The 112,834-nt window shown below is 41.9% G+C and overlaps 2 protein-coding genes and 1 pseudogene across 6 annotated transcripts; 2 read left to right on the forward strand and 1 right to left on the reverse strand.

Annotated features, from left to right (window-relative positions):
• Nucleotides 1–880: 880 nt before the first annotated feature.
• Nucleotides 881–31,239, forward strand: LOC138074546 (enoyl-CoA hydratase domain-containing protein 2, mitochondrial). 5 transcript variants are annotated; one of them, XM_068966715.1, is made up of 10 exons: nt 881–1,130; nt 17,135–17,202; nt 17,273–17,360; nt 20,264–20,350; nt 21,309–21,401; nt 23,037–23,093; nt 23,302–23,489; nt 28,289–28,339; nt 29,756–29,803; nt 30,635–31,239. In XM_068966715.1, exons 1-10 carry the CDS (start codon nt 998–1,000, stop codon nt 30,710–30,712), a joined length of 891 nt encoding a protein of 296 aa, XP_068822816.1. In that variant the 5' UTR covers nt 881–997; the 3' UTR covers nt 30,713–31,239. The 5 variants fall into 5 exon arrangements, with proteins under 5 accessions (XP_068822816.1, XP_068822818.1, XP_068822817.1 ...); XM_068966719.1 differs by lacking the exon at nt 881–1,130 and adding an exon at nt 9,151–9,230; XM_068966717.1 differs by lacking the exon at nt 21,309–21,401.
• A 2,122-nt stretch (nt 31,240–33,361) lies between these two features.
• Nucleotides 33,362–98,385, reverse strand: ZYG11A (zyg-11 family member A, cell cycle regulator). The gene is made up of 14 exons (XM_068965380.1): nt 98,296–98,385; nt 80,646–80,811; nt 66,245–66,996; nt 52,894–53,034; nt 49,634–49,810; nt 46,914–46,978; nt 46,284–46,383; nt 46,136–46,189; nt 41,282–41,443; nt 41,162–41,206; nt 38,816–39,010; nt 37,012–37,073; nt 36,510–36,607; nt 33,362–33,525 (listed from the first exon to the last, which is right to left on the reverse strand). Exons 1-14 carry the CDS (start codon nt 98,383–98,385, stop codon nt 33,362–33,364), a joined length of 2,271 nt encoding a protein of 756 aa, XP_068821481.1.
• Nucleotides 69,130–70,105, forward strand: LOC138073916 (inorganic pyrophosphatase pseudogene; annotated as a pseudogene).
• Nucleotides 98,386–112,834: the final 14,449 nt, after the last annotated feature.

The following is a 112,834-nucleotide window of genomic DNA, read 5'->3' on the forward strand; positions in this document are numbered from 1 at the left end:
CTCTGTGGGAGAAGGCGAGGGTGGGATGATTTGAGAGAATAGCATTGAAACATGTATATTATCATATGGAAATAGCTCGCCAGTCCAGGTCCGATGCTTGAGACAGGGTGCTCAGGGCTGGTGCACCCTGAGAGATAAGGTGGGAGGGAGGAGGGAGGGGCATTCAGGATGAGGAACACATGTTCACCCATGGCTGATTCATGTGAGTGTATGGCAAAAACCACCACAATATTGTAAAGTAATTAGCCTCCAATTAAAAAAAAAAAAAAAGATTCTATCACCAGACTCTAGCCAGGGTCCTCTGAGCCCTCTTCTCTACTGGGCTTCAGCCTCCCTTAAAGTAGTGAGAACAGATTTTACAAGGAGGATGAAGGAATAAGGAAGTGGGTGAGCCAGGACTGTGGACAGTCAGGGAAGTGAAAACTTAAAAAATACGAAGAGCGGGGTTAGTTCACATGGGACTATTCTAGTTTTGCTGTCCCTTCTGCAAGCTTAGGCTCCCTCAGAGACTGGGAGATAGGAGCCTTACCTTCAGGTATTGGCTGGAACAAGACCCTGCGGCAGTCTTGAGTTTTCTCACGCAGGCACTTCAAAAGGGGCTAGAGTCATCCTAGGGATGTGTCCTTGAGCTGTTAGAAACTATGTTAAGAGTTCATGCTGGACATTTCTCTTTTGCAACGGCGTATTACTGAGTAAAATCTGTTCTCACTACTTTAGCTTCCAGCTTTCTTTATCTTTGGCACTTGTCACTTTCATTACCCGCGCTTTACAGATGAAAATTTTGGCACTCAGGAGATTGGCAGCCTTGTGCTAAAGCACACAGCAGAGCCGGGCTTTCTCTTTACCCACGTCTTCCGGTTTCCTACAGGCTCAGGGAGCTGCGCAGGGCTCTCGGCCCATAGGAGGAGCAGTTTGTAAAGGCCTGGAGCAGAGCAGCGAGCTTTCAGCGGGAGGCGGTGGTGGAGGGCCGAGTGGCCCGTTCCCAAAGTGGGCCCCCATGCTGCGCGTCCTGACCAGCACCCTGCGCTTTCCGCGCCCCTGGAGGCCGCTTGAGACCCGCGGCTGCTCCTCCAACGCCGGGCCTGCTGGCCGGGAGATCCAGGTGTGCGCTCTGGCGGGTCCAGACCAGGGTAAGTGCCCAGAGCCCAGAAGGCGGCTGGGGTGAGCTCCGGCTGGCTGAGAGGCAGGCCTGACATGCCTGGTGCTGTTGAACGGTACGGACCCATGGCCAGCACTCCCACTATAGGGAGGCAGATTGAAACTGATCTGAGAGAGAGAAACCAGTGAGTGGTCCTGAGAGAACTTAGGTTCCCCACCCAGAAACTGAACCTGGGTAGCCTGGATGAAAACCAGGAATCCTAGCTGCTAGACCACCAGCAGGGAGAGGCTAGAAGGAAAGAAGACATTTGAAAACAAGAATGTTTCAAGGAGGCAAAGACTGTAAAAACAGGTACAAAGCTTACTATTACAGACACAGCACAACATATGGGAGAGCAACAGAGAAGCAGTTATATTTAAGTCAGAAAAGCTAGGCAGAAATATATACCCAGAGAGAAAGGCTATCAGTGGCCTCTCTAACGAGGAGGAGGCCAGTAAAGAGGTGAGTTAAACCACTTATAAAGGACAGCCTTTGGGTGTTTCTATATGGCAAATTATCTTGTTTCTTCACACCTGACTGGTCCTAGGACCTCCCCAACATGCCTGGGCAACTTTTTGCTAAGATGGATCCCACTGCAGAAATTTATGAGGGTGTGTCCACGCTTACTAAGGGGCGGCAACCCCACCCTTTTTGATCCCTAAAAAGCCTTCCTGCACATGTGTAGACAAGGACATTTTTCTTGACCTCAGGGGTGATCATCTTACCTCTTTATTCCAGCAGAGCTCATTTACTGACACTAGCTTTGTCCTTGGCGGGTCTGGGTGAGAAGCTTCAGTTTTACTCCACTGATAAACATCAGCTGTCTGGCCCAAGGGCCCGTCTGTCTCCTACCCCAAAACCAGTAAGGGGGAGGCAGGTTGCTCAGTGTGTTTGAGGATTGGACCCCAAAGTTCCTGCATCCGAGTAGAGCCTCCCCTGGCCTAAATCCTTTGGTAGGTGACCACCTTACCTGCCGCCCCCACTGTAACCGTGAAGGGATTCTGCGTCAATATTGGTCTCCTCAGCCCCAGATTTAGTGGCCTGGGGCTGTGAGGAAAGAGAAGGGACTCGTTCAAGGGTAGAACTCACTACCAGCAAGCCCACCCCCGACTACAGCTTTAAAATGCCTGATTTTCCTCCCAGGCTGAGTGTCCTGGCAAGGTTCCAGTGGGCTGGGACAGCTGAGCCAATTCCAATTTGGCTTAGGGTGTCCCGCCTCCTGGAGAGGAGGAGCTGAAGAGTAGGGAGGGGTGGGAGGAAAGAGGGGAAGGGAGAGAGGAGAGGCCCGGAGGAGTGCTTGGCGCCCTCCTGTGCAATCCCCTTGCAGCTGCTGTGTGGAGCCCTGCTGACTCCAGGGAAAGTTCACGGCAGTCACTGTCAAGAACACCTTGATTGAGCCATGTGTTGGGTTTTCTTGGTCGTGTTATATTTTGTTTTGTTTCTGTTTGGGGGTAGTGTTATTTGTGAAGGAGGGTGAAGGGCAGTGATTGGACTTTGCAATCTGCTGTTGTGTCACCAGCTGGGCAAGTTCCTCTTGTCTTTACTTTCTCCCCCGGACCAACCCCTCTAACCTTCCCCATGTTTAAAGTAGCACCGTGTCCAAGTTTTAGTTTACACAGATTGTATTGTTCTAGGCATCTCATATTTCTTCTTTTTTCTTGCTTGATACTAAGTTGAAGAGCTGTTGAAGAACTGTTCCTTGCTTTGTGATATTGCATACCGTTCCCTACATACATCCCTCACTTTTGATGGACATGAAGAGGCTTCTGGCGTCCAACTACCTCACTTGGTGAGAACTCTCTGGCCATGTGGGATGGCTAGGGTTAGAGAATACCCCAGTTGCTCTCATGCTTTGTTCACTGCCAAACGCACAACAGTGTTTGCCTTGAAATAGCTATAACTATTCTCCCAACTTTACAGATCAATAAACTGAGGAACAGAGAGTTTAAGCAACATGAACCAGGTCTGATTTTAAAACCTGTGTTCTCAACTATTAATGGACATCACTATTCTTCTAGTAATTAGAGACTAAGAACACAGACTTGTACATTAGTTGAAAAATTATCATGGCTCACTTGTAGATAGGAGAATTTTTTATCCAGAAATAACAAGTATCACAGTAATCCAAGCCTGTGACCCAACCACTAATACCAAAGAAGCTGAACAGCTCTATGAAGACCTACATGACCTTCTAGAACTAACACCAAAAAAAGATGTCCTTTTCCTCATAGGGGACTAAAGTAGGAAGTCAAAAGATACCTGGAGTAACAGGCAGGTTTGACCTTGGAGTATAAAATGAAGCAGCACAAAGGCTAACAGAGTTTTGCCAAGAGAATGCACTGATCATAGCAAACACCCTATTCCAACAACATAAGAGCTGACTCTTCACATGGATATCACCAGATGGCCAATATAGAAATTAGACTGATTATATTGTTTGCAACCAAAGATGAAGAAGCTCTATACAGTCAGTGAAAAAACAAAAAAAAAGACAGGAGCTGACCTTGAATCAGATGATGAACTCCTTATTGCAAAATTAAAAATTAAATTGAAGAAAGTAGGGAATACCACTAGGCCATTCAGGTATAACCTAAATCAAATCCCTTATGATTATACAGTGGAAGTAAGAAATAGATTCAAGGGATTAGATATGATAGGCAGAGTGCCTGAAGAACTATGGATGGAGGTTTGTAACACAGTACAGGAGGTGGTGATCAAAACCATCCCCAAGAAAAATACAAAAAGGTAAAATGGTTGTCTGAGGAGGCCTTACAAGTAGCTGAGAAAAGAAGAGAAGCAAAAGGCAAAGGAGAAAAGGAAAGATACACCCACCTGGATGCAGAGTTCCAGAGAATAGTAAGGAGAGATAAGAAAGCCTTCTTAAGTTAACAATCCAAAGAAATAGAGGAAAATAATAGAATAGGAAAAACTAGAGATCTCTTCAAGAAAATTGGAGATACCAAGGGAACATTTCATGCAAAGATGGGCACAATAAAGGACAGAAATGGTAAAGGACCTAACAGAAGCAGAAGATATTAAGGAGAGGCGGCAAGAATACACAGAACTGTACGTCTTAATGATCACGATGCTGTGATCACTCACCTAGAGCCAGATATCCTGGAACGTGAAGTCAAGTGGGCTTTTTAGGAAGCATTACTACAAACAAAGCTAGTGGAGGTGATGGAATTCTAGCCGAGCTATTTCAAATCCTAAAGGATGATGTTGTTAAAGCGCTGCATTGAGATGCCAGCAAATGTGGCAAACTCAGCAGTGGCCACAGGACTGGAAAGGGACAGCTTTCATTCCAATCCCAAAGAAGGGTAATACCAACGAATGTTCAAACTACAACACAATTGCACTCATTTCACATGCAAGCAAAGTAATGCTCAAAATTCTCCAAGCCAGGCTTCAACAGTATGTAAACCGAGAACTTCCAGATATTCAAGCTGGATTTAGAAAAGGGAGAGGAACCAGAGATCAAATTGCCAATATCCAATGGATCATCGAAAAAGCAAGAAAGTTACAGAAAAACATCTACTTCTGCTTTATTGACTACTCCAAAGCCTTTGACTGTGTAGATCACAACAAACTGTGGAAAATTCTTAAAGAGGTGGGAATACCAGACCATCTGACCTGCCTCCTGAAAAATCTATATGCAGGTAAAGAAGCAACAGTTAGAACTGGACATGGAGCTGGACTAGTTCCAAATTGGGAAAAGAGTATATCAAGGCTGTATATCGTCACCTTGTTTATTTAACTTATATGCAGAGTACAGATGTGAAATGCTGGGCTGGATGAAGCATAAGCTGGGATCAAGATTGCCGGGAGAAGTATCAACAACCTCGGATATGCAGATAATACCACTCTTATGGCAGAAAGTGAAGAGGAACTAAAGAGCCTCTTGATGAAAGTGAGAGAGGAGGGTGAAAAACCTGGCTTAAAACTCAGCACTCAAAAAACTGAGATCATGGCATCTGGTCCCATCACTTCATGGGAAATAGATGGGGAAACAGTGGAAACAGTGTCAGACTTTATTTTCTTGGGCTCCAAAATCAGCTCAGATGGTAACTGCAACCATGAAATTAAAAGATGCTTGCTCCTTAGAAGAAAAGCTATGACCAACCTAGAAGCATATTAAAAAGCAGAGACATCGCTTTGCTGAGAAAGGTCCGCATAATCAAAGCTATGGTTTTTCCAGTAGTCACGTATGGATATGAGAATTGGATATGTGACAATATACAGCAATGTGTTAGTCACTCCGTCATGTCTGACTCTTTGTGACTCCAAGGTCTGTAGCCCACTAGGCTCCTCTGTCCATGGAGTTCTCCAGGCAAGATAACTGGAGTGGGTTGCCATTTCCTTCGCCATTGGATCTTCCCAGCCCAAGGATGGATCCCAAGTTCTCCTTCATTGCAGGCAGATTCTTTACTGTCTGAACCACCAGCTCTGCTGTGCTGTATGCTTAGTCACTCAGCTGTGTCTGACTCTTTTCAACCCCATGGACTGTAGCCCACCAGGCTCTTCTGTCCATGGGGATTCTCCAGGCAAGAATATTGGAGTAGGTTGCCACGCCCTCCTCCAAGGGATCTTCCCAACCCATGGATCAAACCCAGGTCTCCCTCATTGCAGGCAAATTCTTTACCATCTGAACCACCAGGAAAGCCTCTGAACTACCAGGGAAGCCCTTGAAGAAGTCTGAGTGCCAAAGAATTGATGCTTTTGAACTGTGGTGCTGGAGAAGGCTCTTGAGAGTACCTTGGATTGCAAGGAGATCAAACCAGTCAATCCTAAAGAAAATCAACCTGGAATATTCATTGGAAGGACTGATGCTGAACCTGAAGCTCCAATACTTCGGCCACCTGATGCAAAGAGCTGACTCACTGGAAAAGATCCTGATGCTGGGAAAGATGGAGGAGAAGGGGAGACAGAGGATAAGATGGTTGGATAGCATGATCAACTCAATGGACATGAGTTTGAGCAAACTCTAGATGATGAAGGACAGGTGTGCTGCAGTCAGTGGAGTCACAGAGTCAGAAATGACTGAGCCACTGAACAAAAGTATAAGCATCAGGAGATTAAGCTTCTGCCGCTGGCAGAGGGCATACAGAATGTTCTAGAGGGAAGGAGATAAGGAAACCAAGAGGCAGTGGAGGAGGCATGAGGAGGAGACCCACACACAGGAGAACCATCCCACCATCCTCCCAGAAGTCACCAGTCGTGCCTTCCACTTGTTGTGACAGCATCAGAGCATTGTCACATTGTGCCTGTTGTCTTCGAAAATGAGATTAGCCCGTTAACCACTCCTCACCCTTATGGCTTTACTCCAGCTCCTGAGCTGAATATTCAAGGTTCTCCACCACACCCTGACCATGTTACCTATCTCTTCAACCATGGGTTTGTTCATTTTAAGCCATCCCACTTCAGTGTTTCCTTCTAACTATGCCCCTGACTTGGGTCCTCTCCTCCCTCTCTACCTTTGTAAACCACTTAGGAATTACACCCTCTTCAACCCACTCCAGTATTCTAGAGAATCCTGTGGACAGAGGAGCCTGGTGGGCTGCTGTCCATAGGGTCGCATAGAGTCAGACACGACTGAAGCGACTTAGCAGCAGCAGCAGCAGCCCCCACCCTTGTCCTTTTACATTCCTTCTTTCTGGACTTGTCTTCTTCATCACTTGTTAACTCTGAGAGTGAGGATTGCTAGCTGGGTCCACCTAGTAACTCTGGAACATTTCTTTTCTTTTCTGAGCCTCAGTTTCCCCCTCTATATACTAAGGGATTATTAAGGCTTCCCACACAGCTCAGCAGTAAAAGAATCTGCCAGTGCAGGAGACACAGGAGACTTGGGTTTGATCCCTGGGCCAGGAAGATCCCCTGGAGAAGGGAATGGCAATGCCACTCCAGTGTTCTTGCCTTGAGAATCCCATGGACAGAGGAGCCTTGCAGGCTACAGTCCATAGGGATTACAAAGAGTCAGACACTACTGAGCAACTGAACACACATACCCACACGACCTTCCAGTGGTTTCTATCGACTCCCACCCACATCACTGTGTGATCCAGACCAAGATCGATGTGACTCTAGGTCTTCTGCTAAGCAGATCAAACCATCACAGGAGTCTGATAAGAGTAGAGAGGGTGCAATGCAAACCCATCATTATTACTGGGGTCCAGCAAGGACAATGTTCCCAGAATAGGGTATCAACTAAGAAGTCAGGGGCCACGGCTGAGTCCTCTGTTTCTCCGGGGCCTGCCATGTGGGAGTAAGAGCTGAACATTGTCAGGTGAATGAATGAAAGCCAAAGACACCCTGTCTGGCCCCTTAAGTCTCCAGCTTAGAGCTCACACATCATATTGGGTCCTAGACTTTCACCAGCTTCTGTGCATTTTCCTTGCTCAAAGTGCCCACAAACTCTGGTTATACACTTATGAACATTATCTCTTTTAATCTTCATTACAACCTTTTTAGTATTTCTATTTATAGATCAGGAAAGTGAAGGTCAGAAGGATAAAGTAACTTGTCCAAGGCCATGGAGCTGGTATGTGACTGAGCTGTGACTTCAGCCAAGCGCCATATTTGCGTTCTGCAAGAGAGAGCTAGAGATGAAATATGGGAGAGAGTTAGCCAGAGAAAAAGGAAAGGCCGAACAGGAAAGTGAAGAGAGAGGAAAGTTCCTGCCAACCCCAGGATATCATGATTATATTTATTTTCTACTGCCACATAACATATTACCACAGACTGTTGCTAAAATAGCATACATTTATTATCTCATAGTTTCCATAGGTCAGAAGTCCAGGCACAATTTTGCTGGGTTCTCTGCTTTAGGGTTTTATCAGGCTGCAGTCCCAGAGTTGGCAGGGGCTATGGTCCCTCATCATAGGCTCAACTGGGGATGGATCTGCTTCCAGGTTCCTCAGGCTACTGACAGAATTCATATCCTGTTGTAGTGCTGAAGTCCTGTTTTCTTCCTGTTGGCCAGGGTCCACTCTGAGCTCCCAGAGGCTGCCCACAGGACCCTGCCCCAGGACCATATCCATGGGCCCACTAGCATGTGCTAGTAACACAGGCTTTTCAAGTTTCATCTCGTTGTGGCTGCGCTGGTTCTTCCTGCACGCAGGATTCCTCTAGCTGCACGAGCAGGGGCTGCGCTCTAATTGCCATGTGCAGGCTTCTCACTGCGTTGGCTTCTTGTCGCGGAGCTTGGGCTCCAGCGTACGCAGGCTTCAACAGCTGTGGCTCGCAGGTTTAAGGATCTGGGCACTAGCTGTGGTGAATTAGCTTAATTGCCAGGCGGTATATGGAATCTTCCTGGGTCAGGAAATGAACCCACGTCCTCTGCACTGGCAGGCAGATTCTTTACCAGTGGACCACCAGGGAAGTCCAATACAGGGTCTTTATACATTATAAACTAATCACAGAAGTGACATCTCATTATTCTTGTCATATAATTGGACCTAATCTTAGAAGTGATCTTTTATGACCTTTCCTGTGTTCTCTTGGTTAGAAGCAATTCACGGGTTCTGCCCACATTCAAGGGAAGGGGATTATTCAGGATATGAACACCGGGGCCCCTCTAAAGTCTATCTGCCACAGTGGCCTTGGACCTAGACTGTTCTCCTCAACCCTTCTGATGTGGTTTCTCTGTATCCACCAGTTTCCCTTCCCCAGGTTGCAACTTTTTCTTTTCTGGAGAGGAGGACCTTTGGGACATCTGAGTTCCTCAGTGGGACCTCCAGGCCTGCGGGGCTCAAAGAGTTCTATGAAGGTTTCCAGGGAGGCTGACGAAGCCACCTAGACTGCATATTACAGTTCTCTGTCCTAGACCACAGTTCTTTAACTGTGGCTGTAAAGCCTTGCCCTTGAGAGCACCAGAACTTTCACTGGCCCTTCCGACTATCTCAGATCAACTTACACTGAGAACATCATCTTAATAAATTCTGCTTGTTCCACAAAACTAGGTACACTGAGAGAAAAGAAGAAGAGGCCTTTGAAGACCAAAGGATTGATGAACACACTCCTCTAATCCATCCTGACATTTTACAGGAGGGGAAACAGCCAAGAAGGCATAACAGTATTTGAGCCTCTGCCCAGGGTCAGTCTCTGTTCCCCACACTTGGCCCTGATTCGACACATGAGGTCAGAGTGATGTACAAAGGCCAGACTGTAGGGAATCTTTTGGGTGGTAATAAGGATTTAGACTGAATTCTGATGAAAAGGGAAGCAAGAAGAATATGGTCAGATTTGAGTTAGAAAGATGACTTTGACCCAAATACAGGAATGAATGTGGAAGGGGAAGGGGAGGCAAAACTGAGGACAGTGGGCCAGTTGGGGCATTCATGTAATAGAAGGAAGAGCCCACCAGCTTAGTGGCTGCAGGAGGGCAGGGTGTGAGCTGAAAAGTATGAGATCCAAGAGGTTGAACTGTCTGCCTCGGACACTGAGTAAACTTCAAGTTTACTCAGAAGAGTGAACTTCAAGGAAGAGCCCACCAGCTTAGTGGCTGCAGGAGGGCAGGCTGTGAGCCAAAAGTTCTGAGATCCAAGAGGTTGAACTGTCTGCCTCGGACACTGAGTAAACTTCAAGTTTACTCTCAGAAGAATGGAGGCAACAGAAGAGACCTCTGACTTGATATGTCATTCACTCACCAAAGGAGCAGAAGAAAGACTGATCATTTTTTGACTTGTTGGTCTAGATGTCAAGTGAGCAGCAGGATATATTCAGGCTTGGAGCTCAGAGGAAAGCAGGCTGGGTGTGCGGGGCAGTCCTGAGTGTACAGGAGGCGAGCACGTGCGTGGGAAGTGGGGAGAAGGAGAAGGGGCAGACAAGCAAGCGCAGCCCTCCTGACTCTCCTGTCATGCCTCACGGGGCTCTCCCTTTCTTCTGAACTCCTCCAGTTCTAGAAGACACTAAAAGGTGCCCCCCTTCCCCCGCCAAGAAATATGCTACACTACATTGGCAAAGGGATATTTTTGAGCTAAAGCCGCTTGAAATAAACAGCAGATGCAAGAAAGGCATGCTTCTCCCCTTTTCTTACTGAAAACAGAAGATAAAAACTCCCATTTGAAAAATGCCCTTCCTGAAACTGGAGATTTAAAAAAACATTCTTCAACAGGGAGTTGAAGCCAAGAGAATCCTGTACAAACAGACAAGTGTGTTGAAACAGCCAAGTGTGAACAGACAACTGTGTAGAAACAGGCCTTATCTTGCTTATCTTCCTGTAGCCTCCCACACAGTTAACTTTGCCACAGTTGCTGCTCTTCCTTCAGCCTGCTATAAAAGCGTGTTGTGGGTTGTGTCAACCCAGTTGTGTCCATCTCTTTGCGACCCTGTGGACTGCAGCACACCAGGCCTCCCTGTCCGTCACCATCTCCCAGAGTTTGCCCAAGTTCATACTCATTACATGGATGATGCCATCCAGCCATCTCATCCTTGACGCCCTCTTCTCCTTCTGGCCTCGATCTTTTCCAGCATCAGGGACTTTTCCAAAGAGCGAGCTGTTCACATCAGGTGACCAAAATACTGGACTTCAGCTTCAGCATCAGAAGAAAGAGTATTCAGTGTTGATTTCCCTTAAGATTGACTGGTTTGATCTCCTTGCTGTCCAAGGGACTGTCAGGAGTCTTCTCCAGCACCACAGTTCAAAGGTGTTTGGCACAGTCTTTGGCACTCTGCCTTCTTTACGGTCCACTGTAAAGACTCTTAAAGGTGTGTTTTTTACACTCTCACAACCGTCCATGACCACTGGGAAGACCATAGCCTCGACTATACAGACCTCCGTCAGCAGAGTAATGTCTCTTCTTTTCAACACGCTACCTAGGTTTGTCATAGCACATTGACCTACCATTCTTGGGGTCTTCATTTCCTTTTGAGGGCTCGTGTGTTACATAAAATTTGAACAAATTCATATGCTTTTCTCCTGTTAATCTGTTTCATCTTGGTTTAATTCTCAGGTGCAGCCAAAACACATTAAAGGCCCAGTTCCACAAACCCTATAGTACCCGCTCTGCTACACTCAGGGTTTTCCCACCAACACACACACACGCTTTTTTCTGGCTAACTCCTATTCATTCCTCAGCTCTCAGCTGAAAGGTCGCTTCTTCCCCCAGGAAGTCACTGCTCATCCTCTACACTAGGGCTCCCCTCTGCCGACTCTAAACCCCCAGCCTCCTGTCTTTTTTTCCCCATGTACTGGTCACAAATAGTAATTCCTTGTTGAATGTCGATCTCCTCTGTTAGACTGTAGGATCTAAGAGGACAGGGACTGAGTCTGCTCTAATCTCTGACATCAGTGTTTAGTACAGAGGCCAGTGTGTGTTAAATACAAAACTGTACAAATGACTGAATAAAGAGAACTTGGACTGACCTTTCCGGAACTTCAACTACTTTGCAAACTATTATATACAGAATGGATAAACAAGGTCCTACTGAATAACACAGGGAACTATATTCAATATCTTGTGATAAATCATAATGGAAAAGAATAGGAAAAGGGATATATATGTATATAACTGAATCACTTTGCTGTACAATAGAAATTAACACATTCAATAAAATATAATTTTTCAAATGGAGTAGTCTCTTACATGTAGTATTTTTCCCACTATACCTCACTCTGAAAATGAAATTTTTTAACCTATTTCCACCTTGTTCAAATGCTTCCATCTATGAGCTGCCATTTATAATCCTATAGTACTTTATGTATTTGTTTTACTTATGACCTCATATTATCATTTACTTATATTAGGCTGTAAGCACTAATGTAACAAACCTTTGAAGACAGGGATTGTTACATATCCTTATAACTCCCACAATTTATTACATCAAACTTGTTTGCTAGATATTCAGGGTTTGTTGTTTTTTTTTTAATAACCAACACTTGGTTTTTATTTTTCATCTTCTTAGTTTTAGTCATTGTATTTGGTGTACAGTCATATCTAGGCTTTTTTAAAACTCTCATTTATTTGAGACTAATGAAATTAAACATCTTTTCATGTGCTTAGTGGTCATTTGTATATCTTCTTTTGTGTGGTTATCTTTTGTTATGAAGTGGGTTTTTTAATCAAAATATACAGTTGACCTATTAGTTTCAGATGTTCAGTTCAGTTCAGTCGCTCAGTCATGTCCTACTCTTTGTGACCCCATGCACTGCAGCATGTCAGGCTTCACTGTCCATCACCAACTCCTGCAGCTTGCTCAAGCTCACGTCCATCCTGTCAGTGAAGCCATCCAACCAACTCATCCTCCCTTTTCTTCTTCTCCCGCCTTCAATCTTTCCCAGCATCAGGGTCTTTTCCAATGAGTTAGCTCTTCCCATCAGGCTCAGCTTCAGCATCAGCCCTTCCAATGAATATTCAGGACTGATTTCCTTTAGGATTGACTGGTGGGATCTTGCAGTCTAAGGGACTCTAAAGAGTCTTCTCGAACACCACAGTTCAAAAGCATCAATTCTTCAGCACGCAGCTTTCTTTACGGTTCAACTCTCACACCCATACATGACTACTGGAAAAACCTTAGCTTTGACTAGATGGATCTTTGCCAGCAAAGTAATGTCTCTGCTTTTTAATAATGCTGTCTAGGCTGGTCATAGCTTTTCTTCCAAGGAGCAAGCATCTTTTAATTTCATGGCTGCAGGCACCATCTGCAGTGATTTTGGAGCCCAAGAAAATAACATCTGTCACTGTTTCCACTGTTTCCCCATCTATATGCCAAGAAGTGATGGGGCCAGATGCCATGATCTTTGTTTTATGAATGTTGAGTTTTAAGCCACCTTTTACACTCTCCTCTTTCACTTTCATCAAGAGGCTGTTTAGTTCTTCTTTGCTTTCTGCCATAAGGATGCTGTCATCTGTGTATTCGAGGTTATTGATATTTCTCCTGGCAATCTTGATTCCAGCTTGTGCTTCATCCAGCCCAGCATTTCACATGATGTACTCTGCATATAAGTTAAATAAGCAGGGAGACAATATACAGCCTTGACATACTCCTTTCCCGATTTAGAACCACTCTGTTGTTCCATGTCCAGTTTTAACTGTTGTTTATTGACCTGCATGTACATTTCTCAGGAGGCAGGTAAGGTGGTCTGGAATTCCTACCACTTTTAAGAATTTTCCACAGTTTGTTGTGAAAACAAACACAGTTTATTGGCATCGTCAATAAAGCAGAAGTGGATGTTTTTCTGGAACTCTATTGCCTTTTTGGTAATCCAGTGGATGTTGGCAATTTGCTCTCTGGTTCCTCTGCCTTTTCTATATCCAGCTTGAACATCTGGTAGTTCATGTTCAGGTACTGTTGAAGCCTGGCTTGGAGAATTTTGAGCATTACTTTACTAGCGTGTGAGATGAGTACAATTGTGCAGTAGTTTGAACATTCTTTGGCATTGCCTTTCTTTGGAATTGGAATGAAAACTGACCTTTTCCAGTCCTGTGGCCACTGCTGAGTTTGCCAAATTTGCTGGCATAGTGAATGCAGCACTTTCACAGCATCATCTTTCAGGATTTGAAATAGCTCAACTGGAATGCCATCACCTCCACTAGCTTTGTAGTGATGCTTCCTAAGGCCCACTTGACTTCACATTCCAAGATGTCTGGCTCTAGGTGGGTGATTACACCATTGTGTTTATGTAGGGTCTTCTGTGTATTCTTGCCGCCGCTTCTTAATATCTTCTGCTTCTGTTAGGTCCAGACCATTTCTGCCCTTTATTGTGCCCATTTTGCATGAAATCTTCCCCTGGTATCTCTAATTTTCTTGCAGAGATCTCTAGTCTTTCCCATTCTATTGTTTTCCTCTCTTTCTTTGCATTGATCACTGAGGAAGGCTTTCTTATCTCTCCTTGCTATTCTTTGTAACGCTGTATTCAAATGGGTCTATCTTTCCTTTTCTCCTTTGCCTTTAGCTTCTCTTCTTTTTTCAGCTATTTGTAAGCCCTCATCAGACAACCATTTTGCCTTTTTGCATTTCTTTTTCTTAGGGATGGTCTTTATCACTGCCTCCTATAGGGTGTCACATACCTCCATCCATAGTTCTTCAGGCACTCTGTCTATCAAATCTAATCCTTTGAATCTAATTGTCACTTCCACTGTATAATGGTAAGGGATTTGATTTACGTCATACCTGAATGGTCTAGTGGTTTTCCCTACTTCCTTCAATTTAAGTCTGAATTTTGCAGTAAGTTCATAATCTGAGCCACAGTCAGCTCCTGGTCTTGTTTTTGCTGGCTGTATAGAGCTTCTCCATCTGGCTGAAAAGAATATTAATCAATCTGATTTCAGAATTGACCATCTGCTGATGTCCATTTGTAGAGTCTTCTCTTGTGTTGTTGGAAGAGGGTGCTTGTTATGACCAGTGTGTTCTCTTGGCAAAATTCTGTTAGCCTTTGCTTTGTCCCATTTGTTTCACATGTACATAACAGTTCAGTATTTGTATACATTATGAAATAATCCCCACAGTAAATGTAGTTAAGATCCATCACCACACACTTACACATTTTTGTGTGAGTGAGGGGAACTTCTAAGATGTACAGTTTTAGCAACTTACAAATATTGCTAACTCTAGTCACCATGATGTACATTATATACCCAAGACTTATTTATTACAGATATATGTTGAATAAATGAATTGAGATATTTTAAATTGGGTAGAAGAAAACCTAGAAAAGAAGTGCAGGGCATCATCTGAGAGGTAGGAAGGCTAGGAAAATGTGGAGCCACAGGCAGGTACATGTTGTTATACGTTTGTCAAAACCCATAGCATATGCAACACCGAGAGTGAACCCTAAGGTAAACATAAAGGCTGGGTGGTAATGACATAGGCATGGAAGTTAATCTCTGGTAACAAATGTCCCACTCTGGTGGGAGGCTCTGCATGTGCACTGGGCAAAGGATTTATGGGAACTTCCACACTTTCTCAGGCATGTCCGACTCTTTTCAATCCCATGGACTGTAGCCTGCCAGGCTCCTCTGTCCATGGAAATCTCCAGGCAAGAATACTGGAGTGGGTTGCCACTTCCTTCTTCAGGGGATCTTCCAAACCCAGGGATTGAACCCGGGTCTTCTGCATTGCAAGCATATTCTTTACCCTCTGAGCCATCAGGGAAGCACTTTCTACTCCATTTTGCTCTGAACCTAAAATTGTTCTGAAAAAACCTGTGTACTGAAAAAACCAAAAAGGCCACAGCAGAAAATGTTCAAGGAGGAGCAGGTGTTTGGCCAGGAGAGTTCATTGTTGCTGAGCCTGGGAGCAGGATGGAAATATGTCCCTCGGTTGGTGATGTGATCACACTGGTTACACTGGTCTCACTTAGGTGAGAACGGTTTCTGCCGAGTGACGGGGTGGGAGCTGGACTGGAGAAGACTTAAGAGAATGGAAGGCAAGAAAATTACTAAATGAATACGGGAAAGCCTTTCAAGAAGTTTCACTGGTTCTCATGAAAGAATATCACATGAGTAGGGCAAAGGATATTCTCTTGCCAAAGAGGACAGAATGTGAATGTGCTCAAGCCTCGGGATTAGTTGTTAAATTCTTATCACAGAGGTATCTGCTCACTTGCCCCATGAGTGTGCAATCAGTAAATTCCATGCTGCAGGAAAACTTACAGGTCAATGCCCCAGGTTCTTATTTCTTTTTGGTTGTGTCAGTCTTAGTGGCAGTATTTGGAATCTTAGTTGCAGCATGTGGGATCTAGTTCTCTGACCAGGGATTGAACCAAGGCTTCCTGCATTAAGGGAGTCTTAGCCAATGGACCACCAGGGAAGTCCTGCCCCAGTTTCTTTAATAAATGTCTCTGAGCAAAAGATAGGGCTAGAGGCAGAACCTAAGGACTTTAACAAGCTTTTAAGAGTTTTCTTTTTTTAATTAATTAGCAAGTCTACTTTATTTTGGGGGGCTCCAAAATCACTGCAGATGGTGACTGCAGCCATGAAATTAAAAGATGCTTACTCCTTGGAAGAAAAGTTATGACCAACCTAGATAGCATATTCAAAAGCAGAGATATTACTTTGTCGACTAAGGTCTGTCTAGTCAAGGCCATGGTTTTTCCTGTGGTCATGTATGGATGTGAGAGTTGGACTGTGAAGAAGGCTGAGTGCCGAACAATTGAGGCTTTTGAACTGTGGTGATGGAGAAGAATCTTGAGAGTCCTTGGACTGCAATGAGATCCAACCAGTCCATTCTGAAGGAGATCAGCCCAGGGATTTCTTTGGAAGGAATGATGTTAAAGCTGAAACTCCAGTACTTTGGCCACCTCATGTGAAGAGTTGACTCATTGAAAAAGACTGATGCTGGGAGGGATTGGGGGCAGGAGAAGGGGACGACAGAGGATGAGATGGCTGGATGGCATCACTGACTCGATGGACGTGAGTCTGAGTGGACTCCGGGAGTTGGTGATGGACAGGGAGGCCTGGTGTGCTGCGATCCATGGGGTCGCAGAGTTGGACACAACTGAGCGACTGAACTTGACTGAACTGAAACTATATGGTCTAGAGATGACCATCTGTGTGATAAAATTGTAAAGAAATGCAAGGAAGTGATCACCATAAAAAGTCAGGAGACTTGTTTCTTTTACGGGGAGGTGGGAGCAGTGAATGAGTCAGGGCACACCAGATTTCTGGGTGGTGGTGTTATAACTCATTCAGCTCGAGAGGAAGAAGTCTGGCTGTAGAGAAAAGAATCACATGGAAAGAGATACATGAAATTGAAGAAGGGGTGTGTAGGTGTGTGTGTGTGTCTCACAATGGCAGAAGCAGGCAGGAACCACTGGGGCAGTCATTCTCGTCCCTCTCCCCATGGTGCTCCGAGGTCCTCAAGCCCTTGCCCTTCTGTGAGGCAGAAAGGGCAAGGGTTATTCTCCCGATTTTATGGTTGGAAAAACTGAGGCCTGAGTGTGTGTGACCTGCCCCAGGTCACACTGCTCATCAAGGGTAGAGGCTGCCCAGATCCCAGGCCCCAGCCCAGGAGTGAGCAGGGCAGCTGGCTCACCTGACGCTGCCCTGTCCCCTGCAGGAATTGCTGAGATTCTGATGAACAGACCGAGTGCCCGCAATGCCCTGGGGAACGTCTTCGTCAGTCAGGTGAGTAAGGGCGGGCACCAGGGTGGGCTGGGGCTGAGCTGGGAGGTATCTGATCGGGTCTCCTCTGCAGCTGCTGGAAGCTCTGGCCCAGCTTCGGGAGGACCGGCAAGTGCGTGTCGTGATCTTCAGGAGTGGAGTGAAGGGTGTGTTCTGTGCAGGTGGGTTTCCTTCCTTGCCTCCAACCCAGGGCTCCCACCAGCCTGCATTTAGGGAATATTTAGGTTGTTTTAGCATAGGACTCGGCCTTCCCAGGTGGCACTACTGGTGAAGAACCCACTTGTGGACACAGGAGACACTGGTTTGATCCCTGGGATGGGAAGATTCCTTGTAGGAGGAAATGGCAACCCACTCCGGTATTCTTGCCTGGAGAATCCCCATAGACAGAGGAGCCTGGGGAGCTACAGTCTATAAGGTTGCCAAGAGTCGGACATGACTGAAGCGACTTAACACACACCACAGGACTCATTCCCATTTTAAAGATGTGAACTCAGAGGTGAAATTCCTTGCTTAGAGCAACACAGCTAGTGAGAATTCAGTTAGAACTTGACCTCTCTGACTCCCAAATCCCTGTTCTTTCCGTTCTGACCCTTCATTGAGGAAATGAGAAAACGGAGTCCAACGACACTCACCAGGTCTGTGGCCAAGATCGGACTGGCTTACTGCCCCTTTGCCCACCCACAAGCTTTCAGTCCCTGTCAATGAGGCTCTTCCACGTCTCTGCACCATTTGGTCCTCACAACAGGGCAAGCACCATGGACTTCCTTCCTGAGACGAGAAATGCCGCATCCCAGGCCCACAAGAAGCAAGCGAATGAGAGTTGAGCTAAGAACTGACTCTGGGGTGGCTGTGGAGGGGGCACTGAGGAGACGGGAAGAGGCTGCGGAGGGCGAGGCTGGGAAGCGAGTGATTCTCAGGCAGTTTCAAGGGCATGTGGCTCAGTCCCCAGGCCTCAACGGTCAGGATCCAGGTGAGCAGCCTGGGGAGGGAGGTGGCAAGGGAAGTATGCGGACCAGTCTGCCTGACCCCGCTGCCCTGATCGAGGCCCTCGTCCTACTCCGGCCCCTTCCTTTGGCTCCCCCATGGTCTGACGTCTTCCATCACAGTCACTTCGTGACTGTTAGCCCCGCTCCTCACCCCGCTAGTGAACGACAGGAAAGTAGGAGGCGTGCAGGAGGTCTGAATCTGCCCCTAATTTGCTCTGGAATTCTGGGCTAGTCCCTGTCTCTCTCTGGGCCTCAGTTTCCTGATCTGTCACTGAGGGGCTAGGACTAATCAGACTCCCGAGGGCTCTCCCAACTGACTTTCCCATAATCTAGGACTTGCAGACAGTATATTCACCGCTTACTACTGCCTCAGGCTCCGGCTATCTGGCCTTCAGTGACCCTCCACTGGCACTACTCTCATGAAGGACCCTGCCCACGCCCATGCCACTGTCCCCTGCACTCACTCCTCACCTTCCTTGACCTTCAGCCTCTTCCAGCAAGCCCTTCTTTTAAAAAATAATTATACCTGATGTATGCCAATTATTTCTCAATAAAACAGGAAAAAATAAATTTTTATATTACTATTTAATGTTTTGTGAGTTGTCACATTTTATACATTATACAAAATTTACATTTAATCACATAATTTACATTTTAATCACTTTTAAGTGTAAAATTCACTGACATTAAGTGCATTCACAAGATTATTCAACAATCACCACTATCCATTTCCAGAAAACTTTCATCATCTCAATAAACTGCATACTCATTAAGCAATTCCTCCGCATTTCCCTAACACCCAGTAACCTCCATTCTACTTTCTATCTTTACGAATTTGTCTACTCTATTTCTTACAAGTAGAATCATACGTTTGTCCTTTCATGGCTAGCTTATTTCACTTGGCATCATGTACTTCATGTTCATCCATGTTGTAGCATATTGCAGAATTTCTATCCTTTTTAAAAGTGAATAATATTCCTTTTCACATATATATTCCACATTTTTTTAATCCATCTGTTGACGGACTTGGGTGGTTCCCACATTTTGGCTATTGTGATTAATACTGCTATGAACATTGGTGTGCACGTATCTGTTTTGAGTCCTTGCGTTCAATTCTTTGGGGTATATACTTAGGAGTAAAGTGGCTGGAACACATAGTAATCCTACTTTGAACTTTTGGAGGAAGCACCAAAATATTTTTCATGGCAGCTGTATCATTTGACATTCCTACCAGCAGTACATCAGAGTTCTCCACTCCAATGTCAACACTTTTTTGTTTGTTGTTTATAATCACCGTCTAAATGGGTAAAAAGCAGTATCCTATTGTGGTTTTTATTTGCATTTCCCCAATGATGTTGAAAACACTTTTCAGTGCTTACTGCCTTATCTTCTTTTTTTAAATATTTATTTGGCTGCACTGGGTCTTCGTTGAGGGACACAGGATCTTCAATCTTCATTGTGACATGCCACCTTTTAGTTCAGGCATGAGAGCTCTAGTTCCCCAACTAGGGATCAAACTTGGGCCACCTGCATTAGAAGCCCAATCTTAGCTACTGGACCTGGTGGGAAATCCCACTGGCTTATTTTCCTTGGAGAAATGTCTACTTAGGTCCTTTGTTTGTTTTTGGCCACTCTACACAACTTGCATGATCTTAGTTCCCCAAACAGGGATCAAACCGTGCCCCCTGCAGTGGAAGCATGGAGTCTTAAACCACTGGATCCCCAGGGAAGTCCTGTGTTTTTGGTTGTAGGAAACCTTTACATAGCCTAGATATCAGTTCCTTACCAGATGTGTGATTTGCCAGTATTGCCTTCCATTCATGGGTTGTCTTTGCTCTCTTGATAGTGGCTTTTGATGCATTAGTTTTTAATTGTGATGAAATCCAATTTATCTTTTTGGTTTTGCATCGATTCTCTTTTGAACTCCTCCTCCCTCCCTGGCTTCCCTGACCGAGTTTTCCTGGTGTTTCTCTTTCCTCTCTGGCTGCTTCTCTTCAGGTTTCCATTGCTGGATCCTTTGACAGCCTGGGATTCAGTGCCAGGTCATTTCCCAAGGGCTGTCACCCTTGCATCTGCAGGTGCAGACCTGAAGGAGCGGGAGCAGATGAGTGAGGCAGAAGTGGGGCTCTTTGTCCAGCGGCTCCGAGGCCTGATGACTGAGATTGGTGAGGGTTCAGGAGTGGGGAGGAGGAGGGCATTCAAGGTCCTGCTGATCCTAGCCTCACCCAATCTACCATACTCTAAAGACAGAATGGTTTCTGTTGTGAGGTGGGGCTCTTTGTCCAGCGGCTCTGAGGCCTGATGACTGAGATTAGTGAGGGTTCTGGAGTGGGGAGAAGAGGGTATTCAGGGGTCCTGCTGATCCCAGCCTCACCCAATCTACCATACTCTAAAGACAGAATGGTTTCTGTTGTGAGCTCTGTGGAGAGATGATTCTCCCAGGGAGAGGGGGCAGGGACAAGGAATTCTACGAGGAGGAGGGTGTCACGAGGATCCAAAGGGCACTGGCTCCCCAGCATTAGTGCCCTGCTAGTTCTGACCCCCAGCCCCTGTGCCCTCAGGGTACAAGCCTGGCCATTCCAGAGTCAACTTTCAGCAAGCATACTTGCAGGCTTTGACAAATGCTTGTTCCTTTTTCTGGAATATCCCTCCTAGGCCATCTGAACTGTTTATGCATTCTTTAAGACCACCAGTGCCTCCTCCTCAAGGAAGCCATCCCTGGCCCATCATCCAAGCTTCCTTTCTCAGTTCACTGATCACCCTGGGTCGTCATCACCTCTTTGCCCGTCTCCCTTCCCCATGTCAGATTCAATTCTGTTCCCAACACACAGAATGAGAAGGGAGAGCAAGAAGGCGGGTCCTGGGGAGGCCCACAGGAGGGTGGGCCTGACCAGGCATCACCCTGCCCATCCATCTCCCCATTCCCATTCCCCAGCTGATCCCACAACTTTCCCCAGTGGGAAAACTAACTGCTAAGATAACCTGGCTGAGGTACCAGGTAAGCTCCCCAAGCTTGGGACCAAGGACACCGTCTATCACAACCAGCTAGACCGTCTCCTACCCTGAGACACTGTCCTGGTCCTACCAGGGCCTCGCAGGCTGAGCCCTCCTTTGTCTCCACAGCAGTGTTCCCTGCACCCACCATTGCAGCTATGGATGGGTTTGCCTTGGGTGGAGGCCTGGAACTTGCCCTGGCCTGTGACCTCCGAGTGGCAGGTACTGGGTACGGGGAGAGGTGTGGAAGGGTGGGAGGGAAGAGTGAATGAAACAAGCTAATTCTGGGGGTTCTGCAGTCAGCCACTGCTCTCAGCTTTCCAACAAACCCCACAACTAAAGGCAAAGTGGGAGCCAAGGAATTCAGGCAGTAGCGGTTCCCCACCCACTGCCCAGCCCCTGACTGCTACAGGACTTGTCCCTTCCCTGAGTTGGCTGCCCTCAGCTCAGGACTGTTTGTACCAACCCCGGGCCAACTGCTGACACAACTAGAAAGAACATAGAGAGCGAAGGTTGGGGACAAAGGTATCTATTCAGTCTTCCAGTTCTGTCCAAGCCGGCTGTATCGATCATGCTGTGAACAAAGGTGAGCCATGAGGGCAGCCTGTTACATGCCCAGTTAATCACAGCATGACTGGGCAGGAGCAGTGCCCTACAGTAGCTCTATCAGAATCCACAGAGGTTTGCATCAGCAGCTCAGAGAAATTGAACTTCAAAATGTGGAGGGCAGGGAGGATGAAGATAATTAATTGCTTTTAACCTTGCTGACTTGGTGGTTAGGTGTGCCCTCTTTAGAGCCAATCAGAGAAGATATGAGACTTCCCTGTAGCTCAAATGGTAAAGAATCTGCTTGCAATGCAGGAGACCTGAGTTTGATCCCTGGGTCAGGAAGATCCTCCGGAGAAGGAAATGGCAATCCACTCCAGTATTCTTGCTTGGAGAATCCCATAGACAGAGAAGCCTGGAGAGCTAAAGTTCATGCGGTGGTAGAGTCGAATACAACTGAGCGACTAATGCTTACTTTAGAGAAGATCTGAGTGTTATCATGGTGCTACTACTTCTCCTGCCACTAAGAACTTTCTTTTTTAACATGTAGCCCCAGGCATAGAGGGACTTTATATCCACGTGATACATAGCAGAGAGAAGCCATCAAAATACCAGGTCAGGTCATAGCACCAACTCTGGTTCTACCTGCCTGAGTTTAGGGGAGCTAACTTGCAGGGTTTGATGGATAGAAGGGTGAATGTAAACCCCTCCCCTCCCATACTGCATGGTTCGGAGGGACTGTGTTGAGGGAATTCAGGAGAAGCCTGTGGGGTGGGACACTCAAGGAGGGCTTCTCACAGGAAATGCAACTCAGAAAAAAGGATGTGGATCAGAATACAGGAAAATTTCAGGCTGACAGAAAGCTGGGAGGAAAAACTGGTGGAAGCAGGAGTCACTGACACTCTCGGCCAGACCTGAGTTAACATGAGACTGAGAATCCATTAACTTACAAATAGGTAGTGGGTATCATCCAGGAACGCTTCCTTGTTCTAAGGTTCATGACCTCCCTTGATCCTTGGCAACTTTATAACACAGGTAAAAGAGATGTTATCACTTTTATTTCCCCCATCCACGAGGCTCAGAAAGGCTAAGAGAGTTGCTCAGTGAGTTGTGGAGGTAGGGTGAGTGCTGGGCCTTCTGACTTCCAGATTAGGGCTCTTTAAAGGTAGTGACTGGAGGAGCCTGGCTATGGACGCACCATGAGAGAAGAAATTGGCTGGAAGGGTGAGCAGAGCCCACAGAGTGTCTCTTATCCTCTGGGATTGGAGCTGGAAGACAGGGTGGGGGCTTCACTCTGTTCTGTCTAAGCAGCTTCTTCGGCTGTCATGGGACTGATTGAGACCACCCGAGGGCTCCTCCCAGGAGCAGGTAATCTCAACACACACCATCCATCCTCTACCTGTTCACTCTATCCAGCACAATTCCCTACTTCCCTCTTTTGCCCTACATCCTGGGCTCTCCCCCGCCAGCCTAACCCACTCTTGTCCTCTGAGAGGTCTTGGCTGACTCCCAGCCAGGGCCTCCCCTGGGCCCCCACATTCCATGAGGATTCACCATCCCTACTCCATCCTGGCAGGAGGGACTCAGAGGCTGCCTCGATGCCTGGGAGTGGCCCTGGCGAAGGAGCTCATCTTCACAGGCCGACGACTGAGTGGGGCGCAGGCCCAGGCTCTGGGGCTGGTGAACCACGCTGTGGCCCAGAACGAGGAGGGCAATGCTGCCTACCACCGGGCACGAGTACTGGCCCAGGAGATCCTGCCCCAGGTACGACTGCCACTCAGCACGGGTGGGCCTGCCACTGGGGATCACAGGTGGGGAAGCCAGGGGGCAAGGGTGTCTCATGCAACCACACAAGATCCATTTTCCCAGATTTATAAAATTAACCGTCTTTGGCGGTTTTGCTTCCATTCAGCCGTCTAGTAAGTAATACTAAATCAGATTTTAACTTAAGGTCAAAATTGAGTTCCGAGGGGCTGGGATCAATTAAGCTTGAAAATCCTCAGAACAGCCTGTAAAACTGAACCTCCTGAGATGATGCAAATGATCTCTGTCTGTGCCATCCACTAAGGCAGTCACTAGCCACGTGTTTTGTTGTTATGTTCAACTCTGTGAGACTCCTCAGACTGTAGCCCACCAGACTCCTCTGTCCATGGTATTTTACAGGCAAGAATACTTCAGCGGGCTACCATTTCCTTCTTCAGGGGATCTTCCCAACCCAGGGACTGAACCCGAGGCTCCTGCTTGCCAAGCAGTTTTTTACCCTTGAGCTACCTGGGAAGTCCCACTAGCCACATTACTTAAATTAAAATTTGAATTTCTCAACTACACTTCCCATATTTTAATGCTAATAGACACATTTGGCTGTTGGCTATTGTACTGGACAGTAAAGCATGACTGTGTTCCAAAATTGAAAATGCCAGATTCTTTAAAGCAGGTAAAGAACTACCAGCCCATCTTTCGACCACACATGTGGTGGAAAAGCACCTGAAATGCATGACGTAGGACATGTGTTAAGGCCCGTACTCTTTTTTAATCCTCAAATAGCCTATTAGCATAGTCTCCCCAGAAGTGTAGATGCCCAGGGAGTGGGTTAGGCCCTGCCTACATGTAATCTCCAAGTACCCGAGAGGCTCCACTGGCTTCTCATTTCTCTAAGAGAGCCAGAGGGAGGTCCCAAGTTTCCACAAAGACAGGCAAGCAGCTGAAATGCAGCCAGGTTCTGTTAAGTTGTAATACTCACTGAGCCCATATGGTGCACCCTCATCCTTTAGACACAATCAGACACAAACAATCCTGGGTACTTTAATGGTGTCCCAGTGTTAGAACAATCCAGTTGAGGTGATTATGCCTGTCGTGTCTGTGCTATAACAGACCCAACAAGGTTAACTGACTGCTCATCAAAGTCAAAGAAAGTGATTGCAATAACACCACAAAGACAACACTATTTTGGCATCCATTCTGCATAATACAGAATACATATGATAGCTAGTATTTTAAGGAGTGGAGACCATGTAGAAAATTTTTAAAGAACAAACTAAATCTTTAATGGATTTCAAATACAAAAAATTAAAGACATGTTGCAAAAGTGATATAATATTGTTAACCATACTCTATCATTTTAATATTATTAACACAATATTTGAATTATTCATGAAAAGTAAAAAAAGAGTTATCTTATTTAGGGGGGAAAAAAATCTCCCTCAAATATCCTGCCTCTTTTTATAACTTTGAGTTCTTTACTTACTTACTTGCTTAGTTACTTGAGGGCAAGGACTATAAAAAACTGATGGTTTAAGTTTGGTTTAAAAGCATTTGTTTTGTCTTCATTTCTTGTTTATAGTTTCATCACCCATAAATGGAGAGTCTGATGCTGTTCACTTTAATGCTGTCATGTTTCTCTTATTACTTGGTTAGAAAGTCTGAACTGATAACAAAACTCTGAGTGACTCAGGGTAGTAGCTGATTACACTTACACAGATTGAGGGGTCTATTTGTGGACTCTAAGGTTTGTCTTTTTGCATAAAATAAAAAACTGGGTCTTTGAGCTTAGTCTCAAGATGATTCAGGCTTCTGATTTTTCAATATATTGAAATAATGGTATTTTACTAATTACTAGTATTTCAGTATTTAAAAGTAGCTTTCCATACCAAAACAACAGCCTACCAAAAACTAGTATTAGAATCATTAATGCAAATCCTGGGACATTCTGATGCAACCTGTTTAACTTCCAGGTGAGTTACTGAGTGCCAAATATGAAGATTCCCTATGGGCTGAGTGCGAGAGATGCTGTTGTAGACAGCTGCCCTCTAGTGGACAAATTACCAAAACTGGGCCAGTCAAATTGCTCCAGAGATTACAGCCCCAAAGAGCCTATCAATAACACAAGGTCCACAAATTAACACTCAGATTTTCCCTTTAAACAGTAAATATACTTTACCCTTTGAATATGGATTTGAATACCTTTTCCATTTGAACATCAAAGTAATGGAATATCCTGTGGCAACTGTGACTCACTGTTCGCATTTCCAAATAACATAAAATGATGCATCATATTTCTAACTGACCTTCACAGAGTGTTCCATGGAAGAACACACGTTGGAACTGTGAAGGTTCACTTCAGTTCAGTTCAGTTCAGTCGCTCAGTCATGTCCGACTCTTTGCGACCCCATGAATCGCAGCACGCCAGGCCTCCCTGTCCATCACCAACTCCCGGAGTTCACTCAGACTCATGTCCATAGAATCGGTGATGCCATCCAGCCATCTCATCCTCTTATACATGGATTTTTTTCCTACTAAATACATACTACAGCACTACGCGATCCAAGGTTGGCTGGATTTGTGGACGTAGAACTCTTTACAGGGCGGGTTGGCTGTTACGTTCTGTGCAGATTTTTTACTGCATGGACAGTTGGTTCGCCCAAGCTCTGGGTTGTTCAAGGGACAACTACATATATGTACACACACACACTCAGAAACATAAATATGTGTGTTTTCAACACAGAGACAACATGGCTATATAGTTTTTAATTTTCTCCAATGAGAAATCAGTAGCTATATTCATGACAAGTCAAATAGGATAGAAGAATAAGAAGGACATAAAGTAAAAATCAAAAGTAGGGTGATCCTGGTATCCAGGCTCTGTCCAGGTTCAAAGTGAAAAGTCCCACATCCTAAAACACTTCAGTCACTGGCAAAAAGACAAATGTTTTGGGTCACCAAAACATTCCTCAGTTCCCCAGTCAGTTTCCCCAGAGATGACCACTGTTAACAGGTTGCATACTCTTTCAGAAATATTCATTGTTCATGTAAAATATGCACATATAGTCAAATATCTAATTCTAAATTCCTTTAGGACAATTTAGGGGACAAGCAACACACCTTTAAAGGCTAGTCCAGTTCTAACTGACATTTAAAAACATAAGCTAAAAAAAAAATAAAAATAAAAATAAAAACATAAGCTATGCACAGAAAAGAATTCAATCAGTATGGAAAAGTATAAAACAAAAAGTGAAGTTCTTCATTCTCATGACCTTTCTCCCCAAAGACATATCATACCAACACCTTCTACACAAAGTGAATAATATACACAGCACTATGCAGCTTCCTTTTCTCACCTAATATGTTGGAGAGTTGCTCATTTCAGCACATACTTATCAACCTCATTCATTTAAACTGCACACTTTTTCATTCAAGGTATGGATGTGCCATCATTTAACCAGTACTCTCGTGAGGAACATTCACATTACTGACATCTTTATGCTCCTGAAAAATAGCTGGAGTGATTAACTTTGTACATCTTAGTGTCCTCTTGGAAGTGCATCTATAGGGCAGATGCCTACATGGAGTTACAACATGAAAGAGCATGGGCATCTATCTAATTTGCCAGCTCTTGTTAAATTGTCCTCCTGAAGCACTGTACCAGTTTATTCTCCATTCAATTATGTGTGCAAATACTAACAATAATGGGCATTACCAATCTTTTACAGTTTCCAAATGTGAGGTGAAAAGGAGCACCTAACTGTTCTGATTTATGTTTCTTTAAAAGTAAAACCAAGCACACCTTGTGTCTTTTTTGTGAACTAGCTTTCCATACTGTGTGAATGCTAAAAAGTATATATATATACTTTTTTTATATATATAAAAGCTTTTTGTAAAGGAAATGCTTCTGTCATAATATCACAAATATATTCCCCCAGATCTTGATTTTTGCTTGAATCTGTGGTATTTTTCCCAGTCTGAAGTTCTTTCACCCTTATGTAGCTAGTTTTTTCATTTATAGTTTCCATGCTAACAGACTTTTTAAACTGTTCTTTCCTGATAAAAGTCTTACACAACCTTCAAATAATGTAATATGAACAAAACAGGAGGCAAACGCACTCCTTGCCTGGAAGTGCGGTGGGGAATGGAGGGCCAGACCTGCAGTGGCACAAAATAACTAGAAGCAAGATCAGTGAGGCAAAGATGGTCACTTTGGTGCTCTTGCTTCCAAGTGGCCCCTACAAAATGCCCCTCAGGATTTCGATCCAGGCCTGTCAGATTCCAAAGTCCAAGTTCCTACTACCCTCCTGGGGAAAACGTGCTTGCGGTGGAGGCTTGCGTTTGTTGAGATGAGAGGGGTGGAGGAAGGGAGCAGCAGTGGGAAAGCTGACGGAATCAGATCCAAGCTTCGCCACTGACTGGGCGAACGTGGCCAACTGCTTCAGCACCTGAGCCTCGATTGAACCCACCCTGAAGGGATGGGGAGCAGCCTGTGACCATCAGACAAGTCTGTGGGTGGGAAAGCATGTGTACGATGGAGTATGTTGTACACGCTGGAGGGATGCATTAAATGACAAGAATTCCAGATGGTCAGGACTAGGAGGGTTAGGGATCAATCAGTTAGGCTTCCTTCATTATTGAAAAGGAACATCAGCTAATTAGTAGGTATAACACTAACAAAAGTAAATACTGTCACTAGAATAGCTTGATTTCTACCCAGACCTCCTCCCCCATCGTGGAGCTTGTGTGCCTAACCGTGAGCACTGACTGATCCCCTTCTCAACCAAGCGTTTTCTTTTCCCTAGGCCCCCACTGCTGTGCGGCTGAGCAAAGTAGCCATTGACCGAGGAATAGAGGTGAGAGGGTTCTGGGTCGGAACTTAGCATCTGCTAAGGTCAGTGGGGTGGCTGGGAGGCAGTGCTTTCAGGGCACACAGATGGACAGCACAGCTGGAAAGAACTCCAGAACTGGACTCTTCTAATAGACTTGGAGCCTGAACCTCTCTCTTTGTGCCTTAGTTTTACCCATCTACAAAATGAAGTTTGGCCAGGTGATACTCCAAATTACATTTCATCCTCATTTCTCTCCCTTGGAGAGGGAAGGTAACTGAAGTCCAGAAAGGGTAAATGACTTACCCAGGGTCACAGAGCAAATGAGTTACAAGAACCCAGGTCTGCATGGCTATCAGTCCATGTTCTCAGGATTATGCTGGTGGTCAGTAATGCGGCCTCACAGACAGGGCTCAGGCATGCTGACTTGGCTGCAGCTAACTCATCCTACACATCAGCTTATTCATTCATTCCACACTAAACCTGGATCTGAACTGGGACACTGGAATGAATCAAATACAGTCACTGCCCGTAAGGTGGGGAGAGGGACTGACACCAATCACTAATAAAAAGTCAAGAGTACCACGCAGACAGCCTGGAGAGGGTAGAGCTGCACCATCCATAGGGCTACTGTGTACAGGGCTGGACAGTGCTGCACTGGAGAATGTTTTCTAGAACTGGGGTTTAGGCTGAATAAGAATTCCAGAAAAACTGCAAAGTGTGAGAGAAAACACAGAGGTGTATAAATAAGCAACTCAACTGAACAGGAGGAAGGGATGAGTGTGTCAGCACAGCAGTGAGGTCAGGGGCATGGGCCCTGGTGCTGGACCATCTGGGTTCCAAGACCTGTTTTTCCACACACTGTTGTGTCTTTACACAAGTCACTCTACCTTTCTATGCCTCAGATTTCTCAGCTGTGTAGTAGGGAAAATAACTGCTGCTATGAACAGTACTTCTCTTACAATAGTGCCGTTAAGTGAGTAATAGCAAGCAGTGGACAGTAGAGACTGGAAGCTGCCAGGGGCCAAGTCACGCAGGCCTTAGTTCTGAGGGCAATGGAAAGCCAGCAGAGTTCATTAACGGGGGTGACAGGAGGCATGGTGAGGCAGCCAGGTCGGGAAGGAGGGAACAGTGGCTGTGCAAGCACAGCTCACACACTCCCTCCTCATCTCTAAGGCTGTTTGTAACCCTCCCTGTTGTTCTCACAGCCGCCATTCATCCTAGCACTGCTTCACCTCTGTAATGAATGGTGTTCCCTCTCCAGTAGGGGATTCCTTATCACACCATCTCTCTCCATATGGGTTGGCATACAGTAAGCCTGGGTAATTGTTTGCTGGAAGAATCCAGGAAACAGCAGGAAGTGGTGTAGGGAGCAGGGCGAGCTGGCGCCCAGGGCACATGGAGGTGGGCAAGGCTGATCCAGGCACCACTTCTTTCTTGCAGGTGGACATTGCATCAGGGATGGCCATTGAAGGGATATGCTATGCCCAGGTACGTGTCTGCTGCCAGTCCTGCATGCTTGTAAGCAGAGGCCAGGCCAGAGTGGGGTCCTTGGGTACTATTAGTACATGACCAATTGAATAGGTTCCTCCCAACCCACACAGTCGGTCGTTGGGGCACTCCTCTCCTCAGTCAGCCTGCACTGATCCCAGGGGAGCCACAGAACACTCTCTGGGACTGTTTCCTCAGCCATCTAATGGTGCTGTACCCTGCCCTACTTTGCTGCCCAGAGAATCACAGAGGAACCAGACAGGAGAATAGCAGCTTCTGAGTTCTCTGTATCAGTGGCTACTGGTGCAGGCCAGGCTGTACCAGCCAAGAGCCCAGGCTGGAGGATGCCAAGGCCTTGATTATTGCCTATAGGTTGTGTATGCTGGATGGTGGGACAATAAACTGTGGCTGACCCACTTAGCCCCTTACTCCTTAGTGAGTCAAAAACATTAATCTCCAGGCTAACAAATAACAAAAAATCCTCCTAAATGGGGGTTTGGGAACTTGTAGAACTTGATGTAAACCAAATGCACACCAGGATTCAAAGCCAGAGCTCTTACCACAAAGCCTAGTCTTTTCTACCGAGTAGCCTCATTTCAGACTGCTGAATGAGACTGTGAGCTCTCAAGATGTACACTGTGCACAAAATCAGGCTGGTGTGAGGAGACCAAGGAGCCACCAAGGCCCACAGGTTTGCATGACCCAACACCAGAGTCCAAAGACAGTGAAAGACTTGGATTCTGGCCTCGCCATGGGCTGAACAACCTTGAGTAAGTCTTTACTGGTTTATGGACCTGTCCCTGCAAACTGATACTCTGTATGTTGTTTCAGAACATCCCAACCCGGGATCGGCTGGAAGGCATGGCTGCTTTCAGGGAGAAGCGCCTCCCTAGATTTGTTGGCGAGTGACCTCCATTTAACCTGAAGCAAGGGAGATGCACACCTTACAGGCAGGATCCGGGAGGAAGAAGTGCAGCCTCTGCCCTCACCATTTCACCTCTCTGGGTTCCAGCTGCCTCACAAGCACAATGACGGACAGGAAATGACAGGCACGGTGCCTGGTACCAGGGTGCTGACGATGCCAGCTACTGCTCCCTTCGTTACGCCTCACCCAGGCGAGCTCATTTCTGGAGTCGGGTTTGCTTTGGAGCATACCTGTCTCTCCCTAATAGGGCGATAAACTAAGGATAAAACAGACCCCTCTGGGCCTTTACAGCACTGGCACTCAGGCCTGACCTCTGCGTCTCGGTTATTAGGTGCTCACCAGAGATGGCAAGAGGCTGTAAGAACCACCCCACAACGGCCCTGTTTCTCCCTCAGTACAACAGAGATAATAAGGAAACCGTGGTTGTGGTTGAATAGACTCAGCTCTCTGCCAGTTACTCACTGTTTGCCTCAGCCTCCTCAACTGTAATGAACCTGTTTTGAGGGTTAAAAAAATAATAAAATACCTGATATTCCATAAACATGAGTTATGATTAATGTACAGTGTTCTTTTAAGAACCAGATGAAATCACTACTGTGAAAACCTTTTGTAAACGGTAGGGTGGCAGGCAAATCTTGGCTGGTGCATTTAGTAACTTTCAGGAGCCCTGAGAAGGGAACGATTAACTCAGGTGGACAACATGGGAGATTAGGAAATGGACAGGTAACACTGCAGTTGAAGGCTGAAGGATCGAACAGGCAATGGAGGCCAAGAAGAGGGAAACTGAGGGGAACAGCACAAGCGAAAAAGTGAGCAAGATGATGGCACTCTGAAATAAAGGCGGGCTGATATACACATGCGCACACTAGCCTCAGCAGCCCTCCTCCTATACCAGGGCCGGGCAAGAGACAGTCACGCGGTCATTCTTTACCTGATCTGAGCTTCCTAAGCCTGTGCCTGGGCAGGCTCAGGAGTTACTGAACCATGGGCATGGGCATGGACACAGACCAGTAACGCTGTTGACTTGCTCTTAAAAACAAATGTGCCTCAAAGCTGTACTCATTTCCTGGAAGGACAAGTAAGACAAGAACCCAAGTCTTAGGAGTCAGCACCAACCACATGAGCAGTATTTGTCTACTTAGGAAAGTAACCATCTTGCTATATACTTCCTTCTCCTTATCTGTTAAGTGGGGAGAATAAAACTATCCCAGAGGACTGCTGAAAATCAGAGAAAACATACAGAGGTGCCCAGTGCTGAACTGGACCTCACCAGGCACTATTTCCCACTCATCCTCCTCACATCAGCCCAAACTAGTATCTGGTAACAGCATGTTCTGACATATGGAACCCAGGTCAGTAAACTAAGACATACTTTTAGAATCATACAGAAGAGTGAATGAGAAAATCTGTGGAGTTTCAGGGCTATTGAAGGAAGTAGGTCACAAATTCCCCTTATCCAGTGGGACACCAGTGAGCAATAGTTTGAAAAAACAATTTAGAATAAGAGTAAACCTCATTTGATTTCAAAAGATGATATGGGGCATTCCAGTTAAGAATCTGGCCAGCTTACAGTATAAAAATCTAGTCCTAAAATAAGCTACCGATTAAAAAAAATTTTGTTTCTTTGAAAAATTTAGATGAATGGCATAACATGTTTCATTGATTGCCAATAATAAGGTGAGGAAGGACTTTATTCCATAGAGCATGTTTGCAGAGGACACAAACAAAAGCCTCTCATAGCTTATACTGGGGTTGATGTTGGTTCTCAGAAAAGCTCGTTATTTTTCTCATCCAACTTAGGTAGGAGCACCTCTTTAAATCTTTGGGACAGTCCTTCCTCTGTTTTGGTCACAGTCTCACTCAAATTAAAAATCTGAGGGATTGAGATTTATACTCACTATATAATCTTTCATCTGAACACTTCTCAGTCCTATGACCAGGCCCCACCAGCACCAATTACCCACAATGTTATTATGCTCATTCAGTCTAATGTATAAAGTTGGAGGAAAAAAGGTCAAAGGTAGACTATCCAAAAATCATAAAAATGTATTTCTCTTTCCTCCACCCAACAAGTGGAAGGTAATTTGGTATGTATCAAAAAAAATTTTTCCCTTCCCTCCAAAAGAGGTTCTGCCTTCCAAACAGTACATTTAAACAAATGTATTTCCTAGAACTCTTTCATGTATTTCTTTTCCAAAGGCCTAATATAGCCAGGAATAACAATTCAGGAGATTCTTTCAACCATGTAATTTAACATAAATACAGAGATCCCCCATAGGTATTTCTTTTTTTCTTTCCTCTGACAAATACTCAGTTAAGAAATTGGTCAGGGCTAGAGAAAATTAACTATTCTAACAAAAGCTTACAGGTCTTCCCACAAAGTCCAGGGCTTAATTTTTCAAAACTACTGAAAAGGTATTCCAAGAATGATTCCAACTTGATTTGAGATTATGGCTATCACACAAATCCAAACTTCTTATAACTTACAGAAAATCATCCCCCAAAAGGCCAACAAGGCAATCAGCTCACGAACTCCAACAACTTGTTTCAATCCAACATTTGATTGCTGATACAGCAGAAGGCCTGATACTGAAGACACAGAACCTCTGAGGCCCTGAGGTTAAGAAAGGCCTTCAACAGAGAGAGGGTCTCTGATAATTCATAAAATGCATTTTGAAGTCGTCTACAATGGAGGCTGCAATCTGCTGTGCTTGGGGGTCTGCCTCACTGTGCTCCCGGATGTCACACAAAAGCTGCAATCCTTCTTCTTCAACTAACATCTTGCAGTATTTGCTGGCTGAAAGAAAATCAAGCAAAGAAACCTGATATTCAAGTTGGTGTTTTAAATATTCCCAATTACCACATTCATCATTTTAAAGATGCCAATAATGCTTGGCTTATGCAATTTGATAATGGATGATTATTTTATTAAGTCTATTTCCAGACAACTCTAGCTAAAAGGATAAGAACTTCTTTTATTACAAAAATAATAAAAATTTCATGTTCAGGCAGTATGCTGAGCTAGACAACCTAAAAATACCAGAGCCTGGATAAAATATAATTGAAAAAATTTTAATTCATGGTTGAGTGTACAAAGTAAAGGAACTGTCAAGGAGTCAGACACAAAGAGCAAAAAAAAAAAGCACTTAAAGCTCATGTAACCTCACCTGTAACTTTTCTGGAGTAGAAAGGGACTGTCAGTTTCAGTAATCTAGGAATTTCGACTTTAACTTTAGGAAGTCAGAAGCAGAAATAACGCACACATTTGGCCCCTCAACAGGCCAAACAAGACACGGGATAAGACAATGAAACATCTCTATCTTGGCCTGGGTTCTGGGGAGAAGTCCTTCCTGAGTCCCAACCCCTGAGTTACAGGGGTTGAATTTATACTAGCCTAAATGTTCTTGGAATCCTTGAGCTGAGAAATTAATATAAGGATTAGACCAATCCCAGGAAAACCTCCAGAACACTTAACAGAAGCAAATACAAAACTGTACTAAAGGGACATGTCCACAACTCAGTGTGAAAAGGATTCTCTTAATCAGTGAAATAGTCAATTAAACACAGAAACCACGATCCAAAACACATCTAAAGGACTTCCCTGGTGACTAGTGGTTAAGACTTTGCCTTCCAATGCAGGGGACATGGGTTTGATCCCCGGTTGGGGAGCTAAGATCTCATATGCCTCATGGCCAAAAAAACAAAACATTAAAAAAAAAAAACACACACACACACAGAAGCAAATAACAAATTCAATAAAGAGTTTAAAATGGTCCATCCACATCAATAGAAATCTTAAAAAGAAAAAAACACACAACTAAGACAACCAAGAATGCAGTAAAAAGAAACAAAGACATGGATACTTTTTTTTTAATGGTTACAAGATATGTAGGACTGATTGAGAAAAGGTATAAGATATTTCTGATAAATGTTATAAGAAAGGAATAGAGAGAACAGCTGGAGGGTAATTTTAAAAGAAAATTTCTGAAAATGTTCATCAATTTTGTAAGGTATAACCATGATCTGAAGTCCAGAGGCCATGGAACAAAATAATGACTAGCAAAAACAATGAATAAAATCAAGACAATAAACTGGAAAAAAATATTCGCAACAGTTCCTTCAAATTAAAAAGAAAAAGATTAAAAAAACAGTAAACAAAAAGTAAGCAAAAGAAACCAACAGACAATCCAAATGTAAGAAAAGACAGTTACTTAAAATGTCAAGTTAGAATCACTGTCACCTTAGATTGGCAAAGATCAAAAATTCAACTGAAAGTTTTTTGCAACAATAAAAGGAAACTGCAAGCTCTCATATGTTGCTGATGGGAATGCAAACTGGTAATCAACTCTCTAGAAAGCAGTTTAGCAATACCCACCAAAATTATAAACATTCAAAACATTTTGACTCAGCTCTGCAGATTATATTCGCTAAGTGTACTATGCTTGTACTAATACTATGCTATGTGCAAATGCTAATACTATAAGCCAAGCAATGCTTTATTGAAATGCTTTGCCAATGTTAACTCATTTAATTATCATAACAGTCCTATAAAACAGCTACTAGGACCCCCATTTACAGATGAGGAAACTGGGGCACAGAAAAGTTAAGTAGCTTGCCCAAGCTCCCACAGTTAGTAAATGGAGAAACAGGGAGTAAAGTTCAAATAGTCTGGTTCTGGGGCCTGTTCTCTTAATCACCAGACATATGCATCTTTCCTAAATATATACAGTGTGTGTGTGTGTTTCCCCTGGTGGTCCACTGGTTAGGACTCCAAGATCCCACTGTAGGGGCCCAGGCTCAATACCTCCTGGGGAAATTAAGATCTCACATCCTGTGGGTGTAGCCAAAAATAAAAAGAAGTGTTAGGGCAAGCTCCTAAAAACCATTTTTCTCTATCAGTCCTTTCCTAATTATTCTGCCACTTTAGCTTTAGAATAATCTTCAGATTCCTCATCACTTACTGTATTCATTCACTTGAACTGTATTATATATGTGCAATAGAAAAGAAATGAGGAGTATAATATGTCCATAATTATTTCAGTCTATAAATTATTTCCTAGAGTTCTTTGCACATAGGCCCTAATACTTGTTAAAGCTATTTTAAGATTTTTCAGCATAAAATTATAGTCTATAATCCTTTTTATAATACAAATTCTTTAATTCTTTTATACAGAATTAAAGTCTATAATTCTTTTATAATACAAGCAAAAATTTTAGTAATAATCCTTAGCAAAGAAAAACAGCCAAGAATTCCCAAGAGGAATTTAAAGCAGCAAATGTGGAAAAACATTTAATTTGCCTGAGAAACAACTCCTGACATCTGGCCCCCCAGTCTCCCACAAACCACTACAAAAAGGCAAATCTATGTATTACTTATAGGAAAGATAGTATCATGATAAAATATTCAGTGAAAAAGAGAAAGGTATATGATACCATGCACAGAATGAGCCCATTTTGTCTAAAAACATATGCACATATAGTATATGATAACTATAGCATATATACAGAAAATTACCTGGAAGGATAGTTATCGTTAGCTAATGAACAGTGCTTGCTGCGTGGAATAGGAGCGGGAGCACACTTTCACTTTCTATATTGCTTACCATCCATCCCCAAATAAATTATAATTCAGTAGCATTTTTTATACTAATACAAGCTCTTCAGGTTCTTCTTAAAAAGTGTTAAAATCAGGACATAAGAGAACAATTTTTCAAAATTCCACCTTGAACTTAATCCTTACACAAAAAAATAGCTAAAAAACAATTATCTTTAAATACATACGGTTTTTACTGCAGACATGATACATGGCCCATAATGCCCAGAGCTGAACCTCTGGTTGAGAAAAGTTGCCAAGGAGCGGGAAAAAGGCCTTGAAGGATCTAAATAAGTATAAAGATGTTTCTTCAGAACTCAAGCTAACATCAGGGATATAATAATAATTTTCAACATCCCTGCAGCCACCCCCAGAGTCAATTCTTCATCAAGACAGATGTATTGCTGAGCATATAATTGGAACTAGCATTTAAGAAATTATATTCTGTGTTAGACACTATACATTCAATAACTGATTCCACCCTCAATATTGCACACTGCCAGCTTCATTTTACAGATGACAAAAACTAAGTCTCAGAGATTTTCTTAAAGTGATTTTACAAGTATCACAAAGAAATCAGATTTGAATACAAGGCTATTTGATTCTAATACTTTATTATACCATAGCCTCTACAGAGTGAGTAGACTGAGGACAAGCTTTAAGAGAAGCACTACACCATCATGAAATTACCTGTAAGTGACCAAAGCTGTCATCTTACAACTTGAACTTGGCCATTTCTGGATGGTTGCATACTACACAAAAAGAGAAATCAAGATTTTAGTATTGCTTCATGTCATTTGTAATTATATACATATGAAACAATATAAATTTTCAAAATCGAGGACTACTCAAATTTAGGTATATCTAACCAACCAGCTATTAATTAGACAACCGTTAAATACGCAGAATATGAAGAAAGTCATGTGGAACACAATACACCAGAAAGGGACTTCTGTTTAAAGATGGAAGACTGAGCATGAACGGAACAGTACAACTGGTTTAAAAGAAGATAAACACACATGAAACAAAGCAGAAGAAGATGGTAAGTGATTTAACAGATTAGCACTGGGGAAGGTTAAAGAAAACAAACCATTTTGAACAGAACCCCTAACAGACTTAAAAACTGGGCATACAAAGTATTTCAGGAAGTGAGATTACAGGTAGGGTTAAAAAGAGGAGGACTGGTTGAAAGTACCAAAGAATCGAGACTACCAGATCTCCTCTACCACCCCTTACAAAAATTTTTGGACTGGGCAACCCTATGAACAATTGAGGTTGGAAGTACCATGCTAAAAACAGGGGGCTAAAGTGAAAATTTTAAATACTAAATGCTGAGGTGCCCCTGCCCTCACCTCTATCCTTCTATGGGTGTTTAGACTGCTGGAAGCCAAGCTTATGATTTTCAATCAGGAAAATAGGAATTAAGCAAGGGAGGGAGGCAGGGAGAAAAAGGAAGTAAAGTAAAGGTAAAAGAAGGGACGGAGGAATGAAAAGGACAGAAAGAAATCTCCTAGAACTGAAGGAAAACAAGAGTCCAGAGCAGTAAGTAGCCAATGGAACAGATGAAAGTAAACTCATATCAAGGCACATCACTGAGATTTCCAAACAGTAAAGATAAAGATCTTAAAGCTTCCAAAGAAAAATGGCACAGGACTTCTCAACAGTGATACCAAGAAATATCAGACAATGGAGCAATGACCTAGAAACGTGAAAGGAAAATATTTCAGTACTTGAGTTCTATATCCAGCCATTTGATCAACTAAAGGTGAATGTAAAATAAAGGTCTTTCAAATATAAAAGGTTTCAAATTCTTTTCATACATCTCTTAGGAAGCTACTGGAGGATATGACCCAACAGAATGAGGGAGTATACCAAAGAACAGGAAGGTATGCAATCCAGGAAACAGGGAATCCAACATGAGAGAGCAAAGAGAATCTTCAGGACAACAGTAAAGGGACTTCCTGGGATCTAACAGATATACAAACTATATCTAACAGCTATATCTAACAGATAGAACAAAAACAGAGGCTTGGGAAAGAAGCTGACGTGGACAGAATATGTTTGAAGGTACTGAAAGACATATACTTGGAGTATAAGAACGGATGTGCACTGGGAATTTTCATTTTCCAAAGTGGGAAATAAACTGACAACGTCTAAAACTACAAAGTCAAGGCATAACAACATATGTTAGAGATAAGAAGGTAAACACCAAAAGAAACAGCTTTAAAAAGAGCTGAAAGTGAGAAACAGAAGTGGAATAACCTATGTAAACTGTGTGCATGCTTAATTTTATAAAAGCAAAGTATCAGAAAGAATGCAAAAAATGTTAATAGAGGTTAGCTTTGGGTGGTAAGGTGTGGATGGGTGTGGATGATTCTATCTTTCCCATTTTCTACAATTAACACATATTTCAAAAACTCTTATGATCTAGAAAAATAAGTTTTCTGCAAGAAGAGATGACTCTGGATTTTGTAAAGAGGAACAGTCCTTATACCAGATCCTGGAGAAGTGCTGTCCTCTGGAGGTCACAGGATATCCAGGGCTGTTTGTCAGAGGTCAGGTGGGCTATGATGCCTGCAGCTAAATAGCTGACTTCCAATTCCTTGCTATGGAGCAAGCTGCTGATATGCTTTACCACATCTTCAGTAATCAGCTTGGAAAAGAGTTCTCTGACTTCAGCTACGTTATTCTATGGGGCAGATGGAGTAGAGACTATCAGGAACTGGTTCCTCTCCCTCTCTTACTGCTCAGCTCAGATACATATAAGAACACTCAGTCCCCCCTCCTCCCTCTGATTTAGCCTCACATCTACTACAAACCCATCCCCTTGATGACAAAGATTATTAGTAAGAACCAATCATTGAGGAAGCACTTACTAAGTGCCAGGCACTGTGCTTAGATAGACTGAAATGTCTTTTTTAATCTGCCTCATCTCATTTAATCTTTGATAGTCCTACAAAGAAGTCTGACACTCAGAAAGACTAACTTGTCAGCTTCACATCGATAACAACTGGTTGGAGTAGATTACAAATCCAGGTCTGACTCAAAAACTTAACATTCCCGGGGCCTGCTATATGTTACGTTAGTGTTAACAGTAACAATGAAAGGCAGGTAGTAGTTTCACTATTTTATGTACTATATTAGTTTTTGATGCTCTGTAACAAGTTTAACACGATCTCAGTGGCTTAAAACAACACACATTTTTCCTCTCACAGTTTGAACGGGCCTTGCTCAGCTGGGTTTCACAAGCCTGCAAGTCAAAGTGCTGGCTGGGCTGCATGCTCACATCTGCAGGCTCCAATGGGTAAGGTGGGGTGGGGAGACTACTTTCAAGCTCACTCAGACTATTGGTAGGATTCATTTCCTTGCGGCTGCAGGAATAAGAGTTTCTTGCTGGAGACAACATATCTCTTTCATTTGACTTTTTCTGAGTTGTATCTATAATAAATTAAAAATAGCAGGGGACTTTACCTGGTAGGACAGTGGTTAGGGGGGCTTCCCAGGTGGGCACCAGTGGTAAAGAACCTGCATGCCATTGCAGAAGAAAGAGACGTGGGTTCGATCCCTGGGTTGGTAAGATCCCCTGCAGGGGGGCAGAGCAACCCACTCCAGTATTCTTCCCTGGAGAATTCCATGGACAGGAGTCTGGCAGGCTAGTCCATAGGGTCAAAAAGAGTCAGACATGACTGAAGCGACTTAGCACGAACACACAGTGGTTAGGACTCTGCACTTTCACTGCAAGGAGCAGTGATTCAATCCCTCGCTGGGAAATAAAGATTCCCCCATGCCATGCGGGACACAGCCAAGAAAAATCTTTCCTTTGGGACTTCCCTGGTGGCCCAGTGGCTAAGACTCCACACTCGCAATGCATGGGGCCCAGTTTTGATCCCTGGTCAGAGAATTAGACCCTACATGCTGCAACCAAGAGTCTGAATACTACAACTACATTTCACAATGCCACAACTAAAGATCTTGCATGCCACAATGAAGATCCCACATGCCATAAATAAGACCGAGCACAGTCAAATAAATATACATTTTAAAAATATCAAATAAAGTGCCTTCCCAAGTTCTGTGAGCCATTCTAGCAAATTACCAACCTGAGGAAGGGGTTGTGGAATCCCTCAACTTAAAGTCAGTCAGAAGTAGGAGTAGCTCTGAACTTAACAGCTGGCAACTAAAGTGAAGGCAGACTTGTGGAACCGAGCTTTTTAGGATCTGACGCTAATGCCTGATAGTCAGTGACAGAATTTAACTGAATCGAACTGTAGGACATCCAGCTGGTGTCACACAACTGGAGAAGTGGTTGCTGGCAAACACCCCAGATTGTATACCCTGCTTTTGACCAGTGAGACATTAGAAAATCTGACATAAGCGGAAGTTGAAGAAGCACTTGTGCAGTGGACTTGCTTTCTACCACTGCCCTGGAAAAGCCAAGTGAGGAAGCTCATAGAGACACAAGGCCCAGCTAACAGCCTGCACCAACTGCCAGAGATGAGAGTCAGGTCATCCTGGAGCGCCTAGGTCGAGCTCAGCCACCGATGACTGCAGTGACATGCGTAACCACGTAAGACCAGCAGAACTGCACAGCTGAGCTGAGTTCAAACTGCTGACCCACAGATTCACAAGTAAATAAAATGGATGCTGTTTTAAGCTGTAGTTTGTTTACAGCAATAGCTGACTCATACATAATGGTATTTACTTTATAGAGATGGTGTGAAGATCAAACAAGTTAATGTAAACTGCTTACAAAAGTGACTAGCACATAGTAGGTAACACATAAGTGTTAGTTTTCTTATTGTTTAATCAATTATAATCAATTCAAAACAATTCAGCTTACCAAAAGACCAAGTACTTTGCTTTGTATTGCTGTCTCTGAAAAAGTCTGTGAAAAGAATATACAGGTTATTTTATCATGAAGAAAATAACTTTACAGACAAACTCAATTGTGTCTTCCCACCTCCAAGACTTGGATGAAGATTGCCAATCCTTGATTTTCAATAAAGTGCCTACAAGCAGCTGGAGACTGTTCTGTAAGATTCCAAAGTGCTTTCAAAGTAAACAAGAGGGTGATGTCATCTAGATTCTCAGCAGTCTTCTGTTTTACTATTGCTAGAAGTTCCTAAAAGAGAAAAAGAGAGTTAGATAACGCTGGTGGCTGACTCATATGTTTCCAATATAAGGAAAGCAATGGTTAAGAAAAGCTTTAGAATCAAACCGAGGTTCTAAACCCAGTTTGACCACTTAATAGCTTTGGTGCCTACCTTCTCTCTGTAAAATGAGTTACACTTATTTCCTAGGGTTTTTGTGAGGTTCAAAAGAAAAAAATATTAAAGTTTAATAATCACTTAATCTAGTTTGTCATGCTTATTAATAAACTTCATAATCAAGTACATATTAGCTATTCCATTATTCATGTATTAAGAGTATCTAGTCAACACCTTTTGGAAGGCAGGCACATATTCAGGTAAAAGAGACAGATTTTTAAAAAAAGATAATTGGTTTTTCTCAACTAAATAAAAGAATTTTAAGATTTGGTAAATACTCTGAAGGAAACACATAAAAGCCTAAGAATTTTCTTTAGAAAAGGTGTGAGAAACCTCCAAATGTAACAGCAGCCTTCCCAAAGTGTGATAGGCCCTTCCCTCCTCCATTCCTGGCACCAGCCATCTAGGGAGGGGCTGCTGCACCACACTGCACCTCTCTGCCCGCAGCGACACAGACCCCACTGGTCCATGCCTGCCGCCTACCCACTGCACAGGTGGGCAAGCTAGAGCTCCTCTCTGGGGACAATCGCACCTGGGCCACCTCATTAGTCATGAGCTGACCAGTGGAGTCAGTATGGGCTGAACCCACGGCACCCCTGCCTCAGACAGCAGTCCCAGGGAGGGGCGTGTCAGCTGCCTCCACGTAGCCACTGTGGTCTCCACTGCTTGTGCGCCTTGGGCTTCGCCCCACCCAGAGCTAAAGCATGCTGGAGTGACCTGGCAGTTCTTCAGACCTGCCCGCTTTCTGAGGTCGCACTGTTCTGCGTAGAGTGTGGTGGCAGCAAGGCAGGTGCAAGTTATAGCAGCCCGGCTCAGCCGTCAGTGGGCACAACGTGGGCCCCTCTCCTGAAGAGAGCAACTGTCAACATGCGACCATCACTGACCCTGCTCAGCCACCGGTCAGTGCCAAGCAAGCCCCTCTCCCCTCCTGTAAAAGGAGTCCAAACCTTATCTCAGTTACTGTTGGGTAGGATGGGTTTGGTTCTTTTAAAAATAATTTTCTTAATATTTATCTATTTGGCAACATCAAGTCTTAGCTGCTGCATGCAGGACCTCTGTCGCACCATGAGGGCTCCTTGAGGCACAAGGACCTTCTAAGTAGTGTCAGGCCTCGGTGACTGCTGTATGCTGGCTTAGCTGCTCCGCAGCATGTGGGATCTTAGTTCCCCGAGCAGGGATTGAACCCACTTCCTCTGCACTGCAAGGTGGATTCTTAACCACTGGACACCAGGGGAGTCCCTGAGGCAAGATGGTTTCTGAGACACTAGTCTGCCATCTTCTTGGTCTGCTAGTTATCTGATTAAAATCTATTTCCTGTTCCATCAACTCATCTCCTGATTGGTCTGCTATGTGGCAAACAGAATAGGCTTGTGCTTACACTCAGTAACACAGAGAAAGGTAGTATCTAAACTGAGACCGGAATAAAAAGAGGATAAGGCAGCTAAGCAAGGAATGAGGACACAGGGAACGGGGGGAAGGGAGCAGGGGGATATTCTAGAAGAAAAACCATCTGTTCTATGCCACTGAGCAGGTTAGTATGGCTAGAGGATAACACTAGTATCATAATCGTATGTCCTAACAGCTTGAAAAAACTACTTTAACAGATCCCAACATACCACTTCATATTAGAATATTTCTACATCAAAGTTGAGCTAGTACTCACGCTTTCTTTCAAACATGCTAGACTACCATGTAAAAGGGAAGAGACAGCCATTTCCACAAAGGGCCTAGTATCAGACCCTTTGTTCTTGAGGTCAGGTCATGGTGAGGTAAGGTGTTTCTGTAAATCTCCACCAACAAACATTATTCTCTGTCCTGACAAGAAAGGGCTAGGTCCCTCGGCAAAAATTTCACCCTTGGAGGTCCAGATCCTGGCTGAAGAAGCAGACCTCAGTTGGCAACTCCCTCAGGGCCCTGTCCCCAGACCCTGTCCCACCGTCATCACTGAGGAGCCAGGCGCCCAGCTGGCCTTCAGGCTCCTCAGGCCACTGGTATGGTCGGGGCCAGGTCCCGCCAACTGCACCCTATGCTGACTGCCACCGCCACTAGGGCAAGAGGCAGACACAGGGGAGAGGTTCACCACTGCCTCAAGGCCTGGGCCCAGGCAAGTGGGTGGCCTTGGCGAGGGTTCTGGGGCCCTGCAGGACACAGCCCCCAGCCTGTTCCCTGAGCCTCCCAGCTCACCCAAGGGCCAAAGGCCAGGTAAGCTGGAGGTCCCCAGGGAGAAGACCCCGATCCACCTTTCACCTCACTCTCCCCCATCCCTGCCTCTGTGATCTAATAGCAGTTGCAATCCGTATAGAATGCAGTTTGTGGGACCTAGTCCCACTCCACTGACTGCTAAATGGGCCTGTTAACAGTCACTCATTGACAGTTGGTTGCCTGTGGGAGGGGCCTGGTGCCAACCAATGGTTGAGCAGGACCACTAATGGTCACTCATTGACAGCTGGTTGCCTGTGGGAAGGACCTGTGCCAACCCATGGTTGAGCAGGACCACTAATGGTCACTCACTGACAGTTGGCCACTTGTGGGAGGGCCCACTGCAGCACCAATCAATGGCTGGTAACAGGGTGTACAGTAATAGTACACAGTGATGGCCACGTGCTAAGATCTGTGCTTGGCAGTGCTCTATTATAATTCCACCTCAAATATTTTATACAGCCAGAGAGAATACATCTAGAGAATTCACAAAAATAAAGCTGCAAGAACCAAAAGTGTAATACAGCATGGCTGTGCACAGCCCTTAGCATGCAGCCAGTGCTGTAGCCATTAGCCCCCACTTTCCCCCTTACCAGACTATGGTTACCAAAGGGCTATTAAGGTTGCTCAGCCATGGGTTGGTGGTGAAGTGGGGCCCTCTCTAAACTCAGCAACTGGCAATAAGTGACCATTATTGATCCTGCTCAGTTACTGGTTGGCAGGGCACTAGGCCCCTCCTACAAGCAAGCAACTGCCAATGAGCAACCATTCAACCAATGGTAGGCAGAGTGGTGGTCGTCCTGTGCAGAGTGGTGGTCGTCCTGTGCAGAGTGAGGTAAGAGGTGGATCTCTGCCTCCTCCCTGGAGCCTCCAGCTCACCCAGCCATGGATCAGTGGGGGGCCGAGAACAGGCTGAGGCCTGTGTCCTACAGAGACACAGAACCCTTGCCAAGGCCACACACTGGCAGAGCCAGGCCCTGAGGTGGTGATGGCCCTCTCCCCCACCCCTGCCTCTGTGATCTAAAAGCAGTGGCAGTCTGTATAGGACGCAATTTGTGGGACCTAGCCCCTACCACTTGGACAGCCCGAGGAGCCTGAGGAACGGCTGGGTCCAGGGCACCTGGCTCCCTAAGAGATGACAACTGGGCAGGGTCTGGAGACCTGGCCCTGAGGGAGATGCCAACTGAGATGCACCTTTTCAGTCAGGCCTGGACACTGGCAAGAGAACCCAGACGGGGTGCTGGATAATGATTTGTGGCAGGGTAACTGACCCCCTGCAGGGACCCCCGCCTCATAGCTAGGACTTGGATCTTAGAGGGTGAAATTTCTGCCTAGGGACCTTGCCCTTTCTTGTAAAACAGAGTAACATTTGTTGGTGGAGATTTACAGAAACTTCGATACCTCACCATGACCTGACCTCAAGAACAAAGGATCTGACACCAAGAAGTTTACGACAACTAACCGTGAAGAATTGATGCTTTTGAACTGTGGTGTTGGAGAACACTCTTGAGAGTTCCTTGGACTGCAAGGAGATCAAACCAGTCAATCCTAAAGGAAATCAGTCCTGAGTATGCATTGGAAGGACTAATGCTGAAGCTGAAACTCCAATACTTTGGCCACCTGATGCGAATAACTGACTCATTGGAAAAGATGCTGATGCTGGGAAAAATGGAAGGCAGGAAGAGAAGAGGGTGACAGAGGATGAGATGGTTGGATGGCATTACTGACTCGATGGACATGAGTCTGAATAAGCTCCAGGTGTTGGTGATGGACAGGGAGCCTGGCGTGCTGCAGTCCATGGGGTCACAAACAGTTGGACACAACTGAGCGACTGAACTGAACTGACAGCAGCAGAATCAGGAGGTAACATCTAAAATTGATAAATCAAGAAACTGTAGTACTTCCTTGGTTGTACAGTGCTTAAGAATCCACCTTCCAATGCAGGGGACATGGATTCAATCTCTGGTGGTGGTGGAGAGGTGTGAATACACTACGATCTCACATGCCATGGAACATTACTGCAACTAGAGCACCCAAGTGCTCTAGAGCCCAAATGCCACAACTCCTGAGGCTGAGCTCCACAACAAGAAAAGCCCCCACATGCTGCAACTAGAGAATGCTCACAGTACAATGAAGACAGCACAGCCAAAACAAAAAAAAGCTGCAGGTATAAGTGTTTTATTTAGAAATATGGAGGTAGATACCAGAAGAAACAGCTATTTAAGAGCAGAGAATAGCTTCTTCTGGGTAGCAGGTCCTACAGATTGTTCATTTAATAAGTCTTTTAACCTGTTTTTAATTTTTTAAACTGTTACTTGTATTGAAAAGTTCTAGAAGTGACAGCCTACCTTAACTGCCATGAAAACCTCCTCTTTGAGTTGTGCAGTTTGCTCAGGTGAGAGCTAGAAACAAAAGAGCAGAAAGTGAAATGTTTCCAACTCTATCACTGCTCCACTAAGACCAGGGAAAGAGGTCTTGCATTTAGCAACCACATACCTGCAGGGCTAGAATGGAGGTTATGCTCACTGCCATGGCTTGCATCTTGGGGCTTTCATGCTTACAGAGCCATCTCATAACAAACTTGGCAGCATCGAACCTAAAAAAACAGTATTTTTCTCACAATAAACTTTGTAAACTATACATGAGAAGTTAAGAAATCATTCAGCCTCCCCAGCAAATCCTGTTTAAAAATACTTGTGGACTTATAAAGACTCAGCTATGAAAACCAAGAGTATTTGGCAAAAAGAAGAGAAGAAAAGAGTATGCAAAAGAGAAGAGCAAGGCTTCCCTGGTGGCTCAGGGGTAAAGAATCCACTGCCAGTGTAGAAGACACAGGTTTGATCCCTGATCCAGGAAGATCTGACATGCGGAAGGATAATGGAAGAGCTAGAACCTGATTCGATATTTAACCCTCTAGCACCCACGTCATCACTCACTGCCCTGAAATGGACTCACACTTTGAGAGACAACATTTATAACTACAGAACTTCTGAACAGAACATTCTCCCCAAACGCTTTATCCTAGCCTCAATCAGACCCCTGCTAGGCCAATAACCAACAGACAACAAAGCTCAGAGTAATACTGGTCAATATCCCAAAAATCAGATCATCCAATTCTATACTTGCCTGTTGAATGGAACATCCACAAGAATCCTGGAATTGGTTAAGGAGAGAAGACAATTCTTCTGTAACTTTAAGGGAATAAAGAAAAATAATTTTGAGCAAATGTACACCTGTTCTGAACAAACGTTCTAAGCATTTGGAAGGTTCTAAGCTTTTCTTATTGAATGCCTGCTATACACCTGGTCCTTTCCAAGTTCTTCACTCAATCTTACTATTTTTTTTATAATTTTTTAAATTTATTTTTTTATTGAAGTACAGTTGGTTTACAATGTTATATTAGTTTCTGGTATCTATCTTATTATTAAACTCTAACATTCACCTTTGCCCAAAGAAGAATCTTTCTCTTTTCTAGCAAAGAGGGAGTCTCCCTTCCCCCTGAACCCTAGACGGATCTATGTGGAAAGCTGCCTGCCTGTGCGTCAATCTAAATCAATTCCTGGACGCCTGGCCCATCTAATGAATGACTGTGTCTCAACCAGATCTTGTAACTAACTCTGTGACAGAGCTTCTACTTTCTACCTATGACTAGCAGGAACTGAACTAGGAGAGAGAAAAGGACTTCTAGGAAAGCTATAGTAATAAAAATCATAACATCTCTTTGAAAGACCATGAGTAGGCCAGCGGCATATACTGCCATGACAGCAGTGTATGAGTGTGTAGTGTGTGAGTGTGTAGTGTGTGAGGCAGGGGAGCAAAGCTGGGATGCCAACAGGAACTAGGCAGCAACACAGACAAGTGAAGAAGGCAGAGTGCAAAACAGCAGGCCGGCGGGAGGAACTACGGCACACTGGACAATTCAGGCCCTGCTAATCAGCTCCAACTAATGATGGCCATGTAGGAATTCAGACTGAACTGAGAAGGATCATCCAATTTCTCAAGAGAAAGTGGAAGTACGGATTTCTTTTAAGTGGGAAAGATCATGTTACCGTAATTCTAATAGACTGAGTCCCATTTTAACTTTAAGTATACATTTCAATCAGATCTGACACATTTACATATATTATGTATAACTTTACCCACCACCACAATCAACATAAAAAATACTTCCACTACCCCGAAAAGTTCCACTGTGACACTTCCCACTCCATTCCTAACTTGCAAATTTCAACCTCAGAAAATCATACTGTCATTAAAGATTAGCCTTTTCTAAGATTTCGCATAAAGTCATTTGGCATCTATTTTATCATGTCTAGCATATTTTGCTCAGCATAAAATGTTTTTTGAGATTCATCCATGTGGCATGTATCAGTACTTCACTTCTTTTTATCACCAAGTAGTATTTCCTTATATGAATATATCATTATTGGTTTATCTATTCACCCGTTGCTGGACATTAAGTTTTCAGTTTGGGGGGATAATCAATAAAGACATTATGGGCATTTGTGTATGCCATTATATGGCTACATAATTTCATTTCTCCAAGTGAAATAACTGTGTAGTATGAAAGGCATATCTCTAACTTTCAAAGAAACTACCAGACTGTTGGATTGGTTTTATAATTTTTCATTCTTAACATCAACATATGAGAATTTCAGTTTCTCTACACTTTTGTCAACACCTGATACTGTCACTTTTTTTTTAATTAATTTTTTTTATTTAATTTTAAATTCTTTAATTCTTACATGTGTTCCCAAACATGAACCCCCCTCCCACCTCCCTCCCCATAACATCTCTGTGGGTCATCCCCATGCACCAGCCCCAAGCATGCTGTATCCTGAGGATACTGTCACTTTTTAAATTTCAACCAATCTAGGGGGTGTGTAGTGTTATCTATGTGTGCTGTGAGGCCGTGATGTGTATCAGTAGAGTTCGACTCTTTGCAGCCTGCTGGGCGCCTCTGTCCATGGAATTTTCCAGGCAAGAACATTGGAGTGGGGTGCCATTTTCTACTCCAGAGGATCTTCCGGACCCAGGGATTAAACCCGTGTCTCTTGCATCTCCTGCACCGGTAGGCAGGGTCCTTCCCACTAGTGCCCCCTGGGAAGCCCATCTAAGTGTGCAGGGTATCCACATGTGCTTTTAACTTGCATTTCCCTGACAGGTAAAGGTACTGAGCATCTTTTCAAGTGCTCAGTTGTCACCTGCACTATCTTCTTTCACGGAGTGTCTGTTCAAACCTTCTGCCTTCTTACAGAATTGGTTTGTTTATCTTGTGTTACCTATTTAATAGTCCTTTACATTCTGGATAAAAGTCCTCTGTCATATATATATAGTGGACATTTTTCTCAGTCCTGGATTATCTTTTCATTTTTTAATGTCTCTGTGCATGTTTGAGCAGAAGCTTCTAATTTGATGAATTCTAATATATTATTTTTCTTTTATGAAGTGTGCTTTTTGTATCCTAAGAAAACGTTGCCTACTCTGATGTTTCCTTCTAGTTTTATGGCTTTTATATTTAGACCTATGACTTAGCTTTTATATTTAGATCTATGACTCAATTCAATTTATTTTGCACACATGTTGCTAAGCCTATAAGATTTAACGAACTGTTAACAGTAGATGTTTCTGGGTAGCTGTTTTCTGATAAATGCAAAAATTTTAAACCATATTACTTACCTATATTTCTTATTTTTTCTACAGTAATCATGCATTTATTTTTCTCCCTCCCTCCCCGCTCTCCCTCCTTCTCTCTCTCAGGATGAAAAATCAGAACTAAATAAAACATATTTTTCATGTATCTGTCCTCAAGTAAGAAGCACAGTCAAATATTACAATCGAATTACCTGCTGGTAATGTGGGAAAGTTTTCAAAGCCTGGAAAAGGAGACAGGTAACCTCGGACAACAGACGAACAGGCATGCCCCTGGCCAGGCCCTGGCGTGTGAGGTTGAGGGCACAAGCACTGGCTGTGAACTGCACTGGCAAATCCAGCGGATGATTCCTCATTCCTACAGCCACAAGCTGCAAAAGAATGTAAGTGGCATATGACAACATGAGCACTCTTTACACAGTCTGATTTCTGTGTTATCAAAAATACTTGCTTATCAGGATAAAAAGTAACAGGTTTTTTCCCATCCTAACCATTTATTTTTTAGGACACCAGCAATACCTTCTAACCCAAACGAAGTCATTAATTTGCTGTGTAACTTTAGGTAACTCACTTCCTTCCTCTGGACCGCTGTTTCCTCACCTGTGATTTCACAATCATTTATCGAGCCTCAGTCCCTCCAAGGCATTATGATAAGCACTATAGGGGATATAAACAGAAATCACTTATATCCTACTCCTTAGCATAAAGCCTTATGAGAGAAATAAGGTATGTAAACAAATAACATTGTAAGAGATGTCAAAAGATGAAACTGGCAAAAAAGCACCATGCAAGAGGTATAAATAAAGTGCTGCCTAAGGTGGTCATACAGCAAGCTATCATTTCTGGTATGGAAGTCAAAAGTTCCATTCAGAGAACACATTTAGGCAGGGTCTCAGATAGGATCTGGATAGGAAATGGAGGTGGGGGTGGAATGGAAAGGGAATTACTAGCAAAGGGAAATGTGATGGAGAAAAACACAAAGTGGACAAAAAGATGGGATGAATCCACCAAAAGAGGGGAAGAAATTTGAATTTGAAAAGTGATAAAACCTAACATTAGGGAGTTGCCGGGTGGACTAGTGGTTAGGATTCTGTGTTTTCACTGCCATGGCCCAGGTTCAATTCCTGGTTGGAGAACTGAGATCCCACAAGCCGCGAGGCATGGCCACAAAACAAACAAAAAACCTAACATTAGAAAGGTAACTATTAATAGAAGACATATTGTGTAGACCTAGAAATAAATTTAAAATGAAGGTGTTATACCAAGTACATACCATACCTGCTCCAACATTCAGGGACAACATGATCTGTTTTGTCTATCAAACAGGGATAATGATCCCTCCCCTCCTCAGAGACCAGTCTGCTGATATACAAATGAGCCCTGAGTTCATGAACCACTGAAAGACCAGAGCCCCTTACTTTGACACCTCTGCTCCTATGGAAACTGTTTTTTTCTATATTGTAAACTGCTCTTAGGATTTCATGTAATTGCCATCATCTGCAATATAAATACATAGAAAGTAAAACAAATGTGATTTTTAATAAAAAAAAAAATAACAAAATCTCACATAGATATGAAAAGGACTTTTAGAATATCTGATTCAATTTCCTCCTTACAGATGGGAAACAAAGATCCAGAGTTTTTCCCTTTATACAGTATCATTTTTAAGTTATGAGTAAATCTAATTCTCCATGGTATACAAATAGCCTGAAAATAGCCATAAAATAGCCTATTTTTATGGAACTGCAGAAATTACAAATAATAAAAACAATAATTTTAAGGCTTCAATTTACACTTAATTTTAAATAATAGCAGTTTTCTTTCTCAAACCACTTAATTCTTCCAATTACATTTAAAAGAAATTCATCCTTCTGTAAAGGAAAGCAAAGTCTAACCCTATCAATACTGGTAACTTTACTTTATTCACAATCCTTTAAATGCTAGAATTAATTACCTTCAATTACTGCTGTTTTGTTCTATTCTTATAGGGATACTGTGGTTGCTATTTTTTTAAAACAACTATCACCTTAGATTTTAAAGAGTAAAGGAATAAATAAGAATGTTTATACAAAGTGAATTCATGTTTTCAGATTAAGTCCTGTTTTAGGCAATGGTTCTATCATCCCGTGCTCAGATCAAATTCAAAAATCTGAACAATTGAGATTGATTAAGATGCTCAAAACATGAGACGATCTGGCAATTTAAGCCTACCACTGCTTTTCTTTTCCTTTGTGTGGGCACTGTGACTCACAATAGGATAAGGCATATTAAGTAACTGTATTCAATGTGTTTAATCAGTTGAGTACAGTTCAGTCGCTCAGTCATGTCCAACTTTGCGACCCCATGGACTGCAGCATGCCAGGCCTCCCTGTCCATCACCAACTCCCGGAGTTTACTCAAACTCATGTCCATTGAGTCTGTGATGTCATCTAACCATCTCATCCTCTGTTGTCCCCTTCTCCTCCTGCCCCCAATCCTTCCCAGAATCAGGGTCTTTTCCAATGAGTCAGCTCTTTGCATCAGGTGGCCAAAGTTTTGGAGTTTCAGCTTCAACATCAGTCCTTCCAATGAACACTCAGGACTGATCTCCTTTAGGATGGACTGGTTGGATCTCCTTGCAGTACAAGGGATTTTCAAGAGTCTTCTCCAGCACCACAGTTCAAAAGCATCAATTCTTCGGCGCTCAGCTTTCTTTATAGTCCAACTCTCACATCCATACATGAACACTGGAAAAACCATAGCCTTGACTAGACGGACCTTTGTTGGCAAAGTAATGTCTCTGCTTTTTAATAAGCTGTCAAGGTTGGTCATGGCTTTCCTTCCAAGGAGTAAGCGTCTTTTAATTTTATGGCTGCAGTCACCATCTGCAGTGACTTTTTTGGAGCCCAAAAAAATAAAGTCTTTCACTGTCTCCCAATCTATTTGCTATGAAGGGATGAGATCAGATACCATGATCTTCATTTTCTGAATGTTGAGCTTTAAGCCAAACTTTTCACTCTCCTCTTTCACTTTCAAGAGGTTCTTTAGTTCTTCTTCACTTTCTGCCATAAGGGTGGTGTCATCTGCATATCTGAGGTTATTGATCTTTCTCCCAGCAATCTTGATTCCAGCTTGTGCTTCTTCCAGCCCAGCGTTTCTCATGATGTACTCTGCATATAAGTTAAATAAGCAGGGTGACAATATACAGCCTTGACGTACTCCTTTTCCTATTTGGAACCAGTCTGTTGTTTCATGTCCAGTTCTAACTGTTGCTTCCTGACCTGCATACAGATTTCTCAAGAAGCAGGTCAGCAAGTAGTTTGAGCATTCTTTGGCATTGCCTTTCTTTGGGATTGGAATGAAAACTGACCTTTTCCAGTCCTGTGACCACTGCTGAGTTTTCCAAATTTTAAACAACTTTAATTGAATCAAGTAATAAGTAGTTATAAAAATTACATTTCTGAGTTGTAGTTACCTTTAAAATAGCAGGCATGGTTATTTGCGTTGAAAACGTCTCTGTGAAGAGCCTGTAGAGGGCTTCCTTCACAAAACATGATCTATTCCTGTAGCAGCTCAGCGCTTCGGAAATCTGACTTATATTGGCTCCTCCAGCAACCTAGAAAACAAGGATGTTAGCAACAGGTTTCACCTTTCACCTACAAGGAAGGCTTTTTTAGTGTGTCAAGTGTTTGAAACAATAAATATTCACTTAAATGTTTCAAGAGCTTTACAATGTTGATCTCACTCAGTAATTCCAGTCGGTAAATGTTCTCCTCAACCTCATTTTTACATGGTGGCTCCGGAGAGGTGATGAACATTGCTAAATATAACAAACTAATTAAGCAGTGGAGACAGACTCAAATACTGTCTCCCCACAGCTATGTTACAGTTGAGACCTTGACTGAATAATGCATAGCATGTAAATTCTTAAACAACCAATAACCGTGAACGCATGTTCTCTAAGTATTCATATAAAACAGACAAAAAAAGATAGAAAAAAACAGATGAAATAACTAAGATGAAAAGGGAGTTGAACTTTTATAGAACTAGTTAGTTCATTAATATTAAGATAATTCTTCCTTGCTACCACTCAAGTACAACCCTGAAAACACATTGGAAGGACTGATGCTGAAGCTCCAGTATTTTGGTCATCTGATGAAAACAGCCAACTTACTGAAAAAGTTCCTGATGCTGGGAAAGATTGAGGGCAGAAGGAGAAGAGGGTGTCAGAAGATAAGATGGCTGGATGACATCACTGATGCAATGAACATGAACTTGGGCAAACTTCAGGAGATGGAATGGTGAGGGACAGGAAGACCTAGTGTGCCACAGTTGATAGCGTTGCAAAGAATCGGACACAACTAGGCAACTGAACAACCACCACCACTAAAGTAATAATTTCAAAAAGTCTATATATAGACTTTGGGTCTGCAGAATAATGGTAACCTTACCCAAACCATAAATGAAAAAGATGTTTATTTATTTAAACATTCATTTAAAAATATATAACTAGATTTTACCCAGTTTTCAGCATTCCTGGGTAGTAAAGAAAAAGAAACATAAGAGGGTAAAATTCAGGATTTCACAAAAATGAAAAGAAAAACAACCCCTTTTCCACTCCACCATGATCAGCAGTAACAACATTCATTGAAGAAACATCATATCACTGAAGTGACAGAAGAATGCTTTTGAATTAGGACACCAGTCAATCAAATGCAAAGAAATAAAAAGATTCAAACCAATTCCATATAAAGCTACTGTAAGAATTTTTTTAAAAAGCAAATCTAGGGACTTCCTTGGTGGTCCAATGGCTAAGACTCCACACTCCCAATGAAGTGGGGCCGGGATCAATCCCTGGTCAGGGAATTAGAGCCACAGCTAAAGATCCCATGTGCCTCAGAGACTGCACGTGCCACAACTAAGACCTGGCACAGCTTTACACATTAAAGCAAAACTACACACCTCAGCTAAGAAAAATTCTCGTAAATCAAAAACAAATCTATAACACAACACTTTAAACTGAATTAAATGTTCTTAATAAGGATTACTGGATGTGAAAAAAATACATTCAACAAAAAGATGAAACAGGGATGATTAAACTCAGGAAAAGAAAAGATCAAGTCATATCAAACATAAAAACATATCAAAAACAAAAGTACAAAGTATCCAAGGAATAATAGAATTGATTAAAATTTAGTAAGGAGAAGAAATGCAAGAAACAATAAAGAAATCTTAAAAGAAAGACGTTAAAAGGATCTAAGATTGAGTGCTGATATAGAACAGAAGATACAACACACATATTCTTGAAGTTCCTGGGGAAGAATGAACTAATTTGTAAAATTACTATCAACAAAAACTTTCCAGAAATAAAAAAAAGACCTAAATCAACACACTGAAAGAACTCCCACCAACCACCTGGGAAAACTGACCCAAATCAAGACATAGCACAGTATAAAGATTAAATTTAATTATAAAGAAAAATAACCTTCGGGGCTTTCTTATAAAAAGATCAAACATTATTAATATGAATAGAAATCTACTATAATTATTAATGACATTACTCAAGATGTTCCTATTCTTTTTTTTGCACTTGATAAAATACTCAAAGAAATGCTAATATGTGTCACTATGATTGTATTTTTCTTTTCCTTCATATCTGTTCTGGTTTTTGCTTTATGTATCTTTGTTTCTTTGTTGTTAGGTGTCTAATGGTTTATGATGTCCATCTTTGTGAATTGTACCTTTTATCATAAATTTAATAAATAAAATTTTAAAAAAGGGCAAAGGAGTTTATATCCATGCTTGCAACTTCTAGAGGATATTTCAACAATAAACTGTGGCTCATTTCCATCAATTTCAGCTCTTTCCACAATAGCTGTCCATGCCCTATCCCACTCCCCAGCATATGCTCCTAGAGCTGCCTGCACTTAGCCTGTGAGAGTCCAGGTGGGGAAAAGGACCCTCCAAATATCAGGGATCTGTGCTCTGACTGCTTCTGATAACAGGTACAAAAAGGTGGGTAGCCAATGCCATTGCACCCTCATCAGCCAACTGTTCAAAGCCCCTCTCCCACCAGCTAAAATGACTTCTAGGAAATTTCAAGGGCTGCCCCTTCATTGTTTTCATTTTCCCCTTTTAGAAGATAGACATTAATGACTATGACATTCAAAACAACTACATATACAGAAAAAATCCCAAAGTTACTACACATACCCAGGGAAAGGCTCATGAAAGACCTAGAGATCTTAAAATTTATACTTCAGGCTGATCCTCAACACAGACTCCAAACACAAAAACAATAACATAGACATCAAACCCTGGGAAGGGAAAAGAATCTATTTCCAGAGTTGCCATATTATTAGTTTCAAATGCCCAGTTTTCAACAACAAAGCGTATAAGGAAATAGGAAAGCATGGCCCATTCAAATGGAAAAAATTAAAATCAAAAGACACTGTCCCTGTAACAGAACTGATATAGCAGGTCAACTCAAACAAGACTTCAAAACATCCACCTTAAAGATGTTCAAAGAATGAAAGGAAAATTAGATAAATCAAGAAAAAAAAAAAAAAAAGAGAAAACTCAAGAGAGATTTAAAGAAAAAAAAAAAACCTTAAAAAGAATCAAAAAATATTCTGGAGTTGAAAGATATAATAACTGAAATAAAATTTCACTTGAGTTTTTCAAGGCAGATTTGAGCAGGAAGATGAAAAAAATCAACAAACTTAAAGATAGGACAAAGGAAATTGTGTCAGAGGAACAGAAAGGAAAAAAAAAAAACTGAAAACCAAGGAGCAGAGTCTAAGGACCCTGTGGAATACCATTACGCAGGCCAACATACACACTGTAGGAATCTTAGAAGAGACTTAAAGTAGCAAAGAACACTGGGGGGAAAATGGCTGCAAATGTCCCAAATTTGATGAAAGATATGAATATAAACATCCAAGAAATTCAAGAACTCCATGCAAGATGAACTCAAGAAGACTCACAGTGAGACATGTTATAATCAAAATTTCAAGGCCAAAGATTCTAAGAAGCAGCGAGAGAAGCAAATCATCACATACAAAGGATCCTCAGTAAGACCTGCAGACTTCTCATCAAAAACTTAGAAGCCAGAAGACAATGGGTTGATATATTCAAAGTGTTAAAAGAAAAAAACTGTCAACCAAGAATCTTATGCCCTGCAAATCTGTCCTTCAAAAGTGCGGTGAAAGCCAGAATGACTATCACCAAAAATTCCACAAACAACAAATGCTGGAGAGGGTGTGGAGAGAAGGAAACCCTGCTACACTGTTGGTGGGAACGCAAACTGGTATAGCCACTGTGGAGAACAGTAGGGGAGTTCCTTTAAAAACTAAAACCAGAGCTACCATATGACCTTGAAATCCCACTCTTGGGCATATATCCAGAGAAAAACAAGATCCAAAATAATATATGTAACCCGATGTTCACTGCAGCACTGTTTGCAATAGCCAAGACATGGAAGCAACCTAAATGTCTATGGACAGAGGAGCAGATAAACATGTGGTGCATAAACACAATGGAATATTATTCTGTCGTTAAGAATGAAATAATGCCATTTGCAGCAACACAGATAGCCTTAGAGAATGTCATACTGAGTGAAGTTAAGTCAGAGAAGGAGAAATATCAAATGACATCCCTTAAACGTAGAATCTGAAAAGAAATGATACAAGTGAACTACGTAGAATCTGAAAAGAAATGATACAAGTGAACTTACTTACAAAATAAAAAGAGACATAGCCTTAAAGAATGAAATTATAGTTGCTAGGGTGAAAGGATAGGCAGATGGGATACCTAAGGAGTTTGGGATGGGCATGTACACACTGCAATATTTAAAATGGATAAACAGCAAGGACTTCACTATACATCATATGAAACTCTGCTCAATGTTATGTGGCAGCCTGGATGGGAAGGGAGGAGTGTGGGGGAGAATGGGTATATGTGTATTTACGGCTGAGTTCCTTTGCTATTCACCTGAAACTATCACAACACTGTTTATTAATCAGCTATATCCCAATAAAAAAGTGTAAGTTTTCCATGTAAAGAAAAGCCAAGGAAGTTCATTACCACTAAACCTGCCCCATGAAAAACGCTAAAGGAAGTCCTGCAAGGTGAAATGAAGGACCACCACCCAGTAACAAGAAGCCATATGAAGAAATAAAGATCTCAACAAAGGTAAATACGTGAGCAATTACAAAAGCTAGTGGTATTTTTAATGGTCAGTAACTACACTTTTTTTCAACATGATTTAATAAATAGTTCCTTCAAAAGATTATTCATCTAAAAACTAGTGTTATTATAAATTTGGTTTATAATTCCAAATTTTGTTTTCTACTTAACTTGTGATGAACACACTAAAAAGAATTATTTTGTGCTTTGGGGCAGACAATGTATAATTTGGGAACATCAATTAAAAGGGGCACAGACAGCTAAAGGAATAGCTTTTGTTTGTTATTGAAATTAAGCTAGTATAAATTCACATTAGAGTGTCATAATATTAGGATGTTAAATGTAACATCCATGATAACCACAAAGAAAACAGCTACAGAATACACAAGAATAATACCAACCAAAAAAAAAAAAAAACCGAAAAAGTCAATTGAACAAAGAAAACAGTAATGAAGGAAATGAGGGATAAAAAAAAAAAAAGCTGTAAAACATATAGAAACTAATGAGCAAAGTGACAGAAGTCCTTCCTAATCAGTAACTATTTTAAATGTAAAAAGATCAAACAATCTAAACCCAAAGCTGGCAGAAGGATGGAAATAATCATTATTAAAGCAAAGAGCAAAAAAAATAGAGAATATAAAAATAGCAAGAAAGTCAGTGGAACAAAAAATTGGTTCTTTGAGCACATCACCAAAATTGACAAGTGGATGGACTAAGGGTAAAAAAAAGAAACTAAGAAAAAAGGAAAGGACTCAACACTAAAACCTGAAATGAAACAGAAGACATTACAACCAATTCAACAGGAAAAAAAAAAAGAATTATAAGAGTATGATGAAAAATTACATTCTAATAAACTTAATAACCTAGATGAAATGGGCACATTTCTAGACATATAAGACCTAACAAGACTAAATCCTATTTCAGAAAACTGAAATAGGAAACTGGATCAATAATCAAAAATTTCCCCAAAAATATAAGCCCTAGACCTAATGGGTTCAGAATAAATTTTACCAAACACTTAAGGAAGAATTAATGTTAAAACTTTTCAGTTTAACAACTGGAGATGGAACATTTCCTAACTCATTCTACGAACCCAGCATTACCTTGATACCAAAGGCAAAGACGCTATAAGAAAAGGAAACTAGAGTTTAACAGTCCTTACAGAGATGGAAAAATCCCTAACAAAACACAGGCAAACCAAACTCAGCCAAATAAAATAACTCTATACCATGACCAAGGCTTCCTTGGTAGCTCAGTTGGTAAAGAATCTGCCTGCAAAGCAGAAGACCCCAGTTCAATTTCTGGGTCAGGAAGATTCCCTAGAGAAGGGATAAGCTACCCACTCCAGTATTCTTGGGCTTCCCTGGTGGCTCAGATGGTAAAGAATCTGCCTGCAAAGTGGAAGATGAGGGTTTGATCCCTGGGTTGGGAAGATCCCATGGAGGAGGGCATGGTAACCCACTCCAGTATTCTTGCCTGAAGAATCCCCAGGGACAGAAGAGCTTGGTGGGCTACAGTCCATGGGATCGCAGAGTCAGACATGACTGAGCAACTAAGCACAGCACCATGACCAAGTAGGATTTATTCCCAGATGCAATGTTCAACATACCGTGGTATACTAAAAATCAATGTAAGACACAACAGTATTAGAATGAAGGAGGAAAACCCCACGTCAACCTCATCTAATGCAGATAAAGCATTTGACAAAACTCAACACCCTTTCTGGCAAAGTGTCCAACTCTGTGATCCCATGGACTGTAGTGGGCCAGGCTTCTCTGTCCATGGAATTCTCCAGGCAAGAATACTGGAGTGGGTGGCCATTCCCTTCTCCAAGGGTCTTCCCAACCCAAGGATTGAACCTGGGTCTCCTGCATTGCAGGCAGATCCTTTACTGTCTGAGGCACCAGGGAAGCCCCCAAACACTTGCAAAAAAGCCCAGAAGGAAGCTACCTCAACTTAATAAAAGCCATACATGAAAAATCTACAATGAACATGATACTCAATAGTGAGAGACTGAAAGCTTTTAAAATCAGGAAAAAGACAAAAGCCCCTTTCACAGCGTCTACTGAACACAGCACTGGAAGTTCTAGACAGAGCAATTAGGTTAAGAAAAAGAAATAAAAGGCATCCAAGATGGGTGGGGAGTTTAGGGGAGAATGGATACATGTATATGTATGGCTGAGTCCCTTTGCTGTTCACCTGAAATGATCACAACATTGTTAATCAGCTCTACTCCAATATAAAATAAAAAGTTAAATTAAAAAAATAAAAGGCATCCAATTGAAAAGGTAGAAGTAAAATGATCTACTTACAAACTATATGATCTTATATACTGCAAAAAAACAAAAAGCTGTTATCTGTTAGATCTAATAAATGACTCCAGAAAGTTGCAGGATACACACAGAAATCAGCTCAATTTTTATACAGTAATAATGAACAATCTGAAGAGGAAATCACGAAGATAATTCTGTTTACAATAATACAATAAAGTACTTAGGAATTAACAAAGGAGATGAAAGGCTTGTATGATGAAAACCACAACACACTAATGAAAGAAATTAAAGATGACACAAATAATGGAAACACACCCCATGTTCATGGATTAGAAGACTTTAGATGTCAACACTACCCAAAATATCTACATATTTATATAATCCTTACCAAAATCCCAATGACCTTTTTATCAGAAATACAAACACACACCCTGAATTTATACAGAATTCCAAGGGAGTCACACATCCTGATTTCAAAATGAACTATCAATACAAAGCTATAACAATCAGAACAGTGTGGCACTGGCATAAATACCAGTGGAAGGGACTATAGCCTGCCCAGCTCTTCTGTCCATAGGATTCTCCAGGCAAGAATACTGGAGTGGGTTGCCATCTCCTTCTCCAGGGGATCTTTCCAACCCAGGCATCAAACCCGGGTCTTCTGCATTGCAGGAAGATTCTTTATCATCTAAGCCACAGGGGAGCCCATGGAATAGACTAGAAAACCCTAAAACAAAGCCTTGCATTTATGATCAGATGATTTTTAACAAGAGTGCTAAGACAATTTGGTACTTTCAAGAAATTATCCTAAGAAAACTAGATATCCACATGTAAAAGAATAAAGTTGTAAAATCTAACAACACCACATGAAAGAAATTACCTCAAAACAGATCAAAGACTTAAATTTATGAACTAAAACTATAAGACTCCTATAAGGAACATGAGGAAGACGCTTCACAATACTGGATTTGGCAGTGATTTCTTGGATATGACACCAAAGGTACAAGCAACGAAAGAAATACAAACTGACAAACAGAGAAGGGGAGAAAATATTTGAAAATCTTGTATCATAAGGAGTTAATACCCAGACTACACAGAGAACCCTATATCTCAATAACAATAACAAAAATAAAACCTAAGCAACCTAATTTAAAATTTGGCAAACAACTTCAGTAGGCATTTCTTCAAAGACATAATAATGGTCAATAAGCTTCTGAAAAGATGCCCAATATAGCTGATAAGTATGGAAATGCAAATCAAAACTGTAGTGAGGTACCACTTTACACCCATAAGAATGGTTACTATTAAAAAATGTAAAAACAGAAAAAAATACATGTTGGCCAGTGTGTGAAGACATTCAAACACTTGCACACTGTTAGTGAGAATGTAAAAACTGTGCAACTGCTGCAGAAAACATTATGGTAGTTCCCCCCAAAATTAACATAATTATCATACGATCCACCTGCAATGAGGGAGACCTGGGTTTGATCCCTGGGTTGGGAAGATCCCCTAGAGAAGGGAAAGGCTACCCACTCCAGTAGTCTGGCCTGGAGAATTCCAAAGGGGTTGCAAAGAGTCGGACACGACTGAGCAACTTTCACTTTCACACCATATAATCCAGCAATTCCACTTCTGGATTGCTCATTGTTCAGTCACTAAATCATGTCCAACTCTTTGTGACACCATGGACTGCAGTACACCAGGCTTCCCTGTTCTTCACTATCTCACGGAGTTTGCTCCAACTCATGTCCATTCTAGTATATACTTCTGGGTATATACCAAAAAAAAACAAAAGCAGATTCTTGGGAGTTTCCCAGTGGCCTAGTGATCAGGATTCTGGGCTTTCACTGCAGAGGCCTGGATTCAATCTCTGGTCAAAGAACTGAGGCTTCACAGAGTGATCAAAAAAAAAAGCAGAGTCTCAGAGAGATATTTGTGTACTCCTACTTGCAGCAACATTACTCACAATAATCAACACAATAGCCAAAACATGGAAGCAACCCAAATACATATCAGTGACAACTGGATAAGCACAATGTGGTATACACATAATGGTTATTATTCAACCTGAAAAAGGCAGTATGCCACATGGACAAACCCTTAGGACACTATGTAAAGTAAAATGAGCCAGTCACAAAAGGACAAGTACTGTGCGACTCCACTTAACATGAGAGAGCTGGTCAAAATCATAGAGACACAAAGTAGAAGTTTGTATTGCCAGGGTCTGGGGAGAAGGGGTAATGGGAGGCAGGGTTTCGTGCCTACAGAATTTCAGCTTTACAAGGTAAAAAGAGCCATGAAGATGAATGATGGTGATGGCTGAACAAAATTATTAATGTATTTAAAAGCACTGAACTATACACTTAAAAAGATTAAAATAATAAATTTTATGTGTACTTTACCATCCCCTCCCCAAAAATGGGAACATGAACTGACATGGGGTGACTTCCAAGACATACCACTAAGTTAAAAAGCAAAGTAGAGAGTACATGTACTATGCTACCTACTGAGTGAGAAGTGGAAATTTAAAAACCTAAATATATACGGCGTAACACTTTGACTATACTCTCAGTCAAGAGTGAAAAGAAAGAACTGCAAATATATCTTCAACTCTTCTTCAGTAGGTTTATGGTTCAAAGTACTATAGGTGAAGCAACTCTGAAACTATTTTATATGTATTACAGGATTAAGGAAAACATGCTGAGGCTGTTGGAAGCTGAGGTTCTCCATGTGGAAAAGAGATACAAACACAGAATGTGGAAAGGCAAAGAAGAACAATATAAAGATGGACATTTGTAAGTATCACTTTTAAACTTACTTCATCTGTTTCTTAGCTCTGCTTGATGAAACGGCTTAAAAACACATCTAGCACTCAGACAGTGGTTTCCCAGTAAAAGGAACCAGGGCTCTTGGGAGAAATGTCTAACCCTGAGGCCAAAACAGGGAAGTATAAGAAGCCTAGAAAGTACAGAAGGACTCAAAATAATACCAGTAATAATGAGGGCATGTAAAAACAGACACAGGAGCTCTCATTGGCCACCCTGTGACAAACTGAGCATCAAAATAATTAAGAACAGCAATTCATTATAAATCACGAAAACAACAGGAATCAATGAGTTCACACTGAGGATATGTTAGACTTGCTAAATGTTTTAAGTGAAAAGAAGAGCTGAAAAAAAAGGAGAGTTAGAGCTGGAAAATCATCACTTTGCAACCACTGCAGCAGAGAATGGTTCGAGTAAGAATCATCAATGGATGCTGAATCTAGATCAGAAGGTCTGATGAGGGCCAGGATATTGGCACAGTCTTCTAATATCTTATACATCACTCATTAGTTTCAAAAGGAATAGTATTACCTATGTAGGGTAGAAACAGTACAAGAGTATATAGACAATACTTTATCTGCACCTGGATATTTTACTTAGTACCTGAACAATACTTTGACCAAGTGGTGAAAATTAATATCACCAATGAGGGACACTCTGTGCTTCATATCGTAATACACTTGAGAAGGGCACAACATCCCTTATGTGGTATTCTGGGTAGACCTAGAAGAATCTGAATTATGATGAAGCATCAGACAAACCTAAAATGAGGAACATTCTTCAAAAAAAAGCAAACGAAACAATGTTAGTTTGTATTCTTCAAAAACATCAATGTAATGAAGAAAAGGAAGGACTGTGACACCTGAGGCTTTCTAGGTAGCCTGGAAATGCAGAAGATGCTGGTTCGATCCCTGGGCCGGAAAGGTCCCCTGGAGTAGGAAACGGCAACCCACTCCACTATTACTGCCTGGAAAATTCTGTGGACAGAGGAGCTTGGCAGGTTACAGTTCATGGGGTCACAAAGAGCTGGACATGACTAAGCATACATATGACAACTGAATGTAAAAAATAATCATGGACTAAAAGGAAAAATATTTTATAAACGGCGTTAAACTGGGAAAATCAACACTGGAAACACATACAGTAGATTTTTATATAAAAGTATTGTATTGATGTTAAATTTCCTGAAATTTGACAGCTGCACTGTGGTCATCCTTGAGATTACCTGTGCTCTCAGAGAGTCAAAGAGACTATCTTTCCTCTCTAGGAAATACAAACTAAAGTATATTAATGGGTAGAGGGGCATGTTGTATGCAACCTACCCTCAAGAAAAAAATTGTGTGTGGGGACTTCCCTGGTGGTCCAGTGGCTAGACTTTGCGCTTACAAGAAGCCTGGGTTTGATCCCTGGTCAGGGAAGTAGATCCCATATGCTACAAATAAAGATCCCACATTCTGCAACTAAGACCTAGCACAGCCATATATGCGTGCATGTGTGTGTGTATTAAAAATTGCATGTATAGAGACAAAATAGGGTAAGACAAATTTGGCAAAATGTTTAAAGTTAGTGATCTGCCACATTAAAAATTATTCCAAAATGGTTTTCAAGTGCTATATGTAGATCAACCGTGCAAGCATCTACACATTATTAACAATCTAAACAATGGGTATAGTCTAGATTTTTAAGCTTTGTGATAATCTAGATGTAACAGTTGAAAGAAAAACACAGGATAAGCCATTGTAAGACTAAGCAGAAGACCAGACAGCTGTTGCATCACCCGCTCTCTCCAAGGTTTCCTACAGATGCCAGTACAAAACAATTCTCATTCTTGAGACACCCCACCAGTGGATCAGCAAGGACTTCCTAGCAAATGAAAATGTTATATGGCCCTTAAGACTAAATGGTGGGTGCCCTTTCCAACCATTTTAAGGAAATTAAGTACACACTGTCCACTCTAACATTAAGTACAAGAAAATAACACATACCTGTTCTGTTAGAAGGTTTTCACTGACCCTTAATTTTATCCATTTTAAGCAAACTTTTGAGCAACCCAAACAACAAAAATGCTTATATTTCACATCTGATTTGAAAAATACGTATTTCTCTTAAATATAAGATTTTCTGAAACACACCTTTTAAATTTACCATACCTTATACTCCACTAAGTCTGGATTAGGATCTTTAGAATTTCTTAGTACTGGGAAGATTGTGGTCTCTTCTGTCCCTCCCCTAAAATATCCAACACTGTATACAATGCATTATTTAACATTTTCAAAATAAATTAAACTTACATGTGTACCAGATAAAGTTTACTGAAAGAAAACTTGTCTCATTTTCTTTTGGTATACTGGCTTTGACAGTATCTTAACTACATGCATAATCTCTCTACAGAATATTCTAGCACTTGGCAATATTACTGTATATATCATGAGTTGATGTGTTAATCTTTTTTTTTTTAATTGCTGTGGTTCTTTTGATCATTGGGATACTAAGTGCCATTAATCTGAGACAGACCTAGGAGTACATTCTTGGCAAACAATTCTCTACTATACACATTTAATCTGAAAGTTCAAATTATCTATTTGTAGCCTAATGATGCCAACTGATAGCTTCATGTGTTCATTAAGAAATCATTTAAAATTAAAAAACTTTAAGACACAATTGGTATTTTTAAATCAAAAGAATAAAATGTGAAAAAACTAATGACTGCAAGTCACTTTACTCTCACCTCAGTAAAAATTACACAAGTCATTGTTTTTAATGGGTTCTTTTGAAGTCGTTGTTCTGAACTTTGGCTCCACATTAGAATTACTTAATGCCCAGGCCAAATCCCAGACCAGTTACATCGGAATCTCTAGGGAATAGGCCACAAGCATCAGTGTATTTTAAAACTCCCAAAGTGATTAGAATGTACAACTAAGATAGAAAGCCACTGTTTTTAAAAAGTATTCTAGGACATAAATATTTAAATATATGCTCTTTAAAAAACAGCACCACTAGAGGCTATAAACATAGTCTAGCAATGTACAGTACTTTTTCCTTCAGGGTCTTTTAAAAATTGCGTTCAAAAACGGCGTTAGGCATACATCACCTGCCTTATTCATTATATTTAGCTGTTACTAGAGGTGAAAGCATTAGTTTCACGAAGACCCAAATATACGACCAGCTCTATCACTTAATAGTTCTATGACTGTGGATAAACAGCTTAACCTCCTCATCTGTAAAATGGGAGGTTTCAAATAGAAAACAATGTGCAAAACATGCCAACTGGCACGTAAGAGGTAATGTGAAATGGCTCCGCTTATCGTTATCGAGCTAGACTGGACTTGAAGATACTGGAGGCTAGGGCTGCATCTAGTTTAAGGTTATATTTTCACAACCTCATACCACATAGTAGTTACACAATTCTTAATCATTAAGCTCCTTAAGAACTGTTAATCTGTCTTTGTAACCCAAATGCCTAGTACAGATTCTGATACACAAAGAAAGCTTAATAATGTTCTGAACAAATGAAACAAACTTATTTCAGAAAAGAACGAACCCTCAAGCCTTCCTTTGCAGCAAAGAAGTCAGAATAACCAGCATCTGTAGCCAACAGTCCCACAAATTGCATCGCAGGCCGTTGTTGTATAAACAGTTCTACAGCTCCATCAGTGATGTAACTACCCCCAGAAATGTCCAGGGACTCAATATTAGGCAGAATATCTTTCTGCTGTAGCAAATGAAAAGCTAGATCTGACTTGAGTTGCCTGTGATCAGAAATATCAAGGTGAAGCAGACATTTAAGTTCTCTAATGACTGCGAGAATCTGTGGTTTGGTCATGGTCAGACATTTTAGATAGTGCATTGTAAGAGATCGGAGTCGATCCTTACAGGTAAGCAGTGCAGAGATGTTAGTGACCAGAGTATTAGAGATATCCAAGCTTTCCAGTTTGGGTAACTGTGAAACATGAGCCAGGTCTTCACTATGAAAACAAACGTTGAAAACGCTTAAAACACGAAGACCAGTAAGCTGGCCAAAGAACAAGAGTCTTGAATCTCGAGGGATGCTTGTTGAGTCCAGGATGAGACGTTGGAGGTTTCCTTGGATCCAGCTATTGCTGCAGAGGCCACTTAGGATGTCTGGGATTGAGAGGTCAGTGTGTACTGCAGTAGCATCCAGTTCAATGAGTTTGTGATGGCAGAAGGCTTTTAGGAATGCAGCTGTGGATATTTTAGCTTTCTGAATGTTGACCAGCTTCAGTTTCATTCGGTTGCTTTGGAAAATGCTTGCTGTTCTATCAGTCAGCTTGCCTATAAGAGAACCAGAACCAGCTTGTAATAACTAAATCTCATGCCTTTTCCAGGAGGCACTGTGGCCAGTAAACTTTGATAGATGCTAATAGTAACAATAATGACTACATTTACTATTTATTCTGTGCGGAGCATTGTTCTAAACCCTTTACTCTGATTATCTCATTTACTCTTTAAAATAATATTGTAAAGGAATTATGATTATTACCATCCCACAGCTGAGGAAACTAAAGCTTAAAGGGGTTAAGGAACTTACTCAAGGTCAAAGTATGTGGCAGAATCAAGAATCAAAAGCAGTTTGACTTCAGCGTCCACAGTTTTAACCACAGTAACCTTGTTTACTTGGGCTTCCCTGGTAGCTCAGCTGGTAAAGAATCTGCCTGCAATGCAGGAGACCCCAGTTTGATCGCAAAGATCTGCTGGAGAAGGGATAGCCTACCCACTCCAGTACTCAGGGGCTTCCCTGGTGGCTCTTAGGGTAAAGAATCTGCCTGCAATTTGGGAGACCTGGATTTGATCCCTGGGTTGGGAAGATCCCCTGGAGAGGGGAATAGCTACCCACTCCAGTACTCTGGCCTAGAGAATTCCATGGACAGAGGAGCCTGGCAGGCTACAGTCCATGGGGTCACAAAGACTTGGACACAACTGAGTGACTTTTACTTCACTTCACTTCAACTTTGTTCATAGAAGGAAAAAAAAAGACAAAATAAAAGAGGTAGGTAAGTATAGGGCCTATAATATGCAAATAGCACTAATGATTACTTTTAACCAAACTAGTGGATGGCCTTTGGTAAGTCACTTATCTCTCTATGCCTCATTTTCCTCATCTGTAAAATGAATGGGTTATATTAGATTTCATTTAGAAACAACTTAATATTAAGCATCTTCTATATGTGAGATTCCATATTAAATAATAGGCATACAAGGTAATACGACACCTGTGACACAAAGAATTCAGTCTAGGAAGCATCTCAGGCAAATAAGTGATCATAATAATATATTATATTCAGTGGTGATTTGTACCAGATATTGAACACAGATGAGATTAATATCAGGGCAGGTTTTTGAGGCTGAATATCAGCTGCCCAAGGGGAAGGTGAAGGGTGGGAGAACAAAACAAAGACATGGAGGCTCCGAATGTCAGATTATTCAGAATGACCCTATTGGATCAGTGCTACTGGACCACAGTGTACAAGGAGAGGCCTGGCTGGAAACGACAGTAGAGAGGAAGGTAAAAGGCAGATGGGGCCTGTAAACAAAGCTAGGAAACACATGTACCCTGTAAACAAAAATGAAAAACTCAAAATTTTTAAGCAAAAAATGAATGGTTATCATATATTTTTACAAAGACCAATTATGTGTGATGACACGAAAGAATTAAGATGGTGTTTGATGGGAGTGGGATGGGGCAACATATTATTAATGATTTTAATGATGAGAGATGATAGTTTAAACTGACAGAACATAGCAGTTGAATGGATTAAGGGAAAGAACTGAGGGAAAAGGTATATAAGCTGATTCACAAGTCCCCAGTCTGAGTTGGGCTATGCTACTAACAGGAAAAAGGAAACCTCAATACTCAAGGCTTTCAGAAAGAACTTATTACATTTATTCAAGGGCTTCCCATGCAGCTCAGCTGCTAACGAATCTGCCTGCAATGGTGGAGAACCTGGGTTCTATTCCTGGGTCAGGAAGATCCCCTGGAGAAGGAAATGGCAACCCACTCCAGTATTCTTGCCTGTAGAATGCCATGGACAGAGGAGCCTGGCAGACTACAGTCCACAGTGTTACAAAGAGCTGCTGCTGCTGCTGCTGCTGCTGCTCAGTCATTTCAGTCGTGTCCGACCCTGTGTGACCCCATAGACGGCAGCCCACCAGGCTCCCCCGTCCCGGGGATTCTCCAGGCAAGAGCTGGACATGACTTAATACTATCTTTCTTATTCAGGAAATATCAAGTGCTATGCTTCATGCCAAGAACAGTGAATGAGACAGACATGACTCCTGCCATAATGGGGTTTCTTCACATCCTAGAAGAACATAAATACAAAAGAATATAAAACAAGCAAAATACTATTAACATTAAAAATGCAGCAAAGGGGCCAGTCTCCGCAGTGCGCAGGCGCGGAGCTCACTTCTTGTCAGTCGGAGCCGCGTGCGGGTTTGTGGCTCTGTAGCAGTAGCAGCGGCGGCGGCTAGTCTCCGGCAGGATGAGCGGCTTCAGCAGCGAGGAGCGCGCGGCGCCCTTCACCCTCGAGTACCGAGTCTTCCTCAAAAATGAAAAAGGACAATATATCTCTCCATTTCATGATATTCCAATTTATGCAGATAAGGAAGTGTTTCACATGGTTGTTGAAGTACCACGCTGGTCGAATGCAAAAATGGAGATTGCTACAAAGAACCCTTTAAACCCAATTAAACAAGATGTGAAGAAAGGAAAACTCCGATATGTTGCAAATCTGTTCCCTTATAAAGGATATATCTGGAACTACGGTGCCATCCCTCAGACTTGGGAAGACTGAGGACACAATGACAAACACACTGGCTGTTGTGGTGACAATGACCCAACTGATGTGTGTGAAACTGGAAGCAAGGTGTGTGCACGAGGGGAATTTATCAGAGTGAAAGTTCTGGGCATTCTGGCGATGACTGACAAAGGGGAAACCGACTGGAAAGTCATTGCTATTAATGTGGAAGATCCTGATGCAGCCAATTATAATGATATTAATGATGTCAAACGGCTGAAACCTGGCTACCTGGAAGCTACTGTGGATTGGTTTAGGAGGTACAAGGTTCCAGATGGAAAACCTGAGAATGAGTTTGCTTTCAATGCAGAATTTAAAGATAAGAACTTTGCAATTGACATTATTGAGAGCACTCATGACTATTGGAGAGCATTAGTGATTAAGAAAACTGATGGAAAAGGAATCAGCTGCATGAACACCACGGTGTCTGAGAGCCCCTTCCAGTGTGATCCTGATGCTGCCAAAGCCATTGTGGATGCTTTACCACCACCATGTGAATCTGCCTGCACAATACCAACAGATGTGGATGAGTGGTTTCATCACCAGAAAAACTAAGGAAATTTCTCTGGAATACAAGCTGATATTGCTGCATCCTACTTGTCGGAAAGTGTTAGATGTGAACGTAGTAGCTTTTCCAAGCTTTAAACTTATAGAACTAATCAGTCAGATTCTGCTGTCACCAATCCAATATACTCATACATGCTCCATCTAAGAGCATTTATCATGTCAACTAAGGTAACTTTTAGTTCCTGCTTAAATATGAAGGCTGTTGTAGTTTGGAAGTCATCTGTGACTGAGTATGCAAGATAAGTACATATTGGATGTATATGTTTGCCATGGGTTAGGAAATAAAAATTATTTTGTTTCAGAACAACAAAAAAAAAATGCAGCAAAGGTTCTAAAGGAAACAAACAAGACTATAACACAGGGGTGGGGGAAAATGAGAAGGAAGACAAGAATCTTTCGTCTTTCAGTGCAGTATTAGGAGGTGACATTTAAGCTGAGACAAAAAGGATGTGAAAGGCAAAGATAGCTGCCATTCCAGACACAGGGACAGGCTAAAGCCCTGAGAAGAGAAACAGTTTGGCTATTTTTGTGAAATGAGAGGAAACCAGTGCAGCTGAAGCACAGATGGAGAAGGGGATACCATAATCTGACAGGTTATAGACAGAGGCAAGAGTCAGTCAGACCTTGTAGGCCAGGGTAAATAACTGGCATTTTATCCTAAGCACAAAGAGAAAACTTTAAACAGTGGCAAAAGTGCAGACGGACCTGATTAAGATATAGAGGACTACTCTCCGCTAAGTGGCAGAGCTTGGCGATGAGCAAAATTAAAGGTGAGGAAACCACTTGGGAGACCAGGGGAGAAGAAAGAGAAAGGTGTCATTGGCAGGGGCTAGGAGGAAAAGGTGGCTCAGATGGTAAAGAATCTGCCTGCAATGTAGGAGGCCTGGGTTTGATCCCTAGGTTGGGAAGATCCCCTGGAGAAGAGAATGGATACCCACTTTGGTATTCTTGCTCGGAGAATTCCCCAGACAGAGGAGCCTGGCAGGCTCCAGTCCATGGGGTTGCAAAGAGTCAGACACTAACATCTGACCTGACGTGAGGAGAAGAACATTTGAGATATGTACTTTGAAGGCAGAAAATGTGTCAAAAGAACAAAGGACAGGGGGGGGGGGGGGGGGGCGGCGGATGAAAAGTGACTCCTAAGTCACTGAACAGGTAGACCAATGAGATGGGAGGCAATGGCAGTGTAGCAGATGCTGTCATGTGACACCAGATCACATTTAAAAATAAATGACTGGGACTACTAGCAGCTAAGAACCTGCCTTCAAATGCAGGGGATGCAGTTTTGATCCCTGGTTGGTGAACTAAAATGCCAATGTCGAGGGGCAACTAAGCCCACAAGCTCCAACTACTGATCCCACGCACCCCAATTAGAGAGCCTGCATGCCACAACTACAGAGCCCTTGCACTCTGGACTCCACACATCACGACTAGAGAGAAGCCCACAGGCCATAATGAAGAGCTAAGACCCAATGCAGCGATAAATAAATAATTTTTTTTTTTAAAGAAAGAAAGGACTTACTACTTGAGCTGCTGGAAATGCCACCAACTGACAGCCCTCATCTATGTAGAATGCATCAGCTGAAAAGAGTTGCTTCACCCATGGTCATACCACTTTCCCATGGAAACCCACATTCAAAGACTGTGTTGGGAAGTATAAAGATTCACCCCTCACACCCTAACAAAACACAGATCTGAGTAGTTATTCTACCTTCAAGACTTTCCACAAAATCAGCCAAGGTCTTCTCGATTCTATATATTTTAAATCTAAAAGACTGAAGCATAAACATTTGGAATTAATCAGAATAGAGAATGTTATTTAAAACATAGAAATGTAAGAGGAAATGAATAAGGACCAACTGTCAAAAAGCATCTACAAAGGAGAAAAGGAAAGATATAAGCATCTGAATGCAGAGCTCCAGAGAATAGCAAGAAGAGATAAGAAAGCCTTCCTCAGCGATCAATGCAAAGAAATAGAGGAAAACAACAGAATGGGAAAGACAAGAGATCTCTTCAAGAAAGTTAGAGATACCATGGGAACATTTCATGCAAAGATGGGCTCGATAAAGGACAGAAATGGTATGGACCTAACAGAAGCAGAAGATATTAAGAAGAGGTGGCAGGAATACACAGAAGAACTGTACAAAAAAGATCTTCACGACCCAGATAATCACAATGGTGTGATCACTCACCTAGAGCCAGACATCCTGGAATGTGAAGTCAAGTGGGCCGTAGAGCATCACTATGAACAAAGCTAGTGGAGGTGATGGAATTCCAGTTGAGCTATTCCAAATCCTGAAAGATGATGCTGTCAAAGTGCTGCACTCAATATGCCAGCAAATTTGGAGGACTCAGCAGTGGCCACAGGACTGCAAAAGGTCAGTTTTCATTCCAGTCCCAAAGAAAGGAAATGCCAAAGAATGCTCAAGCTACCACACAATTGCACTCATCTCACACGCTAGTAAAGTAATGCTCAAAATTCTCCAAGCCAGGCTTCAGCAATACGTGAACCATGAACTCCCAGATGTTCAAACTGGTTTTAGAAAAGGCAGAGGAACCAGAGATCAAATGGCCAACATCCGCTGGATCATGGAAAAAGCAAGAGAGTTCCAGAAAAACATCTATTTCTGCTTTATTGACTATGCCAAAGCCTTTGACTATGTGGATCACAATAAACTGTGGAAAATTCTGAAAGAGATGGGAATACCAAACCACCTGACCTGCCTCTTGAGAAACCTATATGCAGGTCAGGAAGCAACAGTTAGAACTGGACATGGAACAACAGACTGGTTCCAAATAGGAAAAGGAGTACACCACCCTGCTTATTTAACTTGTATGCAGAGTACATCATGAGAAATGCTGGGCTGGAAGAAGCACAAGCTAGAATCAAGATTGCTGGGAGAAATATCAATAACTTCAGATATGCAGAGGACACCACCCTTATGGCAGAAAGTGAAGAGGAACTAAAAAGCCTCTTGATGAAAGTGAAAGTGGAGAGTGAAAAAGTTGGCTTAAAGCTCAACATTCAGAAAACAAAGATCATGGCATCTGGTCCCATCACTTCATGGGAAATAGATGGGGAAACAGTGGAAACAGTGTCAGACTTTATTTTTTGGGCTCCAAAATCACTGCAGACGGTGACTGCAGCCATGAAATGAAAAGACGCTTACTCCTTGGAAGAAAAGTTATGACCAACCTAGATAGCATGTTGAAAAGCAGAGACATTACTTTGCCAAGAGGTCTGTCTAGTCAAGGCTATGGTTTTTCCAGTGGCCATGTACGGATGTGAGAGTTGGACTGTGAAGAAAGCTGAGCGCCGAAGAATTGATGCTTTTGAACTGTGGTGTTGGAGAAGACTCTTGAGAGTCCCTTGGACTGCAAGGAGATCCAACCAGTCCATTCTGAAGGAGATCAGCTCTGGGATTTCTCTGAAAGCAATGATGCCAAAGCTGAAACTCCAGTACTTTGGCCACCTCATGCAAAGAGTTGACTCACTGGAAAAGACTCTGATGCTGGGAGGGATTGGGGGCAGGAGGAGAAGGGGACGACAGAGGATGAGATGGCTGGATGGCATCACCGACTCAATGGATGTGAGTTTGAGTGAACTCCGGGAGTTGGTGATGAACAGGGAGGCCTGGTGTGCTGCGATTCATGGGGTCGCAGAGAGTCGGACATGACTGAGTGACTGAACTGAACTGAACTGACACTCAGGATTAGATAGCTTCTGCACTGTTCTTCAAGGGAAGCTAGATGACCAGAAAGATAAGCAGCAGACACTGAAGTAGAAGAAAACCAAAAGAATAGGATGATTCAGCAACCTAGATAAGAGTTACAAGATACCTGCCTGCCGGGAGCCAGCGTAAGGAATCCCACCCATGACAAGGTCATGTGGCAGAGGCCTGATGGGCAAGGCGAATCAGGCCTCAGGTTTTCCCCCTGGTATTTCCTGAGCATGTACCCCAAAAAATAAGAATCTGCCTGCCTTATTGTATTTTTGCACTTTTCTGACACTCTCTGGAAAAAGTTAACTCAGGGCTTTAGTCTTCTGCATTTGAAAGGGATGTTTCAGCTCAAACCCCCTCTGATAACTCTCTACCTTGCCTAACAGGTTCCCCTGGAACTCTTAAAGCTTGTGAATTGCTTGTAGCCCCCCAACCGCAGGAGGCAAAAAGCTTAAAAACATCTTAAAGATACAGAGCCTTTTCTAAAGAGCTAAAAATCATATTGGTGACAGATTTCACTGCTGACTCAATGATTGCTGCCAGGCCTCCATATTCTTTATCTTTTAGGCACCTGGGAGGATGTTAATCAATGTAAACGGGATATGGAAAAAGATATATAATAGTTTTGATGTTAGCAACACTAGACTTTTGAGTTAATTACTTTGCTTTTGTTACAAATCACTGTACTCCTTTAGTTGTTATAAATTGCTGTATCTTTGCTATGTAAGAATGTAACTTTATTTAGTGCTTTCTGAGAGTGGCACCAGACTTTGAGAACACCACAAATAAGTCTTCTGGTTGACAAACCCTTATCAGAAAAAAGGATGTAAAATGTTAATTGGCCCTTTCGGCCGGAAGATGATGTAAATCACCTAAGACTTGTGTATACTACTAAGTATGCAGAGAGAAAAGCCTGGTTTTGATGAGTTTGGGCTGCTAACGCTGCCTAACTTTGTGTTACCCGTTGATCTCCATGTTTTATCAAAAGTATAAAAAGCCTTCTGAACAATAAAGGATGGACCAGGTTCTCGGACTAGTCTCTCGGCCTAGTTTCTTGGGAATCTGGCTCCCCCCGTGTCTCTTTCTCTCTCTCTTTTTCTCACTCTCCCTCCCTCTCCTTTTCTGGCTGAATTCCCATCTGGAGCGGGGAGGCTCACCAAGTCTACTTACTTGCCCTGGCTTCTAAGACCCGCGCGAAAGGGAGCCTAAGGCAGGGTACCCTTCGATATTCAAGTGGGCGCCAGTGGCCCAACGTAGATGGTGCAAATCTCTTGTCCTGAGATTTTATTGGTTTTCCCCGTAAACCAAGTTATTCAGCCTCTTTTCTCCACTTAATTTTCCTACTACACTATTTCTACTTAATCTCTTTTGTATTTCTATATAAATAAGTTTTTCCCTCGCCTATCCATCTCTCCTTCAAATCTCCCTGGATCCACCAGGGCTGGACCCTGGCATCTAGCTCTTGTATGTGGTTCTGGAGCTTCGAATAAAGACCTGCATGGAAAACTCTGGGAAATCAAAGTAGAAGTGGTAGCTAAACCAAAGAAGATTATCCAGGGAGTATACATATACAAAGTAAGAAAATATACAAAGCTTCCCAAGATGGAAACCTGAGGAACATAAAACAACACATATATATAGAAACAGAGGCATACCAAAGAAAGTGTGGAACAGCAACGAAGGATAAAAAACAGGAAAACAAAGTTACTCCAACCAGCAAGGTTGAGAGTAATAAACATTAAATCAAACATACAAAAACTCCTGCTGATTTAATAAATCTAGGTAGGTAATTATCATCTATGGTCACCAAAAGTGAAAACCAACCAGACAATGAGACTTTATTAACACCCTTCAGAAGTACAATGCAGAAGGAATGGCAACCCACTCCGGAATTCTTGCTTGGAGAACTGCCATGGACAGAAGAGCCTGGCAGGCTCCAGTCCATGGGGTTTGTGAAGAGTCAGACACAACCGAAGCAACTGAGGACAAGAAGTACAAACATCACTACCAAACATTAAACTTCAATTTGATCAAGCTTCTACATCTAATTTTCAATGTATAGGAATTACAAGAATCAGAAAAACATGTCAAATCACAGCACAAACAATGGTAAAGTCCAGATTGTAGGATACTGTACAAAACAAATGACCAGTTTCTTTAAAGAAAGAAAATAACTGGAAGTCCCAAAATACATGAAGATAAACATACTTCTAAATAACAGATGAATCAAAGGGGAAAAAATCAAGAGAAACTACAAAATATTTTGAACTGAATGAAAATAAGAACACAACTTACCCAAATCTATGGGACACAGAAAAGGCAGTGCTAGGTGGGAAAGTTATAGCTTGTGAATGCATGCTTAAGTAAAGAAGATCTAAAATCAATAATCTAAATTTCCGCCTTAGGAAACTAGAAAAAGAAGAACAAATTAAATCCAAAGTAAGCAGAAGAAAAGACGTAAGAATTAGAGAGGGCATCACATCAGCAACATGGCATAGTGAAGCACTACTCTGGAGTAAGCTCTCCCCTCCAATCTATTAGGTTGGTGCAAAAGTAACTGAGGTTTTGCACTGTTGAACTTTGCCATTTGATAGTGGGATACATTCTTAAATAAATGTGGTTACATCATTTTAATGTGCATTTCTCACTCTATGTTTTTTGCTAATGACTTGTTACATGCTGTTTCAGTTCAATTCAGTCGCTCAGTCATGTCTGACTCTTTCCAACCCCATGGACTGCAGCACGCCAGGTCTCCCTGTCCATCACCAGCTCCTGGAGTTTACTCAAACTCATGTCCATTGAGTTGGTGATGCCATCCAACCATCTCATCCTCTGTCATCCCCTTCTCCTCCCGCCTTCAATCTTTCCCAGCATTAGGGTCTTTTCCAATGAGTCAGTTCTTCACATTAGGTGGCCAAAGTATTGGAGTTTCAACTTCAGCATCAGTCCTTCCCATGAATACCCAGGACTGATCTCCCTCAGGATGGACTGCTTGGATCTCCTTGCAGTCCAAGGCACTCTCAAGAGTCTTTTCCAGCACCACAGTTCAAAAGCATCAATTCTTCAGTGCTCATCTTTCTTTATAGTCCAACTCTCACATCCATACATGACTAATGATTACTGGAAAAACCACAGCCTTGACTAGACAGAGACATTACTTTGCTTTGTTGGCAAAGTAATGTCTCTGCTTTTTAATAAGCTGTCTTGGTTGGTCATAACTTTTCTTCCAAGGAGTAAGCTTCTTTTAATTTCATGGCTGCAGTCACCATCTGCAGTGATTTTGGAGCCCAAGAAAATAAAGTCTGTCACTATTTCGACTGTTTCCCCATCTATTTGCCATGAACTGATGGGACCAGATGCCATGATCTTCGTTTTCTGAATGTTGAGCTTTAAGCCAACTTTTTCACTCTCCACTTTCACTTTCATCAAGAGACTCTTTAGTTCTTTGCTTTCTGCCATAAGGGTGGCATCATATTTGAGGTTATTGATAGTTCTCCCAGCAAACTTGATTTTAGCTTGTGCTTCATCCAGCATTTCTCATGCTGTTTATTGTTATTTATTTTAGACTACAGAAATGATGTTAGACAAAAAGCAAATCAAGCAATTTTCTTATTCAAGTTCAAAATGGACTGTAAAGCAGTGGAGACAACTCAGGCAACATCAACAACACACTTGGCCCAGGAACTGATAACTAACATGCAATGCAGTATGTTTGGTTCAAGAAGTTTTACAAAGGAGACAAGTGCCTTGAAGATGAGTGTAGTAGCTGGGCATCGGAAGTTGACAACAAACGACTGAGAGCAAACATAGAAGCTGATCCTCTTAAAACTACATGAGAAGTGGCTGAAGAACTCAACATTGACCATTCTGCGGTCATCTGGCATTTGAGGCAAATTGGAAAGGTAAAAAAGTTCAGTAACTGGGTGCCTCATGAGGTGACCAAAAATCCAAAAAATCATTGTTTTGAAGTGTTGTCTTCTCTTATTTGACCCAACAACAATGAACCATTTCTCCGACTACAATGCCCAACCCCATGTCACACAATCAATGTGTCAAAAATTGAACAAACTGGGCTAAAAGTTTTGCCTCATCCACCATATTCACCTGACTTCTTACTAACCAACTAACACTTCTGCAAGCATCTCGACAACTTTCTGCAGGAAAAATGCTTCCACAACCAACAGAGGCAGAAAATGCCTTCCAAGAGTTCACTGAATCCCAAAATACAGATTTTTATTCTACAGGAATAAAAAAACTTACTTCTCATTGGAAAAACATATGTTGATTGTAATGGTTCCTTTTTTGATTAATAAAGATGTGTTTGAGCCTAGGTATAACGATTTAAAATAAAAACTCACAGTCTGAAGAATTCCCATTACTTTTTCACCAACTTAATACAACCAATAAAACATCCACAATGCATACATAAACAACTCATATAACTTAATACCAAGAAAACAAACAATTCTATTTAGAAATGGAAAGAAGACCTAAACAGACATTTCTCCAAAGACATGCATATGCCCAACAGGCACATGAAAAGATGTATGTGTTACATCACTAACCACCAGGGAAATCCAAATCAAAACCAGAATGAGGTATCACCATCAGAACTGCTATCATCAGATAGAACTGAAATAACAAATGCTGGTGAGGAGGTGGAGAAAAGGAAACCCTCATATACTGTTTGTGGGAATGTAAAAATTTGTGCAGCTACTGTGGAAAACAGTGTAGAGTTTTCTTAAAAAAACCCAACTATCCTATGACCAGCAATTCCACTGCTGGGTAAATATCCAATAAAAAAACAAAACACTGATCTGAAAAGATATATACATCCTAATGTTCACAGGAGCATTATTTACAATTGCCAAGAAATGGAAGCAATGTTAAGTGTCCAGCAACAGATGAATGGATACCATCTATAAACAAATGTTAAAGGAGATTCTCTAGGTGGAAAACACAAGAGAAGAAAAAGACCTATAAAAACAATTTTTAAAATGGCAACAGGAACATACATACCAACAACAGATGAATGGATAAAGGAGGTATATGCGTATTTTTTATATTTATATTTTATATTGTGCTCAGTCACATCTGACTCTTTGTGACTCCATGAACTATAGCCTGCCAGGCTCCTCTTGTCTATGGAATTTTTCAGCAAGAATACTGGAGTGGGTAGCCATTCCCTTCTCCAAGGGATCTTCCCAACCCAGGGATCAAACCCGGGTCTCCTGCATTGAAAGCAGATTCTTCACTGTCTGAGCCACCAGGGAAGCCAATTAGCTATTTGGGAAATGCACATAAAAATCACAATAGATACCACTTCACATCCACCAGAATGGCAATCATCAAAGCCATTAGATAACAAGTTTTGGTGAGGATGTGGAGAAATTGGAACTCTTCTCTTCCAACTGCTGGTGGGAACATAAAATGGTACAGCTACTTTGGGAAAGAATTTGAAGTTCTTCAAAAAGTTAAACACAAAGCTACCACTTAACCTGGCAATTCCACTCCTGGGTATACACCCAAAGATATAAAAGCATATATCCACACACACAAATGTGTACACTAATGTTTATAGAAGCATTATTCGTAATAGCCAAAATGTATAATAAAAACAACACAGGGACTTCCCTGGCACTCTAGTAGTTAAGATTTTCCCTTCCAGTGCAGAGGGTGAGGGTTCAGTCCCTGGTCTGGGAGCTACAATCCCACACACCTTGTGGTCAAAAAAGCAAAACATAAAACAGAAGCAATACTGTAACAAACTCAATAAAGACTAAAAATAGTCCACATTAAAAAAAAATCTTAAAAATAAACCTAATGTTCATCAACTGAGAAACAAATAAAAGGTAGTATATCAATACAATGGAATATTACACAGCCATAAAAATTCAGTAGTAGTTGATGTTACAAAATGGATGAACCTTGACAATATTATGCTAAATGAAAGAAGCAAGACACAATGCTGCTGCTGCTGCTAAGTCACTTCAGTCATGTCCAACTCTGTGCGACCCCATAGACGGCAGCCCACCAGGCTAGCCCCGTCCCTGGGATTCTCAAGGCAAGAACACTGGAGTGGGTTGCCATTTCCTTCTCCAATGCATGAAAGTGAAAACTGAAAGTGAAGTTGCTCAGTCATGTCTGACTCTTAGCGCCCCCTTGGACTGCAGTCCATCAGGCTCCTCCGTCCATGGGATTTTCCAGTCAAGAGTACTGGAGTGGGGAGCCATTGCCTTCTCCGAAGACACAATAGGTCACATATTAAATGATTCCATTTACACTAAATGTTCACAAAAGGCAAATCCATAGAGGTAGAAAGTAGATTAGTGACTGCTAAGAATTATAGAGGGATGAATAAGGATTTTTTTTTTTTTTTGAGGTGATGAAAACTGACTGGGATGATGGCTACACAAATCTGTGAATGTGCTAAAAAAAATAATAACTGAACCATATACTTTAAATGGATGAATTATACACTATGTGAATTTTATCTCAATCATGTGTTACTCCCCAAAATTTTTCATTAAGAAAACACAAACATAGCAAACACAGCCCTTTGAAAGCCCTACTACTAAAGGAAGTAAAAGAAAAAATTTAAGGTTCATATTCACAATCAAAAGAATGGGAAATGAGACTTATAGCAACAGCAGGGCAAACCTAGAAGGAAGATAATTTTCATCAAGGGATCCCAGAAAGACTCTGAGAATCAACCTCCACACAAATTTCTATATTTCTCAGCAGGTTGTTAAGAGGAACAAAACAGAATTATATGCAAAAGTGCTTTTCAAATAGTCAAGTGCTATAAAAGTACACAATAAAGCAGTCTTATCATTACCTTGCCAAGCCATCATCCCAACGAATCGATCAGCTAATTCCTGAGGAAAACTCCAATGTTCCGGAAGACAAAGTGTTCCATCAGATCTTTCAGAACACAATTTCTCTAGGTTAGCAACCAGGACGTTCAGGCATATGTTGACCAAAGAGTAGGGAGATGCCTCCTCCTAGCAAACAAACCCCCAAACAAACAAACTTGTTAACATCTACAAAAATTCAGCATAAATGTGGTCATGTTATACATGAGAATATCTTAAGATACATTCTTCTCACTCTAATGATTTATATGCAATGAAACCACCTTATTCCAATTATCAACCATGTGGAAAATTTTGACCTGTTGTAGCTTCTGTTGTATCTTAAAAAAAAATTAAGTTCTCTCAGTCCTTCACTTATCTCCTGTTCTGTGCCAGCCCCTGAGAATACAGGGATGAGTAAGTTATAGCTCTAATCCTTTTGGACCACACAGTTTAGTAGAGAATACATCCCATAAATCTGACGATTTCAATATAGCACAAGGAACTAAGCAAGCAGAAATCATACAGTCATTTATTCAGCAAATATTTATTCAGTGATTACTACATGCCAGAGGATAAGAAGGTCTGCCCATTCCCACCCTCAAAAGTATTCACACTATAAAAGACTGTTATAATAAGGAGGCTGTAGAAGAATACAAACTGAGAGATATAGGACATCTCCGCTAAGAGACTGACATTTGTTCATTCCAGAAACATTTGAAAGGTATGGCATTCAGACATGAAGAGAGAACAATAAGCCAGGGATTGCCATCTTTGTCAAAGGTTTCAACATGCAATACATTCAATGACCTCCACACCACTTTTTACTGAATAAATTCCCTCCATAGTCCAAATTATAGACTATTCCTTCATAAATATCCTCAACTCCTTGTTTCCTCTCCTCCATCATACTCTTCAGACATTCTCCTGGAAGAACTTTGCTACTCACCTTTCTTTATGGCAACGCCCAGCAGCTAATCATCTATGAAGAGGGGAAGATTCACACAACACATTATGTCATGGAAAATTCATGAACATTAACTTCAAATGAGCCCTAAGTAGCCGGAAATCATTCAAAGTCTCCTTAGACAGGGCACTCTCCCACTATCAAGCAACAATTATTTCATGCCTTCTACTTGTTCCTCAAACCCATTTCACACTGATATCAGAATGTGATCCACTTCAGTGAAAATAATGAAGCCACCTCCCCATCAAATTTAGCTCAAAACTGCATGCATCTTTTCCTCAGTCTTCTCTTCTATGGAAAACACGTACATCCTTGCAAAGACCAACACTTCCACATGTGCTGGCTGGATTTCATCCCTCCTGTCTTGGCTCCTCCTGTTGTTTCTTCATTTATGCACATCTTCAAACCATCCTTCTCAAATGGATCATTCTTCTTTTTCCTGGCTGTGCCCTGCAGCTTGCGGGATCTGAAGTTTCCCGTCCAGGAGGTGAATCTAAGTCTGTGCACTGAAGCAGTGAGTCCTAACCAACAGACCACCAGGGAATTCCCATAAACAGATCATTCTTATACAATTTAAGCTCCATTATTTGCTTTAAAAACAAAAACCTTCTGTTGACTCCCACATCCTCTTCAGTTACTCTTCTTCATAACCAAATTTCTCCAGTAAGTTTATTCTGATTTACTCTGAATACTGTACTATCTTCTTATTCATTTTTTTTAATTATAGTATAATTTATACATCGCAAAAAAATTTATTTTGGTATATAGTTAGTTCAATGAGTTTTGATGAATCCATACAGTTGTATACTACCACCATAATAAAGATATAGAACAGTTCCATAACCCAGAAATTCTCCAGTGTCCCTTTGCAGACAATCCTTCTTACCAATCCCAAGCAACTACTCATCTTTGTTCTGTCTCCAGTGTCCTGCCTTCCCCAAAATGTCATATAAACAGAATCATTAAGTAATTAGGCCTTTCAAATCTGCCTTCTTTCATTTTGCATAATGCATTTTAACACAGGTTTACTGGTGTTGTTGCATGCTTCTGTAATTTGTTCCTTTTTATTGCTGAGAAGCGTTCCACTGTAATGAATACACTAGAATTTCTTTCTTTACCAACTGAAGAGCATTTGGGTTATTTGCATTTTAGACAAATTTGAATAAAGCTGTAACAACTCACATAAAACTTTTTTTAATTATTTATTTTTCATTGGGCAGGGTCTTTGTCGTGCTCAGGCTTTCTTCATTTGCAGCATATGGGCTCAGTAGTACAGCTTGCAGGCTCTAGAGCTTAGCTGGGCTTAGTTCTTCTGTGGCATGTACAGTCTTTCCAGACCAGGAATCGAACCTGTGTCCCTTGCACTGGCTGTTGAATTCCCAATCAGTAGATCACAAAGGAAGTTCCTGGTGGGGCTTCCCACATAAACTTTTGTGGGAACACAGTTTTCATTTTTCATGGGTAGTCACCTAAAAATGAGATTTCTGTGTCCCTGGAATTCCACATTTCCTACGTGTTAAGTGTGTATTTAACTTTACATAAGAAAGTACTCACCTGTTCTTGAACATATGAGAGTTTCAACTGCATCAAACCCTACCATGTCAGAATTCATGTCAGAAAGAAGCATCAATTTCAGGGAAGCAAAAAAATTCCCTGAAAACTGTCTTAACAGACTTTTACTTGGGTCTCAAAACCCAGAATTGGTTCATATGCCCATGTGAAAATGGAAATTATGCTTCCCGTGGGTAATTTCTACAGATCTACCTTCCAGGTCACTATTTCTTTATTCTGTCGCATTTAGTTCTTCATAGTCTAACTGTACATTGCTCTTTTTTCATTTATTTCAGTTCAGTTCAGTCGCTCAGTCGTGTCCGACTCTTTGCGACCCCATGAACTGCAGCACACCAGGCATCCCTGTCCATCACCAACTTCCGGAGTCCACCCAAACCCATGTCCGTCGAGTCAGTGATGCCATCCAACCATCCCATCCTCTGTCGTCCCCTTCTCTTCCTGCCTTCAATCTTTCCCAGCATCAGAGTCTTTTCAAATGAGTCAGCTCTTCACATCAGGTGGCCAAAGTTTTGGAGTTTCAGCTTCAACATCAGTCCTTCCGATGAACACCTAGAACTGATCTCCCTCAGGATGGACTAGCTGGATCTCCTTGCAGTCCAAGGGACTCTCAAGAGTCTTCTCCAACACCACAGTTCAAAAGCATCAATTCTTCGGTGCTCAGCTTTCTTTATAGTCCAACTCTCACATCCATACATGAACACTGGAAAAACCATAGCCTTGACTAGACGGATCTTTGTTGGAAAAGTACTGTCTCTGCTTTTTAATTTCATTTTCATTTCCATGCACTGGAGAAGGAAATGGCAACCCACTCCAGTGTTCTTGCCTGGAGAATCCCAGGGACGGCAGAGCCTGGTGGGCTGTCGTCTATGGGGTCACACAGAGTCAGACACGACTGAAGCGACTTAGCAGCTGCTTTTTAATATGCTGTCTAGGTGGGTCATAACTTTCCTTCCAAGGAGTCTTTTAATTTCATGGCTGCAGTCACCATCTGCAATGATTTTGGAGCTCCCAAAAATAAAGTCTGACACTGTTTCCACTGTTTTCCCATCTATTTGCCATGAAGTGATGGGACCGGATGCCATGATCTTAGTTTTTTGAATGTTGAGCTTTAAGCCAACTTTTTCACTCTCCTCTTTCACTTTCATCAAGAGGCTCTTTAGTTCTTCTTCACTTTGTGCCATAAGGGTAGTATCATCTGCATATCTGAGGTTATTGATATTTCTCCCAGAAATCTTTATTCCAGCTTGTGCTTCTTCTAGCCCAGTTTTCTCATGATGTACTCTGTATATAAGTTAATTATGCAGGGTGACAAGATACAGCCTTAACATACTCCTTTTCCTATTTGGAACCAGTCTGTTGTTCCATGTCCAGTTCTAACTGTTGCTTCCTTATCTGCATATAGGTTTCTCAAGAAGCAGGTCAGGTGGTCTGATATGCCCATCTCTTTAAGAATTTTCCACAGTTTATTGTGATCCACATAGTCAAAGGCTTTGGCATAGTCAATAAAGCAGAAATACATGTTTTTCTGGTACTCTCTTGCTTTCTTGATGATCCAGCAGATGTTGGCAATTTGATCCCTGATTCCTCTGCCTTTTCTAAAACCAGCTTGAACATCTGGAAGTTCACGGTTCACATATTGCTGAAGCCTGGCTTGGAGAATTTTAAGCATTACTTTACTAGCGTGTGAGATGAGTGCAGTTGTGTGGTAGCTTGAGCATTCTTTGGCATTGCCCTTTCTTTGGGACTGGAATGAACACTGACCTTTTGCGGTCCTGTGGCCACTGCTGAGTTTTCCAAATGTGCTGGCATATTGAGTGTAGCACTTTGACAGCATCATCTTTCAGGATTTGAAATAGCTCAACTGGAACTCCATCACCTCCACTAGCTTTGTTCGTAGTGATGCTTTCTAAGGCCCACTTTACTTTACATTCCAGGATGTCTGGCTCTAGGTGAGTGATCACACCATTGTGATTATCTGGGTCGTGAAGATCTTTTTTGTACAGTTCTTCTGTGTATTCTTGCCACCTCTTCTTAATATCTTCTGCTTCTGTTAGGTCCAAACCATTTCTGTCCTTTATCGAGCCCATCTTTGCATGAAATGTTCCCTTGGTATCTCTAATTTTCTTGAAGAGATCTCTAGTCTTTCCCATTCTATTGTTTTCCTCTATTTCTTTGCATTGATACTGAGGAAGGCTTTCTTATCTCCTCTTGCTATTCTTTGGAACTCTGCATTCAGATGCTTATATCTTTCCTTTTCTCCTTTGCTTTTCGCTTCCCTTCTTTTCATAGCTATTTGTAAGGCTTCCTCAGACAGCCATTTTGCTTTTTTGCATTTCTTTTTCTTGGGGAAATGAAAACTTGATTTCTTGATTGCTGTCTCCTATTCAATGTCATGAACCTCTGTCCATAGTTCATCAGGCCTTCTATCAGATCTAGTCCCTTAAATCTATTTCTCACTTCCACTGTATAATCATAAGGGATTTGATTTAGGTCATACCTGAATGGTCTAGCAGTTTTCTCCACTTTCTTCAATTTCAGTCTGAACATGGCAATAAGGAGTTCATGATCCGAGCCACAGTCAGCTCCCAGTCTTGTTTTTGCTGTTCTATAGAGCTTCTCCATCTTTGGCTGCAAAGAACATAATCAATCTGATTTCAGTGTCGACCATCTGGTGATGTCCATGTGTAGAGTCTTCTCTTGTGTTGTTGGAAGAGGGTGCTTGCTATGACCAGTACGTTCTCTTGGCAGAACTCTATTAGCCTTTGCCGTGCTTCATTCTGTACTCCAAGGCCAAATTTGCCTGTTACTCCAGGTGTTTCTTGACTTCCTACTTTTGCATTCCAGTCCCCTATAATGAAAAGGACATCTTTTTGGGGTGTTAGTTCTAGAAGGTCTTATAGGTCTTCATAGAACCGTTCAACTTTAGCTTCTTCAGCATTACTGGTTGAGACATAGACTTGGATTACCGTGATACTGAATGGTTTGCCTTGGAAACAAACAGAGCTCATTCTGTCGTTTTTGAGATTGCATCCAAGTACCGCATTTCGGAATCTTTTGTTGATTATGATGGCTACTCCATTTCTTCTAAGGGATTCCTGCCTACAGTAGTAGATATAATGGTCATCTGAGTTAAATTCACCCATTCCAGTCCATCTTAGTTCACTGATTCCTAGAATGTCGTTGTTCACTCTTGTCATCTGCTGCTTGACCACGTCCAATTTGCCTTGATTCATGGACCTAACATTCCACGTTCCTATGCAATATTTATTTAATAAATTTTAAACACACTAGCTTTACAGTGTTTCAATAATACCATTTTCTGAAGTCTCTGGGAATCTAATTCTGTTGATTCTTTTTAAAAAAGATTTACTTATTTTTTTACCCTGCTGGTCTTCACTGTACTGTATAGGCTTCTCATTGTGGTGGCTTCTCTTGGTGTGGCGCACAGGTTCTAGAAGACAGGCTTCAGCAGTTGCGGCTCCTGGGCTCTGGAGCACAGGGCTCAATATTGTGGCACATAGGTTTAGATGCTCCACGGCATGTGGGATCTTCCCAAACCAGAGATGAAATCTGTTCTCTCCTGCATTGGCAGGCAGACTGCCAACCACTACACCACCAGGATAGCCCCTGATTCTGTTGATTCTTAATCAGAGAGGTTCATGTTTCATAATTTAAGATTGTGAGCTAATCTTTTCTTTTTTTAAGGCCTCATGGCACAATGTGCAGGATATTAGTACTATCCCCAACCAGGGATCAAATCCATACCCCTAGGATTGGGAGTACAGAGTCTTAGCCAGTGAACCACAAGGGAAGTCCCTGAGCTAATCTTTAAGTCTCTGAGTTAATCTTTGATGAGATTTTACTAGACTCCTGTGAAACCTGGGTAGAAGACAGGCCACATAGGGTAGCTAAATGCTACTTACCCAGGGGCATCATCAGTGACCATTTTGATAATTTCTCAGCTACACATTTCCTGAACCAAGCAAGCAATGTCAATTAAAACCCTGAGTCTGTATGAGGACAGACCTGTGATTGCACATTTTTAGGAGATATTTTTCTCATTCAAAAATCCAAGCCAAAACTGACAAAGTTCCCTGTTTCTCTTTTCCATAAGCAGACTTTTAGATCTCCCACTTCCCTGAAGTGTAATCAGCTTTTGTTAGTTCATGTTTATAGATATATATTACAATTCACAGTCTCCATTCAAACTTCCCACCTGGCTTTCACAAAGGTCTAGTCTCTAATCTTTGGTTATTTTAGGGCCTGCTTACAGTGGTGATTTCCAGCTTCTATGAATTCGGTGGGGATGCTTTGGATTTCCTTTATTCTGTAATTGAATTTGCTGCATTTTATCCAAAATATTTCGTTTTAAGGCTTTATGACATTATTTGCCAAATTACTGGACATGGCAGTCTCATATTTAAAATACAGTAAAGATTAAACCCACATAAATGAAGTTTAGAACATATCTAAAATATTTATATATAAAACAATATATTTTAAAAATATTTTTGTATTCATGACACAGCTTAAACAGAATATATCAAATTTCTCAAGCCCCTATATACCCTTTCCTGATGCTACTTATCCCTTCACCCAGAAGTAACCATTATCCTGAATATTATTTAGTTCTACATGTTTTTTAACTTTATATACATAGAATTATACCACAGTATTTTGTTACTTGTCTTTGTTTTATAAATCAGTAGTATGTTTTAGAGACTGACTTCCCATCAAGACCACTAATGACTAATAACTCTGCCTCTATAATGTCTGATTACTGATAACATGATTTTGAATATTATCTATAAATCCAACAAATTCTACATTATTATCTTCAGGTCAGATCTCTCTTTAAGCCAGTGTTAGATAACCAGTTGCCTCTCTGACATATCTACTTAACCATGTCACACAAATACTTCAAACTTACCATGTAAGGAACTACATTTATCCAGTCTTTCCCTACTCAGTAAATGGCATAACATCTGTTCAGCTGTTTAATCTTTACTGACATTTCCTTATCTTTAATCAACATCCCACAAAAAAACACAGATCCAATACATTAGCAAATCCTACTGGTTATACCTGTGCCAGACATCTTGTGTTTGCTAACTGCCTCCCACTCAGACCCACTCAATCTTCTCCACCTCTACTGCTGAGGTGACTTGTATAGATCCTATGAATAGGTTCCCACGAATAGGTTCCCTTACCCTCTGGCTGTTAGTTTGGTTCTAACATGAAACTCTCAAAAAACTGGAACATGTATTAGTTTCCTACGTAATTTCCTATAAGAAATTACCACAAAATTGGTGGCTAAAAACAACAGATATCTATTCTCTCATAGTTCTGGAAGACAGAAGTCCAGAAATCAAGGTATGAGCAGGACCACTGTCCCTCTGAAGGCTCTAAGGAAGAATTCTTACGTCATCAGCTTCTAGGGGCTGTGGTTTCCCTCAGCTTGTGGCAGCACAACTCTAATCTTCACATGGCCTTCTTCCCTGTATCTCTAGGTCTCAAATCTCTATCCCTTTATCTTATAAACACTATAAATCCAGACACTAGATTTAGGGTCTGGCCTAAAACTTTAGGATGGATCAGATGTTCTCACCAAGATACTCAACCTGGGAATTCCCTGGTGGCCCAGTAGTTAGGACTCTGTGCTTTCCTGCCAAGGGCCCCAATTCAATCCCCAGTCCCACAAGCCACCTGGTGGGGGTACAGAGAAGCAAAAGGGGAAGATCCTCAACTTAATTACATTTGTAAACATCCTGACTCCAAAGGTCAAATTCACAGGTTCTAAGGGTTAAGACTTGGATATATGTTTTGGGGGTTACAACTCCACACAGGTAATTTCCCCTGTTCTTTCTCATTCAAAGTATCTTGGGCTGGCTATGTCACACTAATCACTCCTCTAAGATTAGTCCTCTGTTCTTGCTATTGACTAAATGTCTGCATTCTTCCAAAATTCTTATGCTGCAATCTAACCTCTAATTTGATGTTTGGAGGGAGGAACCTTGGGTCATTAGGTCATGAGGGTAAAGCCTTTACTGAATGGAATTAGTGCCCATACAAGAGTGACCTCAGAGAATTCCCTCGTCCCTTCTGCCATGTGAGAACACAGCAAAAAGATGTATAAGAACCAGGAAGCGGACTCTCACCAGACACCAAATCTTCCAGCACCTTGATCTTGAACTTCCTAGTTTCCAGAACTGTGAGAAATAAATTTATGTTTTTTATGAGTCACCCAGTCTACAGAATTTTGGTCACAACAGCCTAGATGACTAAGACATTCCTTCTGAGAGGTCCTGTGCGCCTAGGGGTGGCAAGAGCTACTGTCACTAGACATTAAAGTGAAAGTGAAGTCGCTCAGTCGTGTCCGACTCTTTGCGACCCCATGGACTGTAGCCTACCAGGCTCCTCTGTCCATGGGATTTTCCAGGCAATAGTCCTGGAATGGATTGCCATTTCCTTCTCCAGGGGATCTTCCCAACCCAGGGATCAAACCCAGGTCTCCCACATTGTAGACAGACGCCTTACCGTCTGAACCTACTGTGGTTTTCCACACCTCTCCCTTATCTTTGGAAGTAACTCCTTAATTAAACTCTCATTGCTGCTGCTAAGTTGCTTCAGTCTGACCCTGTGCGACCCCACAGATGGCAGTCCACCAGGATCTGCCGTCCCTGGGATTCTCTAGGCAAGAACACTGGAGTGGGTTGCCATTTCCTTCTCCAAAACTCTCATTAAATTAGCCTTATTCTGACTGTGTCATCTATTTCCTGCTGTATGACTATCAAACCTCCCAAATAAATTTCTAGTTCATCCCCTTCTTTCTAACTCCACTACCAATTCCTAACTCAAGTCACTACCATATCTTTCCAAGAATACTAAAAAACTCTAAATTACTCTACTTCCACTCTTAATCCTTTTCCAATCCATCTCAACCGAGGGTTTAGATTCATCATTTCTAAAATACAAAACACTACTACATAACTTTCCTAATTAACATGTTTTAATGGGTATAAGGTAAAAAATCAAACAAAAAGCTGTATTTTATATACAACCAACAATGAGACAATTAAACTTTAAAAGTTTACAACGGCATTTTTTGTTTTTGTTTTGTTATTAATTTTGGCCACACCATGTGGCTTGCGCATGCAGGATCTTTATTCCCAGACCAGGTATCAAACCTGTGCTCCTGCATTCTTTAACCACTGGACCTCCAGAGAAGTCCCTTCAATAGCACTTTAAAAACCTCAGAGACTTTCTTGGTAGTCCAGTGACTGAGACTTCAAACTAGGACTCCAATGCAGGGAGCCAAGGTCCGAACCCTCATCAGGGCACTAGATCCCACATGCTGCAACTAAGAGTTACAAGGCTGCAACTAAAGATCTTCACCCAGCTCAGCCAGAAAAACCTCAAGGAAATCCCTGCTGGTCCAGTGGTAAGGACACTGCGCTTTCACTGCCAAGGGTCTCAGTTCCATCCCTGGTCAGAAACTAAGATCCCATGAAGGGCAGAGCACAGACCAAAAAAAAAAAAAAAAAAATCTGTTTTAAAAACCTCAAATATAGGCCTGACTCAAAAAGACAACAAAAATCTAAACACACTAGGATCCATAATGTTTAGCTTACAATAAAATATAAGAAATGGTAAGAAGCAGGAAAGAAAATAAAATCAATCACCAGAAATAGATCCAGGGAACTCCCTGGAGGTCTGGTGGTTAGGGCTCCACAATTTCACTACAGAGGGTTTGGGTTTAATCCCTGGATGGGGAACTAAGATCCTACAAGCTGCATGATGCAGCCAAAAAAAGAGCAAGAAATAGATCCAGAAATAACATAATTAGCAAACAAGAACTTTAAAATAGGTATTATAATTCATGGATATACAGGAGAATATGAATATAATGAGGGAGTAAATATGGAATCTCAACAGAGACTAGAGAAAGCCCACATGCAGCAAGAAAATAAATAAATAAACTTAAAAATAGAAAAGGTCAACAAGGACAATGTCCTATACTTGGAATCTATGAAACTGTTTTATAGCTTAATATTAATTGAATTACATAGCTAATTCACCAAGTACAAAAAAACAATAAACTTAATAACTTTCTTTTTTAAAAAGTCAAAAAATAGTGAAATTAGATACAAACTATCAACCAACTGATCCCGGGGGCAAAAATGGACCCAAAGTGAAATAAACAAAAGACACCACAACATGACAAATAGCTAAAAGCCTATAATAAAAAGAAAAACCTAAGCTAGGGGTGGGGCAGGGGGAGCTAGAGATACTGTGGGCAGTTTAAAACGAAAAAATACAACCACTGAATTTTCATCAGAAGCAATGCTAGCCAAAAGACAATGAAGTAACATTTTTAAAGTGCTGCAGAGGTGGCAACCCACTCCAGTGTTCTCGCCTGGAGAATCCCAGGGACGGGGGAGCCTGGTGGGCTGCTGCCTCTGGGGTCGCACAGTCGGACACGACTGAAGCGACTGAGCAGCAGCAGCAGCAGAGGGCTTTGCTGGTGACTGCGTGGTAAAGACTCCACCTGCCACAGCAAGAGACATGGATTCTAGCCCTGATTCATGAAGATCCCACATGCCTCAGAGCAACTAAGCCTATGTGCCGCAACTACTGAACCTGTGCCACAGCTACTGAGCCTACATGCCGAAACTTCTGCAGCCCGCACAGCCTAGAGCCTGTGCTCAGCAACAAGAGAAGGCCCTGCACTGCAACTAGAGAATACCCCTGCTCACCACAACTAAAGAAAAGCCCGTGCAGCAACAAAGATCCAACTAAATAAATAAAATTTTCTAAAAAATTTAAGTGCAGTAGGAAGAAAAGCGAAGTGCATTGAAGTATCTTTCAAAAATAACGGTAAAATAAAGATATTTTCAGACAAAGTAGAAAGAACCTCTCATCAGCAGGTCTACACTATAAGAAAGGTAAAATGTTCTTTTAGCAAAGAAACATTATACAGGATGGATATTTGGGATCTAGAGAAAAGGGAAGAGTACTGGAAACAGGAGCATGGGGATAAATATAAAACTATTTTTCTTATTTCCTAATTTCTTTAACAACTGATCAAAGAAAAAGTAAAAACAATATACTGTGCAACTTAGAAAAGTAAAATGTATTATTTCAATAGTACAAAGGAGAGGAAAGAGGGGAGAAGATGAAAGAACACTGTTGTAAGCTGAAGTGATACATTTAGAAGTAGTGCAGTGAGTCAAATGTGTACATTTTAAAACCTAGAGCTGTGACTCTCAAACTTTTTAGTCTTAGGACCACAGTACTCTTAAAAAACTGGATTACATCTATCAACATTCACTGTACTATAAGTTAAAATTAAGAAATCTTTAAAATATTTCATTCAGAAATAATAAAAATTAAACCAATCACATGTTTGCACAAAGGACATTTTCTTTTCCTGGTCACACCGGAATCTTAGTGGGATCTTAGTTCCCAGACCAAAGATTGAACCTACACCCACGGCAGTGAAAGAACCAAGTCCTAACCACTGGATTACCAGGAAATTCCCAACAAAGAACATTTTTTTTTAAGAACTATACTTTCAAAAAGAATTTTTAAAAGTTTAGGGACAATGGCAGCACTGTTTTACATCTTTGCAAATTTCATTAATGTGAGGCTTAACGAAACAGAATGGGGTCTTAGAGAGCCCAGAGGTCTTGAGTTCACATTTTAAAAACTGTTATCTTCATGTGACCATTCAGAGAAGAGGAACAGAACTAGTAAGTCAACAGAAAAGATAGAATGAAACTTTTGAAATAATCAATTGGAAAAAAAAAAACTCAATGGAGGGAATTCTTTGGCAGTCCAGTGGTTAGGACTCTGAGCGTTCACTGTCAAAGGCGAGAGTTCAATTCCTGGTCCAGGAACTAAGGTCCAACAATGTAAAGTTAAATTCACAATCAATAAAACCTACCACATCAACACAATAAAGAACAAAAACATATGTCCTTAACATATACTGAAAAAGTATTTCAACACTTTTCAAAACACATTCATGATTTCCATGACTGAAAAAAGCAAAAACAAAAAAAAAAATCAGCAAACTAAGAATAGAAGAAAACTTCCTTAATTTGATAAAAGGGATCTATGGGAAAACCAAGAGCTAGAATGATATAAAGATGTCTCTTCTCACCACTTCTCTCCTACATTCTACAAAAGGTCCTAGATACTGCATTTTTTAGAAAAGGAAATATAAAGCACAGATTGAAAGGGAATAAGTAAAGCTGTCTTTGCAGATAACAGATGATAAAGAAAATCTTAAGAAAACATTAAAAAAATAACCAGAGAATATATGTGGCTTTACATCAGCAGTGACAATAGCTCCTTCATTCTGATATTGGTTATTTAAGTCTTCCTTTCATTATCCTGTAAAGATCTATCAATTTTATTGATCTTTCCAAAGAATCAACTTTTGATTATTTTTCTATTTTTTTTAAAGTAGCTTGAGGAAAGTCATAAGATACAAGATTGATACACCCCCCAAACTACAAACTTTTAAAAAATATTTACAGTACAAAACAAAAACAGGGATAAATTTAACAAAATATGTATCAGACATTTATACTAAAAACTACAAAACATTTCTAAATAAAATTTAAAACAACACAGAGAAATCTAAAGGAAAAGTATTCATGAATTGTACAATTTTTTTAATTAATTAAAAATAAAATCTTAACCAAATGACAAATGTACAGAGTACAGCATGGAACCACACAGAAATAAATTAGTCTGATCACTTTTCTAAAGAAACCTTGCTTTTCAATTACGTCAGTGGCAGCAAAAAATGTACTTGACATGCTGTGCTAGGACATACATTAACAACTCAGCTTTTCCATTAGCTACAAACAAATGTCAGGCAGGATGAATCAAAAGCTGGAATCAAGATTGCTGGACTAACAGCAACCACCTCAGATATGCAGACAATATCACTCTAATGGCAGAAAGTGAAGAGGAACTAAAGAGCCTCTTGATAAGAGTGAAAATTCAGTTCAGTTCAGTTGCTCAGCCTCTTTGGGACCCCATGCACTGCAACACACCAGGCTTCCCTATCCATCACCAACTCCCAGAGCTTGCTCAAACTCATGTCCATCGAGTTCAGTTCAGTCACTCAGTCATGTCCAACTCTTTGTGACCCCGTGAATCGCAGCACGCCAGGCCTCCCTGTCCATCACCAACTCCCAGAGTTCACTCAGACTCACGTCCATCAAGTCAGTGATGCCATCCAGCCATCTCATCCTCTGTCATCCCCTTCTCCTCCTGCCCTCAATCCCTCCCAGCATCAGAGTCTTTTCCAATAAGTCAACTCTTCGCATGAGGTGGCCAAAGTACTGGAGTTTCAGCTTTAGCATCATTCCTTCCAAAGAAATCCCAGGGCTGATCTCCTTCAGAATGGACTGGTTGGATCTCCTTGCAGTCCAAGGGACTCTCAAGAGTCTTCTCCATCACCACAGTTCAAAAGCATCAATTCTTCAGCGCTCAGCCTTCTTCAGAGTCCAACTCTCACATCCATACATGATCACAGGAAAAACCATAGCCTTGACTAGACGGACCTTAGTCGGCAAAGTAATGTGTCTGCTTTTGAATATGCTATCTAGGTTGCTCATAACTTTTCTTCCAAGGAGTAAGCGTCTTTTAATTTCATGGCTGCAGTCACCATCTGCAGTGATCCAACCATCTCATTCTCTGTTGTCTCCTCCTCCTGCCTTCAGTCTTTCCCAGCATCACAGTCTTTTCAAATGAGTCAGTTCTTCGCATCAGGCAGCCAAAGTATTGGAGCTTCTGCTTCAGCATCAGTCCTTCCAATTCAGGACTGACTTCCTTTAGGATTGACTGGTTGGATCTTGCAGTCCAACGGACTCTCAAGAGTCTTCTCCAACACCACAGTTCAAAAGCATCAGTTCTTTGGTGCTCAACTTTCTTGATCATCCAACTCTCACATCTATACATGACTACTGGGAAAACCATAGCTTTGACTAGACCGACCTTTGCTGGAAAAGTAGTCTCTGCTTTTTAACATACTGTCTAGGTTTGTCATAGCTTTTCTTCAAAGGAGCAAGCATCTTTTAATCTCATGACTGCAGTCACCATCTATAGTGATTTTGGAGCCCAAGAAAATAAAGTCTGTCACTGTTTCCATTTTTTCCCCATCTATTTGCCATGAAGTGATGGGACCAGAGGCCATGATCATCATTTTTGAATGTTGAGTTTTAAGCCAGCTTTTTCACTCTCCTCTTTCACTTTCACCAAGTGGCTCTTTAAAAAAAAAAAAAAGAAGCTCTTTACTTCCTCTTCACTTTGGCCATAAGGGTGGGATCTTCTGTGTATCTGAGGTTACTGATATTTCTCCTGGTTATCCTGATTCCTGGAGAAGGCAATGGCACCCCACTCCAGTACTCTTGCCTGGAAAATCCCATGGACGGAGAAGCCTGGTAGGCTACAGTCCATGGGGTCGCTAAGAGTCAAACACGACTGAGCGACTTCACTTTCTCTTTTCACCTTCATGCATTGGAGAAGGAAATGGCAACCCACTCCAGTGTTCTTGCCTGGAGAATCCCAGGGATGGGAGAGCCTGGTGGGCTGCCGTCTATGGGGTCGCACAGAGTCGGACACGACTGAAGCGACTTAGCAGCAGCAGCAGCGGCAATCCTGATTCCAGCTTGTGCTTCATCCAGTCTGGCTTTGTCACTGCTTCCACTTTTTCTCCTGTTTGCCATGAAGTGATGGGACCAGACGCCATGATCTTAGTTTTTAAATGCTGAATTTTAAGACAGCTTTTTCACTCTCCTCTTTCAACCTCATACCCCAACAGTATACATTCAAAAAACTAAGATGATGGCATCTGGTCCCATCACTTCATGACAAAGAGAAAGAGAAAAAGTGGAAGCAGTGGGAAACTTTATTTTCTTGGGCTCCAAAATCAATGCGGACTGTGACTGCAGTCATGAAATTAAAAGACACTTGTGCCATGGAAGGAAAGCTATGACAAACCCAGACAGAGCATCAAAAAGCAGAGCCATCACTTTGCAGAGAAAGGTCCAAACAGTCAAAGCTATGGTTTTTCCGGTAGTCATATACGGATGTGAGAGTTGGACGATAAAGAAGGCTGAGCACCAAAGAACTGATGCCTTCAAATTGTGGTGCTAGAGAAGACTCTTCAGAGTTGCTTGGACAGAAAGATCAAACCAGTCAATCCTCAAGGATATCAACCCTAAATATTCATTGGAAGGACTGATGCTGAAACTCCAATATTTTGGCCACCTGAGGCAAAAAGCTGACTCACTGGAAGAGACCCTTATGCTGGGAAAGTGAAAGTCATTCAGTCCTTTCTGACTCTTTTCGACCTCATGGACTGTACAGTCCATGGAATTCTCCAGGCCAGAACACTGGAGAGGGTAGCCTTGCCCTTCTCCAGGGGATCTCAACCCAGGGACGGAACGCAGGTCTCCAGCATTGCAGACGGATTCCTGAGCCACAAGGGAAGCCCAAGAATACTGAAGCGGGTAGCCTGTCCCTTCTCCACCGGATCTTCCCCTACCGAGGAATCTCCTGCATTGCAGATGGATTCTTGACCAACTGAGCTATTAGGGAAGCCCAATGCCGGGAAAGATTGAAGGCAAAAGGAGAAGGGAGAGGCAGAGGATGAGATGATGAGATAGAACTCATCGACCCAATAGACAAGACGTGAATTTGCACAAACTCCAGGAGAGAGTGAAGGACAGGGGTGCGGATCAGTGTTGCTATCCATGGGATCGCTAAAGAGCCAGATAGGACTGAACAATAACAAATAAATTTATGCACTGTTTAAGAAGCTTTTAAAAGTGAGTCCAAAAGGGTATACAGGATTACAGGTTAGACCTCTGCAGGACACAATGGCCAACAAGGCGTTAGTGTGTAAAGTGCAACCTCAATCAGAATATCTCCTTTCCTCCACACTAACTGTGGGTTGAGCGTTCAGTAGATTCTGATTTCTAAGAAGGGTGGCCCTTGGGGTTTTGTAGAATATGGAGCCACATCAGAAACGATGTCAGGTTCAAGATCTTGAGCAAGTCAAGAGTTCTCAATTTTCCTACACACTAGTAAAATGGAGACCATCAGTGCCTACCAAAAAATCCGAGAGGTTTTACAAATGCGACAACTGATACACAGTAAGCTCCAAATACACTCTCTTTTGGTTGCGTGTTGCTCAACATCGTTTGAAAGGCATTCCGAGGGAAACGGGGGGCGGGGCCTAAAAGAACACATGGAATTTTAGGAATTTCACTCTTTGGGGTTCCAGTTCTTCCAGGCGGGCTCTTTCTGTTAACAATCCCAGGACCGACAGGTCGCATACTCTGGGGAGCAACAAGTCCCCAACATAAGTTAGGGAACAGTCGAAGTTTAAGGCATTTGGGCGCAGGATGACAATAAATGCCAAGGGCCAAGCATAAAGCCACGCCCAGTGCTTACGTCTAAACTTACCACCACCTTGCAAAATAGCAGTCGCCCGCGCTTACACGTAGTCTTCCCAGGTGGCGCTAGTCAATACGCCTGCCAATTCAGGAGACAGGAGAGACGCGTTCGATCCCTGGGTAGGGAAGATACCCCTGGAGGAGAGCATGGCAATCTACTCCAGTATTCTTACTGGAGAATACCATGGACAGAGAAACCTGGTGGGCTACAGTCCATAGTGTCGCAAAGAGTCGGAAACTACTGAAGCGACTTAGCACGCACGCACTCACTTGCACAGGAGAATCAAGGGGACCAGAGGAGAAGACCCGCCCAAGGTCAAGCGGGAGGCGGGACACACCCCGCCACTCCTCCGCGGCGCAGGGTCGGCGCGCTGGGCCCGGAGGCTGGGACGCCCCGGGCGGAAAACTCCTCTCCGACAAGCTCTTCTCAGCATCTGAAGACAGAAGCCTAACAGGGGCTCAGCCTCTTCAGACGTTACCCTCCGCGTAGGTGAAACGACCCAAAAATGTCTCCGCACGGTCCCCGACGACTTGCCGTGCTCGCCCAGGGCTGACGTCCAGCCGAGGTTCGCGTTCCTTTTCCTGCCCCCGTCCCTTGCCCTCCTCAGAGCTCACCTGCACCACGAGGCAGCCTAGTATATCCTTCCGAGCGTCCGGAGAGACGATGGTCCGGGGCGAAAGGCCCGGGTGCAAGAAGTGAACCATGGCGACGGTGAGGCGTCGAGGAGAGAGCTGCCGTCGAGCTGGGCCTGGATCCCGCGAGAGGTGGATTCGACCCGCGCCAGGAAGCAGCTGAGCAACACCCGCTCGGCTAGCTGACACTAAGCGCTCCAGCCGCGAGGTTTGAAATCCCGGGCGCGGCGACGCGCACTCGTCCACCGTAGACCCCGCCCCCAGGACGCGCCTCACCACCCCCACCGGGGCCACCCACCACTCCCTCCGGTGAGGACCCAACCGTTCTCCTTCCACCTCCACGCCGTAGAGACCAACCACTCACTCAGCTCCTACCCACACGTCTATGACCAAGTCTCCCACAAAACCTACGCCATAGGTTCCCTTTGCCCGTCAAAGGCACGCCCACGGACCAGCTTTGTGGAGTTGGGAAACAGAATATGGTGGCCCCTCTGTGTCCCCAGGGGCATTGATTTCAGGGTCCACCATACCCAAATCCTGTGAAACTGAAGTACCTTATACAAAGGAGTCGTATTTGGGTATAACTTACATATTTCCTCCTCCGTACTTTAAATGACTTGTAGCTTGCTCATACTAGTATAACTAATACAATGTAAAGTCCGTATATTTACATATAATTTGCTGGTACTAGCAAATTCAGATTTTGCTTTTTGAAACCTCATGAAAATTGTTTTTCTGAACTTGTTCCATAGACATTGAATCCGGGGATAGAGAACCCATGGATATTGAGGGCTGACTGCGTTTAAAAATATATTTTTTAAAGACTTTTCTCTTAGAACTGGCAATAGCACTTCTCTTGTTTCTCATGACCTAAAAAGTATCAAGAAGACCCTTATAATCTGCTCCAAGAAGCCCTGAAAGAGAGCAATAAATTAGTAGACTAGTAAAATTAACAGAAGGAATGTCTTGAAAAAGGATAATGTTAAGAGTAGGGAGCCTTGAATTTGAATACTGCATTGGAATGCTTGCTCTTGGACAAGATTCTTAATTTCTCTAAAGCTCAAGCTCCTCATCAGTAAAATGGGGTGAGAATGCCTTATAAATAAGATAGTGTGTTTAGCAAGCTCCCTGGTGGTCTAATAGTTATGATTCCATGCCCTCACAACCTTGTCCCAGGTTCAGTCCCTGGAAAGGGAAGTGGGATCCTGCAAACTATGGATTAAAAAAGAAAAAAAAGTGTATGTAAAACACATGAAAATGCTTGACAGAGAACAAGTCCTTGATTATTGTTCAGTCGCTCAGGCGTGTCCGACTCTTTGTGACCCCAGGGATTGTAGCCTGCCAGGCTCCTCAGTCCCTGGAATTCTCCAGGCAAGAATACTGGAGTGGGTTGCCATTCTCTTCTCCAGGGGGTCTTCCTGACCCAGTGTCTTCTGCATTGGCAGGCAGATTCTTTACCACTGTGCCACCTGGGAAGCCTCATATTGAAGTATAGTTGATTTACAATGTTGTGTTAGTTTCAGGTGTACTTTTTTATTTAATTTTATAGTAGAGTATTTTTTAAGACTATTTTATAACTTTCATCCTCAGTCTTGAACACCTCTTCCCCTAATCATACTGTCAGTTTCCTCTTCCACTTAAAAAAAAAAAAAGAATCAAAAAGAACAGTCTAGGGACTTCCGTAGTGATCCAGTGGTTAAAACTCCACATTCGAAATGCAGGGGGCCAAGGTTTGATCCCTGGTCAGGGAACTGGATCCCACATGCAGCAACTAAGACCTGGAGCAGCCAAATAAATAAATATTAAAAAAAAAAATTCTAAGCTCCAACCATCATATCTACCCATCTACTACTGTAAGCTTTCTATCCTGTTCCCAAAACTCTTTATACTCTGTTGTTGTGCAGTTGCTCAGTCATGTTTGACACTGCAACACCATGGGCTGCGGTATACCAGGCTCCCCTGTCCTTCACCATCTCCCAGAGTTTGCTCAAACTCATTTCCATTGAGTTGGTGATGCCGTCCAACCAGCTCATCCTCTGTCATCCCCTTCTCCTCCTGCCTTCAGTTTTTCCCAGCCTCAGGGTCTTTTCCAAGGAGTTGGCTCCTCACATCAGGTGGCCAAAGTATTGCAGCTCCAGCATCAGTCCTTCCAATGAATACTCAGGACTGATTTCCTTCAGGATTGACTGGTTTAGTCTCCTTGCAGTCCAAGGGCCTCTCACGAGTCTTCTCCAACACGACAGTTCAAAAGCATCAAATCTTTGGTGCTCGGCTTTCTTTATCATCCAACTCTCACATCCATACATGTCTACTGAAAAAACCATAACTTTGAATAGATTGACCTTTGCTGGCAAAGTGATGTCTTTTCTTTTTACTATGCTGTCTAGGTTGGTCATAGTTTTTCTTTCAAGAAGCCAGCATCTTTTAATTTCATGGCTGCAGTCACAGTTCACAGTGATTTTGGAGCCCAAGAAAATAAAGTCTGTCACTGTTTCCATTGTTTCTGCATCTGTTTGCCATGAAGTGATGGAACCAGTTATACCATGATCTTAGATTTTTGAATGTTGAGTTTTAAGCCAGCTTCTTCACTTTCTTCTTTCACCTTTATCAAGAGGCTCTTTAATTCCTCTTTGCTTTCTGCCATAAGGGTGGTGTCATCTGCATATCTGAGGTTATTGATATTTCTCCTGGCAATCTTGATTCCAGTTTGTGCTTCATCCAGCCTGGCATTTTGCATGATGTACTCTGCATATAAGTTAAATAAGCAGGGTGACAATATATAACCTTGACGTACACCTCTCCCAATTTGGAACAAGTCCATTGTTCCATGTCTGGTTCTAACTGTTGCTTCTTGGCCTGCATACAAGTTTCTCAGGAGACAGGTAAGGTGGTCTGGTATTCTGATCTCTTTAAGAATTTTCCACAGTTTGTTGTGATCCACATAGTCAAAGGCTTTAACATAGTCAATGAAGCAGAAGCAGATGTTTTTCTGGAATTCTCTTGCTTTTTCTATGATCCAATGGATATTGGCAATTTGGCTAGTTCTGGGCTTCTGCAATAAGTCTCATCTCTTGCTTATTCAAAGACATCATCCAGCAACATCCTTTCTTTCTCCTGAATTATTTTTTCCCCTTTCTTGGATCATTGCCACCAGCTGATACTTTTCCCATAATTTAAAAAAAAAAAACACTTATTTTGACCTAATTTCTAGTACTTAATACCTATTCAGGTCTTGCCCTCATATCTCTTCACCATTTTGTGCAAAACTTATCAAAAATGTGGTCTGTACATGCTGTCTCCAATTTTTTTCTTAGCATTTTCTTTCTCCCCTGCCACTCCACTAACCATTCTTCTCAACGTCCAGGTTGAATTCAGTTGTCACTCTTCTCTCATCTTATTCATTCAGCAGCATTTGACCCAGGTGAACATTTCTTCTTCCCTAAAATACTTTCTCCATTTGGCTTCCAGGATGCATCTTCTCTTCCTCCTCCTCTCCCATGCCTTCCTCTTTCTTCTCTTCTCCTCCTACCTCATTTTTGCTTCTTCTCATCCTCTTGATTTCTCATCACCCATAGTTCTAAATCCTTGTGTACCCCCAAGACTGTACTTGTATACATCTTCCCTATCCAATCTCTCTTCCTTGTGGTAATTTTGTCTAGTTTCATAACTTTAAAAGAAATTTATATGCTGATATATCCATGTTTGATGTCTAGACTGTACCTTGCTTTTGAACTTGAGTGACACATTCAGTGGTCTATTCAACACATACACCTGGTTATCAAAATAGCGTAATGTGTCCAAAAGTAAACTCCTGCTGTCCTTACCCTAATCTGCTTTTCCTGCCAGTCTTTCCTATTTTAGTATATGGCAACTCCTTCCTTTCTGTTGCTCGTGACAAAACCTTGAAAATAATTTTTAACTCCTCTCTTATTCTTATATCCAATATCCTATCTGTTAGGAAATCCTATCGACTCTGTCTTCAAAAGATATACAAGGACTATGTCTTATCTCTCTCACCTGCTACCCTGGTCCAAGCCCCTGTCAGAACCAACTTGGATTCTTACCATATCCTCCTGTCTGGTTCCCCAGCTTTCAGGCTTGTTCCATTAAAATCTCTTCTCAACATAGCAACTAGAGTGATCACTTTAAACATCATGTCATCCTCTACCCCAAATCCTCCAATAGCTTCCCATCTCAGGCAGAATATAAAGATTGACAAGGATGGTGTTCTCCAAGGTTCTACATAATCTGTTCTTTCCGTACCCTTCTCTTGCTTCATCTTCTGCCACTCTTTCCTTTATTTATTCTACTCCAGCACCATTGGACTGCTTGTTATATTCATGGGTATCTCTCTTACTTCTTTCAACTTTTTGCTCAAATGTTGCCTTATCAGTAAGGCTTATTTAACTTTTATGCAGAGTACATCATGTGAAATACCAGATTGGATGAAGCACAAGCTGCAATCAAGATTGCTGGGAGAAATATCAATAACCTCAGATAGGCAGATGACACCACCCTTATGGCAGAAAGTGAAGAAGAACTAAAGAATCTCTTGATGAAAGTGAAAGAGGAGAGTGAAAAAACTGCCTTAAAACTCAAAATTCAAAAAAATTAGGTCATGGCATTGAGTTCCATCACTTCCTGGCAAATAGATGGGGAAGAAAATGGAAACAGTGATAGACTTTATTTTTCTGGGCTCCAAAATCAGTGCAGATGGTGACTGCAGCCATGAAATTAAAAGATGCTTGCTCCTTGGGAGAAAAGCTGTGACCAACCTAGACAGCATATTAAAAAGAAGAGACATCACTTTGTGCCGGCGACGGAATGAAACACCAACACTGCAGAGTGGTTTGAATCTTTATATTTTAACACTTGCTTCTTACAGCTACTTTATTTTATATCCCTTGCACAACAACCTACAGGGCAAGCTCCCAAGAACTATGATTCAGAGACTATACAGTGCGCAGGCGCAGGGCGAGATAACCTTTACCTTGACTTATTTACTGCAGCTAAGACTTTGTTTTGGGGAACTTCCTTATCAACTTAGAATCCGTTTTGTTCCAGGGTCTGTTCCTTTTGAGGAATCAGAGAAACATCCTTGTGTGCAAGAAATGTTCTTTTCCCACGGGAACAAACAGGATTCTTAGCTGAACATCTCGTTTGCAAGAATGTTCAGCTCAGGTTGAGAGTCTCATTTGCAAGCACTTCTCAACCTTCCTTAAACCTAGTTCCCTACACTGGGCAGAACATCTCGTTTGCAAGAATGTTCAGCCCTGGTTGAGAGTCTCATTTGCAAGCACTTCTCAACCTTCTTTATACCTTGTTCCCTACAACTTTGCCAGCAAAGGTCCATCTAGTCAAAGCTATGGTTTTTCCAGTGTTCATGTATGGATGTGAGAGCTGGACTATAAAGAAAGCTGAGCACCAAAGAATTGATGCTTTTGAACTGTCATGTTGGAGAAGACTCGTGAGAGGCCCTTGGACTGCAAGGAGACTAAACCAATCAATCCTGAAGGAAATCAGTCCTGAGTATATTCATTGGAAGGACTCATGCTGAATCTGAAGAGCCAGTACTTTGGTCACCCGATGTGAAGAACTGACTCATTGGAAAAGTCCCTGATGCCAGAAAAGTTTGAAGGCAGGAGGAGAAGGGGATGACAGAGGATGAGATGGTTTGATGGCATCACTGACTTGAGGGACATGAGTTTGAGTAAGCTCCGAGAGTTGGTGATGGATAGGGAAGCCTGGTGTGCTGCAGTGCATGGGGTCCCAAAGAGTCACACATGAATGAGTGACTGAACTGAACGTGACATGAGGGAAAAGACTTTGTTATACCCAGGTGTAAAATAGTGCCAAGGGACTTCCATGATGGCTGAGTGGTAAAGAATTCACCTGTGATACAGAAGATGCAAGTTTGATCCCTGGGTCAGGAAGATCCCCTGGGGAAGGAAATAGCAACCCAGTCTATTTTGGGGGAATCCAAAATCACTGCAGATGGTGACTGCAGCCATGAAATTAAAAGATGCTTCTTCCTTGGAAGAAAAGCTATGCCAAACCTAGACAGCATATTAAAAAGCAGTGACATTACTTTGCCAGCAAAGATCCATCTAGTCAAAGCTATGGTTTTTCCAGTAGTCATGTATGGATGTGAGAGTTGGACTATAAACAAAGCTGAGAGAGCCAAAGAATTGATGCTTTTGAACTGTGGTGTTGGAGAAGACTCTTTAAGAGTCCCTTGGACTACAAGGAGATCCAACCAGTCCATCCTAAAGGAAATCAGTCCTGAAAATTCACTGGAAGGACTGATGCTGAAGTTGAAACTCCAATACTTTGGCCACCTGATACGAAGAACTGACTCATTGGAAGGAACCCTGATGCTGGGGAAGATTGAGGGCAGGAGGAGAAGGGGATGACAGAGGATGAGATGGTTGGATGGCATCACCTACTCGATGGAACATGAGTTTGAGCAAGCTCCGGGAGTTGTTGATGGACAGGGAAGCCTGGTGTGCTGTGGTCCATGGGGTTGCAAAGAGTCAGACACAGCTGGGCAACTGAACTGAACTAGTGTTCTTGCCTGGGAAATCCCTTGGACAGAGGAGCCTGGTGGGCTACAGTCCATGGGATCGCAAAAGGGTCAGACAACTTAGTGACTAAAAACAACAGTGCCTAACTTACAGAAGGTAGCCAGTAATATTTGTTCGGAAAAAAAAAAAAAAAACGTGTAATGGCTACCTGGGAAAAAATCAATTGTAGCTGTAAAAGGAAGTTTGTCTCCAAAATCAGAGGCAAGGTTGCAGCTACTTAGTGAGGAGCAAATTTTTGTCATAAACTGTGCCTCCTGCCCTTCCTCCCCTAATCTCCTCTATATCCATCCCCTACCTAGTCTCCAGTTTTCCACTTCAATTTAATAATTTCTGATGATTTATTTTATGCTCCTAACTGATCCATTACCAGACCCATCCCAACCAATCTTTTACCCACCTGAAATGAGTATTCTACCTAAACACAAATCTAATGATGTTTCTCCCCAGTTTAAAACACTTCCCATGTCTCCCCATTGTCCTCAGAATAAACTCCAAACTTCTTAGGATGGCTTAGATCGTCCTTCATGATCTGGCTCCTGGTTGTGTCTCTAAATTTAGTATTCTGGCTCAGATAGTAAAGACATTGTCTGCAATACAAGAAACCTCGGTTTGATCCTTGGGTTGGGAAGATCCCCTGGAGAAGGGAATGGCAATCCACTCCAGTATTCTTGCCTGGAGAATTCCACAGACAGAGGAGCCTGGTGGGCTATAGTTCATGGGGTCACAAAGAGTCGGATACAAGTGACTAACACTTTTATTTCACTTTTAATTATCATTTTAACATCATATAGTGCAATTGTTTCAGTTCTAGACTTGTACTTTGGCACATTCATTGTTGTCCATGCTACCTCCCCCTTCTAAGTAATTCGTATTAATCCCTCAGATCTCACTGAGACTTCACTTCCTTTAGAGAGCCCTTCCCTGACATTCCCCTCCCTTTTCCTGACAACTCTGAAGAATAGGCAAAGGATAGTGCAGGAACAGATAAACTGGAAAGTCTTAAGAAATTAAACTTCTGAAATGAAGTGAGAAAACTATAGTCAAGATTCTTTAGATCATGGTTGGATTTCTTAAAGAACTTTGTAAAATTTCTTTAGCTATGTTGGCATGAGAGGAGAAGGGGACGACAGAGGACAAGATGGTTGGGTGGCATCACCGACTCAATGGCTGTGAGTTTGAGCAAGCTGCGGGCGATGGTGAAGGACAGGGAAGCCTGGCGTGCTGCAGTCAATGGGGTCACAAAGAATCAGACACGACTGAGCTGCTGAACAACTGGCATGAAATGCAGCGGAAAGATCATGAGCTCTGTTGTCAAAAAAGCCTGCATTCAGATTCCATCTCCACCTTACCTTTGGGTAGTTACCCTGTGAGCTTCACTTCCTCTTCTGGAATACCAAACTTGCCGAATTTCAAAAACTAAGAGATCAACACCGCCTGTGTCATTTTTGTGTTTTCTAGTAGACAGGATAATTTCTAAGAAAAAGGGTCATTTGAAGCTCTGAGACTTTGAGCAAGTGTCTCTTTCTGGGCATCAAAAACACAAAGACTAGCTATTAAGTCTTTGTCTTATCTATGTCTGTGGCTTTGCTTTATTTTTCCTATTGTGATCAGCAGTAAAACCTGTATTACTATAGAAAGAGCCTACTTAGAAAAAAAGGAACTGGAATCACAGAGCAGTACAAAGTATCAATGGCCCTAAAGAAAAGGCTTCCTGTACTTAGGGAGGGGCAGCCTGGAGTTCTGCAATCTCCCTCTTGACTAGTCTCTCGCTCTGTACTCAGTCGCTCAGTCTTGTCAGACTCTGAGTTCTGGACTGTAGCAAGCCAGGTTCCTTTCTCCATGGGATTTTTCAGGCAGAATAGTGCAGCGGGGTTGCCATGTTCTCCTCCAGGGGGTCTTCTCCACCCTGGGATCAAACCCACATCTCTTCGGGTATTGGCAGGAAGTCTTTACCACTGAGCCCTCTGGGAAGCCCCAAGCTCCCTCTTTGCTAACTTGATTAGTAAAAGGTAACACACTGAAGTAGTGAACTTGAAGAAAGACAAACCACTCCAGGGAAACGAAAATTAACTAAGGACATTTTTCTCTAAGGCCATCCAAAAAGACTCTTGTTGTCTCTAAGTTATCACAGGTGGGCAGAAACAATAAAATAAGGACAAGTGATACATATAAAGCTACATGCATCCATTTAAAGTGCTGTCCTTTATTCCAACATTCTCTCTCCGTGTTTATTAGTTTTAACATTTTTTTTTAAATGAACTTACTGTGAAGGCTTATGGGAGGAAAAACTCCTCTACCAACTTAAGTCCGATTGTTGGAGGTGGAAGGAGACCTATAAATTAACTGACAATAGGTAAACAAGGGGAAATTTTATTACACACGTGGGAATAACCTACATAGAAACTAACTCCTGGAACAGCTGTGGGGAAAGGTTTACATACTGGCTTAATACGACAGGGGAGTTGGTTTAGAGCTTCAAAGGATGGAAGGTTCTGATGAGAGCTGTTTATACAATTATTTGGAAATGTCTCAGTGCTCAAGGTCAGTGCCCCTTTGATTGGAGACTTCCATACAAATGAGGTCTGTGGCAGGTGACTCCTCTAAAGCTCCATACTAGTTAGATAAGGCATGTTCAGATATTTTCACATTGAAGTAATCTCTATCTGTATCAGTGTGGTGGTTTCTTGGTCTCTTTAGCCCTATTATTTTGGGGAGGAAATTTTCTCCCTAAGTTGCAAAAGGCTTACGTTTTATTGTAGGAGACACTACAATAATGACACTAAGGGCCAGTGAGGTTGCAAATCATAAACCTGGAAAACTGTCAGTGGGTTCCATCCTTTGAGAGAGGCCAAAGTGTGAGTGGGAATGGCCTTAATGTTTAAATTAGATTTGAGATTGTCCCTGAATGGTTAAACTGATTTCCCCCTTTATAGCACAGTGTTTAAGAGCATAGATTTCAGAGTTTGATAGACTTAAATCTTATGTGTGACTCTGAAACCTCATAACCTGTGAACCTGGAGAAGTTATTTCATACCTCACAATTTCCTTACCCATCAATGTCATAATTATCTTCTTTATAAGGCTGTTGCAAGGCTCAGGTGAAAAAGTATACATAAAAAAATGCTTAGCATAGTGCTTGCCTGTATGTATTTTCTGGATATATGGAATTCTAAGTCAATCATCAGAATGTACTGAAAACTAGTGTTATTTGAAATTATACCCTTCTTACAATAGAATTTGGCACAGTGGTAATTGATTGACTCCAAATCACATAATTGATCTGTTCCCATAGGTCTTTAAAAGAGAAGATTCTTTAAATCCATTGCTATTATCCACAAACAATAATGTGGTTTATTTCATGAACCAGTTTCAGAGGACTTGATTATACATGTCTTAAAAAATATATTTTTATTCATTTGGCTGTGCCAGGTCTTAGTTGCATTACACAGGGTCTTTGATCTTTGTTGAGGCTTGAGGCCTGTGGGATCTGAAGTTGCAGCATACGAACTCTTAGTTGTGGCAAGCAAGATCTAGTTTCATCAAACTTGGGCCGCCTGCACTGGGAGCCTGGAGTCTTAGCTACTTACTGGATCACCAGGGAAATCCCACATTTGTCTTTTTAATTCAAAGGTATCACTACTGAGACTGCACAATGCAGCAAAGATTATTCAGAGTGGGGAAGCTGGTGTTAAAACAGTATCTAGGTTTAATTTATAAATTACTTTCTATATATGTGATATGAGACAAGTCATATCATTAGGCTTCCCCTTATAACATGTTTGAGGGTTAAATACAGTACTTGTCTCATTATTATTTCCAGTTTTGAAAGGCTTTATTTAAGACTGAATTGATGAAACCAAGAATTAGGTAGAAAATGTGTTTGGTAACTCCTTAATCTCCATATTGAAATATGACAATCACATTCTAGCTTTGTCATTGAAAATGGTTCCTTTTATAATGTGTATTGATGTAAAGTGATAGGAGAGCTGAGGTTTTTTGTTGTTGTTCTTCACTCTTATAGTCACATCACAGTCTAGGAGAAACATTCCTTTAGTGACAGTTTTTGAGTCACTGCAAGATGATTTTAAACAGCTGTCTTACTGAATGCACAGGAACAAGCCACTCATCTGCAAAATCTGGTGTCACTTCCGCAAACCTGTTCCAAAGGCTGGCTTCTAGAAGTGAAGAGCTGTGTGTTGATACTCCCACCCTGTGACTTCCTCTTTTATAGGCTGAATTTTCAGACTGCATTAGAATCTTAAATTATAAAAAGACAAAAAATGATTAATGTGAGTGCTCATGGTTTCTGATATTCACCCACTCCTCTCAATTTGAAGAGTTATGCAGTTACTCAGAGCTGTTCATTGGATTCTTACAATGCAGATTAAGAATAGGGAATAGGAAGTAGAAAGATAACTCAGGAGAAAAGAATTTAAATTTAGCCAAGAGACTGGGCCAATCTACATAATAAAAACTGCTAGAAAGGGTAATGGAGGGGGGAGAATGGAGAAAGTCTTGCTTTTTTTCTTTTTGAAGGTTGGCTATAGACAACACAGCTCAACAACTTGTTTGGTTAAATATTGTTCAAAGGTATTTATCTTCCTCAGTATGTGTGGCCCATAGTGATACCATGTTAGTATTGAATGAATTATTGGAGAGAAAATGAAAGGTTAAGAAAAGCTAATAATTATTATAAAAATTATTTTAAAAACTACTTTTAAAGGTAACTTTCCTAGTGGTTAAGTGTCTAAGATTCCACACTCCCAGTGCAGGGGGCCCGGGTTCCACCCCTGGTCAGGGAACTAGATCTCACATGCCATAACTGAGAGTCCCCATGCCGCCACTAAAGAACTTGCATGCTCCAGCAAAGATTGAAGATCCCAAGAGCTGGAACTCAGACCCAGTGCAGCCAAATAAAAATAAATAAAATATTTTAAAAAACCCTATCACTCTATTACATCTAATCTCATGTTTGCGTATCAGTGAAGCAGTAGTATTTCTAGTGACCATTCATCAACAATTCTATGGCACTAATGCTGCCCTACACCATCAGTAAGGATGGTCAGTGTCCACTTCTGACCATTTGGTGCATTCTTTTCTGTACCATTCATTTGCTGCTTAATCACAATTGTCTAAGAGCTAAGCAATCTCATGCTATTACTGCAATAATAGAGGGAGAGAGGAACCATTGGATTGTAAATTTGGAAGTAAGAACTGAAGTGCAGAGTTTGTCACTGACTTGCTGTGTGATATGGGCAAGAGCATTAAGACCCTGATGCTGGGAAAGACTGAGGGCAGGAGGAGAAGTGAATGACAGAATGAGATGGTTGGATAGCATCATTGAATGATGAGTTCTTAAATTCTTGAGCAAACTACAGGAGATAGTGAAGGATAGGAAAGCCTAGTGTGCTGCAGTCCATGGGGTCACAGAAAATCAGACATGAATTAGCAACTGGAAAACAACAATTTTCCCTTAGTTTCTTCAATTATAAAATGAGGTTTCTGAAACTAAATTTACTAAGGACTCTTCTTGGTCATGGGCTTCTTATATTGTTGCAGGAAGGAGGACCTCTTCCAGGGCCCTAGAGTGGGCTCTTGTCTAACACACGGAAAAGAATTGTCCGAGGAGACACACATGCTGACAAAGCAGATTTTATTGGAAAGGGCACCCAGGTGGAGAACAGTAGGGTAAAGGAATCTGGGAGAACTGTTCTGCCACGTAGCTCAGTCTTGGGTTTTATGGTGATAGAATTAGTTTCCGGGTTGTCTTTGGCTAATCACTCTGAGTCCTTCCTGGTGGTGTACACAGTGCTCAGCCAAGATGGATGCCAGTAAGGATTCTGGGAGGTGGTCTGATACGTGGTATCCCCTTTTGACTTTTCCCAAACTCTTCTGGTTGTGGTGGCTTATTAGTTCCATGTTCCTTACTAGGACTTCCTGTCATAAAATCACTCATGCAAATAGTTACTATGGTGCCTGGCCAGAGTGGGAGGTTCGTAATAATACTTTTGTTTTTTGGTAGCCTCCCTCACTAAATGCACTTAAACAATAATGCCAGTTAATTATCTCAACAGTTGTGTGAATGACTATCAAGTCAGATATGCTCTTTAGAAGTGTTCTTGGGCTGTTGATGGGAGCCCAGTCTTGATTAGGTATAGTTTCTGTGGCTCTACAACAAATACTGTGGAGTGATCTGTGTTATGTAATATTTATCTGTTCACTACTTCCTCTTCTCGACAAAACTATAAGTTCTCTGAAGGACTTATGTAAGTTCCAACACATGAACAGTACCTGTGTTTGTGTTAGTTGCTCAGTCATGTCCTACTCTTTGTGACCTCGTGGTCTATAGCCCGCCAGGCTCCTCTGTCGACGGAATTCTCCAGCAAGAATACTGCAATGGGTAGCCATTCCCTTCTCCAAGGGATCTTCCTGACCCAGGGGTCAAACCCCCATCTCCTGCATTGCAGGCAGATTCTTTATTGTCTGAGCCACCAGGGAAGCCCAAACAGCACCTAGCGTGGGAATTTAATGAAATGAATGAATGGAGTTCCAGGTCCTGGAAAAAAAAAAAAAAAACAACACTGGAAATTTTTGCAGTAAAATCACTGGCCTTTGAGAAAGCCAATTGAGAAAGCAATTGTTCTAAGTGGATGGCCAAGGAATCTGCATTGGTTTTAAATTTTAAAGCAAATGTCTAGAATAATGTAGACAAGACGCATTTTACATAAAATTTGTAACATTTATTTAAGCAAAAAACAAACAAAAACCCCAAACAAAAATCTGTACACACAACATTAATACCTAACGATGTCCTGACTTAATATCTAGCATGATTCAGGTACAGGACACTCCCATTCATCTGGCCACAGCGAGAACAGTGCCTTCAGTCCAGATAATTGAGAGACTTTGAAATGTATACGTATTTTCCAATGAATTTTTCATATCTTTTGAAAAGAGTTGAACTCTTCCGCCAGAATTCAAGCAAAAGATATCTTTTTCCACACTCACAAGTCAGTGAGAATTTGACAGTGGGAATGCTACAAAAGTCAGGGATTTAAAATTTTATTCTTACAAGTTATCTGAGAGTATAAATCTTGACATAACATCCTCCCATTATTAAATGCTCTCAAGAATTTCCTGCTTTTATGAAGTATGTCACAACTTTCATTAGCTAAGTAGCTTCTTGCTTCTAAGCTGATTAAAATAAACTTAAAAGAACCCAATTTGACAATTTTCCAAAGTAACTTCCAAAATTAAGCACACATTATTAATGAATTATTATTTCTCATAATTTGATATATTTGGATTTTCTAAATATTCTTAACAGCCATTGTGTCTAGCTATGCAGTCAGGTTGTGCTCTCCAGCAAAGCTTTGCTTCATCCAGAAAATGAGGAACAGCATTGATTTTCCCATAATTTATTAAAAACATTGGGGGAGGGTAAAAACAGGCAGAGAAAGCTCTTTCTTAGGTTAACAATGAATGTCTTCAGTTAAGATTTGGAAGCCAAAAAATGCATAATTAGGAGTGTACATGTCATGCAAAATCTATGAAATACTAAAAAAGATAAAGCAATTACACATTTTAAGCACACTCAGCAAAATCTTCTATCATACTGCTATTTTCATCACTGGATGAAGCTTGGATTTGCATTATTACTTAAATAAACAGTTCATGAGTTAACACAAAAAAATAAAAAATGTGTCAATACAAATCAAATGGTAAAGTTTAAATACTCAATATCCAATGCTACAATGGATTTCAGAGGGAAACCATAAGTTTGCAAACCTCTCTGTAAGTTATCTCAGAACACTACTTGGAAACCCTAGCCATATAAAGTCCTCCAAAAAAGTAACATACAGATAAAACTGCCCACATCAGCTGACAGTATGACACTGCCTTTAACTTACACCTTCAGTTTAATACTGTTTATCTCA

Source organism: Capricornis sumatraensis, chromosome 2 (genome assembly GCF_032405125.1).
Source record: "Capricornis sumatraensis isolate serow.1 chromosome 2, serow.2, whole genome shotgun sequence".
NCBI classification, from domain to species: Eukaryota; Metazoa; Chordata; class Mammalia; order Artiodactyla; family Bovidae; genus Capricornis; species Capricornis sumatraensis.

Excerpts from the sequence above, each read along its gene's own strand:
- ZYG11A (XM_068965380.1), bottom strand. The coding sequence starts at position 98,385 with ATGGTTCACTTCTTGCACCCGGGCCTTTCGCCCCGGACCATCGTCTCT. Across the intron at positions 80,812-98,295 it reads TAGGCTGCCTCGTGGTGCAG|GAGGAGGCATCTCCCTACTC; the intron begins GTGAGCTCTGAG and ends TTTGTTTGCTAG. Across the intron at positions 53,035-66,244 it reads CTGCAAAGGAAGGCTTGAGG|GTTGCTGGAGGAGCCAATAT; the intron begins GTTCGTTCTTTT and ends CTTGTTTTCTAG.
- LOC138074546 (XM_068966715.1), top strand. The coding sequence starts at position 998 with ATGCTGCGCGTCCTGACCAGCACCCTGCGCTTTCCGCGCCCCTGGAGG. Across the intron at positions 1,131-17,134 it reads TCTGGCGGGTCCAGACCAGG|GAATTGCTGAGATTCTGATG; the intron begins GTAAGTGCCCAG and ends TGTCCCCTGCAG. Across the intron at positions 21,402-23,036 it reads CTGTGACCTCCGAGTGGCAG|CTTCTTCGGCTGTCATGGGA; the intron begins GTACTGGGTACG and ends CTGTCTAAGCAG.